At 40.1% G+C, this 144179-nt stretch overlaps 3 protein-coding genes across 5 annotated transcripts; 2 read left to right on the top strand and 1 right to left on the bottom strand.

The window, feature by feature from the left end:
• The first annotated feature begins 7939 nt into the window (after window positions 1-7939).
• Window positions 7940-23470, top strand: rab1ba (zRAB1B, member RAS oncogene family a). Its single transcript, XM_022222416.2, has 6 exons — window positions 7940-8252; window positions 13808-13880; window positions 14031-14126; window positions 16200-16295; window positions 16435-16566; window positions 18621-23470. The coding sequence occupies exons 1-6, from the start codon at window positions 8239-8241 to the stop codon at window positions 18813-18815; spliced, it is 606 nt and encodes a 201-aa protein (XP_022078108.1). The 5' UTR covers window positions 7940-8238; the 3' UTR covers window positions 18816-23470.
• An 11055-nt stretch (window positions 23471-34525) lies between these two features.
• On the bottom strand, window positions 34526-72603 carry peli3 (pellino E3 ubiquitin protein ligase family member 3). 3 transcript variants are annotated; one of them, XM_051943607.1, is made up of 7 exons: window positions 72306-72603; window positions 54176-54373; window positions 49824-49953; window positions 47918-48019; window positions 42400-42624; window positions 36696-36884; window positions 34526-35352 (listed from the first exon to the last, which is right to left on the bottom strand). In XM_051943607.1, the coding sequence occupies exons 2-7, from the start codon at window positions 54346-54348 to the stop codon at window positions 34753-34755; spliced, it is 1419 nt and encodes a 472-aa protein (XP_051799567.1). In that variant the 5' UTR covers window positions 54349-54373; window positions 72306-72603; the 3' UTR covers window positions 34526-34752. The 3 variants fall into 3 exon arrangements, with proteins under 3 accessions (XP_051799567.1, XP_051799566.1, XP_051799565.1); XM_051943606.1 differs by having other exon boundaries at window positions 54176-54376; XM_051943605.1 differs by lacking the exon at window positions 72306-72603 and adding an exon at window positions 69334-69386 and having other exon boundaries at window positions 54176-54376.
• Window positions 72604-79942: 7339 nt separating this feature from the next.
• rce1a (Ras converting CAAX endopeptidase 1a) lies at window positions 79943-98324 on the top strand. Its single transcript, XM_022210028.2, has 8 exons — window positions 79943-80325; window positions 84141-84243; window positions 84390-84473; window positions 87448-87526; window positions 88250-88417; window positions 89006-89077; window positions 89194-89256; window positions 90758-98324. The coding sequence occupies exons 1-8, from the start codon at window positions 80156-80158 to the stop codon at window positions 90985-90987; spliced, it is 969 nt and encodes a 322-aa protein (XP_022065720.1). The 5' UTR covers window positions 79943-80155; the 3' UTR covers window positions 90988-98324.
• The last annotated feature ends 45855 nt before the right edge of the window (window positions 98325-144179 follow it).

Genomic DNA, 144179 nt, shown 5'->3' on the forward strand with positions numbered 1-144179 from the left:
TGATTTGTGAAAACTTTATTCTATTTGTGAAAATGCATTAAAGGCACATTTTACTGTTTTTGTCTCATCCAGACCACATTAGACCAGGTCCAGCTCGAGAACCGCTACACTTAGACTCTTCAAATCTGGACTAAATTATTCTACAGAGCCTGTAGATTCATAAAAACATAGTCTCTGATTTGTGAAAACTTTATTCTATTTGTGAAAATGCAATAAATGCACATTTTACTGTTTTTTCAACATATAGACCACATTAGACCAGGTCCAGGTCGAAAACCGCTACACTTAGACTCTTCAAATCTGGACTGAATTATTCTACAGAGTCTGTAGATTCATTAAAACATAGTCTCTGATTTGTGAAAACTTTATTCTATTTGTGAAAATGCAATAAAGGCACATTTCACTGTTTTTTCAGCATATAGACCACATTAGACCAGTGCCAACATTTCCCATATGGGGCTATTCCAACATATTTTTCGAGAAAGATTTTCAAAAGCTGACAGCTCAGTCACGATCCGGTCCTGTCCTCCTGACTCTGTCCATTAATCTGGAAGGCCATGTCTCTGACCTCTTCTTAATTTCTTCATTTTGAAGCCTAAGTAATGAAAGAAACATGTATTTATAATGGTTATTTGGAGTAGAAAATGCTTAGATCCAAACATTTTTTGCAGTTAAGAGTTCTTACTTAATCCCGCAAAGATTCTTCTCTTTACTTAGGTTGTAATTCTTTTAAATGCAACCTGTTTGATATTTAGTGCTGTGCTAACAGTTTACATGAAATGGCTGGTGCTTATTTTCTTGATTATTATTATTTACTTACGGCAAATGCTCGGACTTCACTGTGAAAGCCGGTGCTGGAATAAGCTAACTTCCTTTTTCAAAATAAGTTAGCATGGCGTTATATTATGGAGCCCCTAAAGGGACATGCAAAAAGTAAAATTAAAAAAACGTTTCATGTGCTCACCTGAAACTTTCAGGTGCGCACTTGAAATGTTTTAGGTGAGCACCTGAAAGTTTTTTTTTTAATTTTATTTTTGCATGTGCCTTTAGGGGCTCCGTATTACATACAGGGAGAGAGAGCTTTATATTTAAAAGCCAAGCTCGAAATAGGTCTACTAATTATTGTTTTGTTGTTTTGTTATTTTGTTATACTTATTCTTATTATTATCATTATTATTGTTGTTGGTTTTGTTGTTAATAATTTTGTTGACATTTTTTTTGAAAGTCCATGTACCATGTCCATGTATGTTGAAGATTGTCAGTGTTTATTAATGATAGAAATAGGGTGTCATAGGTTCATTATACCATTGTTGACATATATTGTGAGTGTTTTGTGAATGATTGGTCAGATCATCACAAAGACAAAACTTGACATAAAAAGAGTTAACACTCCCAAAAGTTAGAAGGACAAAATTTGCATCCAAAACCAAGGTACCTGTAATCACATATCAAAGGAAGAAGAATGAGAAAACGTAAAAAATGCATTCTTATATCATTGTTACATTATCTGTAGAGGCCAATGTTCTGACTAATTGTATAAATAAGTTGCGCAACCCCATCCCAGATGACAAATAGCATTGAAAAGTGCCTTTATTGCATTTTCACAAATAGAATAAAATTTTCACAAATCAGAGACTATGTTTTTATGAATCTACAGGCTCTGTAGAATAATTCAGTCCAGATTTGAAGATTCTAAGTGTAGCGGTTCTCGAGCTGGGCCTGGTCTAATGTGGTCTGGATGAGAAAAAAACAGTAAAATGTGCCTTTAATGCATTTTCACAAATAGAATAAAGTTTTCACAAATCAGAGACTATGTTTTTATGAATCTACAGACTCTGTAGAATAATTTAGTCCAGATTTGAAGAGTCTAAGTGTAGCGGTTCTCGACCTGGACCTGGTCTAATGTGGTCTGGATGAGACAAAAACAGTAAAATGTGCCTTTAATGCATTTTCACAAATAGAATAAAGTTTTCACAAATCAGAGACTATGTTTTTATGAATCGACAGACTCTGTAGAATAATTCAGTCCAGATTTGAAGATTCTAAGTGTAGCGGTTCTCGAGCTGGGCCTGGTCTAATGTGGTCTGGATGAGAAAAAAACAGTAAAATGTGCCTTTAATGCATTTTCACAAATAGAATAAAGTTTTCACAAATCAGAGACTATGTTTTTATGAATCTACAGACTCTGTAGAATAATTTAGTCCAGATTTGAAGAGTCTAAGTGTAGCGGTTCTCGACCTGGACCTGGTCTAATGTGGTCTGGATGAGAAAAAAACAGTAAAATGTGCATTTATCGCATTTTCACAAATAGAATAAAGTTTTCACAAATCAGAGACTATGTTTTTATGAATCTACAGACTCTGTAGAATAATTTAGTCCATATTTGAAGAGTCTAAGTGTAGCGGTTCTCGACCTGGACCTGGTCTAATGTGGTCTGGATGAGAAAAAAACAGTAAAATGTGCATTTATCGCATTTTCACAAATAGAATAAAGTTTTCACAAATCAGAGACTATGTTTTTATGAATCTACAGACTCTGTAGAATAATTTAGTCCATATTTGAAGAGTTTAAGTGTAGCGGTTCTCGACCTGGACCTGGTCTAATGTGGTCTGGATGAGAAAAAAACAGTAAAATGTGCCTTTATTGCATTTTCACAAATAGAATAAAGTTTTCACAAATCAGAGACTATGTTTTTATGAATTTTCAGGCTCTGTAGAATAGTCGAGTACAGATTTGAGGAGTGTAGGTACAGTGGTTTTCAATCTGGACCTGGTCTAATAAGGGCTGGTTATAAAGCAAAAACGGTGAAATATCCCCTTAAACGTTTTCACAAATAAAATGCAAATTTTACAAATACAATAGCTCTTGTCAGGCATAGTTAATGTCTTACCCGAATGTCTAAAATGTTTACACATCAAGAAGTGTCGAAAAAAACAGATAATCAGTGGATAAACTGTCGCACCGCACGTTCATTTCATTTCCCCTTAACTTTTCCCTTAAGTGCCGAATCGGAAGCTGCCAAATCGGAAGCTAACTTCAGCGTCGTACTAGCAAATATAATATTTTGTCCAAAACATGTCTTGAAATAAGTAAATAATCCACAAATAGCTCGGCTCTGAGCGCGTCCACGCGGCGGATGGTGGCGCTGTGCGTTCCATAATTCACTGTTTGAGTGTAAAATTACACACAGTCACTTCAGCCAGTGATACAGCTCTGTTAAACAAAGGAGTTATTCAGCAGCAGATCCTTACCTTGCAGAAGAAACATTCATCATCCACTTTAACAAACATACACTCTTCCACCAAACTGCTCCATCTACCATCCAACAACAGTCTCAACGCTGAAAAAAGTGTCTTTTTGTTCTCTTCAAATCACACAAACGTTTCCTCTGTGTCTCCTGATGAGATGAGGATGAAAAAATTGAGAAAAATCCAGAGAAGTGAGAAAAACTTGGAGCTACATCTGCACCAAAGTAGATCCACTGAGGTCTGTGTGTTACTGAGGCCTGAACGTTCTGAACCTCATCATGGAGACAGTGAATTTGAACTGATTTAAATAAAAACAAAAAAATGCTTAAACTTAAACACTATGAAAAAGCATGTGACTATTAGAAAAACATACAGATTTTTGATGTGGACACTACTGACAGTTTTAACATGTTTTTTCTTTCTTTTTTTCTTTCTTTCTTTTTACAATAAACATGTAATTTAATACTTTAATCTGCAATAAAACAGGATCCATCTGTTAAGCTGCATGGGCCTGAATACGGGCCCGCTGAAGTTTAACGGCAAATGCATTTTTAGCTGCAAACGTGATGATAGAAACACTATACATCCATGGAAAGCTTAGATTCTCATGAATCCGCCGGTATAAACCACTTTCAGATGTGATTACCACAGCGGGTAATATAAACACATTTCTCCAACAAACAACAAAAATATAAAGGGCATAACTCACCTTTGGACGCTCTATTACTGGTCAACAATGAAAATAATCCACAAAAACCGGCCATAATCCAAGAGTAGTCATCCAGACAATACTAGCAAGTATAATATTTTGTCCAAAACATGTCTTGAAATAAGTAAATAATCCACAAATAGCTCGGATCCGTGCGCGTCCACGCAGCGCATTGTGGCGCTGCGCGTTCTATAATTCACTATATTTATGCCCATATTTTTATTCACCGTGCAGAGATCCATGTGGTCTTGGACTGAAAATGGCGACTGAAGCCTCTGCTTTCGATTCCAACCGCATTTCAACCAATCAAGTGACTCATCGCTGCCTCCGATGCCTAACCAGCCAACCGTTGCTGAGACTGATGGATCTGGACTTCCCTCATCTCATCAGTAAATTCTGAGCAAATCACGTCGGAGGAAACGTTTGACTGACAGGGCATGTAGCCAATGAGCTTGCTGAATAGCCAAGCGCCTCTTTTATAGGCCTGTGTGATTTTTCACACCTCCTGCTGCGCGCAGCAGCTGCAGTTTTTCTCTGTGTCCCTCTGTGCCTCTGATACTGATCAAGATCCACACTGAAGCGTATCTGAAGTGATTTTTTGAGTTCTTTATGAGTTTTTGGAGTGAAAATAATGTGAAAACGGGCTGATAAACGAACATATACCATTTTTGCCCAGGGTGTACAGAGGGTGTCCAAAGTTGACAGCGCCGGGGCATAGCAGTACAAATGCATGTGTGAAACACTCATTTCTTGTAGTATTGCTCTGAAATTTTGACCTGAACTATGTAAGACCCCAGGTTGTTGCCTTTTTGTGTTTTCAAGCTCTCACAGAGCTGCCACACTTACTTTCAGGTGTTTTATTAGGGAAAAAAATTTAGGTGAGAATAAAATTCATCCTAATTCAGTGTGTTCCAACATTTTGCTCTGTGCCAGTAGCACCTAGAGTAATTCTGACTGCACTGGGTGAAAATTCAGGTTGTCAGCTTTCAAAGGACACCTCAACCATGCCTGTACTCCAAACAGTTCAAGAACAGCATTCAATTTACTTTCTGTACATCTTCAGTAGAAATTTCAGGCGAAAATTGACCGAAGCTTATAACACCGTGAGAAATGATTTTCCTATTTTGAAAAATCTTTGCATACATCCGTTTTCTCTCACATAACAGCAGAAAACAGCACAATAAAAGTATTTTTGCTGATTCAAACACAGTAAAGAAAGTATAACTTTATGGTGAAATGCTGTCAAACAACAAATTACTGTTTATATTTGAAAAATGCAGACCTTTGGTGGGAATTTTTTTTATTATTCTGTCACCCTTCTTTCTTGTTTGTTACGGTTTAACATCAAAATATAAATTAACACTTTTTTCTATGATTTTACCAATTATTAGCTGTATTTTCAAGAAACTGGTAAAAAAAAAAAAACCTGTAAAATAACAGTTACAAAATAGTTTATCTTTCAATAACCAATTAAATCACAGAAAAAACATTCATTTACTTGTTAATGTTAATCTAAAACAAGATGGCAAAGAAGGACAAACCTGTAAATAATGTCCACATCAAAACATGTATTTTAGAAATGGTAATGTGTTGTTTGACAGCATTTCAGCATAAAGTTTGACCATGTTGAAATCAACAAACATATTTTTTATTCTACTGATATTTTTGTTATTTGAAAGAAAAATTATGTACATAAAGGATTTCAAAATAGGAAAATCACTTCTTATACTGTTATTTTGCAGATTGTCCCTGCTTTAGAAATTACATTAAATGAAATTACACATTAAAGTATAGAATTGCATGTTGACTGATAGAAACTGGCCCAAACTGCAAATAGTTTCCAAATCTAAACTCTATTGTTGTACAAATAGTCATACATTTTTCTTTTACAAAGTTTGAGTGTAAAATTACACACAGTCACTTCAGCCAGTGATAGAGCTCTGTTAAACAAAGGAGTTATTCAGCAGCAGATCCTTACCTTGTAGAAGAAACATTCATCATCCACTTTCTACACATTTAACAAACATACACTCTTCCACCAAACTGCTCCATCTACCATCCAACAACAGTCTCATTCCTGAAAAAAGTGTCTTTTCGTTCTCTTCAAATAACACAAATGTTCCCTGTGTGTCTCCTGATGAAATGAGGATGAAAAAGTTGAGAAAAATGCAGAGAAGTGATAAAAACTTGGAGCTACATCTGCAGTAAAGTAGATCCACTGAGGTCTGTGTTTTACTGAGGGCTGAATATTCTGAACCTCGTCATGGAAACAGTGAATTTGAACTGATTTAAATAAAAACAAAAAATGCTTAAACTTAAACACCGTGAAAAAGCATGTGACTATTAGAAAAGTATACAGATTTTGATGTGGACACTATTGACAGTTTTAACATGTTTTTATTTTTACAATCAACATGTAAATTAATACTTTAATACTTTAATTCTTTGGTATATAGTTGGAACAATGCAGTAATAGAAGATACTCAAACAATAACAATCATCTCTGCTGATTGACTGTGTTCCACTTTGACAGCCTGCAGTGTGTGCCAGCATCACTGTTGGCAATATTGACACTTTACTCAGTTTTGTCCACAAAAGAGTTCCCACAATCTATAGTCCAATCTTTATGACATTACTCAGCTTTGATTTTTTCGTTTATTTTGTTATCCAGATAATTAGTGTCATTGTTTCTCTCTCTGGTGTCCATGATGTGCAGGTGAAGAAGAAATGTCCGTGACACTGACTTTCTTTAAAAGTATTTTATTAAAAGAAAGAGCAGCATCAGTACAGACAGAACCTGCCTGGAAGGAGCCGGCCAATTGAATCCTCCTTGCTGGACAATGACCCGCAATCAGGTTCCATAGGTTTTCAACATATAGGAGGGGTTAAAACAAATGGTTCTTTATTGCCTACCATATGGGGAAAGCAGAGAGCATCCCCAAACAACTCCCCCTTGTCTACAACAGCTGAAGAATCCCCAAATCAGTGCTTTAGACAGAAGAACCCTCATAAAAACACCTCCAGCAGGGCTCTGTAAAGAGGAGAACACTTTCCCATGGCATGGGTTGAATATAATGCAGGTTCCATCTGTGGTCAGAAACACCAGAGCAGACACTACATATAACAAGCAACTCATATCAAATACTAGAACAAACAAAACAGATTCTATACTACTAACTTATTAAGTAATACATGTAACAGATCAGATACCACATTAGCTTTCAAAGCACTTTGTCAGTAAACAACAGAGCCGGTACTTTGGTTTTTAAGTTTCATCCAAGCGATTCAATCAGTGCATAAGAATTATATGTTGGTTTGTTTTTGGATTTATGTGTCCAGATGTCTGATGTTCTAGATCACTGAGAGCCTTAAGAAACGGTTTCTGAATGTGACTGATAATACTGAAGCAGAATAGGATGAGCTTCACTGAAAGAAACAAAGCTACTTTCCTGAGCAATACATAGACAAGCTCTCAGCTCTGTCTGTAAAATGATAACTGTTACTGTTAGTCATATGTCTGTGTTCACATCTAAAGTGAATGTGAAAGCAATCTGTAAGGTTAGTGATGCACTGAAGTCAGCTATTTTTGTATTAATCATATTTGAATCGAACTTCCTGCATTGTAAATTGTGACATTTCTTGTGTCGGCAGGGATTTCAATGCTGATTGTGCGTTACCTAGGGGATGTTCAGTTTGAGTGTCCAGAAACTGTTTTCCATCAACATCATCATGTCAGAAAACTCAGATCTGTTTATTTCTTGTAATATTTTATTAAGTTGTAGGTTAAAAGAGACATTTGCTACAGTAAAAGTATTTCTCCAAAGGCTTGTTTCACGAGTAAGCATGATGTGGTTTACATAAAGAAATATAATGCTTCATATATAGCATGCAGCCGTTTTGTTGCTGACTTTTCATAATAAACTACAAATCCCAGCACTGCTCCGGTTTTATTTATTTATTTATTTTGGTAGTGACACGTCACTTTACGTCACTTCCGCACCTGCGCAGCCATCTTGAACCTTTAGCAAGCAACGGACACAGAAAGGCAGGAAAAGGGAGTAAAATATACCAACCCAAGCGAAGGAAACTGTGATATGTCCGCTAGAATTAAGGATATATGAATCTGTAAAGATCAAATAGAGCAGAGCTACCTAGATACAGCAACGGAGAGGGGTAACAACCATCTAAGTGCCTCGGATACCCGGACCTACAAGTCATCTTTTTTGCCGGACGAGGAAGGAAGACTCGATTTTCCGACAGAAAAACATCCAGAGTGAAATCATGAATCCCGAATAGTGAGTTTTATAGAAAACATACTCCGCTACTAGGCGGCATTTGTTGTGTTTCGCCAGAAAGTAAATGATATGTACTGTTTTATTGTGTAAGGCTATGTAAATAATGCTAGGCTAATTGTTCCGTCGTTATATTTAGTTGCAAACATCAGCTAGCTGGCTCTCGTGAACAGGGCGCGGACAGCTTCTTTAATGTGTCAGTCTCGCGAACGTGTTTTCTCAAAACGTCAGCTGATAGGTTGGTCGTGCCTCACCGTGTCGGCTGTGGCACGCGACCTTTCACAGGACGAATAAATGGGCCGTCCAGTGTGAGTTAAAACCAAAGTGAAAACCTCCAGAGGAAATGCTGCCATTGTTCACTTCAGAAACTAGCACTTACAAAAGGCTTATTCTCTTAGTAATACCACATTAAGTAGGGAAGTAACAGATGTGGGATGGTCGCCTCGACAAATAGCCCAGTGTGGTGTTTTTTCATTTGGACACAGCGTTTTCTGTATAGGCACAGATGCATACTATACAAAGGGTTCATAGCGTTCGTTTTATTTATGACACGGCAGTAGATATGTGTAACTATTGGGTTGGCCATGAGGCATTAACGTTCAGATCATGAATGCTGCCCTACCTGCTTTGTAATTATACTAATAGAAGCTAAAATTGGCTCCATTGTGAGACGGGCTAACGTTAGATGATACGGTAGGTAGCAGGTGTTTGACCCTGCAGTCTTGAAATGAGAGGACACCCTCTTGTTACTGAATCCCTCACCCGGTGTTGAAACAGACGCAGTGGTTATCCAGGAGCCCACTACTAAAGCTTGCTTAGCAGCCTCCTAAAGACTACTGAAGTTTGCTAAGTAATCTCCTAAAGACTACTAAAGCTTACTTTCATAGGAATGGAACCCTGTCGAACTTGCTTAGCTAACACCTCCACACCCTCAGCAGACTGTTTATTCCTCTGTGCCTATCCTGGTAGGACTAGTATTGCTGTGAATGTATGTGCTGACTTATTATCCACCTTCAAAGATTTCACATCTTTTTTGTGCTACCTTAGGTACCCATTAAAAAGGATGCAAATTTTGACTTTATTAATGATTGACAAACATTATTTTTGCAGTATAGAGGTGTTGTAAGCTTTTTATAGGACCACTTTTTGATGTGCCAGTGTGCTAGTACTGTTTCTTTTATCTTCCTTCAGCATGACACATGCTTTGCACTACCATTCAAAAGTGTGGGGCCACTTAGAAATATCCTTATTTTTTGAAAGAAAAGCAGTTTTTTTCAGTGAAGATAACATTCAATGAATCAGAAATCCAGTCTAGACATTCTTAATGTGGTAAATGACTATTCTAGCTGGAAACGGCTGATTTTTGATGGAGTATCTCCATAGGGGTACAGAGGAACAGTTCCAGCAACCATCACTCCTGTGTTCTGATGCTACATTGTGTTAGCTAATGGTGTTGAAAGGCTAACTGATGATTAGAAAACCCTTGTGGAATTATGTTAGCACATGAATAAAAGTGTGAATTTTCATGGAAAACTTGAAATTGCCTGGGTGACTCCAAACGTTTGAACGTTAGTGTGTATTTTTAATTTACTCTCATGTCAGTCAGGGAATCCCATGAGTCATTTGACAGTTAATCTCGTGAAAAAAGGCTTGATGTGGATAACAGTCGATTTATTTATAGCTTATTAACATCTAAAGCTACAGATCTTTGTTGAGAAACCCCATTATTATTGAAGACTTGATGTTCAACTGATTTATGATTTCATCAATTTAAACGCATTTCTAAAGACACTAAGTCGCAGCTTATATCTCTGTATTATACCTGGCTAAGTGTCCTGTAGTAACAGATTCATTTTATTTTTAATTTTCTTTTTCTATCAAGAAAAAAACAAAATATATACAGAAACTTTATTGCAGCATATCTTTCACAGATAATAAGTGTAAAGCACATTAAATGAAAACAGTCCAAAAAACCCAAACTCTCAGCCACACATCTATCTGATCTAATCCTGCAGAATGTTGCCAACAGGACAACCATGTTGACTTAGATGTAAGTTGCAGGACGGCTCTTGCTGCTTTGCTGAAACTTCCATCCCACTCCGCACTTGAAGTAAAAACATTTAGAGGCTAGAGCATTTCAAAAATTACTCGCTTTACTTGCTTAACTTTCTTGTAGTAAATAGTCTGGGGGAGCTGGTTCATTTGTATCATGCAATCTGAGCTCCTAATATTCCCACACAGGGAGTCCTGTATCCCTACCAACTGTCTTAGTTCAGTTGCCTGCCTGTCCCTCCTATTTCCTGTATCATAACTGACCTCTGGTGGTGCTTGCTGTGCATTATAATAAGTCACGTTAGTAAAGCACCTCCGTATCAGTTATTAGAAAAAAAAGGAGCAATATTTAAGATCATTGATTGTGGATTATTGAATACCATATACCCCAGTAAAAGAATAACTTAAATATCTTTTACTGCTCAGTCTGAATATGAACAGTTTTTAGGTCAGCCAAAATTCTTGTACTTTAGTATTTAATGTAGAGACCAAATCTGTCTGTACTCAGTAAGTACTGAGGTTCAATTAGTACTTTTCCTATGAAGGATAACAGTGCATTTTACATCAGTATTTAATTTTTAGTATCACAGGACATGTGTAAATATCAGAGTAGCAAACACTGCTTGCAGAACACTGGTCCCATTCATAATGTTGTTTAGACATTTTTTAATCAGATTGGTCTTGATTCAGAAATTGAATTTTAGACTGTTGTGTTTTGATCAAGTTAATCTTTTTGTTTTTAGACAACATTACGAATAACACTTTCTATCCTTGAAATTGTGCTATCAGGAAAAGTAAAGTTTTTGTATCAAAATCCAAGCATAGGGTTTATTTATTTAGTAAGTTATTGCTGTTACCTGGCAGGCTCAGTTTAGCTACCTGTTTTCAAGTTTCTGCAATTGCACTGAAACAGTACAAGGCTGTGCACTGATGATGTTCTCTGGGTTGTTTGTTGTAGTGAATAAAAGCTGACTAGAGGTCTTGGTAAGCCACAGCATAAGTCCACGCCAACATAAGTTGTAGAAATGTGACCGAGGCTGATTGCTACATTGCAGTTGCATTTAGTGTTTGTGAGATATTGTCAGTTGATTGAATGTCAGGCTGTGGTACACAGCAACTCTCAGTTTCCTATGACACAAGAATAGCAGTGGCATTGAGCAATTCTCTACAGCTGTCTGTGCTGTGTGTCAAATTCATGTGATGTTTCCTTCTTAGTGACTGAAGGTGGAAGAACCTTGGAGTAGGGTTAAATTAGGTTAAATATTTGAGGCCTCTGGCTTTTTCATTAAAGTCTAAGACTGTAAAAATATGTTTAAAATCTTCTTAGCAAAGTAAAAATGTTAAGTTTTGGTTTCATTATCCAATTTTGTGAAGATGAGCTTCCAACTCATGTTACTCTATGTCAAATAAATTTTCTTTGAGTTTCACACACTGCAGATTTATTAGCTGAGGTATAATAATCAGTACTTAAAACATTTTCTTTCATTATTATGAATGCACACTGCATTGTATTTGGACAGAGGCCTACACACACACCTTCCTGGTGTTCTAAATTCTTACCTAATCTGGACCCGAAACATTTGTAAGTGCAGTGAGAAGCTGTTTTAGGCAATTGTTGAAACTTAGAAGAAATGTATACTCTCTATTAGAAAATATTTCCACTCCTCTTTATACACATTTTGTTGTGTTGCAGTTTTATAATAAAATTATATAAATGAATCATTTTCCATCTGCAGTTTACACTCAATACTAGGGATCGACCTATTATTGACCTGATCAATTACTGATGTCGATGTTTGGCATTTTTTTGATTACTGGTATTGTTATTTCTATCAACCGAAAATCACTGATGCTTTTGGCTCTCTGCAGTCACTATGTGGTCTCAAGCAATGCCCTGCCCACAGTACTAGCCGTTTAGTGACATCACAATTAACACCAAGTCACTGAAAGCTATTGTTTCCACAGAGGGACAGATGTGTACATTACATTTGCTGCCCTACAAATTAGTGGGAGTTGTGTTTGAAAGGTTAGGTAGCACATGTTGCTGAAGTTATAATGATCACATTTTACACAAGCATGCCAGATCCCTCCCATTACACAGAAAACGGCACAATAATTTACTAATTGGTATCACTGCAGGTGAAACTTATTTTGCAGATGGTGCTAGGCTGCGGCTATTACTAAGAGGCTTGCTTTACCTCATAATCTGTAAATAATGTGCATGACCTGTACCATATTTTTAAAGTAAGATTAACTTTTACAATCTGCTCTAACTGACTGATGCATCTTTTTAGGGGGCACAACCTGCAAAATGTAACAAAAAAATGTAACAAAAAGCACAGCCGTTGCCACAAATCAGGACATTAGGTACTTCACAGTGGCTAACGACAAGTGGCTAACCAGCCAAAGATTATCTGAAAACAGTAAGAAAAAATGCTTTACGATTGGACTTTGTGGGCAACAAATGGGATTAAACAGTGAGAGATTAACAAAACAGAGAACAGTAGATGTACCTGCAGTTGGTCTTGCAGTAGTCTTCCAGCTCTCTTACAGGAGAGATTATTAGTGTAATGTGACACTCTAACCTCATCTCTCCTATTTCTATTGTATATATTTAGCAACAATCTTGCTTATTTATAAAATCATGAATGGAAGGTTCCGTGTGCTACCATATGCTAATAATATATGCAACATTAGCCCTGAAAAAAACATACAAGTCTATTAAACAGAAATGGCAAATTGACACAAGCATTCTGATCTTTTAAACAGGACTTATTTAAAGCACGTTTGGGAGCACTTACAGCTTTGAATCTTTTTGAATATGATGCAACAATCTCTGCAACGTCTGGAGATTTTCTGTCAGTCTTCTTTGTAGATCGTCTCATCCTCTGTCAGGTTGGAGAGAATAATGTTAAGGATAAAGGGGAGATAATGATATCTCTGTAGTTTGCTTTGTTCAGTCTACCTGTCCCTGTCACTGAAATGCTCCAACAGCATGATGCTGTAGCAGTATTGGTGAGAGTAGGAATGCTGTTAAAATCTAAAAATACACATCCTGAGTGCCAAGAAAATTTGGTTGATCTTGGAGACCCATTTGTGATAGAGCTGTGGAATGGCTGGTGAAGAGAAAAGGGTTTGTGGAGAGTGCGGTTATGTCAATTGCAGATGACGTGATTTTTTTCAAGTCACTGTTGAACCACTGTTAGAAAAGGGGTTTTAAAATTCAGAAAATGCACGTTTCCAATGTCAATGAATTATCGTGTTAAATAATTGCAATCTCTGTGTAGTCATGATCTGTTTTTAACAACTGACATTTTCAGTCAAAGCCAACAGGTGGCAACATATTGTTGTTTTTGTTATTTAAAAAATTGAATTAGTTGAAAATAAGAAATGTGCTCATGCTTTGCCAGGGTGTAAAATATTCTTTATGTTTCTGTGCCTACACTTCTGAAACATTACTGGTGCTGGTACTGAGAATGTTCAACATACTTGTTTTTTTCTTTCAGTGACTATCTGTTCAAGCTCCTTCTCATTGGAGACTCTGGAGTAGGAAAGTCCTGTCTTCTGTTGCGCTTTGCAGTAAGTAGTTCTGTCTCTGAAATGTTGTTTTTTTATTACTGTTACCTCTAAATGTCTCTGTTCCACCTGCAGTCTTTGGTCTTTGCTCATTCTGCCATCGGTCTGTTTCTTTCCTGTTCTCCCTTCCTTTATCTGCCCCCTCTTCTGCAGGATGACACCTACACTGAGAGCTACATTAGCACCATCGGAGTGGATTTTAAGATCCGCACCATTGAGCTGGATGGCAAGACCATCAAACTTCAGATTGTAAGTCCAAACATAAACACAAAGCACTCTCTGTCACTCTCACCTTCTCACCTGTACTAGGGCGTAGATCCCGTCATTGTTATCCAAACACATGAAAGCCTTTGTGCATGTGTGTGTCTACATTTTGAATTCAAACAAAGCTGTAATTAGAGCCTGTTTTGTTTGAGGAAACGTCAAAGATGTCCAGCTTGTTAAGCAGAGGATACGCGTACACGCAAAACGAAGCCATGCTTCACAGTGTACTTCTGGCTTTGTGTTAAGTGACTGAAGTCAGAGGACAGCTGTAGAAGAACGGTTGCTTATTTTCTTTAGTATGGACTCCATGGTCCTGCTGGGGCTTGGCACGAGCCACTCAGTGGTCAAAATACCACCCAGCATGCTGAATTACATGTGTTTTGATCTACAAAAGTTCAATAATCTCTATAATTAATGTTTTCCCTGGATTAGGCCTTATTTCTGTGAAACCTGTTAGCTGAGAAATCTTTTGATTGATAGTCTCTGAGGCTCTTAAGCCCGCCCTGAATGCCTCCCCTACCCTCATACTACACAGGGCCTGGATGGATGTCTTGTTGTGATGCAACATCATATGCGATTGACCAATCAACTTACTCCAACCCCTAAAAGTGCTTGGCATTTGGATTCAGTGTCACTTACTCAGGGGTGTTCAAATTTAGTTCCAGGAACTCGCCTACAAAGAGGAGCATAGAAGAGATTAGATTTCAAAGAAAAATAAGATACATTTGTATTGCTTATTTTGTCGAAGTCTTTATGTTGGCAATATAATGGTTGAGAACATCACGAGAATTATTGTTATCCATCACCATTTTCATTTTACATTAATTGTTCTAGTCTAACCAAAAGCCCCAAAATCCCCCAATTTTCAATGTATAATCATGAGGAAAAGCAATAAATTCACATGCATGCAAAGAAATATTTGTGTGATCAACCAAATCAATCACTGAAATTATTATCACTACTGGTAAGTATTTCCAACAAATGTAATAGAAATGTCAATGAAATCCTGCCCCCGGCATACGGCCTGGATCATCCCCACTACTTCTGACTTGTAGCCTTCAGAGTTGGGAAGGTTTCATCAGGCAGCATACGATGGATTGTATTTTACATGGTGTCATAAAGGTGTTGAATGTAGCCTGTCTTAATAGTATGTAAATTTCAAACTTAGCATTTTTCATGACCTGCTTGATCCAAATACTGATGGTCCCGATTATTAACTAATATGCTCACTATATTTAATTATTTGTGCAATATTAATTTAAGTAGAACTCCTGGTGATTCCTGAAAGTGAAGGCAGCCAGCTGTAGAAAAAACATCTCATTGTGTTAGGATACTGAAATGGTGCATTAGGTGGTGTTACACAGTGGCACTTTTTAACCCCATAAACAGTCTGAAGAAGTTCAGACAACAGAGACACAAACCAACAGTTGCATAATTTGATTTTCTTCTACCGTCAAGTTACTGACTAAAGTAAGTTTTACAGTCAAAGTCAGCTTTATTGTCAATTCTTCAATATGTACATGACATACCAAGAATTGAAATTACATTACTCTCTCATTGTGCAACAGCAGACATTAAACACTTAAAAGGTTCTGTGATAAAGAAATAGTATAAATTTAGTAATGTAATGTGCAAAATAAGATACAAAAAGGCAAAAACTACGTAAATTAAGAACTAGAGAGCAAAAAACAGGTAAACTAAGAACAAGGAAGCAAAACTAGAACCAAGCAAAGATCACATCAAATGATGACATCAAGGTTATGATCATGTTATTGTCCCTCATAGGAGAAAATAGTCTTGTATTTTCTTCGGCATGGAAGAGGGCTGCCACTTAACAGTCAAAGTGACGATCAAAGCTGCTAAAATAAAGTGAATGTTTTACACTTCTCAATCTATAATTTTTCTTCTCATATGTAGGAGAATGCTCACAACAAACATCTTTGCCATGAGGGTTGATGCTTCATTTATTTTGAATATTAATTCTCTGTGATGACATAGCTCTTAGATTTCTAATGCCTCATCCCCTTTGCTCTCTTTCTGTCACCGTGCGTCTTTCAGTGGGATACTGCAGGTCAGGAGAGGTTTCGTACGATCACCTCCAGTTACTACCGTGGAGCCCATGGCATCATAGTTGTATATGATGTGACAGATCAGGTGAGTCACATCTGGACCATATTCTTACAACCAGAATTGGCAGTGTTTTATTTTAGTTTATCACAATAAACTCTGTACTGCATAGTGACTAGTATCTAATGACTTCGCTAATGTTAATATTGTCTTTCTCGTTGCGCAGGAGTCCTACAACAACGTCAAACAGTGGCTTCAGGAAATTGACCGTTATGCCAGTGAAAATGTCAACAAACTTCTGGTGGGCAACAAGTGTGACCTGACTACTAAGAAAGTCGTGGACTACACAACAGCCAAGGTATAGCTGCTTTCTGTTCATCAAGTTTACACGTGTTGACGTTATGGATCCACACTGTCACTGACCAGGGCTCCAGACTAACTTTTTTTTCCTAGGAGCGCAGTGGCCCCTAACTTAACATTTTAGGAGCGCAAGCAGAAAATTTAGGGGCGCACACCAAAATCGACTTGCAAAGTAAATATTCTAATTTATATATTCTCATTTTCACTGCATTACTGATAAATACTTGCACAATAAATGCAGAAACTATGTTTTCAATTCACATTTTATAGTGCAGCAGTTGACACAACATAACAAGAAAAGCACTCAGAGATCGCAGTACTCCTCCAAGGCTGCTCAGTTGATGTATAATTTCCGACAGATGAAAACTTTAATAAAAATGACCTTGTGCTGAGTACAGGCATGTGTTATGCATGTGCACGTTATGTATTTATACTGAATCACGTGTAAATTACTCTTATAAAGGTCTGCTGATCAATTCATCACTTTTTGAAGCCTTTGTTTTGCTAGTGTTAAAAAACCGTTCTCTCCAGGCTTTTATTTTGAAGGCGTATTTTTAATGCTACGGGCGTTTTTTTGTAACCATTCTAGCGGCACAGGAAGTGTTTCTCTAAGAAGAGGTTTCTTGAAATGATGAAGACGCTGCCGAAAAGTCCGAAAATTAATGTACAGACGAAAGAAAACGGTTCCACGCTTTTGCTGTGTAGCAAAGGATGTGTCCAAACTTAGAAGCAGCTAGAATGGAGACAAGAAAGGAGTGAAGGATAGAAAGGTGAATTTGTGTTCAAAATAAATCTGAACGTAAATATAGGCTTTGTGAAACATCAGGAGCTTCACCGTCATTCGCCCCCTGCTCTCACACACATTGGCCCACCTTCTTCTTCTTTGGTGTTCGACTCCTGTCTTCATCTTTTGGAGTTCATGTTGGTTGGCAAACAGCTCATTTGCGCATGACTGTCTACTGGGCTGAAGTGTGGAGCAGACGTTTGTCAGTGACAAAAAAATATTCAATAATAATTTAAAAAGAAATTGGCAAATTTACTGGTCGCACATGCGCGAGTAGATGAAAAATTTACTCGCACTCACTCAAGTTTTGGTCGCAAAATGCGACCATTTAGTCGCAGTCTGGAGCCCTGCTGACTGATGATTTTTCTCATTATAAAAAGTTAATGACATGTAAAGGAAAGGATGACGCCTTTTAAGGTGCTGGAGACGTCTAACATGACTGCTGAAAGTACTGAGTTCTTGGTGGTAATTTAACTCTGATGGATTATCAGCAAATTAGACGAAACAAAAATTTTTTAGTGAAAACTGTTTTTTTGTCGGGAGAGAATGTTTATCTTGCAGATTGGTTTGCATGACATAATTCACTTGCACTGATAAAGATGACTTCTTTGGAGTTAATAGAGGACATGTTGCATTTCCATGTGCAGATGAGCTTTAGAAAATTCCGGGTGAATTAGGCACTTAAGGGCTGCTTGTCTTACCAATGCATTAAATATTTAAGGGAATCATTTTGGTGAATTATTTGGTAAATAATAAAAATGGAGCAAAGATAAGTGCTTTAGAAACAACTAGTAAATGTAAGTTAATTAACTAACAACAGGATAAAACCAATGCGTTTCTCCATTTTGGTGAGGTTATAGGTGTGTGGAGCGCATACTGACTTTTCTAATATACACTGAAAACACACACATTTATATTTGATATCTGCAGTGTAGATACTCAGCTTACAATGATATAAACCAGAAAAAAGTAAGTAGAGAAAAGGCAACCACAGAATGTTTGGTGTTTTCTTTGCTAATTCTTTCATCATTAGTCAAAGGAGTTCAATTCAATTCAATTTTATTTATATAGCGCTAGTTCGAATTCAGATTGTCTCAAGATGCTTTACAGAACCGATACGCCTGAACCTCCAGAGTTGTCACTTCAATGTTGAACTGCATCTTCTGGAAGAGTTCTGACTGCACATGTGTACACAGACTACATGTGAGTCTGATGTCTGCCCTGCCGCCTGACTTTAACAGAGGTGAAACTCTCTTCTTTCCTGGCAGGAGTTTGCTGACTCTTTGGCCATCCCCTTCCTGGAGACGAGTGCCAAGAACGCCACCAACGTAGAGCAGGCTTTCATGACCATGGCGGCTGAGATCAAGAAGCGTATGGGTCCCGGGGCTACAGCCGGTGGCGACAAGCCCAACTTAAAAATCGAGAGCACCCCCGTCAGGCAGTCTGGAGGGGGTTGCTGTTAAAGGAGCCCTCATTCCGTTGCCCCAGCCATCACCTACACCATTTCCACTGAAATTTCCCTTACTCTCCTCTCTGTGCTCTCTTACTTCACCTCTGCCAGTCCCACACCTCACCATTCCTCCATAACACCATGTAACCCACGCACACCTCCCTGACTACCCCTCTGTCAGCCTGCCTGGACATACAGGACGGCGGGGCAAACGGAAAAGTAATCTGCAAGAGCGTTAAGGTCTGATTGAAACTTAGGGACGGCCTGTATCCCCTCCGAACAAAGAAAGTGAAGAAGGCAACCAGTATGTGGGGGTGGGGGGTTGGGTGGTCGCAGAAACAGACACCGAGACAGGTTTTACTTTCTTCCAAAGGGACAGAAAGAAAATGGATGCAGGGGAAAATTGGCATTGATTCAGAGTGAAATGGAAGCGGTGGAAAATTATGTTTAGATACAAGTGAGCTTATCTACACACACACACACACACACACACACACACACACACACACACACACACACACACACACACACACACACACACACACACACACATGCGATAGTGGGGTGGTACAGGTTAAAGAGATTTAAGCCTTTTGGCCCAACACATTTCTCCTCAGGCTGTGTCTGTCTTTGTCGGTCTCATCTCGCGTCCCCCAACCTCATCCCACCCTAGCCTAAATTTTTGCTACCTGGAATTATTTACCTGCACAGTCACACCACTGTATATTTTCTGTACACAGTAGTAAAAAAAGGAAATGTCCCTGAATAGCAGCAGCCTGCTAACAGTGACTCATCATTGCTGTTTCCTGATGAGGGTCCAGGGAAAGCCCTATCAGGGAGCTTCCTCAACCTGCGCTCCACTTTCTTCCAGTGTGTTCAGACAGACAGTGAAGTCAATGTTTTTAACTCGCATTCGAGCAGTGTGTGTTCTTTCACCTCAGGCGAGCCAGAGTACCATTGGGCTAGCTAGGGAGTGTTTGAACGTCTGCAGTTTTTCCTCCAGTCTCTGCTTGTTCCTTCTGTTTCTGTGTGTTCATGAAGGGGTTACACTTTTCCTCAGATTTTTAACTCAATCAGTTTCTTCACCTCAGTACTCAAATTGCTGTCTAGCTGAACTTAATAGTCCATTTTCAGTTACATTTAATGCAGTCACATTGTTTCCTATCTGTCTGAACACACCTTTAATTTGTCATTCTCCTTCAAACGAACTCATGGTGTGCTCAGTTGTAACCATGTAAAGTGACACAAGGAATTGTGTGAAGAATGGCAAAAAGGAGAGCTTACTTTCATGTCTCTTCATGCTGGCCATTTGTTCAAAGTAAGTCTCGTTGTCAGATTAAAGTTTTAAAATTACCTCCAGGGTTAGAAAGGAGGTTTTACTCTTAGAGTTGCATTTAGTTGGGAAAAATACCGGGGCCTGTAGTACATCAGAAAATGATAGAGAAATATTCATTTGCATTGAAACAAGATAGTAGCATAGTGGTTATTTGTGGGGATAGTTGTCAAGCTGCTAGTGTGCAGTTACAGTTAGCAAGCCTGCCGCTTTGGTCGGCAATAGTAAGTTAAGACACTTTACTCAGTGTACCATTGACTCCTGTGTGGAAGCCATGCCTGCTGTGTGGAGCTGGATGTATGAGAGTGGAATACACAACACAGGTAGTGTGATAGCCTTCTCTTTTCTGGATGGTTTGACTTGCAGATGGTCAGGGAAGCAAACCTGTTTGTTAACCTAGCAGACAACTGAGCCCATTCCACATGTAGAAATCAGAGCTGGGATGGAAGTGACAGTTTTGAGGCTTGTTGTTTATGGCGTTAGTCTTCTTAAGCTATGATTTCATGGAAGAAAAGAATGACAAAATGCTGTACCATTGAGCAGAGTGAAATCCTGGAATGACACTAAATGTTACAGTCAGTTGGGCAGACAGCACAGATGATGAGGCACGGCAACGCTGGGGTAGGGTGGGGGTTGGGGGCTGGGGGGTGGGCGAGCACTTGGTTTGAGTTATTTTGACAACCAGAAACAATTGGCAATATGCTGCATTAATCTTACAGTTTGTGTTTTGTCATTGTTGTGATGTCATAGGTTGTTCTGATGGGGACTATTTACACAATGAACTCCGCCTCTCATGTTCAGCACATGACAGAATAGGTTGTAGGATGGTGTTTTGTTCTTGCTTGCTTGCAGATGAAGCTGGGGTAGAGATGTGGTGTGATTGCGTCTATTGTCTTAGAGGGTGGAGTCTTACAAAAGCTGCTGTTCCTTTCCTGAGGTCAACTAATCTGTCAGAGTCTCATTTGGACTCTTGGGTCATTTCTGTTTTGTTTTTTTTTTTAATGTCAGTGAGCATCCCTGGTTCCTCATCAGATTCCTTAGTGCTCCAGTTTGTGTCTCCTATGTAATCGTCCTCCTTATGCTTGAGTCTGATTATTATTAAGGCCTTGGTGACTTCAGTAGAACAAGTTCATATGAAGTATTGTTCAAACATGCTGATGTTGAGAAATGTTTACAGCTGTTGTGAAGCGACATACTCAGAGGTCGCACACTGAATTGTATGGATGAGGATAACTGCGCGCATTCTGGAACAGCTTTTTTAGCTGCAGAAGGCAGAAATCAATGAAAAAAGTAAAAAAAAATAGATCAAAGAATTGAAAAAATTACAACTCTTATCCTGTAGCTCTTCCTTCTCCTCTCTGTTCTATGCTCCTCTCACCAAACAAGCATGCACTTCAGATGCACAAAGACAGCCAAGAGAAAAGCCAACATTTATTTATGGCTTCACTTCTTAACCTAGGTCACCTCAAGATCCACATAACGGCTTTCCCCCAACAGCTAGGGCTTTTCGGACACCAAGAATAGCCCTTGAACAGAAAAAGTAGAAGGCTTCAGTCACCTCATGCCTGTTGTGCAGAGCCCACCAGTGATAAAGGCCATTAAATGCATTTGAAACCTCTGTGAAAGGATACTCAATGAGCTGGCAACATACTTCTTGGGTTAGATAGGGTTGCTCAGGAGAAACACAAATTTGATCACTCAGCTTTCAGTGAAATTTTTAGATGGTTCAGTTTTCTGCCTGAACTTGGAAGCACTGCGGTTATATACTCAGCACGGATCAGTGAAAAAGAACAAACGGGAGCGAGCCGTATCTGAGCAGATTTGAGAGTGTTGCACCTGCAGTTGTTGATCGTAGCTGCCTACAGTTAGCATAGCAACGGTGGAGTCACAGTGTACGAGTTGTTTTACGCGCTTGAAGCTCTGAGCGCCTCACTGCTTTTAATACCTCTGTTTTAGCTCTCAGCGGTATTTCTAGGGAAACTGGAAGGAATGTGAAAAACAGAGCATCCCCCTGGCCTGTTCGAGGGGCCTCTACATGGCAGCGAAACTCTGCTTCATTACATTTAACCTGATCAATCTGAGCCACCAATTTTTACCCTGTTTGACAAGAGAACTGGAAGATATGCTGACGTTTTTGTAGAAAGCTGCTCTCACATGACCGAAAAGAATACTGTACTGTGCTAGCGTTTGTCGTTCTTATGGCTCTTTATTGGTTTCTAACTGTGCACATCCGCAGTGGTCAGTTTCATCATGTGCGTTGTGTTTGGGGGCGTCAGGAGATTCAGGGACTGACTGGTCTTGGTTTGCCGACCGGGTATGAACTCCCAGCTCTTCCTTCAAGCCAGCCATGCCACTTCAACTTGATGAATTCCTCAAGATCCCCACTGACCAGTCCCTGCTCTCACACGAGGGAAGCCAACCTGGACTTCACTCGCGCTCTTAGTTCTGTACAAGACGAAACCTGGCAGCATTTCAGGCAGAACAAGGCCTCAGGCTGAGGCATCACAAAGAGCACGAGTCCACTTCCATTTGCGAAACCGCTTCAGCCCTGTGGAGCAGAAGTGAAATGCTACAGTTTTCAGTGCAGGACTGGAATCTGACACTGAGGGAGAGGGAGGGCAGCAGCAGCAGCAGCAGCAGCAAGCGTACGTATTTGTCTGTAGAACGGGTCGGGGTTGCATGTAACATTCCGGAGCTTTTTGGACACGTGTTGGTATCCCGGCATCACGCCACTCTCACTTTAGTAGATGCAGAAGAAGCAGTTATTTGAAATTTAACACTTAACACACACTCTCTCTCCCTCTTTCTCTCCCTCTCTCACACACATACACACACATATAGTGGATGTTTTGCGCTTTCATGGCGGTTTCCTTTTTTAAAATCTTTTTCTTTCAACAAGTCTTGATATGATACTGATTTTAATGTATTCATTGAATACTATACTGTGTTGTCTAGTCCATGAAAGTATGAGGGGACACTGGGCAGGGTGGGCCTTCTGATGAGGGAAGGGTTAAACACGTATAGGGTTTGGCTTCTGCTTATGAATGTGATTCTGATGAAACAATGCTTGACTTTTCTTCTTTAGCTCCTATTTTGTTTTGGGTTTTTTTTTGCATTAAAGGTGGTGTTTTCCTTGTCATTTGCACACTGTTCAGTGGCTTAACAAAGGCACTCACTAAGTGGTGTTTGTTAATAAAAAGCACCGGGCCTGTCACCTTCTGTCTTTTATTTTCTGTTTGGCTTGTTCACTTTGGTGCTGTCTCCCTGCTGAGTTTGATCATGTTTTTTTTTCTGTACATATTATAAATATATATATAATAAAATGATGAAAACAATCAATGTCAACATAAGAGTTGATTTGTTGTTTTTACTCAACAGTGTCTGTAAAGATAAGGTGATTTTGGTCTGTATACTGTGCCCATTAGTCAACAAATTTGTGCAAGCTGTAAAATTCCTCATCTCACTAAGTCCATAAAAGCCTGTGCTTATCCGTCCATGGACTGTCGAGTGCATTAGTATTCCGCATGCTCAGAATACATAAAGACGACCTACTGTACATTTATGCATGTATAATGGAATCCTTCAAGTGGACTGTAAAAACTGCGTAACAGCAACACAGACTGGACATAAAAGATGGATGTAGCCTCTTGATCTGAAGCAATGCTGTAAATCCTCCAATTCTCTTCAACTACCAGAAAGGCGCAAAGTTTAATTCTATAGAAGTCAAAGAGAAAATGGCACTACTTGTTCTTTGATCTGTTACTTCAGTGTTTAAGGTCTCAATTCCTACTTTCAAGACTTGGAAGAGTAAAATAATCTGGAGTAAAACAAGATGATAAAATGATGTATTTCACCTTATGTTTGACAGGTTGCCACCATATCACACCGACTATTTCCTCATGTTCTCCAGCCAGATCCACTGCACTCCAAGACTTAAAAGTCCACAAACCAATGGTTGACACTGCGGCATTTTTCTTTCATAAACAGACTAAAGTTGTCATACAAGGTCCACAGTCAGCCTAAATATAGAAAAATGTGCCAATACTCAGCTCAAACTGATGCAAAGTCATATACCCAAAACCCAACTGAATCTGACGACCATTACAGGGTTGAAGCACATCCGAGCGTGCTGACAGTGAATCGACGGCATGGAATTTAGCAGGGAACATGTGGTTAAGCAACTTTAAGTCAGATATTTAAAGAAAACAAAAATTCATTCATTGGATTGGTGGTTAGGACCGTCGCCTTGCAGTTAGAGGATTTCTGCATGGAGTTCACATGTTCTTCCTTCTCCTCTCTCTGGCTTCCTCCCACAGTCCAAAAATATGCTGAGGTTAATTGGTGATTCTAAACTGTCCATATGTGAATGTGAGTGCGATTGATTGTCTCTATATGTAGCCCTGTGATGGACTGGTGACGTGTCCAGGATGTCCCCTCCTTTCACCCTAAGTCAGCTGGAATAGACTCCAGCCCCCCAGCAACCCTAATGTGGATTAAGTGGTGTATAGATAAAGGATGGATGGATAGATTAGTTCAAATGGAGATTTTTGTAGATAGGCAAATGTCTAAGAATTCCCCAGAAACAGTGCTTTTTTAAGGTTTTCTGTAAAAGTCTTTGGCAATGCCTAAAGAGGTATGAAATTAGTCTGACAGCTTATATTCCATCACACAGTTTATTCAGACTCTAAACTCTTTCTTCTCAACTTCACTGCTGTGTTGTTGTTCTATGTATTTGTCAAGTAGAGTTATTATTCATCCTTCACGTTGGGTTAAACATTGTTTAGGTGAATGACAGCCTGAAGGCTCAGACTTGCAGACCTCTTAATGCCAGGTCTTCACTGCAGTTGCTTCAGTGCTGGTTTGAGCGCATTTTTCTGTTGGCCCTCCAGCACTGCAGAGACACCAATACAGCATACTGGTATAAACTTCGAAATACAAATACATACATTCATTATCTATGCACCTCTTAATCCTCATTAGGGTGAAGGCCGAGGACACCCTAGACAGGTCACCAGTCTCTTACAGAGATACACATAGAGATCAACAATCACACGCACATTCACACCTACAGATAATTTAGAGCCACCAGTTGACCTCAGCATGGTTTTGGACTGTGGGAGGAAGACAGAGTACCTGGAGAACATGCAAACTGTATGCAGAAAGATCCTGGGAAGACAGGGACACGAACTGGGGATCCTTCAGATGTGAGGCTCCAAGCTAACATACTGTAGCCGTCCTCTGCTGCCTGTCATCCACATGGCAGACACCCTCGATGTTTCCCCTGCCTCTCCCTCTGGATCTTTGAATAACCACTCATAGCGAACACATCGGGTGTAGGTTCAGGCAGCTCAGCTATAGCACGTCACCACATCAAGTGGAAACACTGGAAAGGCAGAAGGAGAGATACTTGACATTGAATGTTATGATTCACACTGACATAAAAACCCTGCAGCAGCCTGGGGTGGGACTGCAGCTGCCCTTTGCATCCAATCTTCACAGGAGCGATACAATATAATATACAGTAGAGGCAACATCTGTTCATGTCCAGTCCAAAACACCATTACATCCTACTGCTGTAGCTCACAAACGTGCAAAAGTGCATCTGTGGAAATCACCACCACCAGCCTCTCTCTCTCTCTCTCTCTCTCTCTCTCTCTCTCTCTCTCTCTCTCTCTCTCTCTCCTGGTGGGAATACATGGGACTGCTTGTGACCTTGAGTTATTTTTAGCACAATGGGGGCACTGCAAACTGGAAGTAAGGCTTAGAGACAGTGAGCATGCTGGCTTCACCCACACAGGCAGAGGCAGGCCCGGGGTGGCTAATCGGGAGGACCGGGACAATTTCCGGTGGGCTGGTTTGACTCGGTAACACTGGTAAAAACCCAGAGCTCCTTTATTTGTGACTTCCACTTAAAAAACTGATGAAAATAAGTTGCCAGGGTTCTGACTGATAACAGATGATTAAATAATGAAAATAATAGTTTAAATGTTCCTTTAATCAATCCTTTTAGGTCTACATTTCCTTTACACTGACTTCTTGGTATATGTACAAGTATACTGGGTGGAATATACCAATAAGCCCAATGTTCAAGGGTTCTTCTGGGAATATACCATTAAACCAGCCTTTTAGGTAAATGTTCCAGGATGTTGGGTAGAGTATACCATCAGATCAACCTTTCAGGTCTACATTGGAAGATTTCAGAGTAGAATATTACTCCAAACCATCCTTTAGGTCTACATTTAAGGTGGAATACTTCTTTACACCAAGATTTTTTTGGTCAACATTGAAGGATTTTAGGTGGAATATTCCTTTGAATGAACTTTTTAAGTTTATGTTCAAGGATGTTGGGTGGAATATACCAATAAGCCCAATGTTCAAGGGTTCTTCTGGGAATATACCATTAAACCAGCCTTTTAGGTAAATGTTCCAGGATGTTGGGTAGAGTATACCATCAGATCAACCTTTCAGGTCTACATTGGAAGATTTCAGAGTAGAATATTACTCCAAACCATCCTTTAGGTCTACATTTAAGGTGGAATACTTCTTTACACCAAGATTTTTTTGGTCAACATTGAAGGATTTTAGGTGGAATATTCCTTTGAATGAACTTTTTAAGTTTATGTTCAAGGATGTTGGGTGGAATATACTATCAGACCAACCTCCAAGGTCGACAGTAGTGAATTTTAGGTGGAATATACCATTAGACTCATCCTTTAGGTCTACATCGGAGGATTTTAGGTGGAATATTCTTCCAAACCATCTTTTAGTCTACATTTAAGGATGTTTAGGATGGTATATTCTTCCAAACAAACTTCTCAGGTCTACACTTCAGGTGGAATATTCCTCCATACTAACGGACGGAATACTTGGTGAAAATCCTCATAATGATGTTTGAGATTTCTCCAGCTGTTATTTGTTTAGTCCAGACTAAATGACAGAAATCCACACCTGTAATTTTATTTCAGGACTCAGTTATTAAATATCAAAACAATCCATGTGACTCTAAAAACTCAACAGCTTTACAAACTCTAAGACTAAACTCTCCACAGGGATCCAAAAAAAGTTGGACTTCTACATGAGAGCTTTAATTATTCTTCATCTACTTCCTGAAAAGTTTGGTCAATAAAAAAGACAAAAACTAATATTTTCAACTCTACTAAAGACAGACTTTGTGATTTTTCTCCTCACATATTGTGTTATTGTAAACTTACTCTTTCAAATAAATACCCTCCTAACCCCCTGGAAACTAGTGTTTGTCCTGTTTTTGTGTTGTTGTTTGGTGACCCCAGACAGACGGTTCGTAATGTTTTTTGAGCAACACACCATACTATGACGTTTTTACAGTGAAGGTTCTACTATGGAACCAGTTTGACATGTTCAGATGTTCTTTGTGTGAAAACTCAGAGATTTCAGGGATCAGATGGTGGTTTTCAACTTTTCTCTGTTCACTTTCTGCTTCAACTTTAAACTAAATTTACTTCACTAAGCCAGCCCTCTGGGCTTCCAATAAGCTGTGTTCCTATTGGCTGTTCAGGTGGCTGCTTGGTGTTATCAGGAACACCTGAGCTGCTCAGTGTCTTCCTGCTTTATGTCTGCAGAGGCCACGTCGGTCCAGTGGAGTGCTGGGACGTGGATGGTGGAGTACGGCAGAGGTTTCATCCCCTCTACTCTGGGTTTTACTCTTGCAGACACCCTATTCATCACCCAGGACTTTGTCACCATGTTCTACACTGTCCACGTCTACGTCAAGGCTCTGCTGCTGGAGGCCAGTACACTACTCACAGAGGCTGGAGTCTTCTGAGGCGGTAGAGGCTCAGACTCAAGGACAGGAATGTCAAAAGTTCACCTTGTCATGCCATTTCGTCCCTGACTGCACTGAGGAAAAAAACTGTGCTGATGAAGTGGTGCTCTCTCTTCACCACTGACCGTGTTTTTTCTCTGTTGCTTTAGTTTGTTCTTTAGGTGTTGGCTAGTGATGGTGAGATGAAGCCTCATGAGGCATTGAACTAGCCTAGCCACGCTAGACCCATGTTTCTGAAGGCACAAGGGTCTAGGCACGCTCGACAGGGAAGGAGGCGGGCTAAAAGGTTGTCTATCAAATCACTCTGCAGCAATTGGGTAGGTATACAACCAATCAGCGCAACGAATAGGCTCCTAGAGCACCGGAAATCAGAGGATGCGGGAGTTCGGTGAAGCCTTATTTATACAGTCAATGGGTGAAGCTCAAGTATATTACAGACATGTTAACAGAAAGATTATTCAGAGTTGGTGCTAATGGAGCTCAACGACTGTTGTCGTTTTTGTTGTCGACCCTGGCAGAGAATTAAATTCGTTGCCGTGTGTTGTCTAGCGTGGCTAGGCTAGTTGTTTCCGGTTGTTTCTGTCAGAATCGTCGTGCCTCTGTCGTCACTTAGTTACGGCCGCCTTCTGACTCTACACTTCATGGTGATTCGTCCGGCCAGTTTTAGGAGAATCCAGCCTCGAGCCTTATGGAGGGTAACTAGACCCACCCTGGCAGAGAATTAAATTCGTTGCCGTGGGTTGTCTAGCGCGGCTAGGCTAGCATTGAACCACTTGAGCCAGTTGGTTCGAGAAAGGGTTCATTTCTTGAAGCTTCATGAGCACATGAAACCACCTACTGGTCAAGTGTATAATCACAAGCAGCTGTATCTGAACCACATGCCTGATGCATTGAATCATTGTTCATTATAGCTGTTGGGAATGACTATGAAAAACAAAAAATGTATGATCAAATAATTTCTAGAGATAAATGATCACATATGTGTATAATAAAATATATTTTCATGTATTCTGTGTGTGTAAGTTTCCCCAAAATGGAAGTATCATATAATGTTGCAGGTTGTGTAATAATGTCTTTCTGTCACCTTAGGAAAATGGCATGGCCTTATGCAGGCAGAGGACAGTGAAAGTGCTTGTGGAACTAGGAAGACTGTACTGAATATGCTTGTGTAACTTAGACAAGGATGTACAGGAAAGGGGAGCTTTTTTTCATTTTCTTCAGAAGTAACAGGTTTTCAACAGTTTCTGGTTTTAAACGACTCCTTTTTTTGACACACAATAGACACCTCACCTTTAAATAAAATAAGAAACGGTGAAAAATACAGTTCTTGATAAGCAAACCTAATGTGTCTGTAATAATGTTAGATTTAGTTTACCTTATTAGGAGTTAAAAAATCTAAATTTTCCCACACAGGGGAAATTTTCCACCTCCTGGTTGGCTCCTTCGTATCACCTATCTTTCTCTCCTCACTCTCCTAAATCTCCAAACTATCTCTCTCTCTGTAAACTCTCCAAACCATATACCAACAATATAAACACTGTCCAAATTCTAGAATCCAGACTATCAAAACTCTATCCAAACTATCCAAACTCTCGACTGACCATAACTCTCTATCAAAACCCAGATTTTGAACAGAGCCTGAGGAGTTTATTCTGCTGTCAGACCTCGCGGCAAAATCTGAACCACTTTCCGAAGCAGTCACGTGGTTCAGCCAGGCAACGAGGCTTCGGACGTCATCATTTTTGGCTCCTCCCCTAAATGAAGCAAGCCTCGATACGCGCTTCGTGGAAACGCCGCGGCCCGCCCCTCCATTACTCGACACACACTTCGAAGCCTCGGCACATCTCGTAACATCACTAGTGTTGGCTTGCAGCTTCCAGCAGTAAAATTGTCATTAACGTGTTTCTTGGTGTGTTTTAGGGCTTTGTACTGGATAGTTGTCTTGGTAAATGTGATTCTTTAGCCACAGTTAGCACATGGTGCTAATGTGTGCAGTGATTAGTGGATTTGGTGCAGCTGAGTTGTGTCTTTATTTTGGCTGTAGTGAGTCTTTAGAGGTTTCTGGTCAGACACATTCTGTATTATTGTTTGTGAACCAACGTTGGTTGTCCAGAAGGTAAGAGTTCCTCTCCTGACTATCTGTTTAAAGAGGTTCTCTGGTAGGCTGCAGGAGACTTTAGTGTTTGGGTTGTGCTAGTTTGGTTTTTGAATGGTTTCATTTGGACGACTATCTTGAACCCCCTCCATGTGCTTGATGTTCTCATATTTGTGAAATTAAACTTGTGATGGAACTGTTTCCTTGCAGAGGTAAAAGAAATGATAGTGTTAATAGAAAGTGCAACACCTTTTATTTTCATTTTTTAAATTTAATGTTTTTATTTGTTCTTTTATTTTTTAAGATTTGGATATCCTTGAACGCTTATTTGAACAGAATACAGATTCTGATATTGTTGTTAAGAATAATGTTGGAGATGTGCACTCATATTGGAATAAATCCTCATTGTGAAGCAACCCTTACTTGCACTGAATTGGAAATATTTTAGAAAAACACACTGAATTACAAGACAAGGCTAGAATTACATGACTTTAATCATAATAGGTCGTGATCTAAAGTGGGCCGGTCTGAGGCATGAAAGTCCAGGGCTGAAAATGAGTCCCAGTCCGGCCCTGGGCAGAGGCCTCAATATTCATCCAAACACATGTACAGACCTGCCAACCTGTACGCATTTTGCGTAGCAATTACGCAATTTGACTTCAAAATACGCTGGTACGCTCCGCCTCATTAAACTACTCAAAAAGCTGCAGACATCTGTGAGTGCTGTTAGAAATGTGGACGTGCAATACTAATGCCTGACAACAGGATGCAGCAGTGTAGTGGTGCAATTTCAACCAATCATCATAGAGTAGCGGAGAATAACGAGTCTGCTGAACCCTTGTTGGCCCGCTCTCTCCTGTCCTCTGCCTCCGTCCGCCTCGCTCCCCGTTCCATGTGCCCCCACCCGCAGCAGCTGGCGGTTAAAACGGTAAAATGGTGTGTGTGTGTATCTGTGTGTGTGTTTGTGTGTGTGTGTGTGCACATGTGAGTGTACGTGTGTGTCTTTTGGCAAATATGTACTGTTAATAACGTTATTTTCACGTTGAAAATACGATGTCATATCGGGGAAATAAGCACCGAGAGTTTTTTCCTATCGACATAAGCGCGAGCTGTGTGTGTGTGTGCGTGCGTGCGTGTTTGCGCGTGCGTGTGTGAGATTAAGTGGTACGCAAATATTTCGCCAAGGTTGGCAGGTCTACATGTAGAGCAACATCCGTACTACAGTCTTGACTTCGTGCAAGTTTTTTTTTTTTTTTTTTTACAGATAATTACGATTGGATTAGCAAAACAGGTAAGTGTCTTGGTGCAGTCCCTTTGTCTACACTTAATTTGATGAATTGCCAATTTGGTAGAAATGTCCGCTGTTTAAGTAGAAGATGAACTATTTCAGGTCCTCCACCTCTATCCAGCGGTTCTGGACTTGTGGAGGGGTTTAAAATCTATTTTGAAAGCTGAGAACTGATGATGACAGAGACACAAGTCGTGCTTAATCAAGCTGCTTTGAAAGTAATGAACTCACAGGAAACCTGGTAAAAGACTGTATTGTTCAATCAAAGGAAAACTTACTTTCAGCATCAATGCATCTGAAAATATTTTCTCAAATGACTAATTGTCTTGGGGCTGCACAGTGGGTACTCCAGCTCCCTCCCACAGTCCAAAGACATGATGAGGTTAATTGGTGATTCTAAATAAGACCCCCCCCCCCCCCCCCCCCGCGTGGCCCTAATGAGGATTAGGCGAGAGAGTGAAGATAATGGATGGATGGACTAATTGTCTTACTAGCTGCCAAAAACCCAATATGTTAAGTTTACTGTCATATAAACTTGGTTACAGGCAAATAATTACTTTTTTGGAGCAGTACCATTTCATTTTTGGGTGATTGGGGTAAATGGTGCATCTGGCCTTGTAAGAGCCAGGATGATTGTTTTCCTTTTAGAAATTTCTGTTGTTCTTGAGTTAACCCTATCTAGTGGCTGAAGGATGGAGATAAAATCGAGGGAGAATGCCAGAAAGATGTGGCCTACCAGAAAGAGACAGTCTTTTGACCGCATATTACATTATAGGACACGATACAAATTGCTTACCACTGACATAAGTACATACTGTCATAGTGCTGCATAAATGTAGGGAACAAGCCACTGGCTTAACAGTTGTAATGTCACTACTCAAAAATGTACATAAATTAAGTGCGTGGTACTACGTAGAATTGCTTTCAAACTTTGGGATGGGGGGCTGTGGAATGCTGGAGGTGTCTCAGGTTTTAGCAGACCAACACACCGTACATCAGGATTGTACTTTGCTTGAAGTGAATTACAAAGACTTGTATGTAGGACTTATATATACTGTAGGAGTATATTTCAGCACTGGTTTCACAAAAATGACTCCAAAAACAAAATTCCTTAGTGTCTTGAAGATGCTGCACCTCTGACATGCTCTCTGACATTAAAGTCTTGTCACATTTGAGATGTTACGTTCCTTGCTGAAGATGCTGAAGACATAAACCTGAACTTTTGCTTCATTTATACACACGTGGACAAAATTGTTGGTACCCCTCAGTTAAAGAAGGAAAAACCCACAATTCTCACTGAAATCACTTGAAACTCACAAAAGTAACAATAAATAAAAATTTATTGAAAATTAAATAATCAAAAACAGCCATCACTTTTGAATTGTTGATTAACATAATTATTTAAAAAAACAAACTAATGAAACAGGCCTGGACAAAAATGATGGTACCTCTATAAAAGATTGAAAACTATTTGACCAGAGTGACATGATTAACTCAGGTGTGTCATTTAATTGACATCACAGGTGTTTCCAAACTCATAATCAGTCAGTCTGCCTATTTAAAGGGAGACAAGTAGTCACCCTGCTGTTTGGTGAAAAGGTGTGTACCACACTGAACATGGACAACAGAAAGCGAAGGAGAGAATTGTCCCAGGACATCCGAAAAAAAATTATAGATTAATTATAGACAAACATCTTAAAGGTAAAGGCTATAAGACCATCTCTAAACAGCTTGAAGTTCCTGTGACAACAGTGGCTCATATTATTCAGAAGTTCAAGACCCACGGGACAGTAGCCAACCTCCCTGGACGTGGCCGCAAGAGGAAAATTGATGACAAATTGAAGAGACGGATCGTTGGAATTGTATCCAAAGAGCCCAGAGCAACCTCCAAAGAAATTAAAGGTGAACTCCAAGGCCAAGGTACATCAGTGTCAGATCGCACCATTCGTCGTTGTTTGAGCCAAAGTGGACTTCATGGGAGACGACCAAGGAGGACACCACTGCTGAAAAAACTCATAAAAAACGAGACTGGAATTTGCAAAAATGCATGTTGACAAGCCACAAAGCTTCTGGGAGAATGTCCTTTGGACAGATGAGACCAAACTGGAGCTTTTTGGTAAGGCACATCAACTCTATGTTCATAGACTCAAAAACCAAGCATACGAAGAAAAGAACACTGTCCCTACGGTGAAACATGGAGGAGGCTCAGTAATGTTTTGGGGCTGCTTTGCTGCATCTGGCACAGGGTGTCTTGAAAGTGTGCAAGGTACGATGAAATCTGAAGACTATCAAGGCATTCTGGAGAGAAATGTGCTGCCTAGTGTCAGAAAGCTTGGTCTCAGTCGCAGGTCATGGGTCTTCCAACAGGACAACCATCCAAAACACACAGCCAAAAACACCCAAGAATGGCTGAGAGAAAAGCGTTGGACTATTCTAAAGTGGCCTTCTATGAGCCCAGATCTGAATCCCATTGAACATATGTGGAAGGAGCTGAAACATGCCATTTGGAGAAGACACCCATCAAACCTGAGACAACTGGAGCTGTTTGCTCATGAGGAGTGGGCCAAAATACCCGTTGACAGCTGCAGAACGCTCATTGACAAATACAGAAATCGTTTAATTGCAGTGATTGCCTCAAAAGGTTGTGCAACAAAATATTAAGTTATGGGTACCATCATTTTTGTCCAGCCCTATTTCATTAGTTTGTTTTTTAAAATAATTATGTTAATCAACAATTCAAAAGTGATGGCTGATTTTGATTATTTAATTTTCAATAAATTTTTATTTATTGTTACTTTTGTGAGTTTCAAGTGATTTCAGTGAGAATTGTGGGTTTTTCCTTCTTTAACTGAGGGGTACCAACAATTTTGTCCACGTGTGTATAAAGCATGCTTGGATTGTGTCTGATCTATACATGTACATCAGCCTGTTGGGCTTAGTGTTTTACCTTGCATGTTAGAATTGTATTTCAAAAAGGTCTGATTAACCTCAGGTTTGGCTTCCAGCCTGTGTGTCTTGCCAATTTGGTGAGCACAGTGTATTTGGAAAAGCGATCAAAATAGGTCCAGAGCTTCATAATTACGCTACACTGGTCAACCAGCTACATAGATGAAGACCTGTAGTTCACATGAACACATGTAGACCAGCTGGAATGCTAAGATTCAGCAGGCGCTCAAAGAGGAGAACAAAAGATAACTTAAGACATATTCATTTCAACACAATTTATTTACATACTCTCCATACACCTCATAATCCATGTGAAGCCTTGGCATATACTATTGCATGTTGCTTTCAGTTCATCATGTCAACAGTCCCTTTCCTGTATTTGTCATCAGTGTGTTCACATTTCTGTTATAGCACACAGTCTTTAGTCAGCAGGCCGTCCTCTGTGATCCATCAGTACTTTCCTCTGAGTGGCTCCCAGGTCTAGGCTTCAGTCGACGGGGCCCTGGAAGATGAGTTTGATGTGGCCCTGCTCTCCTGTCAACCAGGTACCACAGAAGGGGCAGGCAGCGTGGAAGGCATGGGTGCCATGGGGTAATGGGATCTGGCTCCACCCCACGACTGTCTTTTCTGAACATACATGGCCACAGGGGCAGAACGCATGAGTGGGTGGCCCAGCATCCAGGTACAATCCGCCCTCACAGCCCAACCACAGCGGTACATAGGGGCCTACTCTCCGGCACATGGGGCACTCCCTCTCCCCGGTGCTGGCTGGTGCTGTGCCTCCAGGGCCGGCAGGACCCTTCTCCTTCCGGTAGCCCCAGTTGTGGTAGCCGTGTACGTGGCCGCAGTTGACATAAACCCAGGGCTGCTTCTTGTCTACAATCTCACGCTGGGCCAGGCTGGGGAAGGCCAGGGTATTGAAGCCCACAGGACACTGGGGCCGGGCGGCGTTCAGCTCTTGCCGAAGGGACTCCAGCTGTTTGAGGGTGGGGGTGTGGCGCAATCCAGCAGGAGTCCTCCACAGCAGGGTAGCTCCACACAGATCAATCAGAGAACCATCCTGGAGGGTATTTGACTCATTTTCAACCTTAAGAAGTGAACAGAAGGAGAGGTAGAAGGGGAAAGATAAGGAGACAGACAGCTTATTATCACAGACGGGATATACGATCTGATCTTTCTTCTTCCAGTACCCATCAAATCACTATCCTTAAAGCTGATGGTTTGTTACAGGGCATAGTGGTAGGATTTCTTAAACTTGGAACAGCTCTGTAGGGGACTGGTACACTCTGTACTATGGGATCGAGTGGCCTTCCCCTTCTATGCCACCACTTGATGGCACTGTGAGCAACTAGTTTTGGTTCAGACAGTTACAACCCATCAGGTTTACCTTGCTTCTGTCAAACTACTATCATAAGCAGCACATTTGTGTCAAATGTTTACCATTAGTACAGGTAATGAAAGAAGGATTGGAATGTACAGTATCTTCAGTAAGAGCAGTCACTAGTTTTGTTTCTATCAATTTCTTAGCTAAGAAAAAAAAAAAGCAAATTCGAGAAAATGTTGCTGAATGAAATTGGTTCTAATACCATATATATAAATATTCATGCAGACATATGAGCATCTGGTGGTTCCAACATGGATGCGTTCTTTAGTTTTCATTGCATCTCTTTTTTAAACTTAAACTCTCTATCTGCAAAATAGTTTTGGTTTATAGGATTTTGCAAAGTAAAAATAATAATGTCAACATATGAATGGTTCAAATGTGATGTCTGATTGACTTCCATCTTGCCTTGACATCATGTTGGTTCACTTTTCAGGCTGGTGAGGGCAGTGTGATGCTTTGGGCAATTTTCTACTGGGAAACCTTGGGTCCTGTCATCCATTGGGATGTTACTTTGACACATACCACCTACATAAGCATTGTTGCACACCATGTACACCCTTTCATGGACACAGTATTCTCTGATGGCTGTGGCCTCTTTCAGCAGGATAATGTGTTGTGTCAGAAAACAAAAATGGTTCAGGAATGATTTGAGGAGCACAACAACCAGTTTGAGGTGTTGGCCTCCAAATTCCCCAGATCTCAATCCAATGGAGCATCTGTGGGATGCGCTGGAAGTCTGATCCATGGAGGACGGACCTCGTAACTTACAGGACTTAAAGGATCTGCTGCTAACATCTTGGTACCAGATACCACAGCACACTTTAAGGGTCTAGTGGACAGGTCAGGCCTGGTTTGGCAGGAAAAGGGGGACCAGCACAATATTAGGCGGGTGGTCATAATGTTATGCCTGATATATGTGAATGTGGTGAAACAATATTCACAAGAAAGCTCTGCAGTTTCAAGTTTTTGAGTCAAATCAAGTTCAGCGACCTCAACACTTATCAAGCTGACATAAGAAAAATTTTCACTAGTCTCCTTCATCTTACCAGTTTTCCCCTCTGTTGGGCTGAACGGGTCTCCCTCAGGGCAAAGACATTGCCACACACTGAGATTTCCCTCCAGACGCCCGGAGCTGGCTCAGACACAAACTCTCCCGCCGGGTGCATCACCAGCACCCCGTTGGTAGTCAGGCCGTCCATCAAGCCATCCGATGTCCTCCATTTGGCAGCCCGCTCCTGAGAGACCCCCACATGGACATACACACAAAGCAGGCAGACATAAAGGTTAGAGGAATGACGGTGAGGCACAGAGGGATGATAGTGGAGGTGGATGTCAGAGGTGGCTGGTGAGAAAAACAGCCAACTTGCTTTTCTCTGCTGCTATATTTAGCTCAGTACAGAATGACTACTGTACTGACTAATGCACAGAGATGCACCCACGCCTAAGAATAAACCTTTCCCTGTGAGAAAGAAAGAATATATTATCCACACCAATCAGCTCTAACAGAATGAAACAGCAAATTTCTGGCATGTGTAGCTCATATAGCTTTTAAAGGCTAAGGCACAAAAACAAAGCCTGGAAATTTTGTTCTATAAACACTTCATTGAGACCGAGAAAATAATCACTTCACTGGATGAATTTTAGTCATGCTAGCACACTTAAACCCCAAGAAACCAAAAGCCAAGTGAAGTGAAAGAAATGAGCCTAAACTTATCACAACAGGCTAATTACTGAAAGTGAAATCATAGTCATAATATTACAGTTTTATCTAGTATAATTGCTTTATTTTTTCAGGTTTCTCTTGATAGGGATATCTTGCACCAAACATGTCACAAAAGGTGCATTTTCACCCACGTTTCACGCACGTTTCCTGAAACATTGCACAATCTATTTTTACTCATGGCTGAGGTGGAAAAGTTGCTGCATTAATAAAAGCAAAATGCGACAAACTGCATTGCAACCACACTGTATAAATAAATGATGACATGGATGAAGCATGGATGAAGCGTTCCCTGAAGCTTCTGCACCACTCTAAAGACAAAACATGGAGGACAACATTGTATGTGTAAGAAGCAGTGAAGAAAATGTAAGTTTCTTCACATTAATGCATGAAACACAGTGGAATGGCACATTTCTTGACTGTTTCAACATTTTTCTCGGTTTATGGTTTGACTAGAGCTCTTTCAATTATGTCATAAATTATGCTGTAAATAATATAATAATATTATAAAAGACAATAATATAATATGTATAATAATGTAAATAGTCTGAATAAATGCATTCAGTCAATCGTGATTTGAGATGACAGTTTAACTCCTTTTTAGAAACCAAACTTTGCTTTGCTGTAGAAACTAGTACAGTGTTGGTCAGAAGTGCGAGGGTTAGGACTGGATTTAAAAAAAATCTTTGTTCACATCTAAATAAGAGCATGGCAATTGGCTAAATTACTTTCCCAAATCTTTTGCCTTCTGATATGAAACTGGGAAGGCTGATTTCACTCCGTATGTAAATACAATGAGCATTACTTAAAATAATAAATAGTATCAAACTATGACCCTGTTATGATGAAAATCTCAAGGACTTTTCCTTCAAGGTCTTCCCACTAATGATCATTATCAGTGACTCAATGGCACAATAACAATCTTATCCGTATCACATCCATAGTACAGTTTAAAGGTGACCCATGCAGCCTAATTGTTAAAAAAGGACGTGTTTTGTTCCATATATCAGTCTAAATGTGGTTCTGATGACTGGGGGAGTTATACAAGCTTCAGTCGTGATGTGAATGTTTTTGTGTTTGGTATGTGTGTGCTGCTGACGTTATCTCTCTGCTGGCCTAGTTGTCGGGGGTCCTGATGAATCTTGCATGGGATGAAGTCATGCTGTCATGAAAGAGGATTATTATTGGTTTGCATGGGTCTGTGCACCTTGATGTCACGTTTCAGATCGCCCCACCCCAAAGGCTTCTGCTGTGGTTCCTGAGACTTTACATTTCAGAATAGAACAAAGACAAGTCTGCTAACTAAAGAAGGAAAATTTAAAGTGCAGTGCAGTGCTTCTCTGCATGTTACAATATGGTATATGTGTACATAGACACATTTCACACATATGCACTACGCAACATGATGCAAATTTTTGACAACCTCCTTCATGTGTTTGGTTACAAACAAGGAAAACTAAAAAAGCAGTGTAAATACAGGATAATTTTCACTCTTCAAGCAAATGTGCAGTTGATTCATTTGTGTTGTGGGAATCCATACAGGGAGTTGGGCTAAATGTATGATGCATGAATCCTCGTATTCACAATGATATGCAACCTTAAAGCCCTACTGGTTAAATTTGAATTAGACATACAGTCAAAGAGAGCCCAGATGTGTAATGACATAATTGATAGATGGAATAGATGACACCCAGAGCATCTTCTTCTTTTCCTTTTGGCTTTTCCCTTTAGCAGTCGCCACAGCAAGCCATCTGCTTCCATCTAACCTTATTCTCTGCATCCTCATCTCTCAACTACCAACTACCTTCATGTCTTCTTTCACTATATCTATAAACCTCCTCTTTGGTCTTCCTCTAGGCCTCCTGCCTTGCAGTTCAAAGCTCAGCATCCTTCTACCAATATATTCACTATCCCTCCTCTGTACATGTCCAAACCATCTTAGTCTGGCCTCTCAGACTTTATCTGTTTATTTTTATCCACCCTGTTAACTCACAAAGAGAACCTCAACATTTTAATCTCTGCTACCTCCAGTTCTGCCTCCTGTCTTTTCCTCACTGTCACTGTCTCTAAAACATACAACATCTCTGGCCTCACCACCATTTTGTACACTCTTCCTTTCATTCTTGCTGATGCTCTTTTATCACACATCACACTTTTCTCCATCTGTTCCAACCTGCTTGCACACGATTCTTCCACTCTCTCCATTGCCCTAGACTGTTGACCCTAAGTTCTTTAAATTATCCACCTTCTTTATCTCTACTCCCTGTAACTTCACCCTTACACTTGGGTCCCTCTCATTCACACACATGTATCATGTCTTGCTGGGACTAACCTTCATTCTTCTCTTTTCCAGGGCAAACCTCCACCTCTCTAGATTTTCTTCCACCTGCTACCTGCTCTCACCACTGCTCACAAATGCTCACTTTGATCTTTAGTCTAACTTATACTACTCTTTCCCATAACTTTATTGTATGGCTCATCAACTTTGCATGGGTCTGTTTATGCCTCTGTAGTTGCCACAACTCTTCAAATCTCCCTTGTTAAAAATTGGCACCAGCACAATTCTCCTCCAGTTCTCAGGCATCTCCTCACTCTCTGAGCAACCTAATCAGAAACTCTACTGCCACCTCTCCTACACACATGCCATACCATCACAGGTAGGACCAAGCCTTTCCACTCTTTGTCCTCCTTATTATCCTCCTCATTTTATCCTTACTAATCTTTGCTACTTCCTGGTCTATAATAGTCACCTCTTCCAGTCTTCATTCTCTCTTATTTTCCTCATTCATCAACTCTTCAAAGTACTCTTTCCATCTTCCCATTGAACTTCTGACACCTGTCAATACATGTCCATCTCTATCCTTAATCATCCTAACCTGCCTCACATCCTTCCCATCTCTAAATCTCTCTTGCCAACCTGTATAAATCAGTCCCTCCCTCCTTAGGTCTTCGGCATCTTGTCTTGTGTTTATGCAACGAAGTGAAGCATGACATCAGAGTCTGCAGCCACCCAGCCATTCGGGTGGTGGTAACAAACACGAATGGATGAGCCGAGATGAGGCGAACACAGCGGGATGAGCCAAAGTGGGCCGAAGGCGAAGGGAAGAGACGAGCTCCGAATATTCCTATTTTCTTCTGGGGGGAGGAGGGGGTGATCACATAGACATATGTGTATATGTCATAGACATATGTGTATATGTTTATGTGATCACACGATGGGATGAGCCGATGTGGGCCGAAGGCGGAGGGAAGACAGTAACGCGGGGGGTTGTGGGCCGAATATTCGGATACCAAAATTTATATCCGGATACCACCGTAGCGAACGAATATTCAGATATTCGGGAAATTCGGGTCCAGCTCCACTTATCACTCTGACACTATGTTTTACCTCCACAACATTCCTTACAAGCTCCTCCCTCAAGATAACTCTTGCTCCATTCCTCTTCCTATCCATGCCATGATAAAACAGCTTGAACAATGCTCCTAAACTTCTAGGCTTGCAACATTTCCACCTGGTCTCCTGAACACACAGCATATCCACCTTCCTCCTCTGCATCATGCCAACCAACTCTCTAGTTTTTCCTGTCACAGTCCCAACATTCAATGTCTCTAATCTCAGTCCTAGACTCTTGACTTTCCTCTCTCTGCCCACGAACACACCTTTCTCCTCTCCTTCTTCAACCCAAAGTAGCCCAATTTCCACTGTCACCCTGTGGGTCAACAGCACTGATTGCAGTCGTTGTTAACCCAGGCCTCGACCGATCCAGTATGGAAGTCAGAGGATGGATTCACAGACTTAATTTGCCATAGGTTTTTACATCGGATGCCCTTCCTGACACAACCCTCTGCATTTATCCGGACTTGGGACTGGCACAAGGAGGACACTGGCTTTTGCTCTATTGAGGCTGCATTAGCCAGATCATGTGAAGTAGCACAGAAGGTGGAATATTGAAGTATTGTCTTCTGCCCATTCCAAATATGAACACATACCACTTGAACGTCACATAACCCAATCACTGCAACGCTAAGTGTCTTGAACTGGCAATAACACTCATCATCTTCTAGATAAAAATGGTAAATAACACTTCGCTATCAGGCTAGCTTATAATGAAGTTTCTTTTTTCTTATTCTCATTTTTTCCTAAATGGCTATGATAGTATTTTACTCAAAGTAAATGCTGAGATCTTGGAGTGTGGCACTAAAAATAGATCCATCAGGGCAAGCAATAGGCAACAAGTTGCAAACTAGATGACAAGTTAGTCATGTTGTCTTGTCTTTACACAGTGTAAGCAAACCCCTCCAACATGAACCCATTCTATCTGATCACTAAAATGATCGCTCAATCTTGAAGATAAACTACTGATATTAGACATATTCGTTATTTTGTTATGTATTTTTATCATGTGTATATGCTTTTTAAATTTATTGTTTCATTTCTATTTCAGATGGTGAACAAAGTTTGTCCACTAAAGTCACTTTCTTTATCAGGAAAACTCCTCCACAGTGGAGCCAGCAGCAATACTGCTTTCCTTTTCAGCCAAGTCAAGCCATAAATACACTAATTAGGCGAAAATAGAAAAGTATGAAGCACTTGATCACACTAAGCACCACATATACAGTGTTTATGTGTACAGCGTTTCTATAATGATTTAGAATATGTTGTCTGTTTACTGACCAGTGATATAACCACACTTGTGTTTCTCTACACCATAGCATATCATAGGGAGAAACATGCAACCAGAAGCAGTTTGTAAGTGCCAAAGTACTTTCATAACACAGGAGTAACATCACAAGGAAGCATCCTCTGTAGGGAAGACACATATGTACTCTTGCACGTGCACACATGCACGAACGCACAAAAGTGAACACTGTGTCCTCCAGCCAGGTCCCATGCACTACAACACTAATTCTCACAGCTATGATGTCACACGTGGGTGGCACAACCCTGCTGTCGCTCTCACCATGGTTGCTACGGTTACCAGTCCCTATGTACTTTACCAACAGAAGACTGGGAAAGAGAGAACACTCACCCCGAGGAAGATGTTCTTAGAGGAGTCGAAGCCAGCGGCATAGATGCGGGCTGTGTAGGGAGCACTGCGTTCACACATGATGCGGCAGGCGTAGCGGGAGATGGTACTCTGGGCTGACTGGCCTGCACCTCCACCCTCCCCCGCTGCACCACCGCCCTGACCACCACTGCTGCCTGCCGTGTCCGTCACCACAAAGTCAATCATGCTCTCTGTGGAACGGCCAATCTGAGAGAACCAAGACAGAGAGAGATCAGTCACGATCATATAGCCAAGCTACAATCTTACCGTGCATTTGTCAGAGGGCAGTGGGTGGCATAGTTGTGTGTGAGCGTTTGTGTGTTGAGTGTGTCAGCCAATGTTAACACATAAAAAAGCCCTCTGAAGAGGAGGAAGGGCAATAGATTCTGTCAGCTAGTCAATCCCCAATGTAGATTTGCATAGCTGCTTGTTCAGGCTGTGACAGGTTATATAAACAGTTGCAAGGATGCTCCGGTTAGGAGGTCGATAGCACTGTCGTAGGGTCGGCGCGGGGGTAAGGTGAAGGCTTGGTCTGTACTGAACATCTGGATGAGGTCATGATACTGCTGGAGCACTTGAGCCAGGTTGATGGGTGGTGCCAGAACATTCTGCAGCAGCGGCCAGGGCTGAGCAGAGGCAGATGACATGGCAATCAGAGATCCCAGATATCAGTACTTCCAGGGTCCAGTCAATGTGCATTTCTTTAGCCATGAGTACCCAAGAACCAGGGGAGAGTTGGATTAGTGAATGGGGTGGAACAAGATAATTTTTTAATGATTGCCAGTCAATACAAGGGAAAGCTGAACAGTCCTTCTGGTGACCTGGGCCAGGTGTAGACCGTTGAGTGCATGTGCTTCCAGAGGTGACGACAAGGGCTCGGTGAAAACGTTCCTCTGAGGAGAGGAGGTGAAGGGCATGGCAGGGTTCACAGGGTTCTGTGTTATGATCTTCTACATGGTCCTCCTACGTAATATTACAATAAAATTTGAGACATGGCTTGGCATCCTTTGAAAGATTTGTCCTATGACAGCATCCACCTGTCACACAGTGGCTAAATTTAACCCTTAATATAATCTAAAATGGTGTGTAACATTAAAAAAAAAAAATCGCCATCTGTACAGTTTGAATAAGGAAATGAGCTGTAGAGACCAAAAGGTTTGGGATTTTCTTTGTAGCATTGTAAATATGTCTATTTCTACTGTAAAGCTGGGCATTTTAACTTAGGGGTCTGTGGGGGATGACTACTTTTGGAGTCACCCTCAAATGAGGAACTGTTCGCGGTGCTGGCTTAATATTTTAGGCCAGGGGTCGGAAACCTTGAACGCTCAAAGAGTCATTTCGACCCGTTTCCCACAGAAAAGAAAACGCCTGGAGCCGCAAAATCCTTTTGGCATTTAAAATCAAGACAACACTGCATTTATCGCTTTTTTACCTCTATGCCCTTGTTAATCAGTCGTGATTAATTCATTACAAAGCCTCTAATTAAATACATTCATTTTTTAATTATGTCCTTCCACTAATATTTATCTTACTTGGTTAATGTCATTTTTGCTCCTGGACCTCATATGTTACATGTTAGCTGGAAATCAATATTTTGCGAATGTCTATTTAACTTGTAAAATCTATTTATCTTAAGCTAATAACTTTTCTCCGGTAAGTCGCTGCCCTATTTTCCAAGATGACACTCCTCTGACTCTCTGACCTGCTGCCTGGAAATGACATTGAGCCGTGTTCTTGCGAGTAACGTGTCTTTCTTGGAGTGGAGCTTTAATATACAGGCTTGCCATTCTTGAGTACAAAACGATGTGAAACTACAGGCGTTGCTTCTCCAGGAGTAAAACAAAAAAAAAGACATGAAACGTGTGGGAATTGGAAGGTCCGAGTCGTCTCTCTGCATCCCAGCAGCACATCCGGTGGAGTGACACGGCAAAATAAGAGCGGTAATTTCACAATATAACTCTCTATATTAAAATGCATTGAAACGCACCTGAAAGGCAGAACAATTTATTTTCCAAAGTTACAGGGAGCCACAACAGAGGGCTGAAAGAGCCGCGGGTTGCCGACCCCTGTTTTAGGCCAACATGTTGCTACTTGCATTTCAGTCACTTGTAAAAATTTGAATAGTCCACACTGAGAGTATCTACAACAAAAATTACAGAATTTTGTTATTGGTACTACTGTCTATAAAGAAGAAGGTCCTTGTGAAATTTGCAGACCCTGCTCCATGGGTTATCCAGAGTTACAGGGATTTTGTTGCTGAAAAGATAGATGTGGTGTTTAAATTTGAAAATGCAATTTCTAATCATCTTTAATGTATTACTGGGGGAGTAAAAATGTCAGCAACAGATACTTGAATATCAGTAAAGATAAGAGAGACACGTGTTTTGTAATGCAACCTGGCCGTTAACACAGCAAGCAGAGGCAGACAGACACATATGGATAGAGCTGAGTGGAGCCCTGTTGAGTCTGTGTGCTGAAATCACGCCTTTTTGTCGATCTCCTTCAGAGAAGGTGGTAAGAAAACAACTGTGAACTGCTGAGAGCAGACAGGTCTGACTCATCTTCTTTCATATATTTTTACCTCCCCTGTCTTCATGACAAGGCATTCTTGAGTTGTGCTAAAATATTTTCTCTGTACCCATTGAGAGGTGTACCTGTGTATTATTTTGTTCTTTGACTCTGCAGAGCTGACAGGCGAACTTACTATTTGACAAAATATATACATTTAAAAGATGCCTTAAAGGAAAAGGCCAGTATTTTAGTATGCTATCTTTCAGTAGAATAACACGTTCTGAAAAGATCAATCAGGAAGTGGCTAGGTAAGCTTTGATCAGGAGAAAGAGCAGCCTGGTTTAAAAAATATAGCTACACTGAAATCTTTCTAATTCTTCTCCTATTATTTGTAATATTTCTAAACAGTATCTCATTTGTTTTATCTGTGTAAAAAATACAGTTGGGCAAAAAAGTATTTAGTCAGCCACCAATTGTGCAAGTTCTCCCACTTAAAATGATGACAGAGGTCTGTAATTTTCATCATAGGGACACTTCAACTGTGAGAGACAGAATATGGGGGGAAAAAAATCCAGGAAATCACATTGTAGGATTTGTAAATCATGGTGGAAAATAAGTATTTGGTCACCTACAAACAAGCAAGATCTCTGGCTCTCACAGACCTGTAACTTCTTTAAGAAGCTCTTCTGTCCTCCACTCGTTAGCTGTATTGATGGCACCTGTTTGAACTCGTTATCTGTATAACAGACACCTGTCCACAGCCTCAAACAGTCAGACTCCAAACTCCACCATGACCAAGACCAAAGAGCTGTCAAAGGACACCAGGAACAAAAGTGTAGACCTGCACCAGGCTGAGAAAAGTGAATCTACAATAGACAAGCAGCTTGGTGTGAATAAATCAACTGTGGGAGCAATTATTAGAAGATGGAAGATGTACAAGACCACTGATAATCTCCCTCGATCTGGGGCTCCACACAACATCTCATCCTGTGGGGTCAAAATGATCATGAGAACGGTGAGCAAAAATCCCAGAACTACACAGGGGGACCTGGTGAATGATCTGCAGAGAGCTGGGACCAAAGTAACAAAGGCTACCATCAGTAACACACTACGCCGACAGGGAATCAAATCCTGCAGTGCCAGACGTGTCCCCCTGCTTAAGCCAGCACATGTCCAGGCCCGTCTGAAGTTTTCCAGACAGCATATGGATGATCCAGAAGAGGATTGGGAGAATGTCATGTGGTCAGATGAAACCAAAATAGAACTTTTTGGTATCAACTCAACTCGTCGAGATTGGAGGAAGAAGAATGCTGAGTTGCATCCCAAGAACACCATACCTACTGTGAAGCATGGGGGCGGAAACATCATGCTTTGGGGCTGTTTTTCTGCAAAGGGGACAGGACGACTGATCTGTGTTAAGGAAAGAATGAATGGGGCCATGTATCGTGAGATTTTGAGCCAAAACTTCCTTCCATCAGTGAGAGCATTGAAGATGAAACGTGGCTGGGTCTTCCAGCATGACGATGATCCCAAACACACAAAGGAGTGGCTCCATAAGAAGCATTTCAAAGTCCTGGAGTGGCCTAGCCAGTCTCCAGACCTCAACCCCATAGAAAATCTGTGGAAGGAGTTGAAAGTCCGTGTTGCCCGGCGACAGCCCCAAAACATCACTGCTTTAGAGGAGATCTGCATGGAGGAATGGGCCAAAATACCAGCTAAAGTGTGTGCAAACCTGGTGAAGAACTACCGTAAATGTTTGATCTCTGTCATTGACAACAAAGGTTACATTAAAAAGTACTGATTTGGACTTTTGTTATTGACCAAATTCTTTTATTCCACCATAAGTTACAAATAAATTCTTTAAAAATCCTACAATGTGATTTCCTGGATTTTTTTTCCATATTCTGTCTCTTACAGTTGAAGTGTCCCTCTGATGAAAATTACAGACCTCTGTCATCATTTTAAGTGGGAGAACTTGCACAATTGGTGGCTGACTAAATACTTTTTTGCCCCACTGTAAATGTAATAATTGCTCTTGTTTTCAAAAACAAGTTTACTGGCTGGTATGCTAGTTAAATTAGCGCTATCCCTGGATACAATGGACCTTTAAAAACTATCTAGATTGAGTAATACCTGAGAGATGAACGCGACATTAGGCCTTTTTTGACTGCAGGAATTTGAAAGCTGTTTTAGGGCAACCTGAACCTTTGGAGTATGTTCTGATGGCAAGAAGCATCCTTGAAAAACCTCTTTCAGGGCCCTTTTTGGGGGAGAAGAAATGATCTACTTCAGGCTAAGTACTTCTGAGCATCCCTAAAAAGCTGTTCAAACCTGATTGGTTAAACAGCTGGACAACTAGTACCAAATTTTAGTCTGTCTCTATGTCCTTGTCAGATAGCAGTCTTCTACTCTGTAACATTTCCATTTGCAATTCAATTCAATTAGTTCAATTCAATTCAGTTTTATTTATATAGCGCCAATTACAATTCAGATTGTCTCAAGACGCTTTACAGAACCCATATGCCTGAACCCCCAATGTAACATAACAAACCTCCATTATTTTATGTCCAATTGGCTAATAAAACTGGAGTTGCATCCAGTTAGTGTTATCTGTTGCATCAAAACTACCAAATCCTGCAATAATGTAAACAGAAAGGCTAGAAGGGTTGATTATGAAGCTGTTTCTGTAAACTGCCTACATTTCATTACTTTCAGTTAATGTTCTTAGGATGACAACTTTTTAGTTTTCCTAATCACAGTAAAGTTTGTGCTGAATTCGCAGAGGCCATGGCAAAAGGTGTTGTCCTTTCTGTTGTTTACGATATGTTTTCATGGTGTTTTTACATGATTTCCTGCATCTTTTTTGCCTTTCAATGTCTTATTTCTACAGTAGGTCACACAGCTAAAATGTTGAGTTGGCTTGTGTGTGTGTGTGTGTGTGTGTGTGTGTGTGTGTGTGTGTGTGTGTTGCACGAGTGCAGACACTGACCTGAAACATATCTGTGTTGGTGTCATGGGTGTACTCCACAATGACAGAGTGGCTCCGTGACAGTGTGTAGGAGATGCTGTGCTGGCTTTTGTTGCTGAGTGCCTGCCAATGGAAAATATATTATCCAGGTCACATGGCAAGGAGAGCTGAAGGTCTGGCCTCTAGGAAAATCTACCAAGAGGACATTTCCTGTTCGAGAGGAACAACTGTGCATGTAATTTACAGTGGCTGCTGTAATTGTATTTGCTGACTTACTGTTACGATGGAGAGTGAGCATCTAATGTGTGACAGCAATATGCAAGTGATAATTCAAAGCAAACATTGATCAGCCACTACATTAATACCACCTGTGTAATACTGTGTCAATGCCCTTGTGCTGCCAATACAGCTCTGACCCGTCGAGGCATGGATTCCACATACCTCTGAAGATGTTCTGTGGCATCCGGCAACAAGATCCTTTAAGTCCTGGAAGTTTTGAGGTGGAGCCTTCAATGATTGGATTTGTTTTTTCCGGCACATTACATAGATGCTTGCTGGGATTAAAGATCTGTTGCTCTTTCTTGGGCCACTTTTTGTAGGTATTAACCACTGTATGCTGGGAATGCCCAACAAGTCCTGCTACACTGGAAACGCTGTGAGCTAGTTGTTTTGCCATCACAGTTTTATTAGGAATGTTGCCTAACATGGCCTGCCATTTGACAAGTGCCACTGTAATGAAATAATCTACGTCAGTCACTTTATCTGCCAGTGGTTTTAACGCTGTGGCTGATCTGTGAATATGCAGTGCAGAGCATTTGCGGTATACACATATGATTGAAAGAAGAACATAGCACATTTTGAAGGAAGTTGGAGCAGTGTTTACACCTTTGGAGCGTATTAACACACTTACATAACTTTGCCATTTACAAATTAATTAATAAATAAAACACCCATGTCAACACAACGCTAACATGCAAAAACTGCTAAAAAAATACTTTGATGGTTCAGTAGAGCAGAATCTTCAAGCATTTCATTCCTTTTAACATGAGACTTTGACTTGCATCACTTTCATACTTTCTACTGACAAGTTGGATCTGTCAGAGCATTCAGAAAATTTAACTTCGGCAGTCATTTTCAGACTTAGATCTTGACCTTAACACTATTTACAAGTGGAAAATTAGTAATTACAATTACTCTGATATAACATGAACATGATGTAATGTATGTGATATTTGACATTTTCACCATCTTACTTTAGTTTATTAACACCAAAGTGGAGCTGAGGCTGAGACAAAAGTTATACGTTTGATCAAAAAGCAAAGATTTGAGAACTGACTTGAACATTTTAACCTTATGAGGTCGTTGGTTGAAAAGTTCTAAATTTGAAATATGTGAACAGCTGTTCATATTTCGCTTCCAACCACAAACATGAACTTGATGACTTTGGAGGTTTATTATCTGAGGACAATGAAATCCTGTAGGGCAGATCATGAAAATCTGAGTTGTCAAAAGGTTCCTCCCAAGCTGAAGCGTGAGTTTCAAAATAATGTTGGAGAATTTTAGCCATTACATTTTGCACAGTAACTCGACCATGTTTAGCATTGTTGATGTAGTTACTTTTAACAGTCAATTGAATTGCTAACTGAAACCATGTTCAGTATATTATCTATTCTGTTTATGACACTTACAGGTATTTAGTGGCCATTTAAATATTCATATGTTTACTGATTTTTAAACCAAAAATGTTTTAACTTAATAGATGAACATTTCTGAGGGTTTGTTTCTGCTACTCATTAAACAATGGGACTCTGTCGGAGGACATACAAAATTATTACTGTCATCTTTCTTGATTTTTACGTCTCCATGTACTTACACCCTCCAGTATGAGTGTTCAAAATGATAATAAACTTAAAAGCTGATATCTTACCTTTGACACCAGAGGAGTGGAGACATTATGGATAACATCAGGTTTGACCCCATTGGCTTTGGGTCTCTTGTAAAGGGCCAAGCGACTTCTTCTGCGACCTTTGTCCCCATTTGCCAGTGACCCATTGTGCCTGTTGAGCATAAAAACAAAATGTACTCAGCTGTGATCATTGTAATAACAAGGTTAAAGGACAAAGTAGTTCATAAGTGACATTCAATTTCTTTCACTTTGCTAATTAGGGTCCGAGTACCGACCCATGTTCTGAAGGCACAAGGGTCTGGGACCGCTCGACAGGGAGGGAGGCGGGCTAAAAGGTTGTCTATCAAATCACTCTGCAGCAATTGGGTAGGTATACAACCAATCAGCGCAACGAATAGGCTGACGTAGGTCCTAGAGCACCGGCGGATTGTGGCTAAGTCCCCTTAGCTTCCCAACCAGCGGAGCCAACTGGTATATTAAGGATTTGCCATATCCCGTCGGCATAAGTCCAAATACGTCTTTCTTCTCAATGAAACACTTCAGTGCCGTCCTTTGTTTATCTTTCAAGTTGAATTTTAGCTTCAAATCTTTAAGGGCTGTGGACAAAGCTGAGTCGAAAGATAACTGTTTATTGTGCGCCGGTTGTTTCTGTCAGAATCATCGCGCCTCTGTCGTCACTTAGTTACGCCCGCCTTCTGACTCTACACTTCATGGTGATTCGTCCGGCCAGTTTTAGGAGAATCCAACCTCGAGCCTTATGGAGGGTAACTAGACCCACCCTGGCAGAGAATTAAATTCGTTGCCGTGGGTTGTCTAGCGGGGCTAGGCTAAGATTTTTGGGCATTTTTAATCATTTTCAAGAGCAAACTCCTCACAGTGGGTAACCCCAAGAGTCTGAGTCTGAAGACATCCACATCCCAACACTGAGTCATAGTCAAAGCGCTACCTTTTGGTAACAGGAAGTTACGCCGTTACATTTGCTGGATACTTTGTGATATAATCCTTGAAATTGGTCAGCTAAGTCTGAACACCCTGACATTTCTGCCACACCCCGACATACACCACACCTCGACATGCCCCACATCCCAACATGGGCCCACTCAGTGTTGCTTGCAGTTTTAATTGCGTATTTTTATTTGTAAAAGGTTTAAGTTCAAACTCTTTTCCATTTTGTTAAATAAAAGGGTCCACACCTGTTTCTAAAAACTGTAATTCATTCTCACTTGTCTGGTCGTCAGGTCTATAGTTTAGCCCCAAGTTAAGCCTCTAGACACTGAAACATACTGTAATTTTGTATTTAATTGCAGGTGACATGAAGAATGGTTTCTGCAATGTTTGTGTTTGAGGCAAAAAATAAATAAATGCAGTCTTTCTCAACACACCAGTGGAGCTGAAACAAACATTTCATCACACAAACATCAGCAATTATTGATTAATGGTTTACATTCAACCCTCTTCTTTTAAGATCTACACACTAAATGTGATTACTTACATAAAATTCACTACAACTCCCTATATTAAGTACCCTCTGAAGGTCAATTAGCATCATGCCCATATTTAACCTACTGTTTGTAGAGAATTTGATTCTGACAGTCAGGTGAATAACAGCAGACTCTGTAAAATACGATTTCCTGAACCCGGATTTAGTTTATTTTATTTTGCATAAGATGTCCAGCATTAGCAGCCACGATTACTCCGCTTTAAGGTGCATTTATAACGAACAACAGACACTCATGTTCTACTGGTCACAGAGAAGCCATGATTGGATGGATATTGTAAAATGTCGGGGGCAGGTAATCCCCTCTCCCTGTAATCACCCTGACAGAGAACCAAGCCAGTCTAATCATCCATCAACAGGATGGATCAATAGGTTGAGGAGTGGAAGCATATGTCTGTGTCTCTGCCTGCAATAGCAACACAACATGCCTGTGGAAGAGATTTTCCTCTCCTTCCTCATATGCAGTCTATACGGTGTCTGCCTTTTTGTGTTCCTCTTCGATGTTAAGATCTTAATATGTCCCTGTGGTTCCATGTGTTAACGACATCTTTGTGTGAAGTCAAATATATATTTCTTTCTCTTAGCTACTGACTTGAATAAGATGTTCTGCATTTTGCATTTTGTAAGGTACTTTACAGTAGGCTGGGCAGCTTTATTGACTTAACAACCTAAGTTATTTTTCTCCAGGACAACTAAGTCAATGTCATACCACTCAGGACAAATTATATGCTCAACCTGACCTGTAAAGGCTAGGGCTTAGAAGGCGTGGTGCCGAATGGAGGCTACTAACAAGCTAATGGAGCTTATGTCCTCAACGAAGTCAGCAATTGATTAGCTGCAGTGGAAAGTAAGAATTTTTTCTTGATACCTTCCAATTTTGCATCCTCTGCAAGCTAAGTTACTGGTTCATTGAGCCTGATAATCCACTGGTTAACATCACATTTATATATTTGTTTGTTCAGTATCAAAAAGAAAATGAAAGGCAAAAATTCTAAGCTTAATATACATGTTCATATTCATGAGATTAAAGGTTATATTATTTCAATCAGCATTCATATGCTCATCCATGGAAGCCTGAATTAGATTCACTCAGAATAGAAGGTACAAGGAGTTGACACTGACGTGCTGTTTGCCATTTTTTCAAGTTTGCAACATGTTTGGGAACAAAATTATACTCTAGGTCAGGGGTCGGCAACCTTTAACACTCAAAGAGTGTTTCCCACAGAAAAGAAAACACCGGGAGCTGCAAAATCCTTTTGGCATTTAAAATGAAGACAACACTGCATATATCGCTTTTTTACCTCTATGCCCTTGTTAATCAGTCGTGATTAATTAATTACAAAGCCTCTAATTAGATAGATTTATTTTTTTAATTGTGTCCTACCACTAATATTTATCTTACTTGGTTAATGTCATTTTTGCTCCTGGACCTCATATGTTACGTAATGTTAGCTGGAAATCAATAATTTGCGAATGTCTGTTTAACTTGTAAAATCTATTTATCTATTTATCTTAAGCTAATAACTTTTCTCCGGTAAGTCGCTGCTCTATTTTCCAAGACAACACTCCTCTGACTCTCTGACCTGCTGCCTGGATGCTGGACGTGACATGGAGCCGTGTTCTCACGAGTAATGTCGTATTAACCTGACATATCAAAGAGTAGATACAGCGCAAGACAATTGTCCGTAGTTTACCTTAGCACTCATGAGTACCCGACACAATGCAGGACTCTGCTGTGAAGGCGGAGACGTGTGGCAGTGGTGTATTTGTGACAACAAAAAAAGAAAGAAATTTGAAGGAGCGACGGCTAGGATTTAGGAATGGTGGCCCGCCGCTGCTGAATAAATGTAGAGCAAACACTGGGATCTGAAGATCAACAGGACTCCAAATGAATACCCGCAGGCCGGCGAGTGTCGGAGATTGACGGCTGGGATGGATATTTTGACAGACGAAAATTTTAAACATTTTATTTTGATGTTACAAGATCACCATAATCTTCAAATTTAGAATAAAATTTTAAAAAATAACAATCCAAAATGAAATAAATTTTAATTAAATAGTCTGCTGATTATTTATTTTCCAAAGTTACAGGGAGCTGCAACAGAGGGATGAAAGAGCCGCATGCGGCTCCGGAGCCACAGGTTGCCGACCCCTGCTCTAGGTGATCAATTAAAAAACCTAAATTGGGCATCTGAAGTCTTTAAAAATCTGAATGAACCTGATGACTCCTTTATGATTATAATTTGTGCTAGAAAGATATTAAAATAATAAATAAACCTAACCTAATACAGTTGAATAATCTGATTTTTTTCAAAATGGCAGACTTTATGAAAAGGGAATAAACCCCTTCATTAGCATTTCTAGACAACTTTTCTCTCTTGATTACTTAAAACTATAGCTCTGTTAGTATGCCCAACCATGCTATTTGTGGGCTATGTGCTAAAATACCCTTCACATTGACATTAAAGGTGCTGATGTATGTCAACTAAGAAACCATACAATCTTCAACTCTATTTAAAATCTTTAACAGTTATCAATCTGAATATAGTGTCGCTGGATTGTGGAGTGTTTCCCCCCCCCTGAATATAAAAGCCACATATAAAGTGCAAGTCTTTGGCATCCAAAACATTGGACCTGATCCAAAGCCTACATGCAAAAATAAAATTTTAAAACAAAGGCCAGATTTGAAGATGGACCACTCACAGAATCACCAAGTTTGAATCATCACAAGACAACAGGTTCTTACTCTGCTGGATTTGAGTTACCCATGTCCTGTATCCCACATGCTTATGACTGGATATAAGCCTCGTACTCAGCCTTAGGCAAACATGTAAAGACAATGTACATAAGCAGAGACAGCACTTCGGCATCTCACCCCAAGACGATGAGCTCGCCGTACTTGACAGGCTCCTTGTCCTCTGGGAAGACTCCGTCGTGGGGTTGTGAGCTTGAGCCCAGAGGAGGCGAGGGCTGGCTCTTATTGCAGGATGGGCGCAGCTCCAGAGATGGGGGGGGACACAGCGCCTCTGAGCTACCCTCCAAAACCATGCCCACCGGCCACAGCTGGGGCTCACTGCTAGGGAGGGGAGGATAGAGGGATCAGGGAAAGAAAGAGTCAGAAAATCTTGTGTTACTGATTAGGACATTACAAAACATTACACACTGGATTATACTTGAAAGAAGTACACAAAAATCTCCCAAACTAACACCTGGTAAACACTTTTCTGTGTGTTAAATTGTTTGATCAACACAAGTATGGACCCTGCACATATCCAGCATAGGCCTCTGGATAGTACCTATTCAGAGGCCTGTGCTAAGATGCAGGATTCGGGGTTGACCTGGCAACTTCAGGTTTAACCCTGGGTTTTTTAGGGTTATGATGGTGTTGCACTTCTTGCTGGAGTGCCACCATCACCCTAGCAACTAATGCAGCACACCTAATCTGTTCCCGAGCCAGTTATGTTAACAGAACAAATCCATAAAAACACCTCATACTGACCAATCACTTCTCTTAGCCAATGAAATCACCATTCTGGGAAGATCCCAGGCAGCTCAATGTGCAGACAAGAGTTTTTAGAGCTACAAGCAATTTAAAAGATAAATCATTGTTCGATGGGCCTTTGTGTAGCAATATAACCATAAAACAGAGACTGATGAAAGCACTCAAGCCTTGTACTTGTTTAGTCATTAAAAATTGCAGTAACCCGACTGGTTTGAATTCAGTTTTCAAATTTGAACTTCACTTGCTACCAAGATTGATAAACTATTTTACACATCCTGAGAATACAACCAAGCGACACATTAGTTTATTAGAATACATAAGTGCAATAACAGTCAGACGTACTCATGCATTAATGACGGGCCAGTGGCACTGGTATGCCTATCACCTTAGGATTTGACAAGTGCTTGCCAGCTTTCCTTCCTGCTTTGGCTGCAGCACCTGTGCATCTTTTAGGCTGTGTCATGTTTTTCAATTTCTCAAATTGGTTTCAGTTTGGCGTTTGTTCTATATGCAGCGTGAGATATGTCTATGTTTATGATCGGTCGTCTTGTGCCAGCACAGCCCATTTTACGTGAATGCACTCATAGCTAGATTTCAAAAACCTGGGCTGACTTGAGTTGATAACCAGTGTTGTATGACAACTTAGCGCAATTGTGATTGTTCGATTTAGTGAAGAGAGATAACCAAAAACATATAATTGCACAAAGGTTTTCTAATCATCAATTAGCTTTTTAACATCATTAGCTAACACAATGTAGCATTAGAACACAGGAGTGATGGTTGCTGGAAATGGACTTCTGTATCCCTGTGTATATATTCCATAAAAAAATCAGCCAACTCCAGCTAGAATAGTAATTTACCACATTAACAATGTCTCGATCGTATTTCTGATTCATTTAATGTTACCTTAATTGAAAAAAAACACTGCTTTTCTTCTAAAATAAGAACATTTCTAAACCCCCAAACCTATGAATGGTAGTGTATATGGAAAACAGAACGAAAATCAGAAGACATGGTCTTCATCTGTGTACAAAGTCCTCTATGGTAGTATGCAATGTTGAAAGCTCTGAAAAAGATAACAAATGGACTGCAAGTTGAAGATTGAGTTTGTGGTCAATCTTTTCAAATATTTAAATGTATAAAATATTTAGTAAATACATAATACTGTGATACACATCAGTACATAATTAGAACCAGCAAGATACAAATGACAACATGACATGTTTCGGTGTGGAATTTTGAAACCTTGAGTTGTGTTGGGTGCTAAGTGGCATCGTTGACATCCTCATGACAGCACCATCATTAGCTGTCTGTACACACTTGAGTCCTATGTACCCAGAATGCACAAATGGAGTTAATACTAGACCCTGTCATTGACAGACCCTCAATTTTAATCTTCATGAATGTCAAATACTCAGTCTAAATGGCATCTTTTAAAACATCAGAATGATAACATGTAGAGATGTGAAGACATCTGACCTGAGAACAACAGTTAAATTTTGTATTTTCGCTGTGAATTTGACAGATGTGATAAGCTGATGAAATCTAAAAATGAGAAGCCTAGTATTCAAATTAATTCTTCGCCCATTTTTTATGTGCAATTTGTGGTCTGGATCAAATGCTAATATTGGCCATGCTGACATATTGTTCAGATTTGAAAGCAAACTCACTCATTTACAGCCTTTGTATCCCACCCTGCCAAAAATAGCCATCAAATCTAATTCAGGAGTAATTGGCTGAATATTATGCTATTACCACTGTGTGGAATGGGTGGCCAACTTTAGTCTTTGTGACGTCGACTCTTCTGGTAACTGCCATCATTCTTAAGTGACTGAAGTGCTTTCTGTTTGCTGACCCAGGGCCAATTACAGAACAGCTGCCCTCTGTAAAAGGATTGAACAGGCACAACTGTCCAGAAAGGAAAATAAACTGATACCTGCATCTGTGGACCTTGTTAACGCTTTATGAAGCATGAGTTGCATCCCGCCATTTTACTCATGGTGATGAATTACACTTTATGATTTCTGGCAAGCAATATAGAGTCCAGAAAGAAGTAGTGCTGGAAACATATCGCATGTTCCCGCCATAGGCAGTCACAGTTAACAACCAGATAACCGTCGGTCAACAAACTCTTGTATATGAGATTCTTTACAAAGCCCAAGAGACATGTAACTTTTCCCTGTGCAGAAGCCCCCAAACAGAAAGATAGAGCAGGTTCACTATCATTGCCTTTCATTTATACGAGAGCTTTACTACAGTGGCATTTCAAAGCTTTCAATTGCAGCCCTGTCAAGTCAATCTAAGGGCCTGGCTTTAAAACACAGTGGACTCAACGTACAATTTTCTGATATCACAAATCCATAACACACCAATAAAATGTCCAGTGCCAAGCCTTTAATTAACTGGAAAGACAGTAGAGGAAATATGAATATTATGATAAAAGGAGTGGGATCATTTCTACCACATACAGTATGAGTCATTTGGATATTTTGACATTCGTTGTAAACAAGTCAAACAGAGCTCAGTCCCTGTGTCTGCACGCAGGTTCTAAGCCAATTCTTAATGCTCAAGCCTATTATTAATCAAAAGTGGGCGAGACCACCTACACAGTGGAAAGTGAGCGGTGCAAAAGCATGACAAAGCCCTACAAGCTTTGTTCTCCCTTTGGGCAGATTAGATAATCATCCTGGGAACATAAACGTAATAATGTGAAAGCACTATCCCAAGTTTGGACGCTCTCCTCTTCTTTCCTGTTTGATGATCATACGTAAGCAAAAAGGGAAGTCCTTTTAAACAGGCATCCATGCAAAACAAACCCATAAGAACAACACCATCCATGAATGAACTGCATGGTCATTATAAGGTGTGATTGAGTTTTGGCCATCTGATGGGCCCGATGAGGAGGATACTTCCTCATGATCAAATGACGGATGGCAGTAGGCCATTTGATTACCCTGGCTGAATCCTGAGCCCTGCGATGCAGAGGCAGACAAGCAAATGAGGGCAGAAAAAAGACCGTGGAAGGATGCCATAGAACCCGGGGAAAACCCACGTATGCACAGGGAGAACATGCAAACTCCATGCAGAATGATCTCAGGACCCACCTGGGATGCAAACCAGGGATCTTCTAGCTGTGAGGCGACAGTTCTAACCACTAACTACTGTGCAGCCACAATGAAATCTAATCTTCAAAAAACACTTTGGTGGTATGCAGCTCTATATTCTCCAGTACTGATTCCTGAGCCAATACTAATGTCATGCTTTGACCAACTTTAAAATCTCTAAGCTGCATAGTTTTACAGAACAGAGCAGAATAGGAAAAACAGGGACAAAAAAAGAAAAGAAAAGTACCCGTGTCCTGTCCTGTCAGTACCTTCGTGGACCTGACTAGAGAAGACAGTACAAGGACACTACCAATAGTACTACAATAGCAACTGCTCAATCAAAAGTCAGTCCTGCCTTTAAACATACCCTGCTTTATTGTCTATTTTACTCTAAATAGAACCAGAATTACCAAAGTGAATGCCTGGCAGCATTCAAGAATTCTTGAAAGTGGTGAGTGAAACTATAAACTCAACAGGAAAATGTTTACTCAGGTAACAGCTCAAATGAGAAGTGCAGCTTCCTTTTCATAAGCTTCGAAACAATCTGACTTCTTTGTGCAAACATGGGAGACTCCCTCTGTTGGCCCTTAGACAGAATGCAGGTTTAAGGCACTTATGTGTTACTTTCATTTTAGAGATTCAGAGGCTATGTCCATCTTTGATCTACATTCTATGGTCTGAGATAATTACTGCAACATAGAATTTGACGCAATGGACATAAATAGATGGAAATGAAATTAGCCTTAGTATTAAAGATTTCAAGTGCAATACAGAAATAACTATTCTTTGAAAATCAGTCAAAACAAAAGCCTATCATGCACGAAACAGTATTTTGTTAAATGTACTAATAATGGCATTAGTATACTTGAAAAAATACACTTAAAATATACTTAAAAGTCCAGAGTGATTGGATGATATTCTATGGTCAACCTGAATATCATGGGATTTGTGTAAAGCACTCTGTACTCAAAGTATAGTCGATATTTTGGGAAAACTATATAGTACTTTGTTTCGCTTAGGACTCTGGGTCATATTTACATTATATCTGGCAGTTACAAGAAGAATTTAGAAAATGTTTGGTGTTTTCCCTGTTTTATTTCTGTTGTAAAGCACCTTGTGATTTTATATCTGTGAAAGGTGCTATATAACTAAACTTTACTTATTTACTTACCAAACTGAAAAAGTATACTATATGGGACTGAATATAGAACAACATTTATTTTTTGAAATTTAGCATGCAGTATTAAGTTCTAGAGCTCAAACTGTCTGTTACTTTAATTATGGACTAATCTGCTCATAATTTTTTCTTATCATCAGGGTCATTCTATATTTGTGCCAATACAGTAATTCCCCAGATGATTAAAACGATAACATTAAACTCTTGCCACTCTGCAGACTGACAGTAAAGTGTGGGTTGTGGACATGTTGATTCAAGTAATAGCACTTCTAAGACTGTAATCGTGGTGCATTGAAGATCCACATAAAACAGCTCTGTAAGCACTGTACCACCTGTACACGAAGAATGCTTATTGGTTCATCCAGCTAACTATCAGGAGGGAGGGGATTTTAAATGCCGTCCTTTGTAGGTTTCTCCTCTGTGCACTGTAAATGATATAACTGAGCAGAATTACCATGAGGATAATCTAGAAAAGCAAAAGAGGCATGACTGCCATGGGTGTATGAGTGAATGTAGAGGAGAAAAAAGAAGAGGAGGAGCGTGGGAGGTGGAAGTCAGAGGAGGCGGAGGAGTGGGTTTGAAGGGCAGAGAGAGGTGAAGGAAACAAATGAAAGAAGGGGGACATGTGAGATGCTGCTGGGCTCCCAGAAAAAAAAACACAGCAAAACTTGAATGTATCTGGGTGGATGATGAAAGGAGGAGGAAAATGAGGAAGAGGAGTATGAAGAGGAGGGTGTGGAGTGCATGCGTGTGTGTGTTTGGTTATATGTGTCAGTAAGCGCATGCGCAAAAGTGGTGGCTTTGGCAGGGTGATGGATTGCCTGTTCTGTGCCACGCATTTTCTAATCAACCCACAGCCACTTCCTGGGGGTGGAGGAGGGAAGGAGAGAGAGAGAGAGAGAGAGAGAGAGAGAGAGAGAGAGAGAGAGAGAGAGAGAGAGAGAGAGAGAGAGAGAGAGATGAAACAAAGAAAAGCTGTCTAACAAAGGAAGACAAAGGAAGGAGAGAATAATGGAGAGAAATAGATAAAGGGAATGCAGTCCATAGGAGCAGAGTGGAGTGGCTGGAGGGTCTGTTATAGGAACAGTGCTCAGGCTAAACAGACTCACATGCACAGTGTTACACAACGCTGCAAACAGCCGATAACAGCAACATAACGCTCTGTATCACAGTATTAGAATACAGCACCACTGTGCATACCACAAAGAAGTGTATCTCCGTAAAGAACTCAAACACTAATGTAATGCAAATCCTGCACAACACACTGGATTATCAGCAATACATCACACACATCCACATTCTAAAAAGTAATTCTGATTTATTACATATTAGATCTTACTTTCTTTGTTTTGTTGGCTTCTTATATATGTATATATATATGAAGAGTTCATTTGCAAAAACAGACAACTCCGTTTTGATAAATTGTCAGAAAATCTTATATTTTATTGTTTACTTGAGATAATATCAATCAAACTGAAGATTTGACTTGGTAGAAAAATACATGACAATACATAGAATAAATAAATTATTAGTGTTATTATTATTATTATTATTATCTAAAGTAAACAATAAAAAATGAGTTTTCTGAAAATTTATAAAACGAAGTTATCTGTTTTTGCAAATGAACTCTTCATATATATATATATATATATATATATATATCAAAATGGATTCCACCGGGTCAATCACGTACTGTTTGGTTGTTTGTCTGGTCAAACTGTCACCCACTATAGAAATTTCTTGCTTGACCAAAATGCATTACATTCACAATGAAAATGTTCCCATGGCCAAGAGCAAGGGTGGAAAAGCTACTCTGTCAGAATCTGAGATTCGTACACAGGCCATTCTTCTTCTAAGGCTGGTAGTTCCTTCAAGGAGTTGCATTAGCTCAGGTCTGTGAGTGACTGGATTGGAACAGCTGTGGCAACACCAAAGAGGGTGGACTTGTGCATCTCTGAGGTATCTGCTGTTTGCTCAGGAACAGAGGTCACTGGACTGGACTCAACAGAAATGGGGGTCCATGATTCCATCTGTTTGGCTCTGCAAACTCCTTCAGCCTTTTCCTGTCAATTCCAGCAGCATTTCTGATAGAACTGACTTATCAGTCAACTCTTGTATTTCTGACACACATGAGTGAAACAAAACCTTTAAATCAGCAGGATTCTGATTTCAGCCAGGTCAACACTGTTGTGGAATCGGACCACAAAATTGTCTAATCAATGGTAATGGTGAGTTCCTTCTCCAGCACCTGGATGAGCTGTGCTCCAGTAAGTGTGCCCACAGTTCTAATCTTTGCATGGAGTGAGGTTGCTTGGGAGAGACTCTGGAGTGACCCAACAGGGTTGACAAGCACACAACACCATGCCTGTCTGTGGAATGGAAGTATGACACCAAGCCATACGCCACCTCAGATGCATCACGGAAAATGTGCACCTCTCTCTTTGAAACTCAGAAATGTCCATCTACTTTGGCAGGTATGACCATGGCAGTATGACTTGAGAGAGGACCTGTAGCTCTTCCTCACACTCTCTCCATTAATACAGGAGATCTTGAGGAAGTGAGGGGTCATCCAATCCCTGGTGTTTGTCCCTAAAGTGCCTGACAAGCACCTTGGCCTGAGTGGTGTAGGACAAGATGAATCTAAAAGTTCGTACTGACTCACCAACACTTGACAGACTAAATCTAATAGAAAGGAAATCTAACCCTATTTCAACATAAACTACAACAGTGGTCGGCAACTGGCAGCTCACGGGCCAAAACTGGCCCGTCAGGAATAATATCTGACCCGCCAGATGATTTTGAAAATTTGATTTGGCACGGAGCCAAGCCAGTCTGTCACCGCAACACGAAACTCGTGTGGTCGGCTGCTGCCGGTTATTTCCGCGTTTGCGCTACTGGTCGGACATGGTTGTACCAGCCAGATTTCACTGAGCAACAGTGTGTGCAAAACATGTGTGTGTCTCGGGAGTCATTTTTAATACATCTGTGATCAGAATTGAGACGTGTGTCCCAAGCAGCTGTAGAAGCTCCGCTGCCCTGATCTGATTGGTTGTATGTCACGAGTAACAGTCAATCACCGAAAGCTATTTCGCATTTGCAGAAAGGAGTATCTCAGGTGAAATAACATAGCTGTGCTTGGATGGAGAGTTAGTAGACATTGCCTAAGTTGAAATACAGACAAGCTGAATATTCGTCATTAATTGGGCCCAAATATCCGAAGTCCACAAATTGCTATTCGGACAAGCCCCAGCAGAGACACAACCTGCAGGAACTGAACAAGAAGCACAGCCTTCTCCGTAAATCAGGAAATTAGCTGTGTTCACAGTGGCACACGATATGCTAACAGCTAGCAGCCAACGTAGGAGGCCGCCACAGATGACTAGGGATGATAACTGATAAGAAATTATCGATGTCAATGCCATTATTGATGCCACTTATCGATTCGATTCCTTATTGATTCTCTTATCAATGCAGCATCACAGTGATTACATTCAGCCTTTTCCTCGTTTCTACTGAAAAAGTGAAGCCATGCCTGCGATTGCTTCTTCCGCTCCATGGATTGTTCCCGCTGTGGGCTCTAATCTCACGACAACTGCATCCACGCAACTGAATACGGCACGTCTCGCGAGGCTTCTTCTTCATTGGTTTTATGACGGTTGGCATCCATCACTTTGGTGCATTACCGCCCCATTCTCGCAACGAGGCTAGTGACAGAGTTCAGTTTGGAGAGACAGAACATTTTTTATTTATTATTTTTTAAAAGAATGACATACGGGCAGCAGTGAATGTCCATAGGTCTGTATTTGCCCACCAGCTCTCTGGGTCCAACGTTTTAATGTATTTTAATGCACAGTCGTGCGTGGAAGCTAGCCATATCATGCTAGCTCTGAGATGGAAATGAGGGTAACCTTGTCATAAATGGCCAATTCACTGCTATGACATGCACTTAATATATATATCATATAATGTGTATATGCATCATATAATGTGTATATGCATAAATTCTGTCATAGTGAGCCTTATCAAGGAAGAAGCCTACTAATAAATGACTTTATCCCTGTTCACATGTTGTTATTATATAACATTAAATGGATATCGGTTCCAAATATTGGTAATCAGCCTTTCCTGATAGCCAGAAACTGATCTTGACATCAACCCAAAAAAAAAAGATACTGGTCAATGCCTTATATCTATTATCAGTGGTTTTGATATTATAGCTCAATATTACCCCTTGCATCCTGTGTTTTTCAGGATGCAAACATTTTTCTGGTTTCTCTTTCACTCCAAGCTTTCAATCTCTATAACCACCCACTGCAGGGGAAGGGCGAGTGTGTGTGGAATGTGAGGGAGAGAAAGAAAGAAGAGAGACAGACAGGAAGAGTCAAATTTGTCTCTTCCAGAAACAAATGAACAGAGAGCTAAATATACTCCCAGTGACAAATGACCTCTGCAGTGAATTATGCACTCATGACAAAACTCATCACACTATTTCTTCTCTTCAACCTGTTTAAATAAAGATTTTCTACTTCTGTCCCCACATGTATTCTTCGTCACTGGAGTTGAGACACTGCTTTGGTTAAGTAAGTCTTACAGAAGATGTTATTGTCCAGTTAAACCCAGTTAAAATCTAGCAATAAGAGCAGAAGTATTTGTAATCAAACATGTAACTGTATCAAACAACAAACCATAAAAAGAAGCTTGAGTATATTTTTATATTTGAAAGAATGACAGGGAGCCAGAGAGTACGACCACATCTGCTATGCTTGCATTGGGCTCCATTCCTTTTTTTCCCCCTCAATCTCACCTATGACATTTGAAGCATTTAACATGTTTATTAATATGTTGGGAGTACTTTCAAGCTGGTTCGACCCTGGTATGAATCTTCCACCTAATTTGGTATCAACCTATCACTGCTAAAGATAACAATGGGGACATCATCACATCATTGCTTTAAAAACCATAGCTTGCTAAAAATCGAGCAACAGCTTGTAAAAAACGAAAGGACTGTTAAAGGCTAGAAGTTCAGGAGCAGGGTTCAAGCTGTTTATTAAGGCATGGATAGGAAGAGAAATGGAGTAGGAGTTATCTTGAAAGAGCAGTTTGTTAGGAATATTCTGGAGGTAAAAATAGTGTCAGATAGGATGACGATGTTAGTGGTTATGCCCCACAGGTAGGATGTGAGCCAGAAGAGAAGGAGGAATTCTGGAGGTAGTTTGATGAAATGATGCAGAGTATTACCAGAGGTAAGAGAGTGGTAATTGGTGCAGCCTTTAATGGACATGCTGGTGCAGGAAATTGAGGTGACAAGAAAGTGGTGGACAGGTTAAGCATCCAGGATAGGAATGCAGAAGGACGGATGGTGGAAGACTTTGCAAAAAAGATCGAAATGGCTGTAGTGGATACTTTCGTCCAGAAGAGAGAGTATACCCATGGAGGTATAGCCTAGCCGCGCTAGACAACCCACGGCAACGAATTTAATTCTCTGCCAGGGTGGGTCTAGTTACCCTCCATAAGGCTCGAGGCTGGATTCTCCTAAAACTGGCCGGACGAATCACCATGAAGTGTAGAGTCAGAAGGCGGGCGTAACTAAGTGACGACAGAGGCGCGGCGATTCTGACAGAAACAACCGGCGCACAGTAAACAGTTATCTTTCGACTCAGCTTTGGCCACAGCCCTTAAAGATTTGAAGCTAAAATTCAACTTGAAAGATAAACAAAGGACGGCACTGAAGTGTTTCATTGAGAAGAAAGACGTATTTGGACTTCTGCCGACGGGATATGGCAAATCCTTAATATACCAGTTGGCTCCACTGGTTGGGAAGCTAATGGGACTTAGCCACAATCCGCCGGTGCTCTAGGACCTACGTCAGCTTATTCGTTGCGCTGATTGGTTGTATACCTACCCAATTGCTGCAGAGTGATTTGATAGACAACCTTTTAGCCCGCCTCCCTCCCTGTCGAGCGGCCCTAGACCCTTGTGCCTTCAGAAACATGGGTCTAGCGCGGCTAGGCTAGTGGAGGTATGGAAGTGACTAGGAGTGGTGGCAGGTAGAGTTTCTGACTGGGTTGTTCAGCAAGATCTTAGAAACGAGAAGATGCTTGAGGAATGAAGAAGTGTACTAGTGCCAATTCTAAAGAACAAGTGAGATGTGATGAGTTGTGGCAACTACAGAGGTATGAAGTTGATGAGACACACAATGAAGTCATGGCAAAGAGTAGTGGAAGGTGGACTAAGGATAGAAGCTCACTTCTATCCTTAGTCCATTTATGAGCAGCAGCATTTCATGCCAAGAAAAAGTACTACAGATGTAGTATTTGCTTTGAGGATGTAAATAGAGAAGTACAGAGAAGGTCAGAAGGAGCTGCATTGTGTCTTTGTAGATCTAGAGAAAGCAGATGACAGGATGCTCAGAGAGGAACTGTGGCATTACATGAGGAAGTCTGGAGTGGCAGACAAGTATGTCAGAGGGGTGCAGAACATGTATGAGGACTGTAAGACAGTGGTGAGGTGTGCTGTAGGTGTGACAGAGGAGTGCAAGGTGAAGGTGGGACTACATCAGGGATCAGTTCTGAGCCCCTTCTTGTTCACTATGGTAATGGACAGGCTGACCCAAGTGGAAGGGGGAGGCTACAGGGAGCAGAGCAAAAGAAGGAGTCCAGAGAAATGGAGAGTGTGGAAAAGAGGTAAAGAAGCATGTGCAAGCAGGTTGGAAGGGGTGGAGAAAAATGTCAGGTGTGATATGTTATATAAAGAGTCTTAGCACGAATGAAAGGAAAGGTGTAGAATACAGCCAGAGATATTGCACGGTTTAGAGACAGTGACACTGAGGAAAAGACAGGAGGCAGAGCTGGAGGTAGCAGAGATTAAAATGTTGAGGTTCTCTTTGGGAGTTAACAGGATGGATAGAATCAAGAATGAGTACATCAGAGGGACAGCGCATGCTAGATGATTTGGAGATAAAGCCAGATAGGCCATACTGAGATGGTTTGGACATGTACAGAGGAGGGATAGTGAATATATTGGTAGAGGGATGCTGAGTGTTGAACTGCCAAGCAGGCGACCTAGAGGAAGACCAAAGAGGAGGTTGATGGATGTAGTGAAAGAGGACATGAAGTTGGTTGGTGTGAGAGAAAAGCATGCAGAGGATAGGGTTAAACTGAAGCAAATGACTCACTGTGGCAACCCATGAAGGGAAAAGCTGAAAGGAAAATATGTTTTGTTGCATGCTCCCCAGAGCATGAACTGACATCACAAATCAATCAACATACCTTAAATGACAATATGACAACTCTGACCATTTGTTTTTCGCGTCTCTCTTGCTTGACATACATTGTAGTGATGATTGTAACTTAAAGCACTATATTCAAGCCTCTCTGACCTTACCAAGAGCCTGCAGCCATTATGAAGTCATCCTTCAATTAATATCAAGTACAGGGTTAGGTAATGATGCCAAAGAACCATATGTCAATGACTTGCAATTGTTTGTAGCACACAGCTGTCAGGCTTCTTGTACTGCTGTTTCTCACTCATTACTGGAGTTTCCAGCTGTCTAAACCAATAAATACAAACATAGCAAAACAGACAGACACTTGCAGTTAACCAATATGTTGTTATTGTTTGTTGTATTATTATTTTTGTCACGGACAATATCAACACTGATCATTTGTAATCAACAAGACCATTAAAATTCTTTCTGTATATTTATGTTTTATACATGTTTAATTAAAATAATCTTTTTAAACATTTATCCTTCAATGTTGAAGCCTATTTTTATGAGGCCTTACTGAGCAGACAGTGCTGTGGGTGGGTTTTGTTGAGACCATAGACTACATATAGAAAGTGACAACTGCATCAGAGCCAAAACAATGTATTTTAAAATTGACTTATTTAATCGAGAATCTATTCGAAAGAAATTCGTCAAAGATCAACAAAATGGAAACATAATTATTACTGTCATAATATACATTGTGGTGCAGCATACAGTATCCTGTGTAACAGCTTTGCACTTTATTAACATATGCTCTTGGACAAATTGCTTGCTTTTGTTCTGCAAAATGGGCATAAAATGACAAAGACAAGCATGTTCCAATACATCACGGTATGCCTTTCAGGGAATGCCAACATATAATTAATGGAACACCATATCGAGCATATGTCTTGTCACATTTGTCGCCTTGCTGTGTTCCCCTACATCTTCAATCAGTACGCTTCATGCATAACTTAAATAATCAAGACGTTTCTTTTCTTGATTCCAGATCCATCTAGTTGTATGTCGTAACTAATGGTGATACAAGAGTGTATGTGTTTGTGTGTTTATGTGTGAATGTGTGTGCTGCTGTGCTGTGATGGAGTATGTGTCCTGCAGTCCTGTCTGCCCCTAAATAGTCCTACTGTCTGGGAAGCAGAACCACAGCAGAAAACGGGGAAAGAGAGTAAGAACGCAGCAGTAAAGGAAGCAGGGAGACTTACAGAAATGCACCTGTAGCACGCACCGAGTCTGTTTGGATATCAAAGAAGCTAGTTATGGTCTCTACACCTGTGTTCATGAACAGTAGACCCTGTTTGCACACAGGTGTGACCCTGGAAGCTTCTTCTCTTCTCACACCATTAAGCACCATTCACTGCACTTCAGAAGACAGCCAACAAGAGACACAGTCTCAGAAAGGCCACGGTACCAGCCATGTCACACTCAAGGCTTTCATACTGAAGCTAAGATTTTGTGCCGATGTGTGAAAATCTAAAATGGGACAGTCAAATTTGTACTCATGGGAACAGAGACAGGGGCACTGAGTGATACTAGTGATTCACTTATCATGCTCAGGTGCTAAAATTTCAGAAATAACAGCCTAGTTGAACAAGGTATGTTACAGCATACAGTTACATCATGCTTGTTGCTATGTAACATCAAGTATGACAACTGCTTGTAATCTGACTTATACAGAATTGCAGTTTGTTAATGTAAAAGTTACAAATGAGTCAGCAGTTTTAAACCATTGGATTCCAGAAAATAAAGCATGTGGGTGCAGACAACTTGGCTGATAATCTTAGAGATCACTGTAGAGGTTCTCCACCCAAATTCCACAAATTCCCTGCAGGACACTGAAGTGAAAAGAATGCTGAGAAAAACTGCCAAACTTAAATACCAAAACCATGTTGGAAAACTTTAATATAAGTTGGATTGTAGCTTGTTTTTAAGACATCAATTATTTTAGTATATTACAACTTTCAGCTACAATAATCAGGCTTTTTTATGGTCAGTTAGTTATCAGGAAAACCAATAACTAATATCTGGAATAGATATGTATTTGTAGTGTAAATGAAAATCTTGGTGTCAAATTTAACAAACTCCAATTTGGCTGAAATGTTTTTGTTTATTTAAGTTTTACATATGTTTAAATAAAAGCCATTTTTTTCAGCATTTACCTGTCAGCATTGATGGGCTATTACTCTTTATGTTTAACAAGTCATGTAGTGCTAAAGGTGGGACATTGTTGTGAGTGCAGATAGACAGAGATGGCTGCATCAGACACAAAGAAGCACATTTTAAAATAAAATTTGAGATTTAAATTTGAAAAACAGGCTGCACAAGGGCTCGGTTGTTAGCACTGTCACCTTGCAGCTAGATGATCCCTAGTTTGCATCTGTGCCTGATTTTTCTGCATGGAGTTTGCATGTTCTCCCTGTGCATGTGTGGGTTTTCTCCAGGTACTCTGGCTTCCCACAGTCCAAAAACTGGTTAATTGGTGATTCCAAATTGTCTGTAGGTGTAAATGTGAGTGTAGTTGTTTGTCTCTCTGTGTAGCCCTGTGATAGACTGGTGACCAGCTCAGGGTGTCCTCTGCTTGACCTATCCTTAGTAAGCTGGCATACAGTTCAGCCTCCGCGACCCTAATGAGGATTAAGCAATCTATAGATAATGTATGGATGGATAGAATTTTAAAAACAAACAAACAAAACAATAGTGTAGATAGGCTGAAATATTGGTTCTGTTATTAAGCCACACCAGAAATCGGTTTACCCATGGTTACAGTGTATTTTCCAGAGATGTGAGAATATGATAATGTTGCTCTGTAGAAGTCAGACCAATCACTGTTTATACAGATTATCCAAACCCCTTTAATTGGAGACTGTGTGCACAACTGCAGGAAAGTGTTCCAAAAGTGGGTATGTAAACTGTTGTGAATATTAAAAAGGGACTTTAGGATAATAATTTAACCTATATTTTCCTCTTCATAATAATTTTTACAAACCTCAAGCCTGCTTTAGGAGGGTCCACTACAGCATGCATGACTGATGAATCATCATGTAACTGATGGGGTTTCCATGCTAATAGAAACAATAAGAGAGAGAAAGAGATTCTTGGGAGTCAAAATAGGAACAGTAACGCAAGGTAAGTTAATTTAAGTTTGGACTAAAAGTGACAGTATGACAAAAGAGTCAGAGTTGTACATTAGGGAGGACATGTTACAGATTCTAACAGTGAAACTCTGTACCTTACTCTTGTGTAAATAGAAAAATTAATCCCAAGTATGAACCATCTAGTAGGTTTTTTTTTCAATGTGTGACATTAACTTAGTTGGCTACAACATCAGCTGTCTCTCTTGTGTATCCCATTCTGCTATCCTGACCTTAGCTCCTAGACCATCCCCAAAAGTGCATATCTTGACCTCATCAAACTCCTTTATCCTCACTAAAACTCTGAAGCTAACTGCCCACAGACTGAAATGGATTTAAAGGAGCGCTACAACAATAGTTCATGTAAGAGCTTCCAACTATTTTTGTGTGCTTTTAAATCTCCTCTGTCTGTTATTGCCTCCCACCTTGACACCTACAACTTAAGAGGTAACAGGTGGGCTGCTACCGTGTTGTCTCATCTTGATGACACACACAAATTCTCTTGTTTGAATCTGTGGCTATGGAGATTATCATCATCATCATTTGTCATTTTAATCATCTTAGAGGAAGCTCCTTAGAGGTCAGCAATTTCCATAGTCTGGACAGACAAGATATATGGTTTGAAAGAGGAGTGAAAGAAACCATCTATGGTAAGCTGGAGCAACCATCTCTAAACAGGAGGTCTATGATACCATTCATCACATATTTATAATGCAGTCCTGACCTCCTTCCCCAGACAGTTTCACAACCATTCACACCTTGAAGCATGTAGGTCTTGGGTTGTTAATGATCTCCGAGCCATTTGGTGGTGAAAACAAATACCTTGAACTTCCTACCAGTCAGTTCAAACTGAGGCAGCCCTAGATGACCGTACCTATTCAGGTACCAAAGAGATAAGTCCAGTTGCGTTCTACTGAAACACTTGTCTCTAGCAAGACACAATCAGCATCTCTGGCTTATCCCACTAGTATGCTTAAGAAAAATCCCAAGCTAATTCACATTACGGATAAAGTAAGCCTACTGATCTTTAGCCTTGTGATAGACTAGCGACCTTTCCAGAGCGTCCCCTGCCATTATCCTAAGTCAGATGGGATAGACTCCAGCCCCCCTGCGACCCTAATGAGGATTAAGAGGTATATATATATAATGGATGGATGGATGGATGCTGATCTTTGTTGGTACATCCAATCACTGTTGACCACTGCTATTAAATTCCAGACTTCGACAATAACAAGGCCAGTTCATGGGCTGCATGTCTGGGTGTCTGCAAGAGTCTGTGCGGCATATATTCCATCATCTGTCCAAAAGCTTGAGGATTATCTAGACAGAAGTTGTGCAGATTGCACATGTAAAGTATAATGTCGTATATTGGAGAGCAATTGCAACTGGTCAAGTTCATTGGGAGTTAATTCATCTTTTCATTTGTCAGAAGAAGATAATGGTATAATGGTGTGATAATGGCTCTTACATCCAACACCTATGTCTGTTTTTTGGCACGCTTGTTATTACTGCAGGCTCATTTTCAGATTTATAAATCAAATTCTAAATAATATACTTTCCTGTATCACTTCCTTAATGACAGGCATCAACATGCACATCACACCCATTATTGTAGTGGTGGTTGATTCTAACTGTACCATGTGATTTAACATAGTTTGGCTTCACACATCCTCATGCAGCTAAGTCATATAAATCCAGTTGCGTTTGATGGACACATGGTCACGTGGGCAACTATATCATCAGTGTAATGCTGTGTGCCGAGATTAGGAGGCTGCTGGGTGGCTGCGTGTGGACGTGTGAAGCCAAACTAGGTAAAAACCACATGGTACACCACTACAATAATGGATATGATGCCTTTTACATAAGCAAAGAACATGTGATGTGCATCCTAACCTCAGCACACAGCATCACACTGATGATACATTGGTCCATGTGAGTAAACTCTCATTTCCCAACAAGCTACAAATATGACTCATTACTCAGCAAACTACAATGGTCTTGAATTATGAATAACATGGACTCACTACTTTTTACGCTGTGAGCCATTTTGAGCTACCATCCCACCAAATCCTCTCCAAGCAGCCTGGAACCATCTAGAAGCTGGGAAATATTACACGGAATTGTTAATGCGCCAGAAAGGCTTGATTTGTGCTACAGGACGATTCAAACATGGCCTCTATCTCCTCTTGTTATCCTGCTCTTTCTGTGCGTTTACTTCTCTGTTCAGCTCATGTAGTAACAGAATGGGCGATATAAACAGCCTTCACGTGTAACACCGCAATAAGAATAAAAAAAATGAATGTAAAATATAGGATTTCGCCCTTTCTGTGGCAAAAAAAAATGAAGATTTTGTCGACGTAAACAGCCTATTGTGCCATTTTTAAAGCGTACTCAGGCTGGGTTTGTACACAGGGGATTCCACCGCACAGACAACAAACACTACATATAGCACACACACACACACACCCTCCTTACGTACTAACACACATTGTACCTGCCACGCACACACACGCACAGCATCAGTGATGTAGTAGTAAATAATAAAAGCGCACTAAAACCCCTCCTCTTAAGACGCTGCTTTCCATCACTTCCATCAGTTTGCCATCACTTACCGACCTATTTACCTTCTAAAGACTCACGGCAGCTTGAATAAAGGTGATAAAAGGCAACAATCCAAAAATAAAAAGGGTGACTTAACCTCCATCACCTCCCCAGAAGAGCAGGAAAGCAGACAACAGGCCAGCTGGCGCCTCCTGCCATCTGCTCCTTTGTGGATGGGAGCTAATAAAGACAGGTGAACGGAGGGAGGAGATAAACAGGCCCGTACCCGCTGATGTTTGCCAATGGAGGTCCGGGACAGGCTCGGGTCTCGGTGTAAATCCTCCTCTGTATGGGAGTGTGGCCGGGCTCCGTCAGTCCCCGCAGGGCCTGGGAAGTGTGGCGAACAGGAGTGAAGCAGAAGAAGAAGGAGAAGAAGAGGAGGAAGCGCAGAGCATCAGGAGCGGTCGCATCGCCTCTCTCCCGTTCACGTTACACCGTGGACTCAGACACGTTCATTCCTCTCGGATACAACAGCAGACAGACTGATGTCACGCCTGCATCACTCTCTCTCTCTCTCTCTCTCTCTCCCCCTCTCTCTCTCTCTCGGCTCGCCAAAAAAAATCTTGTCACACGAATATTGTGTTGCCTTTAAAGGATCCTGGTAAATTCTCCATTCCCCTGTGATGCATTCAAGAACCTATCCAATTGGTCCAATTAGAGCTACGTCTAATGCGCCACCAGATTTTTGTAATTCTATTGTTTGTTTGTTTAATTTTAGAAATCAACTACTGATGATAAAAATTAACCCTTGTGTTGTCCTTACCAAAAAATGTTGTTGCCTTGTCTGAAAAAAGTCCAAAAATTCTGAAAAAAATCCCCAAATTTATATATATATATATATATATATATATATATATATATATATATATATATAAAAGCAAAATCTTCAGGAAGAAAATTCGTAAAAAGTTTCCCTCAGAAGTTTTTTTTTGAATAAAAAAATCCCCAAATTTGACAGCGAAATTCACTGGATTTTGGTAGATTTTTTTCTGACTGTTCTTAAACATTTTTTAATTAGTTTTTTTTTCACCAAAACATGTTCAAAAATTTCCAAAATTTTTTTTTAGAAAATGTGGAAGTTTTCACTGTGAAAATATGTATTTTTTCCCACATTTTAAAAACTTTAAAGTGAGTCAATTTGACCCGAAGGATGACAGGAGGGTTAATATAGATGTACCCACAAACTAGTGACTGCAGACGCACACTACCAGTCAAAATTTTGGACGCACAATCTCATTCAATGCTTTTTATTTATTTGTACTATTTTCTAAATTGCAGATTAATACTGAAGAATAACATTTTTTGGTTTACAACACAATTCAGTATGTATTTTATAGCTTTGGTGTCTTCAGTATTCATCTACAACGTATGAAGTAATAAAATAAAAGCCATTGAATGAGAAGATGTGTCCAAAGTTTTGACTGGTGATGTATATTAGCATTGCTACTATTAATGTCTATTACTATAGGGCACTGTCCCTGTCAATCAACCAAACAAAAATACTTTCTGCTGAGCACAGGAGTGTGTTGTGCATGTGTATCTAAGGACCTAAATATGTAACTCAGCTCAACTTTATTATTTGTCCCTTGAAGGGTGATTTGTTTAGCAGCAGTTTACACCAGTAAGCAAACAATAAAAAGAAATTAAAAAAGTAAAAACCACATAAAACAGTAAAGGTGCAGTAAAAACAGTAAAAGCTCAATAAAAACCATGAATATTAAATAAATGAAGACAATAAGTATCACACGAAACATAAGATTGACATGGACATTAGCACGCCCACATGTGTACCGTGTATAATAGTTTGTTTTGAGTTTTGGTTTGATCCCTTAAATATTCCAATAACATCGAAGGAAAAGCATATTTTGTATATAATAACCATGAAATAGTGAATTCAATCATTTGGAATATTCTGATTAGTGATTGGAGCGCAGAGGTGGTGTAAGGCTGAACAGTGTGGGGTGTTATCTGATCACTAGGTCTTGGCATCACCTGACAGAAGGGAATTTTCAGGTGTTTCAGCTCATGGGTTTATTGTGCCTGTGTATTTAATGAGCTCAGTTCCAGAATGTTCTTTTTAAAGTGGTAAAAATCAGTGGGTATGGACCAAATTCTACAGGGTGTCCGGGCACGTAGGAACTCTCATTAACTATATATTTTTTGCCTCCGCAGATTAAATATGGCTTTGTCAAAAGAAGAAAGAGTTGAACTGGACTTCACAGTGGACATGAAGAATGGACATAATAAATAGAGAAGAGATAATTTTACTGTCTGTTCCAAGTAAAATTCAGAAATTCGTCTTTTGTTATGGCTGGAAGACAGCATTTAAAACACTTAAACATTGAAGCCACCCTCACAGATTAAAAACACAGTACAATAAATAAAAACAAGTAAAGCACATAAATTAACTCAAAACAAGAAAGGAAAATGAAAGATAGATGAATTTAATGCATGTCATCCAAGGAGGATGGCTTGTCCACGAAGGTGCTTAAAAAGTTTAAAGAAACGGGCGGTGTCATGGACAAACCCCATTCTGGATGACCAAATGTCTCAGCTGAAACTAAAGAATTGGTCATGGCTAAAATTCATTCTAGCCCCCCAAAAAAATCCCTTCCCTAACCCTAACCTTGACCCTATTTTTGATATGTCCATCCTTCACATCCACTGAGAGGTACCAGTTCAACTCGTTTTTCTTTTGACAAAGCCTTATTTAATCTGTGGCAGCAAAAAAAAAAAAGAAAAGAAAAAAGTTTTCCTATGTGTCCAGACTTTATGGACACCCTGTGTATTGTTAGACGTTTAATTTGGGCCTCCCTTGTTGGGATGCTTGTCCCCTCTAGTGCTTGCGACCATAGCAACAAAAAGACTTTTGGTCCGGAAAACACTTGTAAAAGAGTCACAGGAATGAAAACAAGAATCGATCATTTATCTTCCCAGAATTCCTCTGAGAAGTTGGGTGGAAACCCCCACCTATAGGAACCTGGGCGGAACAACACCTGAGCACATTGCTTCCATTCTCCCTCTTCCTAAAGAACTGAGGATTTTAACCACAACACGTGTGAAATTAATTGCTGTGATTGTTTCATCTCCCTACTGGAATGTTTGGTTTCTTAATATTTAAAAAAAATGCTTGATGATAAACACACATGACACAAATGTGATCATACATTTTGAGGGCGTCACAGTGGACCCCACACTTGACTACCTTAGAGACTAGATTAGATTACTCTGTTGAATATTTTTGTCCAAATTCTAATTGGTTCTAAATGCATAAACTACTCTTCATTATTCTTATTTCAGGGCGAATCTGTCACTCTTTATTTCTTCAGTTGCTTGCGACTGTTTTTTAATTCAGGTAGCCAGCAGGTCCATCATCTTAGTTTTGATTTCAACTCTACAACTCAGGATTTTTTTTTTTTTTTAAACAGCAACAAAAAAACAAAAACATCCAGTGAATGTTTTCATCTATATTTCATCCAGTTTTCATCCTGGCAATGACCTATTATAAACAAAGCTCGTTAATTTACTTTTACACAAGCCAATTGCTCTGTGATATGAAGCCTTTGCTATGTCAATAAATAAGGATCAACACACACTGTTGGCTAGCCTAGCCGCGCTAGACAACCCACTGCAACGAATTTAATTCTCTGCCAGGGTGGGTCTAGTTACCCTCCATAAGGCTCGAGGCTGGATTCTCCTAAAACTGGCCGGACGAATCACCATGAAGTGTAGAGTCAGAAGGCGAGCGTAACGAAGTGACGACAGAGGCGCAACGATTCTGACAGAAACAACCGGAAACAACTAGACTAGCCGAGCTAGACTACACACGGCAACGAATTTAATTCTCTGCCAGGGTCGACAACAAAAACGACAACAGTCGTTGAGCTCCATTAGCACCGACTCTGAATAATCTTTCTGTTAACATGTCTGTAATATACTTGAGCTTCACCCATTGACTGTATAAATAAGGCTTCACCGAACTCCCGCATCCTCTGATTTCCGGCACTCTAGGAGCCTATTCGTTGCGTGATTGGTTGTATACCTACCCAATTGCTGCAGAGTGATTTGATAGACAACCTTTTAGCCCGCCTCCCTCCCTGTCGAGCATGCCTAGACCCTTGTGCCTTCAGAAACATGGGTCTAGCGCGGCTAGGCTAACTGTTGGCTACAAGAACGGTCTTTATTTTATTTACAAAAAATTAAGAGGATCACTTTAAAACACCCAGGCACCCGCAGACTTGTGCGTAGAACTTTAGGTAAACTGACGTTGAAACTGACATTTGAATATGCTACACAAGTAAAAGTAATGGAACTTGACTAAAATACATTAGAAATAGATTTTTACTGTATCCTATACTCTCATAACATTCTGTTTATTGTAAATATCACCAACTTGCACCTTAGTGTAATGATCAACAAGTTTATCTATCTATCTATCTATCTATCTATCTATCTATCTATCTATCTATCTATCTATCTATATATCTATCTATCTATCTATCTATCTATCTCAGTCCTCATGACATTTGTGTGTAGAATCAGAAATATTGTAAAACTCTGTCGTACACTCACAATCTGACCTTTGCATACAATGTACAATGGATTTTTCCAAATGTGACATGCTTATATGTCAAGCACTAAAACGTATGGACCGACCTCATACAATGAAAGCCACCAGCCTCTGTACTATTTGAACCTCCATTTCTCTGGCGCCTTCTGGTGGTCATAGTTTGGTCTTTCACAAACAAAACTTTTCCCTTCGGAATTATTTGAAAGAGGCTGCAAACCTTAACTTAATTTTTGAGAATATTTGAACACACTACTTTTCTCTGCACTTTGGTATTGTATTTTAGGTTCGCAAGGGTTCATACGAATTGTGAATATGTGCACAACTGATATTTGGCATCGGGCCTCTGATTTCACTCCCTGCAAGGAGACACTGGGCTTCTTACAACATCGCCACACAATCATCCACCTAATCTAAGCAAGGCTGGGTTGTGGTCTCAGATCTATTTACCACATGACAAATAAAATGTATTTTGCTTCAGAAATGCTTTGTTTTAAGGTGGCCAATATAGGCAACATTTTTCAGAATATCAGGCCAAATATTATCAAACAGTCGTCCAGCAGGCATTCATGGCGTCGCATTAGTATGACACAAATAGTTGAGAAATAAATGAGAAAAAAGAGCTCGAAAAACAAGTACAGGCTCTTCTCTCAACACCACAGAGCTAGCCAATCGCTGTGTGAAGTCAGCGTGAACGGCAAACCATTTACTCGCTCTATCAGGATGAGGGGTTTCAACAATGTCCCTCTTTAAATTCTGCGTCATCACTCCCTGCAAGGAGATACCAAGCCTGAAATGCTTTCACTCACTCCCACATATGCACAGGGAGAACATGCAAACTCCAGAAAGATCCCCAGGATGCGAACCGTGGATCTTCTGGCTGGCAAGGCTAAAGATGCAAACCACCAAGCCCCTGAGAGGCCCTAAGAGATGGAAATTCAAAATGTTAATATTTTTTAAAAAGGACATTTTCAAAAAATATTTTGAATTAACTGGATAAACTATACAAACAAAACTCACAAAAACTTTGCTTTTGCTTACTTGGCAGCCTCATTTTCTCACCTCTTTTTGCTCTCTCTTTTTGCCCGCGGTGTGACCAGGAGGCCAGGCCACCTGTTTACCATTACCTGCTTTTACCCTGAAAACCCAGTTAAGACCTCCACTCACAGCCATGTCGCAAACTCTGTTGTGAAAACAGTCTAGTTCAAGCCCATCTGCAAACTCCTGTTTGCTTTACTTGTCTCCCTCCTGAAATAGTTGCTGGATTCCCTCACTGCCAGACCCTCCTCCTGGTTGTCTAGCTTCTGGTGATGACCACCAGAAAGTGATCATCATGTTCTGTCACGTTTTGCTTTCTCCACGCAGAAAGTAAAGTCAGAGACCACATATGGCTGCCACAGCATTATTTTGCTTAGTTAACTGAGTGACAAAAATTAAGGGTGATTGAAACAGCCTTTGACTAGTGTTCAGAAAATCTTATGTTCATGTAGACACACATGTTTTCAAAGACAGAAAGCACATTAGCATTATGCAGCCTCTCACCTGAGAATGACAACATAAACTCAACATCATAATGATTATCACTAGACTCCAAACACCACATACCTGTCACAAAAATCACTTTCATAGAACACTTTTGCCCCTGCCCTTATCCAGGGTGTTCTCTATCTTATGTATATTCAATTAAAAATCAGCCGTTTAAAGGTAGAATATTTACCACATCAACAATGTGTAGACTGAATTTTTGATTCATTTAATGCTATCTTCATTGTAAATTCTGCTTTTCTTAAAAAAATAAGGACATATAAATTAAAAAATTAATTTCACTTTTCATTTATCATCATTTAGGATCTTTATTCTGGGTATGTTATGAATTGTGTTTTCATTCCGAGTGACTGGTGTTTTATGATGAGACGCTGATTGTTTGACCCCTTCTTCTACACGCGACTGTGATTGACAACTTCTAACCTGAATGAACCACAAGCTACCGTATTGTTCAGAGAAACTCACACGTTCGGGTAGTCCAGTCAGAGATGGCATTTTGCTGGTTGCGCATCAAGTTACCCAAGGTTCAACGTGCGTAATTGCGCATGTGGTTTTCTGCACTGCAGCTGGTTGGCAGACGTATCCGTATTTTATAGCAGTGATGGAGAATCGATTTTCAAATACAGTACAGATAGTATGAAAAACAGCCTCTTTTCTCATAATGCCTGAAGGTCCCCTGACCCTCTCTTCAAAATTTACAATTCCAAATTCACTTTAATATGATGCTGTGCGGCTGCACAGTGGGGTAGTGGTTAGCGCTTTTCCCTTGCAGCAAGAAGATCCCCGGTTCAAATCCCGACCTGGGCCTGGGATCTTTCTGCATGGAGTTTGCATGTTCTCCCTGTGCATGCGTGGGTTTTCTCCGGGTACTCCGGCTTCCTCCCACAGTCCAAAAATATGCTAAGGTTAATTGGCTACTCTAAATTGCCCGTAGGTGTGAATGTGAGTGTGATTGTTTGTCTGTATATAGCCCTGCGACAGACTGGCGACCTGTCCTGGGTGTCCCCTGCCTTCGGCCGAGTCAGCTCCAGCACCCCCCCCCCCCCCCCCCGCGACCCCAGTGAGGATAAAGCGGTGTATAGAGAATGGATGGATGGAAGATGCTGCATGCAGTACGCGGCAGAAGTCGCTAATCGATTTAATTGTGGTGAGTTGAGAAAAAAAAGATGTGCTTTTTCAATATTGCTGCATGTGAATGTATGTAAATATTTATAGGAGTTGAGGTGAAGGATGTGGATGCTACTTCAGTAAGAAAAATGAGGAGGCTATCATTTGATTTAGTGCTATTACACTTGGTAAAATGATCTATTTCGGTATTATGATTCATGCAGAGGAGCATATACACGGAGCTCTGCAACATCACAAACCAACTTTCTGTTATTTTGGTTATTTTACTTTCTCGTCATCGATTATCTACAGTTGTTTTAACATACCGTACAACATGTTGATGTTTAGTTTAGTCTTTATTTAAGGGACAATGTACAGAAACATTGAGCTCACATGAGTCAGAGATGTGCTGCACCAGATTATAGCTTAGTAGCTAGTTTCCATCTGCACGTATCAGCACACAAAGTCAATTAAGGTCCTTAATCATACATAAATTTAAATTCTACCTGTTACTCAGGTAGATTTACATAATAATAATAATTTGTGCCTCAACCGCAACATTTTAACTTGCATGGCAAAAGCCATGGAAAGTGAACATGCACCGAGCTCCTACAGAAGACCGCCAACAGGCGGCGGTAGAGCAGCAAAGTCGAAGTCGAAGAAGAAGCGTATGATGACGCACTTAGAAAGCGCCAGAGAATGTAGCTCTCGAGCTAGCCACATTAGCTTTCGATTTGGAAGGAGGTTTCTGAAAACTTCACACCTCGTGTCGGCGGATTTCTTTTATTTTTTTAGATGGTGCACCAGCCCTCCCGGTGCCCAACAGTTGTTTGGTTTCGTCTCAACCGGCAGTCGTTATGGCGGAGGACGATGAATTCTCACCAAACCTTATGACAGAGGAGATGAAACACAGCAGTGGCGACTTTGTGGCTCCTGATGGGTTATGCTGGATGTCAGTTCTGTCCTGTCTGCTGCTGGCTTGTTCTTATGTTGGCAGTTTATACGTGTGGAGGAGTGACCTGCCGAGGTGAGCCAAAAACAACTACAAACAGCTTCGCTGAGTATTAGGACTTTTTTCTTTCTTTTACTGTCAAACAAGGTAACTCTCTCTTCACTCCTACATCATTTGCAGATCTACAGATTTGTTGCTGTGCACTCAGTGGGCTTTTAAAGTCATAAGTAGCATGTCTGTTATAAAACAGAAAGCAGACACAGCGTTTTCGAGGCTGTGCTCCTTAAATAATATTTGACAGTTAGACTAACAGCACCACAGCGTGGCCATTGATGAGGCACTAACAGTTCAGACTCCTAAACTGGTGCTGGTAACTAGGCTGGACAGGAGGACAACAAGACTAGTATTTGATCAGTGATTTAAAAAAAAAAAACACTTAAATATTTTTTGCTTCATTCAAATGGCACAATGCCACAGATGACAATAAAATAAAAAATTCAAGAATCGGCTCTTGGCATGTTAGTGAAGATCATATCCAGGAGCTTCACTATCCATAACGTTACCCTTTGCTGTTTAAGAATGGCAAACAACTTGAGTTGGACTTGTCCGACAATTTGATTGTGTCCCTCAAAATATCAGCCAGTTTCCTCAACATTTTAAGTCAAAATTGACAACCTCATTAACTCTGTCACAAATGTGTCACACTATGTGATTGAAATGGTGGATACACTTGTTGACTTAGGATTTCAGGTCCATGACCCCACTTTTGCTCTGTCCATTATCATTTCCAGTAGAGTACACATTTGATCGTTTCATGATTGCACTCTAATAATGTGCCACTGCCTTAACAGAGTGCTTTTCAATTTGTAATCCCCATATGCAGTTTGTTCTGCAGAACAACTTACAGTGGTTTGAAGCACAACCGTAAATCACAATATTAAGAAAAGGAAGAGTCCTTCCAAGTTCCTACAGTCAGGTCAATAAATATTTGGACTTTGACACAATTTTCAGTATTTGGGCTGTGTGCAGAGTGTTGATGTGTTAATGTCCTCAGTATTTGCATAGTGTATGACTTCTCCATGATCCTGACAGGGACACAAGATTTTAAAAATATGATGGATATCAATAATGTTTCCATACGCACATTATGCTTAAGACTTAATATATAAAGTCTTACTATGTCCAGATTTACCTATATATCCTTACTTTGATATTTGGATTATTTCCATAGTGTCTCATGTCATTGTAGGTAGGTGGCTGTGGTGGAATCTCTCTCTCTCTTTTTTTTTTTTTTTTTTACTGTTGCTGCAGCTAAATTTCCAGCATTTTTTACTGTTTCAACTCAACTTCAGTTCAGTAATTTATTCATACCTCTGACTGTGTTGCTTTTAATGAACAATTCTGCTTCTTTGACACAGTTACACTCATAGCTGGAGGCAAACCAAAATTAATAGAGCCAGCTCATACCCAGCTTTGTGATACTGATTATCCAGGATGACTCATGTTTGGCTGAATGCAGCTACTTAACCCCAAGAGAGCCAGGTCCAGACCCCTCACCTAAGATTATGGTTTGTTAGGTAAACTAACTAGCTGTATTTGCTAGTTACACACGTGGACAAAATTGTTGGTACCCCTCAGTTAAAGAAGGAAAAACCCACAATTCTCACTGAAATCACTTGAAACTCACAAAAGTAACAATAAATAAAAATTTATTGAAAATTAAATAATCAAAATCAGCCATCACTTCTGAATTGTTGATTAACATAATTATTTAAAAAAACAAACTAATGAAACAGGCCTGGACAAAAATGATGGTACCTCTATAAAAGATTGAAAACTATTTGACCAGAGTGACATGATTAACTCAGGTGTGTCATTTAATTGACATCACAGGTGTTTCCAAACTCATAATCAGTCAGTCTGCCTATTTAAAGGGAGACAAGTAGTCACCCTGCTGTTTGGTGAAAAGGTGTGTACCACACTGAACATGGACAACAGAAAGCGAAGGAGAGAATTGTCCCAGGACATCTGAAAAAAAATTATAGACAAACATCTTAAAGGTAAAGGCTATAAGACCATCTCTAAACAGCTTGAAGTTCCTGTGACAACAGTGGCTCATATTATTCAGAAGTTCAAGACCCACGGGACAGTAGCCAACCTCCCTGGACGTGGCCGCAAGAGGAAAATTGATGACAAATTGAAGAGACGGATCGTTGGAATTGTATCCAAAGAGCCCAGAGCAACCTCCAAAGAAATTAAAGGTGAACTCAGTGTCAGATCGCACCATTCGTCGTTGTTTGAGCCAAAGTGGACTTCATGGGAGACGACCAAGGAGGACACCACTGCTGAAAAAACTCATAAAAAAGCGAGACTGGAATTTGCAAAAATGCATGTTGACAAGCCACAAAGCTTCTGGGAGAATGTCCTTTGGACAGATGAGACCAAACTGGAGCTTTTTGGTAAGGCACATCAACTCTATGTTCATAGACTCAAAAACCAAGCATACGAAGAAAAGAACACTGTCCCTACGGTGAAACATGGAGGAGGCTCAGTAATGTTTTGGGGCTGCTTTGCTGCATCTGGCACAGGGTGTCTTGAAAGTGTGCATGGTACGATGAAATCTGAAGACTATCAAGGCATTCTGGAGAGAAATGTGCTGCCGAGTGTCAGAAAGCTTGGTCTCAGTCGCAGGTCATGGGTCTTCCAACAGGACAACGATCCAAAACACACAGCCAAAAACACCCAAGAATGGCTGAGAGAAAAGCGTTGGACTATTCTAAAGTGGCCTTCTATGAGCCCAGATCTGAATCCCATTGAACATATGTGGAAGGAGCTGAAACATGCCATTTGGAGAAGACACCCATCAAACCTGAGACAACTGGAGCTGTTTGCTCATGAGGAGTGGGCCAAAATACCTGTTGACAGCTGCAGAATGCTCATTGACAAATACAGAAATCGTTTAATTGCAGTGATTGCCTCAAAAGGTTGTGCAACAAAATATTAAGTTATGGGTACCATCATTTTTGTCCAGCCCTATTTCATTAGTTTGTTTTTTAAAATAATTATGTTAATCAACAATTCAAAAGTGATGGCTGATTTTGATTATTTAATTTTCAATAAATTTTTATTTATTGTTACTTTTGTGAGTTTCAAGTGATTTCAGTGAGAATTGTGGGTTTTTCCTTCTTTAACTGAGGGGTACCAACAATTTTGTCCACGTGTGTATATTACAAGCTGTATATGCTCAGTCAGTATGTGGGATTTTCTGTGTGTTGTGCCACTGCTCATTTTTTTCCCTGACTGTCGTAGGTCACATATATTTCACAAGTAATTTCTTCTGATGTTAGCAGAAGTGTTACTTATTTTAGGTGACCTTGTTCACTGTCACACTGTCAGGGCTTACTGTGCCACACCTAAATAGAACATAACAATTGTTCGTTATGTTAGTAACACATTTGCTTTTCTTGGCAATGTACAATTAGACACTTTTCACATTTGTTCCAATAATACCAAGCACATTACATAGTTCTGTTTTGCTAAACTGAAGTTTGAAAGATAAAACCGATGTCTACAAATAGCATGTAAGCTTATGGGAGTTATAGGCCAGGGTATTTATTGACTGTGCCAGGCAACCTGCAAAGATCTCTGGAAGTTACTGATCCACATGAAGAAATAGTGTTCAAGGACTGATCAAATGAACTGGAAATAGATAAAAGAGAAACCATAAGACATTAAAACAGTGTGATTTTTGAATCGAGTTTGGTGTAATATTTTGGGGACTGGTTTAGTACCTGCCTGCTTTATGTGGCTGCTACCCAGCTAATCATGTTTGTTTGACTTGTGTGCTTGTGATGGCGCTTCGTTCATTGTCCCCTCGCCTCCACCCTCAGGGACCACCCTGCTGTGATAAAGAGACGCTTCACTAGCGTGCTAATTGTGTCGGGCCTGTCGCCTCTCTTTGTGTGGGCATGGAGAGAATTTACCGGTGTCAGGGTGAGTTTACAACTCAGAAGTCACTGACTGCTCTGTGTCTCTGTTCTGCTGCAGAACCTCAGGATTAAAGGAGATTATTTTCAGATGTTTGCAATGATGAGTCACATGATCCTGATGTTTGACTTAAGTTTGTGTGTGTCCGCCAGACTGGCCCATCGCTCCTTGCTCTCATGGGGATACGATTTGAAGGCCTCATTCCTGCCATTGCACTTCCACTACTGCTCACTATGGTAAGAGACACACCTACCTTCATCATGATTTTGTCTATGCATATATATATATTACCATTCAAAAATTTGGGGTCTCTTTGAAATGTCCTTATTTTTGAAAGAAAAGCAGTTATTTTCAATGAAGATAACATTATAATAATCAGAAATATGATCTAGACATTGCTAGTGATGTAAATGACTATTCTAGCTGGAAATGGCTGATTTTTTAATGGAATATCTCCATAGGGGTACAGAGGAACATTTCCAGCAACCATCACTCCTGTGTTCTAATGCTACATTGTGTTAGCTAATGCTGTTGAAAGGCTCATTGATGATTAGAAAACCCTTATGCAATTATGTTAGCTAGGGCTGGCTCGAATAGTGGTTTCTGGCCTCCGAATATTTGGGCCCTATTAAAGACGAATATCCGGATATTCGTTCCGCCCCGTAACGTCTGACCGGGGGGGCGGCGGAGACGGCCCAAATATTCGGATCCGTTCGTGTGGTTCGTGTGGCGACGCGGCGGCGGAGACGGCCCGAATAGTCGGATCCGTTCGTCTGGTCTCCTGGGTCCACATTTTGCCCTCGTTTAGTCTTTAGTTAAACTGAAGAATTCCCAAACACCGGTCTTCAGCATCTTGTCTTGCGTTTATGCAACGAAGTGAAGCGTGGCTTCAGAGTCGGCAGCCACCCGGCCATTCTGGTGGTGTTTACAAACACGAATGGATCCGAAATGAGCCGAAGAACACGGCGGGATGAGCCGAAGTGGGCCGAAGGCACAGGGAAGAGACGAGCTCGGATACCAAAATTAATATCCGGATAGCGCCGTAGCAAACGAATATTCGGGATATTCTGGTCGAGCCCTAATGTTAGCACATGAATAAAAGTGTGAGTTTTTATGGAAAACATGAAATTGCCTGGGTGACCCCCAAACTTCTCAACAGTAGTGTATGTATGTAAAAATTTAAAAAAATGTACGTGTGTGAAGAGTAGTTTAAAACACAGCCACATCGTCTAAAGCTCTTCCTTTAGCAACTTCACAGTAATGGTTAGCATGCTTCTGGGATCTTTGCCCATTATCTGTGTGTATTTCATAATCTAATCTCTCTAGAGTGACAGTGTTAAAGTTTATTGAAAGAGCAGCAGTGTAAATGGAACAAAAATGTAAGAAGAAATCGGTTATGTACGCATAAAGGGAAAAGTGAATATTTACAGTACAATTCAAAAGCTTTAGTCTGCCCTCCAACTTATCCTAAACCCTCTCAGCTGGGTTTAGGTCAGTGATTGTGGAGGTCAGGTCATGTGGTGCAGCACTCCGTTGCTTTGCTTCCTGATAAAACAGCCCTTGCAGTACCTGGAGGCATGTTTGACTTGTTGTCCTACTGAAAAACTAATCATGGTATCACAAGCTGGAACCGAAGCTTTCCCACGTGTGCTCATTAGACCAAAGTTCAGGTTTTCTCTCATCACATTCCATTATTGGTTTAAACAGTTTTATTCTTTTTTGTTGCTCTCAGTTGTTGTTTCTTTGCTGTAGTTGTACCATAAAGGCCTGATTCACAGTCTTCTCTAACAGTTCATGTTGAGATGTCCCTACTGTTTCACCTCTGGCAAGCACTGATGTAGGCTCTTATCTCAGCTTAATTATGTTTTTCTGCGGCTCCTAACTTTAATGAAGTTCTCCTGGCTGATTGCTGTAGAGCAACTCTACCTCTGCACCACAAAACTGATCATCTCAAATGTATTAAGAGGGCAATAAATTCTGCCACTTAACTTTTGAGAAGGCTGACATGGTAACTAGAAATCCGGTGATAAACTCAGGAAGCTAACAAACTGTCATCGAGGCAAGCAGTGGGTACTTGGAGGATTATAAAATATGAAACCCGTTTTGCTGCAACACTTAGTTCCTCACTACATAATTCCATGTGTAATTATGTGTAAGTATTATTAATTCTAGAAAGTGGTACAAATATAGAAAAAACATTCAGTGAGTAGGTGAGTTTTTCAGTTTCTTCAATAACTCCAGCTGGACTTGTACTACAGTAGTATTAAATTTCTTACAGATTTTGAACTTAGGTTACATCATGCACATAAGGGAAAACCTTCAAAGAGATGCACACACTACAAGATTAGAAAATAATGATGCAGCACACACTAGGGGATATTTTTGAGATGATCATCCCAGAGGGAGTAATCAGGCACCACTCAATAATCTCAGGGGGATGCAGATGTAAACAAAAGGGAGGGGCAACAACTTACTGTAGTACTAATGCCAAATACTTATAATATAAACAAAGACATCTCAATCAAAAAGGGGAAACAATTTTGGATGAGAACATGCTTTGGAAGATATGGTCAACATGGTTTGTTTATTCTTCAGCGAGGACTAGAGGTGAAATTTTAATCAGTTTTATTGTCTGTTGCTAATGTTAGCTGTAAGGGCAGGAGTATTTACTGTTGCTTGGCAACACTGTCTGCCGCTTCGGGCCATGGCATGATATTTAACCATCCCATTACGTCTAATAATAATCCTGATGCTGTTCTGCTGATAAGTCTGCAAGCAGTTCAGGAGGTTAAGTTTGGATCTAAAAATGATATTAGATAATCTGGACCACACATCAGGTTAGTTCAAGATGCAGGACCAGATCTCTTGTCCAATTTTTCCGAAGGGTCTAAAAGGTTTAAATATGCCCAGAATGTCTCTAGTGTGAGCTCTGCCTAAAGCATATCGATGAGCTTATGACAAACAGTTGGGCCTTTAATGCTTTATGAATTTATTGTCAAAAAGTAATGTGCCGTCTCTTCGCTGTTTGTCATGTTGAGTGAGTTAAACCTGCCCAGGAATGACGGTGGGTGGAGATTTGGTCAACGGCATGGAATAAGGAATAAACATTGACTTCCATAGCGATTGCATAATGTCCTAAATAGTCCTGGATCAAATCCCAGTTTCTGTCTAAACTTAGAAACTGTGTTTGTGTGTGGGTCTGTGCTGCAGGTCCTGTTTTTGGGCCCCCTCATGCAGTTGGCCATGGACTGTCCCTGGAGCTTCACAGATGGGATCCGAGTGGCCTTCGGTGAGCAAGTCAATCATGTTTTTTAAGGGATTTTAGAGTTGTTTCAAGTTTATTCAAAACATAGGTTTGCTTTTGACACATTTAAATTGGTTAACATTTAGGTGTTCTCCCTAACTAAACATCTATCTCATGCTTAAAGGCATTATGGAGGAAGTTTTTTTTTTGTTTAATTTGTCTGATTCACATAAAATGAATATACTGACCTTTAGTGGACTTGTATGTATGGTCTCTAAAAGAATAAAAAAAAATAACTGTAGACATGGCAGGACCTGAAAAACATCAGCCAATCAACGCGCGCGGACCGAGGCGTTTGGTTTGCTCCCTTTCCTGTCAATCAAAAATCTTCCGGCTCAGGCCTAGTTACGTAGATTCCGTACGCCTTGGACTTAGTGTTTTCTGTATGTGTTGCTTTGGTATAGCTTCGTAGTTAGCTGTTGACTTGTTTTGCTCATCTTTTTCTACATAATGGCAGATAAAGATCCAGGGGGACCCAGCCGTAAAAGACAACTTCCCGAGTCCTACGCAAGTTTCTGGAGGATGGCGTTTCTTCGTAAATGTTAAGAGGGGGGAGGTTAGAGGGGGGTGAGGGAGAGGTTGTATGTGCGCATGCACATGCTACGTTCAAAGTCGTAGGAAATTAAATCTCCTCTAATGCCTTTTAAGTCAAAAATCTGCTCCAAAAAAGTCAGGACATAACCTCCCTGTGTGTGTGTCCTCCTGCAGACCCGTGGTTCTGGATGTTGTGTCTCAGCGACATGCGATGGTTGAGGAATCAGGTGGTTGCGCCGCTAACAGAGGAGCTGGTGTTCCGGGCCTGCATGCTGCCCATGTTGGTGCCCTGTGCTGGTCCTTCCACTGCCATTTTCACTTGCCCCCTTTTTTTTGGAGTAGGTGAGTTCCAGTTTTAGCAGCTTCTCTCTCATCCACTTTGTTTCCCTCCTCGAGTCTGGTTTTGATGGAGGCCGGTTCCTGCTAAAAGGAAGTTTTCGTAGCCACTGTTAGGTCTTTGCTTTACTCTGTAAAGCGCTGTATTATGATGTATGATTTGGTGCAATATAAATACACTGTGTCCCAAAAGTTCGTTCTCCTCAAAGACTGAATATAAAACACAGCAGTTTAATTTCCAAAATGTCAGCTAAATGTGTACATCACTGTGTAGCCTGTTCAAGGTGCCGTCAGACAATTAGTTTGGCTAACTTGATAGCAGGAGAAAAATGTTGAGTATTAGATGAGGTGGGTGCATCCTATTCACAACATGATGAAACAGCCACGAATCTACTGCACCTCAATGTGGCTTGCGATATAATCAAGTATTTCTCATTTTTGAATGCTTTGTTTTCAAATTTAGAACTTTATTTAGACAGCAGCAGATACATCATTGATGTAAACCTTTGCCACATCCAAAATATCTGCTACTGATGTGTTTATTCCACCACTCAAACATGTATTTCTGGGTCTCTGCTGTGGCCTCTCTTTTAGCTCACTTTCACCATGTGATCGAGCTGCTGAGGTTCAGACAGGGCACACTGTCAGGGATCTTCCTCTCTGCAGGTAAGAACTGCTGTGCTCAGTAACGCCATCCTCTCACAGAGGAGACTGCATCCACCGTAGCTGCATCTCACAGTTGTAGGAAATGATAACGAATGTCTTGTTCTGGTTTGCAACAGTGTTTCAGTTCTCCTACACAGCAGTATTTGGGGCTTATACTGCTTTCATCTTCATCAGAACAGGTGAGAACCGTTCAGTTACACTTCACACTGAGAGATGCCATTCTACATTTTCTTTGTTTAAACCCTGCAGGCCTGTCAACAACTTAGAACACTAATATACTGATGTTTGAATGTGATTGTTTTCACACACATCAGTCATCATTTGGATTAGATGAGATTTTTCATTTATCTGTGTTTAAATTGTAAAACGTGTTCTGTACACACTTATATATTATGTGATGATCAGCTTTGTTTCGTCTGTCTGTTAGGAACATTACTCAAAAACAGACGAAGAGATTTGGATCAAATTTTCAGGGAAGGTCAGAAATGACAGAAGAACCAAGTGATTAGATTTTGGCAGTGATGCAGCTTATAGTCTGGATCCACAGATTTGTTGAAGTTGTCTTGGAAACACCCCCACAATTTGATCAGTTGTTCCTTGTATCATTTCCGGCAGATTCTTTTGGCATTTAAAATTAAGACAACACTGCATATATCGCTTTTGTACCTCTATACCCTGGTTAATCAGTCATGATTAATTACAAAGCCTCGAATTAGATAGATTCATATTTTTAATCATGTCCTACCACTAATATTTATCTTACTTGGTTAATGTCATTTTTGCTCCTGGACCTCATATGTTACATAATGTTAGCTGGAAATCAATAATTTGCGAATGTCTATTTAACTTGTAAGATCTATTTATCTATTTATCTTAAGCTAATAACTTTTCTCCGGTAAGTCGCTGCTCTATTTTCCAAGACGACACTCCTCTGAGTCTCTGACCTGCTGCCTGGATGCTGGACGTGACATGGAGCCGTGTTCTCACGAGTAATGTCGTATTAACCTGACATATCAAAGAGTAGATACAGAGCAAGATAATTATCCATAGTTTACCTTAGCACTCATGAGTACCCGACACAATGCAGGACTCTGCTGTGAAGGCGGAGACGTGCGGCGGTGGTGTATTTGCGACAATAAAAAAAGAGAAAGAAATTTGAAGGAGCGACGGCTAGGATTTCGGAATGGTGGCCCGCCGCTGCTGAATAAATGTAGAGCAAACACTGGGATCCGAAGATCAGCAGGACTCCGAATGAATACCCGCAGGCCGGCGAGTGTCGGAGATTGACGGCTGGGATGGATATTTTGACAGACAAAAAATTAAGACGTTTTATTTTGATGTTACAAGATCACCATAATCTTCAAATTTAGAATAAAATTTTTAAAACTAACAATCTAAAATGAAAGTTACAGGGAGCCACAACAGAGGGAACCACGGGTTGCCGACCCCTGATCCAGACTATAAGTAGCATCACTGCCAAAATCTAATCACTTGTTCCTTGTGTCATTTCTGACCTTCCCTGAGAACTTCATCCAAATCCGTTTTTGAGTAATCAGACAGACAGACACAGACACGCTGCTGATCATCACATCATTTCACTGCGTTCCTTGGCAGAGTAAATATGAACATACTGAACATCCACTACCAGTTGTTATGAACGCCATGTTTGCTGTGTTGCAGGTCACTTGGTGGGTCCGGTCCTTTGCCACTCCTTCTGTAACTACATGGGTTTCCCCGCCATCAGCACCGCCTTGGAGCACCCTCACCGCCACACTGTCCTCTCCTCCTACCTGCTGGGAGTCATCCTCTTTTTCCTCTGCCTCTTCCCTTTCACCGACCCTGCCTACTATGGCCTTCCCACACCGGTGTGCACCCTCACCTCCTCCCCTAGCTCCCTCTGCCTCTCTTGATCCCTGCTCCACTCTCACTCACTTCTCTGCTATTGTCGTGTCACCTTGTGTTGATGAAGCAGATGAGCGTGTTTTTTGTTTTTTTTAATGGAAGTTAGCGATCAGGTTCAGTCTAGTTTCGGCTGACAGCACTGACAGCCATGTGGGCTACATTGCCATGGAGAGATGAGGAACTCTGTACCCATTTTCTATGGCCTGTGGACCTTTTATATGTCAACATTTATAAGACGTCAATCACTTTATAGCTGGTGCTTAACGATATGAGTTCATGTTGCTGAGAGTGAACCCAAGACCGTCCAATTTCAATCACAGCTTCTTTGTCCTACTCTTACCCTGATATGTGATGCTGGTAGTGTTGACACAACACTGAAGAACAAATCCTCCTCAGATCCTCTTAATGCTGGTAGATCTCATCCATTTGTGATGAAGCAGTGATGTACCTTTTTGGTGTACTCATTTTCCACTCCGTCTGCTGCATCTTTTTAAGGATGATTCTGGCTTACAGTATCTTATACCTTATTTTCTTAGATGTGGTGTTCATTTCTCCCCTTAACAATAAGATGACAGGGAAATCATGTGGAAGCAAGTAACATCAAAAAATACTTTTAAAAGTACAGCACGATAGGTTTTAAACAAAGTACCAGGTAAAACAACTGTGTGTAATAAAACAAATTTTTTTTGTAAACATTCACCGCTTTGTGCTTCGGCTTCCAATCCTTGTATCTCTATGTAACCAGTAATTTTAATTTTAATCAAAAAATCTCTTTTAATCCATCAAAAAATAGATTGCAATTTCAAAGAACCCACAGTTGTGACATGGAACTAGTTTCTAGTTCTTCATCCAAGAAAAAGTTCAAAAGTCCAAAACATTTGGTTTGCAAAAATCTGAAACAGAAACGCAAAGTAAAATTTTCTTCAGAACTGTCACACTTTAAGACACAAATGGTTTAGTGTACCATAAACATCCTCTGAAAACATTCAGACTGTCAGAAATTTAGGAATATATGAACCAAAATGAACCAAACAATCAGTAGACCATTTTTGAATAAATATTAGCGAAAGGAAAACCTCCAAGCGCAAGCAAACAAACAACAAAATGCAGACATTTTTGTGACATTGACAAAGAAGAAAACTATGCAGAACTGCATTTTTAGAAGATACGGGCCGGCAACATGTATGACACAAGCTGATGGCATGATTCTGCTTTTAGAAACTTCTTTAAATTTGAATTAATGTGCAAACCAACCGACTTAAAGCCTCTGCCGATCAGGACTGTTCCCCTGGCAACAGACCTCTGACAGTAGGGTCACACCATAGTTAACTTAGAGCACCCCACATGTTAAATAATGTCAGACCATAACTGTTTTGTCCCTATAGTGGCTCAGGTTTTTACACTATTTCTTCCAACTCCAACATGTCGACTGTGAACTGACTGTTCACTAAGCATCTAATGTACTTTTGTTCAGATGTTCCTACTTGTTTAATCTGCAAGTAGTCATAATTGTCTGGCTCATTTCGTTGACTTGTTTCAGGTGTAGCTTGTTGTTTACCTGAATTGGACAGTCCAACAGGATTTACAGTTTTAACCTCTCACAGACGTAGCGTGTACAGTGTTGGGGTATGTGGTGGATGATGATTAACAGAGAAACCAAAAACATTTGTGGGTCATTCAAGAAAGGCCTGCACTCACTGTTTTCTCTGTAAGCTGCTAGGAGACTGTAGCAAAACACTGGTGATGTCTTAAAATATGTCATCCTAGTTTGAAGCCACAGGATACAGTGCTGTTGTACTGTTCTGCACTGACGCATGTCAAGTTATAGCGGCTCTTTCTGGCTACCGTTGTCCTATAACCTAGGAAGGATATCAGCATTGGCCCTAAAAATCGAGCATAGACTCTATATGTTACAGACATTTCAATGCTCAATTTAAATTTTCACCAATTTAAGTGCTTTAGATAATCTTGCTCTAGCATGTTTACAGTTGACTGACTGACTGCATATACACTACCATTTAAAAGTTTGTGGTCACCCAGACTGTTTCATGTTTTCCATGAAAACTCACACTTTTTTAATGTGCTCACATAACTGCACAACGGTTTTCTAATCATCCAGACTGTATTTCTGATTCATTTAATGTTATCTTCATTGAAAAGAACTGCATTTCTTTCAAAAATAAGGACATTTCTAAGTGATCCCAAACTTTCGAATGGTAGTCTGTTTTTGCTAATTTCGTTGTGATGATGTCCGAAACTACTAAAAGGGCACTCAGATCACACAGACCTTCCCCAATTCTCCATACCTCCTTGGCAGAGGTATTAATCCCAGAGCTGTGGATGTTTAGCCTAGCCGTGCTAGACCCATGCTCTGAAGACACAAGGGTCTAGGCACGCTCGACAGGGAGGGAGGCGGGCTAAAAGGTTGTCTATCAAATCACTCTGCAGCAATTGGGTAGGTATACAACCAATCAGCGCAACGAATAGGCTCCTAGAACACCGGAAATCAGAGGATGCGGGAGTTCGGTGAAGCCTTATTTATACAGTCAATGGGTGAAACTCAAGTATATTACAGACATGTTAACAGAAAGATTATTCAGAGTCGGTGCTAATGGAGCTCAACGACTGTTGTCGTTTTTGTTGTCGACCCTGGCAGAGAATTAAATTCGTTGTCGTGTGTTGTCTAGCGCAGCTAGGCTAGTTGTTTCCGGTTGTTTCTGTCAGAATCGTCGCGCCTCTGTCGTCACTTAGTTACACCTGCCTTCTGACTCTACACTTCATGGTGATTCGTCCGGCCAGTTTTAGGAGAATCCAACCTCGAGCCTTATGGAGGGTAACTAGACCCACCCTGGCAGAGAATTAAATTCGTTGCCGTGGGTTGTCTAGCACGGCTAGGCTAGTGGATGTTTGCTTCCTGATAGCTCTTGAAAGCTTACCAGGTTAAATTGAGACCATTTTGTTGTGTAAAGCTGTGGGGAGTTGGTGGCACGATTGGTTTTTATCAAGTATATCTTTATTTGCATCGGGACAATAAGCTAGCCATTGGTTTGGACTTTAAATTTAGTGATACCGGTTAGATCTCAAAGAAGATGAGTCCTGCACTTGGTTCACAGTTTTTGGACTGTACTGAGTTGCGATAAACCAGATTTATCCTTGAATACCTTTAGTGTCTCCTGAGGAAGGCATGGAAAGCTTTTCCACTGAAGAAAGTAAGAAAACTTAGTATATCTAATGGCTGACTGTGTTCTGCTCTTTAGTGGCTCATGGAGTTGTTGCTTTCTTTGACTCTCCTGTCTGGAATTCCTCTCTATAAGACTGTTCAAGGGCAAATAGCCCTGCTGTAGCTACACTGGAGAATAGGAGCATTTGTGTGAGGCCTTGTTGTGATGGTGACATAGGAAAATACACCGTTATACAAAATAGTCCCTGGAATGTGATCTACAGGCTTGTTTTTAGCGGCTAGAATTCATCTTTATCTGCGTTCAGACACCAGAACTAATTAAAAACATGATGCAGAGATTTATTGTGCTTGAATGTGCCAGTGTTTAGTCAAGCCCCTCTGTTCTGTTATTCTAACAGCAAATGAACACGTCGGCTTCATGTGTTGTGGCCGGGCTAGCTAACCGCGATGTCACCCGTTGCCGAGAAAATTAAGCCCGGATTTTACTATTTCCTGGTCTCCATTTTGGATTTTTTGGAGCCAGTGACGTAAAAAGCGTCATCAAACAGGCTGGACCGGAGAGCAACTAGGGGCAGGACCAGTCTATAGGCAGGCCAGACTGAAGCCAGACTGCTGAAAGCCTCGCCCTAAAGGATCTGTCAATCATTCCAGACAAGACTGTCTATCAAGTATAGCCACGTCCCCTGGCTCTGCCAACTTTAACGATTTATTTAAAATTCAGTATTGATTTATTTTAAGATCGGCCACCTGATCTCTAATTTTGACCATGAAAACTAACGGGGAAAAAAATCCTGAGCTGTAGAAAATCAGTCTATCAAATTTTATTTTTTCCGGTGATGAATTGGGGTCTATGGAGCAAAAGCTTTTTGGAGCCAACCCTCGCGGACGGCGTGATATTGCAGGTTTTTGACACTTCCGGGTGGGCTTCATTTTTGGAGCCAGATGCTACGTCCATCTTTATATACAGTCTATGGTTGTGGCACACCCAGGTCAGTTTTCTGTGTCAGCAACACTTCCATCATGGCACAAATCTGAACTCCACCCAGTAACAATAACGGAAAGGCGTGGACAAGCGATGCTACTCTGTACTTTTTATCATATGAGACAGATGATGAAGATTGATGAAGCCAGCAATGTTACAGATTCCATGTCTGAAGTATAGAAGTATATCAAAGGTTATTTAGAGTGTATACCTCGGCAAATGGGTGATTGGGGAACTTAGGGGGCAGGCACTGTTGCTAATGCCTGAAATATACAGTTTAAGCACGCATATGGCAAACTAATTCCACATAAAGTTGTGCTGTTACATCGTTGTGACAAAGACTAGTAACAAGCCCAAAGCAGACGCAGCATCCATTGTGCTACTGCTCTGTCTTTGGTTTCTGTCCGTGCACGGAACATTTTTCAGAGATTGTTTTATGTTGTTACCCTCAGTTGCTCATTGTTTTTCATTCCATTCTCAAACTCTCGCCACAGGATCATGCAGTTTCTAAACCTGTTTAAATATGGTTCTATGATGTCCTCGGCTGTGTGTCTAAAGACTGAGCAGATTTCTTCCTGCCTAGTGCTGCCATCCTATTTAGCTACTTGTATCGCTACGAATTGAAGGGAGCAGAATACCCCAGCAGTCTGGCATAATTTGAAGTAGAAAATCAGGATGCTTGAGTACAGCTTTTCTACAAGCAAAGACTAGATAAGTCGATGTTGAAATTTTACGACCAGCAAATAACTTCAGTCGCTCCTGCACAGCAATGCTATAATTTGTAGTAGTCATGTTTAACTATGAAGTACCATCAGAAAGGTGCGTTGTGGTGAGATTCATTTATTTTCTCCTTTCCAGTTAAGTGATGTAGACAATCTGGCTGAAATGTGGACTTTAAGAATGACTTCTTTGTGATCAAATGCCATCATAATTAAGTAGAGATGATGAAAAGTAACAGAATGAAAACTGTTTCTTCAGTGAGGGGGCTCAGTTATAGCAGATTGCACTTGATGTCTGCGCTGTCTTGTATTGTTCCAGCACTCTGGAGTGACATCAGGGTGCATCACTGACTTTTTTTTTTGTTGTGAAAAATGTGACTCTATTTTTTTGCTATTGAGTGATTGGCACAACCGCCTGGTGTCCTGGCTGTGAAACAACTGGACAGTCAAACTAAATACCTATTTCTTTATCTTCACGAGCTAAAGTTATGTACAGCTGAGGTGGCTCTGGGGGTGACAGAAAGAAGATGAAATGGCCGAAAGACTCTATAAGCTATATTCGTACTGTGAAGAAAATGTGGGCTGCTTGGCTCTTTAGCAATAAATCCTATGTACGGGGAAGGTTTGGATTTATTTTTGATTCACTGGATGAAATGGGGCCATATTTGTATATAGATTGTTTGGGTCGGTGAAGTGATTCTTGAAGAGTTTACAAATCATTGGCAGATATTTTCGTGTATTTTAGCAAGCGTTGTGCTGTACCTCCCTCAAGTGCCTAGCAGAGGGCGCCAGAGTATCCTGAAAGAGGCAGAGCTGCTGTGGAGTGAACTGATGGCATCTTTATTTTATTCTGTTTAGCAGCCTGTCTGACATCAGTCATCTGTCACTGGAAAACCATTTCACTCTAACTTATTTTGCTTCTACACAATTATGCCCCATTAGAGGAGACTGATGTACAGCAGAGGAGCGCTGTGGTTCAACTCTGACTGATGTTAATTTCCTATTGAACAGTTTGAGAGCAGTCTTGTGTCCATGTCAACCTCTTATAACTTCTCTGCTTGCTGCTCTTAAATCAAAACAGCTGCGTTTAGTCTTGAGGCTTGTTGTCTGAGTTTCTTTCGCCTCCAACATGACTTCAACTCTACTGCACCTTTTTATTCACATATCAAGGGAAGGACTTTGAAATTTCCTATACAGAAATGATCATACCTGTATTCCCAACCTCTTTAAAGCCACTATGCCAAGATAGAAAATTGGCCAGTTCCTCTAAAGATTTTATTTATACTGATTTGTGTAGAGAGTCAAGAAGGAATTTTCAAATTCTGCACATAGTGGCTTAATTGAAAGGCCTCTGAGACAAAAGGTTTAGATCCATTTCTCCCAAACTGCGTAGATATTGCTGTAAAATACACTGCCGTTCAAAAAATTTGGGGCCATCCAGACAATTTCATGTTTTCCGTGAAAACTCAAGCTTTTATTCATGTGCTGACAGAATTGCACAATGGTTTTCTAATCATCAGTTAGCCTTTCAACACCATTAGCTAACACAATGCAGCATTAGAACACAGGAGTGATGGTTGCTGGAAATGTTCCTCTGTGCCCCTATGGAGATAGTCCATTAAAAATCAGCCAGTTCCAGCTAGAATTGTCACTTAATTTTGAACATTAACAATGTCTAGACTGTATTTCTGATTCAGTTAATATTCATTGGAAAAAAAATTCTTTTCTTTAAGATTTAAGGACATTTCTAAGTGACCCCAAACTTTTGAACGGTAGTGTACATCTTGTCAGGCTTCATACTAGCTGCTGGTAGTGCTGATGGCAGCTCATTTAAACATCTAAGCTGTTCCTTTTACTTTCTCTTAAAGCAAGTTAACAGTAATGTATGATGGTGATGTTTCAACCCTGGTTTTACAGTCAAACGACACACTTGTGTGGTATTTCTGTCACTGAATCGCATGTCAAGATGTGTCGGAATGTTTGAAAGACTGAACTAGTTTTACTTTTTTACTGCTATATAAAGAAAACCACTTCCTCAGCCAATAATCCCACATGAATATTTGCTACTGAAGATGCCGAACCTGCACGTGTAACAATATGCAGAGAGCAGCATCGGCAGAGTCTATTTTTGCAAAGCTTAAGCAGCGCCGTTATTTTCATATGAAACACCCAGAGGAGGATGAATTTCAAATGCACATTTTCAGAACTTGTTAAATACGAGACAGCTGGTGAAACACAACTCCACAGATGTTTATAGTGAGCACTCTATTTTGCAATCAGATCTATTTTGGTGACCGGAACAGAGCGTATAGGTATGTGCATGTATTTTATGCCCGCTGTGTCCCACTTGTTGCACAGTTCAAGTTAGACTTCAGAACCATGTTTTAGAATGACAATCTTTTACAGGAACTTTGGAATCACTGCATAATATCTATTTGTAAATAAAGAATGTCATTTTATATATCTGCCAGTGTGTTTGCTTTTGTTTCTGCCGCCTAAACATTATGGCACATTAGTTTTGTCATTGTTTGTCTCTTTATGTAACAGTTGAACCATTTTGCCCCTATTTGATGGATTTTTCCATAAACTGCATATTTTGTCATAGAAATCAATCAATCAAAATGTATTCATAGAGCACTTTACAACACTCGAGGTGACCAAAGTGCTTTCCAGTTAAAATCAAACAGTAAAATTAGAATAAAAGCAAATTAAAAGAAAGCAACAATAGAACATGTGCCAAGAAAATGAAATAAAATAAGATAAAATGTCACCGCATTACTGAGTATTAAAAGCCAGTCTGAAAGGTGTACTGGCTTATGTGGATCCTGCGTTTTTAACAAGGTAAATACTACTTTTTAATTTTATGTAGGAGCAAATACTGTTCAGCTCAGAAATAATCACTGTAAGATGATACAACTTTGAATAATTTGACATTTCAGTGTACTCTATCAAAGTCTGATACTTCTGCAGTATTAATAACTGCTGACCTCACTGTGGTTTACTTTTGAGGTCAGTGCAGAAGGAAGATGGGACTCTTAAAGATTTGCCCTATTATTATTTTTGGATAGAGTAGATTTCATATTATATTATTTACTGTAACTGTCAGTATGATTTAAAAAACTAATCTGAATCTCTCATCTAATGCTGTGGCTGAAAATGCCAGTTCAAATGTCAGACATCCACAGACCCTATTCATACAGTGTCTAGGAGGTAGTGATGTAACCATCCCTGTTTCTCAAGTATTACATCAGTCCACATGGCCACATAAAATAAAAGCAATCTTTTCTTTTTGGCTTTTCTGTCTCCCTTCTTCGGTTATTGTTGTGGAATTTCATCAAGGTCAAGAGAGGATGAAGAGGCAGACAGAGACACAATGGAGATTCACATGACTTAGGTTGCAAGGAAGGTAAATGGTTTAGTTCAGGCAAATGGACTTATTCTTGTGATCTTGAAGATATTTTCCTCTCATCCGAGAGGCTTCTTCAGTTCTAAAACTAGTTTAGAGAGTCCCAGGTATTTACCCACTGGAGGTGAAGGTGGGGCTAAGGCTGATGGTATCTACTATCAGCGAGGTGACAAAAGACTAAAGAAATTGTTTCAACAATAATAGAATATTCTAGACAGAGAGGACAGATGGCTTGAGAGAGAAGTGAAAGAGGCCATTTATGTTCATCTAGAGCGACCCACTCTGAATAGGGAGGGAGGGTGCTCAGACACCACCTCTCAGCCACATACAAAGCAGCCTTGAGAACTCTCCCCAGAAGATTTCACCACTCATCACACCTTTCATCATGTGAGCCTAACGACTCACATGATGATGAGTTATAGGCAGGAGGCTACTCAGTGGGCCGTTGAATAAATGACTCTCATGAGGCCCCTATATTAGCTAATTAATAACTCGTTGAGATTCAACACCTTCTGTTGAAAAAAAATCTTTAGTCTTTTATCACCTTGCTGATAGTAGATACCATCAGTCTTAGCCCCCTTCACCTCTAGTGGTTAAATACCTGGGACTCTCCAAACTAGTTTTAGAACTGAAGAAGCCTCTTGGATGAGAGGAAAACGTCTTCAAGATCACAAGAATAAGTCCAATTGCCTGAACTAAACCCTTCACCTTAAGATGACCTGGATGAACGAGAACTTTCACAGACATGTTGCGAGTAAGGTTTACTGACGTCAGGAAAAGCGATACCGACAAAGCAGTAGTACATGCAAAACAGTGCCAGCATCAGTTCTGAGGATTCGCTCTGATCTTTAGGTATGTATTGTAGTTGGAAAAAGGTCAGATTTAGATTACAGACCCCTAGGCAGACAACTAGTCTGCTTAGTCACATCAGAATAGACAATATCTAATCTTGACCAGAGCAGAGAGTTCTGGTATGTCTGCCTCCTACAGTGTCTGCCTGTCTGAAGACCATTATGATCTTAGAAAGGGGAAAGAGTAATTTTTCCTTCACATTTATCAATATATGTGTTTCCGTGGAAAGTAGAAATGGAACCACAACTAGCTAGTGTTTTTCCAACAGTACAGTATACAAAGATAAAAAATGATACACAGCATCTAAATCCATGTCAAGTATAACCTGGTTTTTCCAACACAGCTGGTCTGGTCATGTGGCTTGAATTTTACAGTACTTGTTACAACCGAACTTCCAGATGTAGATGTGATAGCTTTATCTTCTGCAGTCCTGCTATATTTTTGATGGCCTACACATTTTTTGATCAATGCAAACTCCTGACTGACAGTTGAGAGTCAGGAAACATCTTGATGTCTTTATTTTCACTACATTGCAGTTCAGATGGATTTCCCACCAGCACAGTTTTGTATTGTGTCGATGGGGCGTGCTGATCTCTGCCTGTGCTGCTGAAAAGCTACAGGTAAATTGTAGTACTTCTTAACCTACTTCTAATCATGGTCATTTTGGCTAACGGGTCCTGCTAACTTGGAGCTACCAATGTGAAGATTAAAGAAATTCAACCTCTGAATAAAGAACTTGCATTCGACCAGTCAATAGCACATTCCAGTAAAATGTTAAAAATCTGGGGCGAATACCAAATTTAATATCCGGATGCCACCGTAGCGAATGAATATTCGGATATTCAGGATATTCGTGTCCAGCCCAAATGGATAGAATAATAACTTTTGCTTATTGATCTTCTCTCAATAACCAATTGCATGTAGCGCATGTTATTTAAATTCCCAACTGATGTCCACAATTCATGTTGTATGTCAGGACAGAAAAACAATTCTTTTAGTACAAGGAACCCTCTCTATACCTCCATGATAAAAATGGAGTGAGGCACAGGCTATGACACTTTGAGTGTCCCAGAAGAACAGTGGTAATAACCAGGCCTCGACTAAGTAACCAAACAAGATGGTCTTTCGTCAGGGAATGTGACAAGGGCCCCTGTAACAGAACTTGGTGATGTCTTTGCCTATCCTTGAGTGGTCTAGTCAAACCCAGACTTAAACCCTACAGAAAATCTGCGAAGTGACCTGAAGATGGGAGTTGACAGATGCTTCCCATCCAGTATGATGGAGCTTTAAATGCTCTGCAAAAATAATGTGATAAACTGCTCAAATCCAGGTGTACAAGGCCCATAGAGACTTACCCAAGTAGATGAGTAATCACCTTGGCCTATGTCTGGAAAAGGTCTCTGTGAGGCGGAGATCTCCTGACTCATGCCTGTCTGATGGGGATTGCAGTTGATGCTCTTTTGATGTTCTGGATCATGAACTTGCTTATCAGTCATCCACATCATATTTACCTTGTGACCTATGTGTGGCACACAGTGGTGAGCAGTACTGCAGCAGCACAGGGTGCTGTCCTGTCCTGTTTTCTTGATACCTTGTGCATTTTGTTCAGTTAGTACAACAAGGAGACCTGCCATCTACAGAGGCTCTTTACTGACACTGCGGTTTTTGGACATGTGAGGGTACTCTGTGAGTCCCAGAGGATCCCAGAGAGTGCCAAATCCTAAGACTTCATCTCAAGGCACTCAGTAAGTTCAAGAATTTGTAGTATTAGAGAGAAACCTAACAGTTTCCATTGAGGAGCACTCAGGAATGGGGAGGAACATTCCTTTTTAACAGGAAAAAATCTTTCATGGAACTAAATTCAGGGAGGGTGGCTGTCTGCCTTGACTGGCTGGGTTGAGATGAAGCTACATTGAGTCAATATTAAATTGCACTGAGGTTTTTTTTTCTCTCTTTAAAAAAATGAAGTTTTTTTTGTAGAAACAGCCTACTTGGTTTTAAACCTGGTAAAATATTTAAGCTGCTGACGATCTGTTTTTGAAGCGGACAATTCTAATATCAGTATTTTAGATTAGACTTTTAAATGAACCAGCATATTCTTTTTCTCCAAAACTACAGTGCCAGAGTTTTTTTTTAAAGAAACTAATGCAGACATCTGATAATCGCAGACTTACTGTACATTGCCACATCTTCCACCTCATCTACTGCTTAGATATCAGTCCTCTGTCCATTCCCTTTCCAGTTTCCCACGAGGGCATGAGTGAGGTGTGTGGGTAGGCATTCTCTCCCATACAGATTGATTGGATAATCAGCTGAATGTGGACATCTGTGATAGTGAGTGACTCATCTGCTCATTGCTCTACACCTGCCATAAAAGAGGAGTTTGGTTTACTCGTCAACGCCAGCTTGTTGTACTATCCACTGTTAGTCAACTCAGGTCAGTCTCTGCTCAGTTTCATTTTCTTACTCTGCCTCGAACTAATCATAGTCTCTCTGTCCAGTCCTCCTTAGCTGCTCTCCGTTGATTACCTGCCTCCCCATATATTCATCCCTCACATGCCTGGATTCCTGCCTGCCATCTCCTCCTGAATTATTATTTGGGGCTTTCTGTTCTCGTGTTCTGTCCCTTGACTTCCGTAGATTCTCTGAGCTTCCTTCCTTTCTAGTGTAACTCCCCAACCTGTCAGTTAGTGTCACCCTTCCCCACTCCCCGGATTGTGCCCTGAGTAGATGTGAACCAACTGTTAAACTTGTACTCTGTGTCTCTCTGTCTGTGTACTTCCTGTAACCGAAACACTACTGTTCAAAAGTTTGGGGTCACGTAAAAATGCCCTTATTTTTGAAAGAAAAGCAGATTTTTTTTCAATGAAGATAGCATTAAATTGATCAGAAATATAGTACAGACATTGTTAATGTGGTAAATGACTATTCAATGGAATATCTCCATAGGGGTGCAGAGGAACATTTCCAGCAACCACCACTCCTGTGTTCTAATGCTACATTGTTATAGCTAATGGTGTTGAAAGGCTAATTGATGATTAGAAAACCCTTGTGCAATTATGCTAGCACATGAATAAAAGTGTGAGCTTTCATGGAAAACATAAAATTTTCTGGGTGATCCCAAACTTTTGGCTGGTAGTAAATATTTACTGTGCGTATAATGAGGCATGATGGAACAATAAGCGACAAAAAAGCTAATTCCACAGCCAAAACAGCATGAAGAATAACAGTTTTGGCAAAGTGCAAGTGTGAGCTAATTCTCTCTTGAGTGGCATGGTTGGTATACATATTCAGGGAGTTCGAAGATGGGTGATTGGGTTATCAATTGTGGTGGGGTGGCTGGGCCAAATTTCCAGAGCTGATTTGTTGTTCCAGTCCAGCACTGGGTGGTGTAAACCTTCTCCAAACACTGACAGAGGTGTCCTCTCTATAATGAAACACCCCAGCTGTCCTCTCCTCATGTTATCCCTCCTTCCTCTACACACAACATGACTCTGACATGGCGTCACTCTAGTCTGCAGATTCAGTAAATAAACCAAGCCAGGCTGTGGTCATTGCAGCCACTTGACAGGAAGTGAATACTGTTGCCTTCTGGTGGAAAGTGAAAAGATCCATGCCAGTTTAATTCCTGTGCTTTGACTGCCAGACTGTAAGACAAGGAATGAAGGCAGCAGAGAACAGCCAGACTACAGTTTCTAAATGGTCACCTCAAATATGGCGCTTTTCCATTAGCACCAACTTGCATAGGGAGAACATGCAAACTCCATGCAGGAAGATCCCAAGATCAGGCCAGGACGCAAAGAAGGGATGTTCAAGCTGCAAGTCGACAGTGCTAACCATCAGGCCAATGTGCAGCCTAGAATTTAAGGAAGAATTCCCAAAATGTTGAACTGGTCTTTCAAATAGCAAAGTCTTCCTTGAAACAATGACTCATAGCCGTCTCAGGTTACATGAGCAAAGAAAACAACTCAGAAAGCATTCCTGATCATCAAGTGTTCTTGAAAAGTGAGATCTGACCTGTCACCTCCATCACTGCTGCAGCAGCGACCCTCTGAACTGGTAGTACATGGAACTGCACTCATGCTAATTAGATTTAGAGGGAATGTGTGGTGTGGTATGCTGGAAAGATGACCTCGACCCTTTCCATCAATGTTGGTTCTGTATTCTTCTTAACAGGAAGTACCTCTGCTGGATTCCCACTGCTAAGATTGTTGAAACATCTAATTATTGGTCCAAGGTAGGTCGGGCAGTTGGAGAACAATCCAAAATGTGTAATTCCAGTGATCTCAGGAGGCACTGAGCATATTACCACAGAAGACAGGGCTTTCCTCTGCAGACTTACAGGGTGGTAATGTTATCCAGAGGGCTATGATTTCCTAAACCAAAGCTTCACTGTGGAGAAATAGTGGAGGCTTTAATAGAGATCCAACCAAATAACTGCTCTACTTTTGCAGTAGCTGCATAAAAAAGAGGGACATGTCAGCCATGAGTTTCGTGGTAGGGGATTTAGCAAGAAAATCTAGAACATCTACTCTTGTTAACACATCCAATTACATATGAACAAATACATGGATGAGCAACACGTGCAATTAGGCACATTGCTTGTTGCACACATCTGCATTGAAATGTGTCGCCTCGTAGGAAACAGCTTTCGGTTCCCATGGTAACTGTAAGGAAAATTATTAGATGGGAACATATAGAATGCTGCTGGGAGCTTAACTACATGTTAGTTGCTTCTGTGATTAATTTGATTACTGCTAGATAAAAAGCTTCCCTCTCCTTGCATAAATTAGGACAATTGCTTGTTGTTAACATCTTGACTGACATTATGTGTACTCACAGAGAAAAGCTTTCAGCTCCCATAGTAAGAGTGAGAACAATGACTAGATGAGAACATTATTGTCAGCCATTAAGTTCACAACTACTTCAAGTCATTGCAGCACTGAAGAACAGATATCTGGTGTCTGTGTCATGGCTTTGTGTCTTCAAGTGCTTTATTATCTTGCCTGGTTGGAAGAAGGGCAAGAGCTGAAAGAATATTTCTGTAGTTGATCACTAAATGGCTTCAAAGCATCAATTCTTGGTTATTTCATTATGTTATTATTTTATCCAATGTGTGACAGTTAAATTGTATTAATCTACACCAATGGCAGTTCATTTCTAAACTGTCCACTGGAAATATCCTGTCAAAGAGTTGCAATACATTTGTGTGCCTTTTCCTTTTCTTTTTCCTCTGTCTATGTTTGTCTGTTTGTCTCTAGGTTTCACGTCCCTTTCAGTTACTTTTGCTTTTGTTTTTTAAATTGCATTTCCTTGTGCATTGCTTGTGTTTTTACTTCTGCTCTTTTCCCTCTCTTTTAAACGCCCTGATTAGTTTCGACTGTGTCTTGTCTCCCCAATCAATTCTCACATAGATAGTCTTGTCTCTCCCTTTATCTCTGTCAGTTCATCCTGTTTGTTGCCCTTTTTGCCCCCCTTGTTTCAGACCTTCTGTTTATCTGCTTGAGTTCTTACCTGTTTTCACCTGCCTCAGGTTTGTACACTTAATTTTTCATGCCTTTTTGTGTCAGCTTTTGACTAAAATTTGCTTTTTGTTCCCTAAGTACTTGTCATTAGTGTTTGCATTTGAATCCTTAACTCACTGTTTCACGACAAAATGAAAAAAAGGCAATTCATTCAGTTGTCTAGTTGTGCTGCAAAATTAGATGAATTTGAATCACAATAATGATTTCAGCTTCCCACCATTACAAGAACACAATTGACTGCAGTATGCACATTTAAAAATGCACTGTTTTCATACGTTTTCTCCGGTCATAGAAAACAGTACACAGATAAAATTATTCAGTTTAATCTTTGACAGTTGTGACATTAGAACACTGTATTTCACTATTTTCAAAGTAATCTTTTTTGAGAGAAATCAGCTTTGAGAAAACAACTCCGATACACTCGTCACACATGACTGTATGTTTACTCTAGAGCAACACCAGCATCATCAGATTCACAGATAATACAACAGTATTATCTGTGAATGATCACTGCGGGGGATGAGACCACATACAGGAGGGAGGTGGCAGATCTGGTGGTGTGGTGTCAGAACAACAACCTTTTCCTTAATGACTAAGACAATGATTGTTTTTCCAAGGAAGAGGGTGGAGCTGCAGACACCAGTACACATAGATGAGACTGAGATGGAGAGGGTGAAACCCTTCAAGTTCCTCAATGTCCACATCAGTGAGGATCTCAGCTGGTCTGACATTACACACCACACCATAAAGAAGGCCCAGCAGCGTTTGTGCTTTCTGAGAAGACAGAGGAAGTTTGGCATGTCAGCCAAAATTCTGTCTAACTTCTACAGGAGTATGATGAGCGTGTCCTGAGCAGCTCCATCACTGTGTGGTGTGGCAGCTGCACAGCTCAAGACAGGAAGGCTCTCAGGGAGTGATTAAAAAAGCCCAGCTCATGTCTGGTGCAGCCATCCCCATACTACAGGACGTCTACAGGACCAGGTCCCACAGCATCGTCATGACAGATACACCTCAGACACAGCTTCTTTAGACTCCTGCCATCGGGCAGATGCTACAGAAGTATGAAATCCAGAACAACTAGGCTGATGAACAGTTTTTACCCACAGACTCAGGGTTGTGAATGACTGTCTTACACACTCACTACACTGGACTGTTTCACTGAACTTTATACACACACACACACACACACACACTCACACACACACACACACACACACACACACACACACACACACACACACACACACACACACACACACACACACACACACACACACTATGTTTTTCTATCACTGTGGGGATCTACCATTGACTCCCATTCATATCTAACCCCTAACCCTTACCCTAACCCTAACCCAGACCAAAACAATGCCTAACCCTAAAGAAACGTTTTTGCACTTTTACTTTTTTCAGTAACAACAACATGGCCAAAAAAACACTGTTTAAACTTGTGGGGACTGAAATGAGGTCCCCACAAGTGACATTGTTTTCGGTTTTCCTACAGTTGTGGGGACATTTGGTCCCCACAAGTACAGCCAGCACCTGACCACACACACACACACACACACACACACACACACACACACACACACACACACACACACACACACACACACACACACACACACACACACACGGTGTTTCTGCAACTGTTTATACAATGACCACTGTTGCTACCTCATGTTTACAACTGTGTAACTGTTTACCTCGATGCAATATGCACTTTAGAATCACTACTGTAATCATTCCATCACTGCCATAGTCACTTATTGATAATGCACAGTGCACTTTATGACCACTGCCGTTGTCAGTTTAGGTGTGCTTAATTATTACCCCGCCAAGGAACGCGGCGGAGTTATGTGACGATTGACGTACGTCTGTCTGTCTGTCTGTCTTTACTCAAAAACAGAATAACAGATTTGGACGAAATTTTCAGTGAAGGTCAGAAATGACAAAAGGACCCAATGATTCGATTTTGGCTTATAGTCTGGATCCGTTACGACGTCACTGTAACTATGACTAGTGAACGTTACGTCAGCTGCCTGCTGACAATCACATGATTGATCCTACTACAAATCCACTGCTGCGTATTTATTGGGACTTATCAGTTGGAAATCATGTACAGACACTGGAACATTTAATTGAGTTTACAGGAACTGCAGTGGGTCAGTTTGAAACATATTTACACCATAGATTCCAATATGTTCATGTAAGCAATGATTCTTCGATGGACACAAAGAATGATCATGGAGTGTCACAGCGTTTTGCGCTTAGAGCAAGATTTTCATCTTATACATACTTTCTTTAGACATTTTTATAAGCCATGTGTTTTGATGACATTTGTTGACGTATGTTATGATTTGCCGCTACATAACTTATTTCACACATTTTGGAGTGCTTTCAAATCAGTTCACGACACTAAATGACTTCAAAGCGCATTGCTTACTCACTGACTTGTAAAAATGTGTTTTGATACACTTGTCACCTTCGGGGATGAATAAAGTGATTCTGATTCTGATTGTCAACAACAATTGTGCATTGAATGTGAAAGTGCCTTCTACCGTTCAAGTCCTCAACTACGGTTCTATGATGTTTACATTAGAATTTATTAAGAATTAAATGCAGTTTTGTAAAAACTGGCACCGCAGAATGAATTTAAGATGAACAGAAGCATTTTCTAACACCAGGAAGGAACAGCGGTAATGCGTGACTTTGCACTGAGGATGACAGAAACCATCCGTTTGTTCTGGTCCTCAGAGAGAGGCAGTGATTCCTGAGGATGGGATCTCCGTGGGATTTTGTGTTTCCCATTCTTCTCCCTACTCCTCGGGGTGATGGGTACAGCTTGTTCCCACTTAGACGGAGCATCAGCAGCTATTTATAGAGTGTGCAAAGGACCAGACATGACTGCTGGGGTTGCCGATTGGAACAGTATTACCCTAAAGTGACTCAGGGCTCAAGTAAGGCCAGCTCCTTACGGAATGAAGAGAAACCCTTTCCTCCCTCACTTTGTCATCCTCTATATCTCTTGCATAAACAGATCCTTGGCCCATGACTTTCCTCTTCTCTCCTCCAAAAATACATCTGAGAAACAATGAAACCACTTCACCCTCTCTAGAGCTTATCCTGCTCTTGTTTTTGTTTTCTTCCCTCTCTCCACTTCAGGCGTTTCATGAGCATGAAATATCTAGCATACTTCCTCTGTGATGGCTTTGACTTGCTGACTCCCATGTGGCCAGCAGTGGATCAGAGGATGTGAGAATGTGGTGGATTGCAGCGACTTAATGGCTGATTAAATGATTTTTCTTCCCATTTAAGGCTGTAGTGCAGTTAGTGCTAACAGACACAACAAACTGAGTCTAGCTCCACAGCTATGACTATAATACTTGGTGCCTGTTTAGACATAGTGATTCATTATTTCATTTAGCTTGGAAATCTTGTTTGGAAGAGGAAATAAAAAGTTGAGTTGTATATCTGGTATAGCAGAATTGCACCACTGTCCAGTCTGAAAGTTAGAATAAAGACAAATAATGTTCCTTCTCAAGTTGCACTACTACGTAATCAGAACATACAATTAGATACAAATTTATGTAGAAACAACCAAATTCACACGACATACAATTTTTTAGTGATAGCAGGAACTTTGACATTCATTTGAGGTAAAATCTCATAGAGTGCAAAAGTGTCAAATTTAATTTGACCAATCACATGTTATTTTAATCTATAATTCAATATTGAAGCCCGGCTATATTAAAACCTTGTGTGACTTGTCTCTAGAGACAAGGTAAAGTAGGGATTGTCTTACAGGTAGGGGTGTAATGAAATGGTCAACTCACGAAACAATACGAAATACGAAACAGGGCTCACGATACGAAATATTCACGATGTGAAATAAAGATTAAAGAAAATCTTCAACAGTAGGAAATTATGCAAAAATCTCATTTTCTTAATTTTCTTCCTTATGCAGACATACAAAAAATAATGCATCAGTACAAAATAAATGCTCTTTGAAAAAACCAAAATGGTAGTTTTTTTCTCTTTATTTAGACGACAGTGCAAATACAAACATAAAATCTCAATTAAAAAAGTGCTTTGTTGTAATAATCAGGATAACTACATTCTTGAATGAAAAGGAAAACAAATAGCAGTCCTAGGAGCTGCAGTCTAGACCTATAAATGTCTGAACTGTGAACTAGTTGTACTCGCCGCAGTATACGGCGAACTATAGCAGCATATTTTGCACACGGTTTTTGTTTTATCCGCAATCTTCTCACCGTTCTTTCGTCGTTTACATAGGAAGCCAAAATAGGTCCACACAACCGATTTATTTGACGAAGGAGCGTCAGCTAATTCCTCAACTTCGTCTTCCTCCGTTTTGAAGTGAGTGTTTTGCTACGGTAGGTGAGGAGGGTCAAAAATCATCAGCGACGCCCCTTCACGTTTTTTATTTCGTGCGTCTTTGAAATTTATTTTGCCTTTTTTATTTCGCAAAATTTCGTGGCACAAAATTTCATTACACCCCTACTTACAAGACTTGCAAAATGAAGAATAAGAGATATAAGTACTTGGCAAACAACATCCAGGAAAACACACATCAATCAGGAGGTGGTAGTAGCATCTACTAGCACAGAAACGGAAGTCAGCGAACTCCCTTGAAGGAAATCAAATGCAATGCTTGCTTCACCAGTTTAACCCTTAGGCGACCGAGTGGGGTCATTAATGACCCCAGCCATATAATTATATTTGCCATTTTCATATCTTTTATCCGAAAAATGTTTCCTACCATGAATTTGTCAATCTACTTGTCCTACAGCTGCTCATAGTTTTTTGTAGAGATCGGCCAACTGGTGTGACAAGGATAATGGAAACTTGTCTGGGGTCACTTATGACCCCAGAAAGATGTATAGGTTTTTCACTATTGTAGGCCTTAGTTTTATTTATTTATTTCTACCTCTAATCGCTATATTTCAGTGTTTTGCAGTGCACTATAGCTGGCAGACCTACATTTTTAGCCACAGCTGCCCTGGGGCAGACTGACTGGCTGCCAATCCACTCCTACAACCCCTCTGACCACCACCAACATTACACAGCATACACATTCATACACCAGTGTAAGTGGCAGCACTGGAGGTAAGGTGGGTAAAGTGTCTTGCATTGGACAAACGGCTCTGCCACCTGAGCCACAGCCGCCCCTAATCTAAATACCTCTCTGCATGTTACATTGCACACGTACAGACAAGATGTTTGTGTAGATTTTGTTTTTATGTACTTTTGATTTACTAATGAGGAAACAAAAGGAATAAAGTTTTAAAAGAAGTGGCAGACAAAGCGTGTCTAAATAAATGTTATTGCGTTCTTACAATGCATCATATTGTTCATATGGTTTTACTTTAGCTCTGACTCAAAAATGATTAAAATCCATGAATAATTACAGAAGGCTATTTTAGAATATCCATCTTAAAATGCAGTGGAGTGGAATAGGTAAGAAAGTACAAAAAAGGCACTAAAGTAGACATATTCCTGTGTAAAATATAGTCAGTCATTTTAGTCGCTAAAATAGCTTGATCACTTGAGGATTTAAATGGAGATAAAATCCTTAGCTGAGGTTCACTTCTGGCTGCCACTTATTCTTGGCTCCTGTGTAGTCTTGTTTCACCACTAGAGGGCTCGGTCATAGTTTAGCTATTGTTACCTCTGCCAAGGAGGTTATGTGACACCCAGCGTTTGTGTGTCTGTCTGCCTGTCTGTCTGTCTGTCTGTCTGTTAGCAAGATAACTCAAAAACGCCTGGGCAGATTCACATGAAATTTTGAGGGGATGTAGACTATGGTAAGAGGAAGAGCTGATTTAATTTTGGTGGCAATCCAGAAAGGATCCTGGATCACTTTGAATTTTTTAGTATGTTTTAGTATGTGGTCCAACAAATTGGAACAAGGTGTCCAGATAGCTCAACTGGTTAAGAAGGTGATTAATAAACAGAACTGTGTCAGAGATGCAGGTTTGATTCCAGCTCATGATCCTTTACTGCATGGGTTTCCTGTTTTCTTCTCTATCCTTGGCGGAGGTCTGCACTCTCTGAGTGCTTTTCTAGTTTCATTCTGTGTCTCCGAGTGGACTTCCTGTGGTAGTTCAGTCACGTCTAGTTGTAGTTTTGAGTTCTTGTATCTCGCCTTTATTGTAAAATAAATAGTTTTATTTTTGTGAGTTTTCTCCTTTTCCTAGGGGGTCCGCCAGCCAGGGAGCCGCCGCTGATCTCCGACTAAGCTTTTCTCCACATTAGCTCAACTCAGTCAACACCAACATAATAATGCTTTGCTGCCAATAAACAATCGAGTTTCGTATCGATGGTTTAGTCCTTGCTAGTATATTAACATTCTTCATTCACCAATAAACATAAATGTATGCAAATAAGGACATCTGGACTAAACTGCATTCTCAATTACGTTTTGAGGGAAACATATATATTTTTTCCAGATTCTGTTTGTTTGTGATGGATCACAAATGTTATCAACACACACATGCCATAGATTGTATTGCTTTTGCCGTTGCTCCAGCCAACCAATCATTTGTTGGATAGGACGGGGTGGGACACGTCCACCTGATGGCCCACGCAATGTGGAAGAGAAGTTTCAAACATTTTGTAAAACAGTGGATTTTAACCCAAAGCATATGTTTCTAAATCCAGCCAAGTACTTTTGGTGCCTTAAACACAATTTGAGGCTAAAAATAATGATTCCACATGGAGCACAAACACTAGTCTCCAGGGTGAAAGTCCTTAAATTCATGAATTTTCTTTCTTTAAAAAAAGAAAAGAAAAGAAAAAATTCTTGATTCAGTGAAAAGGTCTCTCTTAATTTTATGTGATTACTAAAAGAAATACACGAAGAAAAGGTCAATCAAATTATCTAGCAACATAATCAGATATTGTATTGAGACAAATTAATTTCAATTGTTGGGAAGAAACATTTTATTACAAATTAGCTTAAGTCATTAAATAAGCTCCAATTTATAACTACAATCTGTTAGAAAGAGACAAGACCATTTCACATCATTGTCATTCTCATTCTCATTATGACCTTCTTTGAAGAACACTGGATAATATCATGTTGTGCTATTGTAAATTGTAAAAATGTATTACAGTAATAGGTGCTGTTATTGCAAATGATGCTAGAGAGGAATGCTAGTAAAAGATTGTAAAGTTTGCTTACTATAACTGCATGACTTTGTTCAGTAGAGTAAGTGTGCTGGCACCAATCAATACTTCTTGGGGTCTTATTAACACCTAGAGCTCTGACTCACTTTGGAATGCCAGATTTGTCTGCTCTTGACAGGTTTAGAGGTCATGTCCTGTCTATTTAGAAGGTTCCTGCTTCTAATTGAACCTTTTAAAACACGTTGAGAATTAAAAAAAATAATAATAATAATTCTTTCACGGAACAGGATAAAGAGATCATTTGCAATATCTTTTGATCACAACCTTTCCACCCCTACTTTATACTTCGCTGCAGAAAAGATGCAGATGCGACCTTCTATACTGGCATTGAGTTGACATTTGTCTTTGGAGGATGGTCATCCGATTATAATTCTTAATGTAAATTTTGTGCGTAAGATTTGTTCATATGAGCCTGCTTTGTGGGCCTGGGCTACTTGAACCATGAGAAATCGACAAGAACGATAAAGTTATGACCCAAAATGTATGAATGCCTGCTGGTGTGGTCATTTCCTGTTTGATCATCTGCCTGCCCACACAGTGTAAACCTATGAGCCAGTACAAACATATTTCCCCATTTCTCCAGACTCTAAACTGATTTCAGGTGAATTTGGTACATCACATGGGATTTGTTTAGTGGCATTTTAACAGCTTTAACTGCTGCTTTAAGGTTGAAGGGCAGTTCTCTGAGGTGCGCCAGCTGCCAGTCATGTTTTTCTGCCCAGAGTTTCATATTTTATGAGAAGAGATTGTTGTTGTTATGATTGGCCAGATAGTACTGGTTTAGACATAAAATATCTCAGAGGCTAAAGGGTAAAGCTTCATTTGGGTGTTATTGTTATTGGTATTTATGGAACATTGGATACAACTCAGCTGGAGCCAGAAGAATGCTAAAAATACACTAGTGGTGAGAAAAGGCAGCTCCCACATGGACTGATAAATATACTGACATATATGGCACTAGAATACTATGTCCCTTCAAAATGTTCCTTTTCTGACCCATTCATTTACTCAGCCCTCCTCTCCCCCTTTCTGCCTGACCCCTCTCCTCATGATCTCACCCCCTATTTCCTGTTGTATTTTGGGGAAGGCTCAGCTAGAGCGTGAGAACGCTTCTAGGCCACACTGTATTGACCCAGTGGTCTTTGAAGCAACGTGCGCGTAGTTTTGAAAATTTTAATGGTGAACCTCACCCTGATGTGAAGACATGGGGCCTGGCATTCATTAAGGTTTTCATACATTTTGTCACACTTTAATACAAATCTCATTGAGTCTGCCTGAGTTTTGACAAATAGCCTGTTTAAAAATTATATGGCATAGTACATGGGCAACGGACATGTTTTTTTCCCCCAGCAAAGGTTTAATTAAAAAAGGAAGACAGAAAAAAAACAGACTCTTGTTCTCACCAATTACTTAACCACATGGATTTAGTTAATGGTTTCCTTGTGTATGCAGCACCAGAAAGCAGCATGGTGACTCCAACACATCGGCCATCCTGATCAGAGGGTCACAGGGACTGTGAGTCCCAACAGCCTCTGTCATTATAGTTTGTCTACACCTCCACAGCTGTCAATCATCATGCCTTAAATCAAATAAGGCCTCCCAGAAACAATGTGAAAGGAAGCTGTCGTGGGAGGAGGTGGTGAGGTTGCAAAGCAGACCCTAGATTGGCCAATTTAAAATGGGATTTAATGACTGGACCTCCCCAGGGTTTTTTGCATGGTAAACATCTCCCAGAGTTCTCCCACAGTTGAGCTGGCTTACCTCCAGGACTCCCACCACAGCCCAATAGCTCTGCTGAGCTTGACTGAATGTCCTCTGCCTTCGCTGGGCTGAGTGTTACCTCACTCCCCTTACAACCTCTGGAGCTCTCATAAACTGTTCATTACTTGCTCTGGTTTGGAGCCACACCACAGTCTGGTTAGATTAGTGGCTGTCAGACTGATGCCTGAGTGTAGCGGTTGTTGTGTTCTGTGGGGGGCTGGAAATGTTTGGTGGCGGCTCTGTAATTTTCTGGGTTGGTGGTGTGGCCACAAAGACAAACACACACACCTAAAAGGCCTTAAAACCTTTCCACACATTGTATCGTCCGTCAGAAACAATGCTCATAAAGATGTACTAAGTCAGTACAACATGCCTGAATGCTGTTAACCTTATACTTGAAGATTTGAACAACCAAAGCATGATCAACATATACGTAAGTCAACATAGACCACCCAGATACTCTACCATGCATAGTAGGCCATCTGGGCTCCCAGACTATTTGTATAGCACAGAATTCTTACCACAAAACACATACAATATCGTAGACACACAGTTAATATCGGTAATTCATAAGTTTACTTCAGTCAACTTGCAACCAGCTAATTCATATGCTCTTTTGTGACGACTTGTTTCCTTGAATTTCTACAACGGATGTGAAGAGTTCAAAGTTAGGGTGATCCATGGAGCCAAAATAGCCACACTGACAATAGGTACATTAATGGGAAATTTGCCAGGCTAAATAAACCGTCATTGCGCCTACTTACTCTTTCCCATACTTTACTCATTTTTTTTAGTAAATTGAGTCTTACAAGGCCCTTTCAGTGTGTCTTTTAATTTTTCAGCCAAAAATACCGCAAAGGCGGTTCGATTTACTATATAACCCCTTCTTTTAGCCTAGTTCTAAAAGGCTGTTTTAGCTCTGAAAACGACTGACCTGCTGATTACTACACCCCCTTCAGGAAGAAGACTCTCTCTGGATCTGTGATTATAAAAGAAGTCAACGAACAGCAACATACGTGGACAAGTGTCTCACACACTCGTTCACGTGTGTTGCTGTTTGCTGGGACTTTATATTGCTTCTGTCTCTCTGTGTGATTATTTGATGTGGAAATAATGCTAATTTAACACCATAGTCATTGTTTTAACTCATGTGTACGCTGAGTTTGTCAGACAACCCTGAAGTTATTACATTCTGCAGTTTAGTGCTGCAGAGCCACAGCTTAGGAAATGGTTATGAAGTGACTGCCAGTTAAAATGTGGTCTGAATTGGTTGCATTTCAGTCTCATTTCACACGTATTTAATTGTTTGGCAAAAGAAAGAGAAAACTATATAATGAGTACAACTTTATTGTGAATTTGGCTGGATTCAGATGCAGAATACATGCATAAATAGGGCAGGAGAGAAACAAACAGATGTAAATAACAGCTGCAATGAAAACACAGTAACCCACACACAGTTTTTATTTATTGGTTTCAAATTACTCTTAAAGGCATTATGGAGGATGTTTATTTTTGTTTGTTTAATTTGTCTGATTCACATAAAATGAAAATACTGACCTTTAGTGGACTTGTATGTATGGTCTCTAAAAGAATAAAAAAAAAAAAAAAATAACTGTGGACATGGCAGGACCTGAAAAACATCAGCCAATCAACGCGCTCGGACCGAGGCGTTTGGTTTGCTCCCTTTCCTGTCAATCAAAAATCTTCCGGCTCAGGCCTAGTTACGTAGATTACGTACGCCTTGGACTTACGTGTTTTCTGTATGTGTTGCTTTGGTATAGCTTCGTAGTTAGCTGGCGACTTGTTTTACTCATCTTTTTCTACATAATGGCAGATAAAGATCCAGGGGGACCCAGCCGTAAAAGACAACTTCCCGAGTCCTACGCAAGTTTCTGGAGGATGGCGTTTCTTCGTAAATGTTAAGAGGGGGGAGGTTAGAGGGGGGTGAGGGAGAGGTTGTATGTGCGCATGCGCATGCTACGTTCAAAGTCGTAGGAAATTATATCTTCTCTAATGCGTTTAAAATTTCGCCCTCTTGAATGTCCCTCATCATTTCAGATTCCACAGAGCTCAGACCCATGGGCATATCAGTAAAGGTAATGGTACAAGGAGCCGTTTGTCTTTCCTTTCTTTTTTTTTTTTAAAGCAAACAAGCAACAAATTTAACTATCCTTACTACGACCAGCACAGAGTTTCATCATTAGAGAGTCCTGCGGCTTTAACCCTCATCCTAACAACTAGGGTACCTACAGACCCCAAAGCTACACTTTTTGTCATATCTCAATGGTGCTTTATTCTATCATTCCAGTTTTTCATGACTTTGTCAATAAAGTTGTCCCTTCTGACTTCTTATCACTGTTTTCTCATTCTGTTTACGTTGTGCTTTTAGATGTACCAATATGTTGAAGTCTGCCAGAAGTACGCAGTAAAGCCTATGCTATATTAAAATGTGGAACTAATAGCTGAATTTATGTTTGCCATCAATCCTAATTTAAGTAGCACACACCATCAAAGAGGGTAGGGTCCTGTCAGTCATTTTGAAGGAGACAAACACAGATTTCCTCACGTGCTCTTTTCACGATAAACACTGCTCTTCCTAAAATAAACTGAGTGCGATGAAAGGCAGGAATACAATACACAATTTCATAATAAATTGTTTTATAATTACCAAATTAAACGTTGGACTGCACAGTAACATGGTGGTTAGCACTTTTGCCTTGCAGCTAGATGATCCCACTTTCCTGGGATCTTTCTGCATGGAGTTTGCGTGTTCTCCCTGTGCGTGCATGGGTTTTCTCCAGGTTCTCCAGTTTCCTCCCACAGTCCAAGAACATGCTGAGGTTAACTGGCAATTCTAAATTGTCTGTAGGTGTGAGTGTGATTGTTTGTCTCTACATGTAGCCCTGTGATTGACTGGTGAGCTATCCAGGGTGTCCTCTGCCTTCACCCAGAGTCAGTTGGGATAGACTCCAGCCCCCCTGTGACCCTAATGAGGATTAAGTGTTGTAGATAATGGATGGATGGATGGAAATTATATGTTTATGTTCTATTTTACAAGATGAGATTAGAATGGTGTGTCATACATATCACTGATACGCAGACATGTTGTAAGTGTAAAAAAAGGCACAAATGTAACCATGTGAGGCTGCAGAAGGACAGAGAGGGGTCTAACAGGGGTTAGAAAAAGATTTGTCAGAGCTCCAAGATGCATTTGGCTGAGATAAGTCTGTAATAATTCTAAATCATTTTTCTGCTAGGCACTACATTATGTTATGCAAGTTTGTTTTACAGCAGTATCTGGCAAAAAAAATTCCTTTGGGGTTAAAGTTTTTTTCTTTAAATGTTAGCTTGTCTAGAATAAAGGTTAGTATTACATCAGTGTTGCTTTTTTAGGTAGCAGTGGCAGGCAGACCATGGCTGGGCAGATTTGGAGTTGCTGAAATTTTTGAGACATATAACCATAACACAAATAATGTATGATGTTTACATGAAATTACTAAATGGTGCCAGAATGAAAGGATGGTAAATAAACTTTAGTTCAGTCCTCTGTTAGGTTCAGGTGCTGACTTTGATAGCGGGGATGATACTGTTGAGTCACCTGGAAGTCAGGGTGAGCATTAAGGGTGTGCTTTGAAATTGTTATGGTCATTCTTGTCCAACAAAACCATCTCTTTTTGTAGTGGAATACCAGTGGTGTTCATTAAAGGTCCAATCTGGGACCATATTTGTTTTTTAAAAAAAGTTTACACTCCCCTCTGTGTCAGGTATTCTCAGCTGTCCATGTAACACCTCAGTTCTTTATTTTATTTGCACCATCAAAATAAATCACATGATAAAAGAGTTAGACACTTTATAACTCTTAGTACAGACATCTTTATCCTTATTTAAATCACTGTTTCAAAAAATAACTTTCTGTCATGAGAAAGCCTTCATACTTTCTTATATACTTCATACTTTCTTATATAATTTCATCATAAAAAAATATATTTTTTCTGAAAAGACACCTTCAGCATCTGAGTTGCTTTTGCGGAATGCTTTTAGCACATGCAGAAAATGTGTGTAATGAAAGAAAGCATGCCATTTTTAGCCTGGCTGTCAATATAATGGGTGAGAGAGACCATCGTCATTTGTCTCCATTTGGTTAATGTAGAAACTCCAGTCATTCATCTTTCCATAAATCTGCTCAGACAGCAGGCCTGCATATGTACAAACAAACAGTCTGCTTTGATTAATTCAATCTTTTCTCTTATCATTCACTCACCAAATAACTAAACAAGTGTGTGAACGTGTGTCTCTAAGTAGGAGAATTCATTTTTGGATTAGATGCTGTCCACTGCAGAATACTGTTTTCCAGGCTGTGTCTGGCCCAGTTTCTGTTTTTCTGTTCCCCTGTCGCTGTCATCACTTAAGGAGTGCTGAGCTGACTGACAATTGCTGTTTTAGTGTGCAAAAATGCAGCACATTAAACACTGTGGATAATTTGTTTCTGCATTGATTCGAACCACTCTCTCACAGATTGTAATTCAGAGACGGTTGTCTCAAAGATCATGTTTTGTGCCCATTTGGTCTACCTTAGGTTGCTCACATAACATTTGTCAGTAATCTTGATGCTCATGACAGTCTAACAGCAGAATGCATGTAGCATGTCATTAAAGTGTAAGTGGCATAACTGTATACATTCAATACTATATATTTACAATATTTACAGAAACTTTCCTTTCACAATGACGTGCTATATACACTGCTCAAAAAAAATTAAAGGAACACTTTTTAATCTAAGTATTGCATCAAATCAGTCGAACATGTGGGATACTGATCTGGTCAAGTAAGTAAAAGAGGGGCTTTTTAGTCAGCTTCAGTGTTCATGAAATTAACAACAGCTGCACTAGAGGGGTAGCAATGAGACACCCCTCAAAACAGGAATGAGTTTACAGGTGAAGGCCACTGACATTTTATTCCCTTCTTGTGTTTTCTGACTGTTTTTTAATAGTTTTGCATTTGGCTAGGGTCACTGTCACTACTGGTAGCATGAGGCGATACCTGGACCCTACAGAGGTTGAAGAGGCAGTCCAACTCCTCCAGGATGGCACATCAATACGTGCCATTACCAGAAGGTTTGCTGTGTCTCCCAGCACATTCTCAAGAGCATGGAGGAGGTTCCAGGAGACAGGCAGCTACTCGAGGAGAGCTGGACGGGGCTGCAGAAGGTCCTCAACCCATCAGCAGGACAGGTATCTGCTCCTTTGTGCAAGGAGGACCAGGATGAGCACTGCAAAAGCTCTACAAAATGACCTCTAGCAGGCCACTGGTGTGAATGTCTCTGATCAAACAATCTGAAACAGACTTCATGAGGAAGGTCTGAGGGTCCAATGTCCTCTAGTGGGTCCTGTGCTGACTGCCTGACACCGTGGAGCTTGATTAGCATTTGCCACAGAACACAGGAATTGGCAGGTCTGCCAATGGTGCCCTTTGCTTTTCACAGATGAGAGCAGGTTCATCGTGAGCGCATGTCACAGACATGGAAAGGTCTGGAGAAGCCATGGAGAATGTTATGCTGCCTGTAACATGGTTTAGCATGACCGGTTTGGTGGTGAGTCAGTGATGGTGTGGGGAGGCATATCCATTGACCTCTACAGGCTGGACAACGGCATTCTGACTGCCATTAGGTATCAGGATGAAATCCTTGGATCCATTGTCAGACCCAACACTGGTGCAGTGGTCCTGGGTTCCTTGTGGTGCACGACAATGCCTGGCCTCATGTGGCAAGAGGATGCAGGCACTTCCTGGAGGATGAAGGAATTGACAGCATTGACTGGTCCCAATACTCACCTGACCTGAATCCAATAGAACGCCTTTGGAACATTATGTTTTGTTCCGTCCAACACCATCAGGTTGCTCCTCAGACTGTCCAGGAGCTCAGTGATGCCCTGGTCCAGTTCTGGGAGGAGATACCCCAGGACACCATCCATCGTCTCATTCGGAGCTTGTCCCGATATTGTCAGGCTGCATACAAGCATATGGAGGTCATACAAACTACTGAGTACCGTTTTGAGTTGCTGCCAAGGAATTTCAGGAAATGGACCAGTCTGCCACATCAGTTTTTCACTTTGATTTTGGAATGTCTTGAATTTAGCCCTCCTGGGGGGTTGATAATTTTCATTTCCATCAAACAATGTGGCATCTTTTCATTCCTAACACATTAACCAGTCCATATTAATGCTAATATCCAGTTTGTTTTTTCCCCGTATTCAAATATGATTTGTTTTCAAAGTGTTCCTTTAATTTTTTTGAGCAGTGTATTTATTTAAATGCTGGTCATGTTGGTAGCCTTCTCCACAATAATATTGTTGCCTAAAATGTAACATTAGGCCTGTAAAATCCTTTGATACAAGCAAATTTAGTATCTTGAAAGTAATTACACTGATGAAAAGTGTAAATGTTTATGCATCGTTCAAAAAGTAGTGTGTGATTTAATGTGTGATGCAATTTAAAATGACAAGTAGTATTTATTAAGATTAGGAAAGAAGTCATTTGGCTGAAATCTTGATGGCTTGATGGCTTGTCAGTAGGAGTGTAACGCGAAATAAAAAATGGCGAAATAAATTTCAAAGACGCACAAAATAAAAACACAAAATAAAAAACGCTAAGGGGCGCCATGCACCACTGAGACTGATGGTTTTTGACCCCCCTCCCTGCCGTAGCAAAACACTCGCTTCAAAACGGAGGAAGACGAGGTTAAGGAATTAGCTGACGCTCCTTCGTCAAATAAATCGGTTGTGTGGACCTATTTTGTCTTCCTATGCAAACGACGAGAGAACGGTGAGAAGATTGCGGATAAAACAAAAACCATGTGCAAAATCTGCCACTACAGTTCACCGTATACTGAGGCGAGTACAACTAGTTCACAGTTCAGACATGTATAGGTCTAGACTGCAGCTGCTAGGACTGCCATTTATTTTCCTTTTCATTCAAGTATGTAGTTATCCTGATTATTACAACAACAAAGCACTTTTTTTAATTGAGATTTCATGTTTGTATTTGCACTGTAGTCTAAATAAGGGGGAAAAAACTACAATTTTGTTTTTTTCAAAGAGCATTTATTTTGTACTGATGCAGCATTATTTTTTGTATGTCTGCATAAGGAAGAAAATTAAGAAAATGAGATTTTTGCATAACTCCCTACTGTTGAGGATTTTCTTTAATCTTTATTTTATATCGTTAGTATTTCGTATCGTGAGCCCTGCTTCGTATTTCGTATCTTTTCATGAGTTGACCATTTCGTTACACCCCCACTTGTCAGTCATTAATTGAATGTTTGAAATTCTATTTTCACAATGTAGATACTTCAACTGGCAACAAGGTCTGAGAGATGTTGTGTAAAGCAGCATAAAAACAATCTTGCAACAATACAAACAGAATGTTCTGCCATCAGCAGAGGCAGAGGTGGTCAGTGGTGGTCTTTGATGTCTCTTTGTTAATCGACCTGGTGTTATAAACTGATTGATTACACCAGTGTGGTTGAATTGAGCATGTGCTATTCTGTGCTTGGAGTGGATATAGGTTTTGCTCACAATTAAAACTCTGCTTCTGCCTTTATCTCCTGTTTGAATTTCCTGTAGTGCTCACAATTACCTGTATTCCGACTGTGGTCCCCTCCAAGGTAATCAGTGCCTATGAGCCTTCATCCAACAGTTTCTTTAATTTCCTTTTTCTGATTCTGATAGCATCACATCCACTGCATGCAGTGTCAGAACTTTTGTGTCAGAATTTAAAGCTCTCTCTTTTAGTGTTGACATGTATCTCCATTACTTCTCATGAACAACTGAGTTTGAAACTTTCTTTGTAAAAGGGTTTCATTTGCACATAAATAAATTTTAGCTCGTTTCATTCTTATGTATAAGAGTAATCCTTTGAGCGTGGCCATTTGGAACAGTTTAAACACTTTTGCAGGCAATACACTTCTTATTTGTACCATACATACACCAGCCTTACCAAGACACTAAATTACAGGATATGGTCATTTCAAATGTCTTAGTGGAGAGCACGGGCTTCAAATGCTACTATGAAAGCCACTGTTAAAATGAACTGCAGCATAACATGAAGCTGAAGACACTGAAAGAGAATGGATGATTGTAGTATGAACCTCACCAGAATCTGCAGGGAATTGTGATGGTGGATGGAGTGTACACAATGCTTCGTTTTCACACCTGCACAAGCTGCGGTTTTACTTTAATATAAATGAATGTGTTGTGTCTTGAGTCAGATTTATTGATGCATTCACTTCCAACATATTTTTGACTTGCCAAACTGTTACATGTGTGATTTCTTTTTGCATCTTGTGGGCAGCATGGTTAGCAGTCACCTCACAAAAGAAGGATTCTTGGCTTGAACTTACTACTCAGCTCGGAGGTGTTCTGCTTGTGCCTGAGTGAGTTTTCTCCACAGTTCAAAGACTTACATGGTAGGTTGATTAGTAATTCCGAGTTCACAGTAGGTTTGAGTGGTTGTCTGTGATTGACCAGCAACCTCTCCAAGGTTCATTTCTTGCTCATTGATAGCTTTGATAGGCTCCTGCTAGTCTATGGGATGAAATATCTATATCCTGCTATGATGTCAGAAGTCCCACATAGTGAAATCTTCAAAACTTAAGGTGAATGCATATGCTACCTGCAAGTCAAAATTCCAGATTTTTGCTCTGAATGAATCGTTCACAGTGCTACTTATACGTCTCCAAACTGACATCTGAACACATGTCCACAATCGGGCGTCTTTTGGTAACACTGCAGCCAGCTAAGGTTGTTGCTAAAACAGTTTATTGGTTGTTACTGATTTCCATTCACATATTTCGATTCATCCGTAAACATACACTGATGTTTTTGAGAAGTTAAGTATTTGAGAATAGAACAAGAAATACTACTGTTATTCATTTTTGTTAGGAGTCCACTGAGGCAAACTGAGTAGTGGAATCAAAGATGGAACAGACTGGTTTGAATTTGAAATGATCACCTAACACATGGACCATAAAGTTTTCTCCATTGTGTGGCAAAGAGCATGTATAACTTGCTTGTCTCACCAGTATATTCCAACTCTGCTCACTCACTTTATGCTGGATTGAATTTGCAAAATTACAACTCACTATATGAAACCAGCATGAGCTTGATTGGGAATTTTGATAGGGAACAATACATCATACAAACACTCTTTATGATAGCTTTGTGTTAATGTCTTTTTCCGTTGTGTATGGGTAATTTGTTTCCAGATTCCTCTTGCAAAGGAAAAATCTTTATCTCAATGTGGTATCTTTAAGGAATAAAAATGTAATTAACTAGGTTCAAAGAAATAATATTGTTCCTTTTTTAAAGGTCTCATACAGATATGTTATCACTATGGTCAGGCCTTCAGGACCAGTAGAAACATTACTTCATTCTGCAGCTTATCTTACAGCCTTTCCTCCTTCCTCAATTTCACTGTGATCCATGTTGTGACTACCTGCCTTGTGCCATCTCATTGAGTGGGCAGATAGCTTTGATCATTCCCATTCTTTCATTATAGTCTGTTTTTTGTTCAAATGGACACAGCGTAATTTCATGTGATTACTCTGTAATTGCTATTGGACATGGACATGGGATCTATTATATGCTGCATTTCCCCTTATCCTGCTGTCTTATTCAAAATGAGGCAGGCTATTAGAATATACCTGCTCCTCACAATTAGATGTGCATTATTCAGGTGTCTAACATTGGCTGGACATGACCACATGCATGGTGTGTGTCATGCTGATTATCTTTGTGCCATTTGAATGCATAGAAATTGAATACACAAAAGAGATCCCTGACAATGTTTTTCTTTCTTTGTTTGCAAAGAAGCAGACAGAGGGGGGGAAAAATTCTTTGATGTGTCCTCATTTGGTAATAGCCTGTTTGATGCTTAGCAGGGTTTTTGTTGTGAAAGGGAGCAGCAAAATTATACCATGGCTGGAATTATTGGTTTCAGAGAAACCTGGAGAATTTTAAGAGCGATTTCACTGCAATACAAGAATTGCTGTGAGAGCAGGTAACTCTGAATGTTAGGATATAACTGGGAATATAAAATAGGTGTATGGGGCAAGAGGAATGAAATTTCACAATGAGACAACATGGCAGATGTGTGTATAACTTGTTAGCATCTGACCTGGCTGACGAGCATCACTCAGGACATTCACTGGATGAAAGCAGAGATGAAAAAAAACTTGCATCATAATTGGTTGATAGATCTAATATCTTTAGTCTTCCACTCATCTTTTAATGTATTACTTGTATTTATCCTGTTTATTTAGAATTGTATATTGCACTGTACCATGATGCTATTGTTTATTGAATTGTTTGATATTGATTTTTTCTTTACATTTGCTTAATACGAAACTGAAGAGGGGGAAACCCTTGCAGAGGAGTAAAGTGACATTTGACCTAATACACAAGAGGGAGAGGAACATGGAAGGGCTCAGTCTTCATCAAAGTTTTGGTCATGATGGTTTTGTCATGACAAGTCACCTGCAAGATTTCTGACAATGCCATCACATTATTTCTTCTGTACATCAAACAGTTCATGTGGATCGTCAGAAATGTTCTTGGTGTTGATTCCCTTACTGCTATGCCATGAGATTCGTTGCCATAGATCTAATTCATAATCTTCTCCTTGGCACAGAAAGACATGCATTTTGACTGTGGACAGTTCTAAGAATTTTAACAAACAAGAGCTGAGAGTAACTTCAAATGAGAGTGGAAAAAGTCAAAGTACCTTATGAGGTTGGAAGAATTCCTTTAAGAATCTCATCTGGCTTTACTGGTTTCACAGCAGACTCGTGGAAAACTGGACAACCATTTACTTCCTGTTTTGTCTGAGGGAGCTTCCCAATAAAGGACAGTATGGCATGTGGTTTCCCTTTGAGTAGGCCTCCAGAGTCATGTCCATCAAGAGACCTGAAGAAGCAGATAAGCACCTTCAAACATTTCTGTCAACATTCGTGGCATTGCACGGCACCCCATGCATGCATTAACATCTTCATTTGAAAGAGTGCATGTTGGACTACAGACCCATTTATTCATTCTTGTGCTTTTCATGGAATCCTGAGAAAGTTTAATAACTGTCGGGCCATTGAAGGCCAGATTATGAGGCAGCTTCAGCAGAGACACCAGCTTAGTATGCCATGGACGTGAATATGGTGCTGAATTTGGCAGTATTCTGGGAGGACAAAAGGTTGGGACTTTATCGTGTGATGAAATAGCTGACATGATTTATGTAAAGCACAATAGTTTCGTGTCTGCCGAAAGGCTTCTCTTAGAAAACTGTACAGTGATGCCAAAGTCTCCATTCCAATGTATGTTGGATGAGCTTGATGTACATGCAATGTTGACAATGTATCATCGGATGTACCCTGAAAACTGTATAACGATATCTGACCGTTTTGCCATTTCATGCAAAACAGTAACATATTTGACTCTATAGTTGGATCTAGAACAGGAAAGTCAGCGTATGTATAACAGTTTTGAGGGACCCATCCTTGACCCTCTGACAGAACCACAACCAGCCGTTGTAAAGCAGTTTATTAGCAATTGATGCAAGAGTTTTCTGGCTTCATCCCCATCCAGACAGACATTTTTATGGAAAGCCAGCAGAAGGACACAGCCAACTCATATCCAGCATCATTTTTCCTGATTGAGCACATTGCTGGAAGATGTGTGGTAAACACATCCATTGTACAACTGTACATTGGATGTAAGAGAAAAGGTGACTGTAGTCATGCTGCTCTGCAGGGTGGTTGAGATTTAGGGTATTCTGCTATAAGTTCTGTGTCCCAGAATGAGAAAGCATGTTATAATTAGTCCTTCAACCTCTAAATGTGTGAACAGTAGCGTCGAAAAGATTTTGAATTCTGGAATTTTTGGTTTAGGCTTGTTAAAAATGCCTGTAATATGCTTTGATTTTACTCTTATAAAATCTTGTTTGTCACGTCTCTCTGTCTGCATTGTCTCTCTCTCTGTACACACTGTGACAATCCTTCCATTGAAGCAGCGTTCAGGCGACACTTGGATTTGAATGACTCATTAGAGGCTTGTTTCATCCACTCAGCCTGCAGCCATTGTTCACCTGTTAGGCTTATGGCTTTGCCTCAAGTATTCAACAGAACATTGCTCATTAAGTAGCATTGTATACGTGATAAACATGACATCTGAATTAAGTGAAGCTTTCCAACCATCAAGTTCTTGCTGAATGAAGATTTCTAAAGGGACAATGCATGAAACTCCAAAACACTTTGGACAATCAAGTTCTGTTCACTGACAGATAGAAAAGTAACTTCTTTGTACCCAAACAGTTCAGGGGCTCTTGAAACCTCAGAAAGCCAAACATTCCTGACACGATAAGAAGTTCTTTGGATCACTGTCATATCCTGCGTTAAGATGACTTCACTTTCAGTACTGCTCATTAAGCTAAAAGAGATATTCTGACATTATGGACATTTTTCAGATTGATCATTTCATTTTCATTATTTAACGTTAAATAAATTAAACTTAAAATTAAACATTTGTATTTTAAATACTGCAAGATAAAAAGTATCTACACTAATAGTCTCTAGTTTATCATTTAGTAATAGTGTCTTCAAGCAGAACAATGCACCATTTCACAGAGCAAAAGCCATCATAAAGACATTTCACGAACATGACAGTGACTCCAATACACTTTAGTGATGTCAATGTTTCTAAATCCAGGAAAATACCTTTAGATGTTTGACTAATGATCTGCTCTCTGTGTGTATAGGCATAAAGAAACAAAAGTGCTGTAAACGTCTTGAAAGCCTTGACTGAGACCATAAAGTCATAACGAAAATACATACTTAGATAACATATAAAGTGAGAAGTCGGGTCATTTCCTCATAGACTTCTTTACGATCAGACTTATTTTGCAATCTGAGGAGTCCCCCCTGCTGAATGTTGAAAGAATGCAGTAGTGTGTGTGTAAGGCGGTTCAACATTAGCTTCACTCTTCAGACCCAGAAGCTATGTCCACCTTTAGTATACAGCCTGATGGTGAAAGTCATGTGAAACGTGGCGGACATAACAGAAATATATCTCAATTCTACATCTAGAGACTAGATGTGCTGTATCAGAGAACATGAGCACATTATCATGGTATTAGTATCCAGTTTCTCAGAATTGACACAGACTGAGGAGAATTAACCATGGTGTGTAAACTGAGCCTGTTTTGTCAAATCTGTATTCTGTATTTTGTGGTGTAATTACCTACAGAAGATACAGTTTTTGCTGTAAAAGTGCTGGTTGCACATCCTGATATCACTCATTAACCTAGCAAATCATGCACTAATTACACAGCCCTGCTTTGTTTTAGTCCTAAGAGTCAACTCTAAGTTGATACAAACAGGTAGGTGGTACATTATGAACTGTTCTCTGCTCATTCATTTGCCCATGTCAGCATAAGTGATAGGAATTCATTTTGGGTGTATATGTGAGTGTGACCACAGAGACAACTCCCACCACTGAGCACTGAGCTCCGTCATCATGTCAATAATACATCTCCTACTGACTGGGAAAACAGACCAGCAACTTAGTCTGGGGCTTTCCACAAGCTGCGTGGGGTGTCTTGAAATAATGTCCAAAGTTGACAGTGTGTGTGTCCTTATAAGAACCTAATGTTCTCCAAAGGTTAAGAAAAAAGACTTTTCCAACTAAAGATTTTCCAGAGTCTTGTCTTGAAGGATAAAATAATACTGCTTTTAATAATAAAAAAGAGAGGTTACAATGTATAAAATCTCACTTTTGAAACGATTTACGGTTGGCGTGTTTTTGCAAATTACACCATTCAGTGTATTTTGCCATAATCTGCATCATGACATTGGACTATGAGGTTAGCCTTAACATGTCCAACAACATTACTCACTGTCTTAAGTGTTCTATTTTCAAAACGATATAAGAACAGCATGGTGAGCCAGTGGCTGAGTGGTTAGTGTGCGTACCACATGGGTTCAAGGGCCCTCAGCAGCTGAGTCGTCTGTTTATGCCCCAGCTGGCTGGGCTTTTGCTGAGTGCCATCCGCCTCCTCTCTTCTTGCAGCACTTTGCCTCATGGATAATTTTTGCCCCTTTTGGCCCATGATCTCTGCCTTTTCCTCCAGTTTTTTTGTCTGTCTGTCTGTCTGCCAGCCTGCCTGTGAGCTCCTGTTTTTGTCACAATTTGTAACAAACAACCTCAACTATGTTCCAGTCTGCATGGTTCAGTCTGTGCTTGACTCATTCTCCCTCCTCTCTTAACACACAACTGTAACAAGAACCGATCAGAACATTCTTCTGCTTCTTATGCTCTAGTGTATTTCAGAAGAAATTGCAATAAGACCAATATTCAAAACATATGACTGGCTTTTACAATACGATGTATTGTATGACAGTTACGTCCCAACCGCTAGGATCAGCTGGCTGTAACAAACCACCCACCACAAACAACAGAAACTAATGCAGACGAGTGCCTGGTGCAAAGAATTAACTAAATAAAACTGGTGCCTCAAAACACACATTTCCGAACCAGACAACATGGAAGACTCAAATCACAAGTAGCATCTCACTAAATTAGCTAACAGGAGCTACAGTCTTCACCAAGACTGGTAGCTCCTCACTGAAATAACAGCCACTAACAGAAGCTATGTTCCGTATAGCCACTCCTCAGTGGCTACAAAATCTACAGACCACAGAGAACACATACAAAACCCAATGTCTCAAGCTGCATAATTGGTCACACTAAATCCCAGTCCCCTCTACTGAGAGTTTGGCTGCAGGATTCATCCTCTCCAGATGGCTGCGACTGGTTGGCTAAAGGTGGAGACAAACTGGGTGCTGGCTCAATCAGACAGGTTGGGAGGCGGGGAGAACAAAGCCTGGAGTGCAGGTCTTCAACTCCAGACTCTAAAACCAGTTGAAGCTGGACTTACACAGGTCATCTCCCCATACCCAAAAGAATCCACCTCAGAAACAAGATGGCTCACAATCACCTGTGGCCGTAACAATGACATAAACTTGAAATAGAACAAAGGCTAATGTACTGTAGTTTCAATTAGATCAGGTACAGTATTCAAATCCTGGATGTCACTTTCTCTTTTCTCAACATGTTGACTTCATTTGCTGTGTCAAAGCTACAATTTGCTGTCCTCTCATTGTCACTGGTAAGTCTTAGCTGGGTTGGTTCTAAGGAAATTTTTCAATTACATTACACAAGAATCTGAATAAAGGTATTCTCATTGCTATCAGAGGGATCCATGTAGTCACCCCAAAATCGAACATGCCAGTCCAGAGGCAGGTCCTCCCTCATCAAATGACAATGTCGCCGTGGAAACAAAGCACCCCTTAAACATCGCATTGGCACAAAGACAAATTGGAAACAGCTTCAATGCAGCACCAAATTATCACCAAAGACTGCAGGTAATTGAGAAATATGAAAGGTTTTTAGTTTGCAAGCAAATCCTCTGACTGCTTTAAGTCTTTGCTTTACATCCATTACCACATGACAAAAACATCCACTTCTATTAGCAATGGGCTGCATATGTTTACTAACTTTCTCATTACATTATGCAAATAACTGCTGACAGGGATGTAATTTCACAGTGTGCATACTAATAACCAGTGTACCTTTATGCTGTTACCTAGAGACCGGCAAGAATGACTAATAACATATGGGCCACATACCAGTGGGATAGGAACCAGAATGATACATGTCAGATTAAACAATATAGACATACACTAAATTAATTTAAAATGGTTTAAGGACTGCTCAAAGAAAAGTGAACAAACGCTGTGAATTCACATTCCCCCGTCTCCCTGTAGCTTATTTCAATAAAGGGAGGTGACTGAAAGGTCTGAAAATTCTCATTCTCATCAAGAATCAGCTACTGAGAAATCTTCCTGAACAAAGTTTCTACATGTAAATCGGCTAAACAAAAACTAAAGCCTCAGTCAGAGATAACAGGTATCGCAAATTATAAACAATTTTCTGTGTTAACTCAGACTTTCTGCTTCAATCTCACATAAAAAGAAGAGTTTAACTCATCAGGTGACTGAAAATGAACAGCTTGTGCAGTTCTAGATCCAAAAGTAGGATGTTTTAACTCATGTTTTACTACAAATACATGCAATAACAAATAAATAAGATAGCTGGTTTTTCATTAATTCACTATTTATGTCACTTTATAGACTGGATTGAATTTGAGCAGTGGAAGACAGAAGGAATTTAATGAAATTATGGAGATTCACGGAGGTAATGTTGCACAATGTTAAGTTAAGCGCGGTTTAATTCAAACCCGCTGAATGTTAAACTTCAGTGCAGCTGAACGGGTTTCAGTTAACCTTAAAGTAAAATAATGTTTTTAAAAGCTAAAATACACAGCAGAGAAATACAGGTTGAGAAGTTTATTCTAATAATGACGGACAGGTACGGCAGCAACTAACACAGGTGTTCAGCGGAAAGTTAGCCACCTGTGTTAATTAGCCCGCTAGCTAACTTAGCCGCTTAGCTAGAAAACGCTTCCGGACCAACTGCCCAAACACTACAAAACACAACTCTTCACAAGTCGCTGACTTAATGTACAACAAGACAACGCTACTGGTTAGAAGTATTTATCTTCTTACCGTGTTTTACTCCAAAACAAGGTCAACAGCAGCCAGAGATGTAGACCAGATGTGCCGACAATACATAGATAGAAAACTAGATAGCTAACGCGCTGTCTTCTATAATATCTATGGTCTGACCAATCACTGCTCTCTGGCTCCGTCCACTGAGAATCTTGTTGTCCTTTGGCTCCACACTTGCTGATGACCACTTCCGGTCTCAGGAAATGAAAAAATGGACCTTTTTTCATTTTTGTCTCTTCCTGATTTAATTTTTTTGTTACTCTAAATATATAATGAAAATCAAAGCATTTTAAAAATTTTGTGTATTGCTTTTTGATCATGAAAAGGAAAAACGCCTTGTATTTCAATTTTATCTTTTGTATTTTGAAACAAAAATCAAATAACCACTCATTTTTTGTTTTTCAATACCTGTTTCAGAATGGAAAATCCAATTATACATGGACCATCCAGGCTGACTAGCTATCAAGTGGCAATGACTGCCTATTTGCAACAGGTATACTACACATCCATCCATCCATTCTCTATACACCGCTTTATCCCCCCTAGGGTCGCGGGCGAAGGCAGGGGTCACCCTGGACAGGTCGCCAGTCTGTCGCAGGGGTAATCCAATGCTTCCCCACATAAATAAGTGAATATGAGACAGAATAAACTAGTCTAATGTGTGAAGTCTATTTTGATGAAGCACTTTCTGCTTTGCACTTGATTTACTAATGCTAAATACAGTGGACGTACAAGTTCCTGCGCTCAGGAACACACTTCTCAAATCAAAGCCTGCATCTAATGTCCACACTAAATTTCACAACAAGCTGTCTCATAGCAAGATATCAAAACAGACAAAAGTCCTTTGGTTGTTATCCTTGGAAAATCAATCAATACACTACAAAAAAAGAAAGAAAGAAAGAAAGAAGGCTAATACAATTTATTCCTCAACTGTTCCTGGTGCTTGCTTTACATTCTCAGTAGAGCATCAAACAGGATTGTTCATCACCGAACAAAATCCACAGCAAATACTTCAGTTTCCTACAAATGCTTCAAGAGATAGGTATAGTGTTGGTTTGGATCAATGCATGGGATTTGTGAATAACTAATTTAAATAGGCATCTGCAACCATGTAAAAATAAACAGCAGCACATGAAGACATGCAGTCTGAAGTTAGAAAATAAATGTTGCTGCAACAGATTAGTCTTTGCACCGTGAATGTGAATAACTGGGTATACTTTAATGAGGTGTAAATAAACAAGGCAGAGTTTTAATAGATGCAACCACACGTAATGATGAACAGTTGAGAAGAACAGAGTTTTAATTAAGTTTAGTGGTGAGTTATGAGTGTGATTGTCCACTTCTCTGCTCTGCTCTTCTCTTAGTATACGAACAATGTGCATCATGGTTGAACACAGGCTAATACTTCCAAACAAAAGACTAATAACACTGGCTGCTGTGCCAGTGAAATACACACACTCTCTTCTCTGTATTTTCCTCTATAGCTCACTATCTTGTTTATTTATTATTCATTTCTATTTTGCAGTGCCAGGATAGTCTAATATTATTGTACTGCTGTGTGCAGCTCAGGCCTTTCCTTTGTGCACAGCATAACCTAATCATCGTCACACAATAACAGTGTGAAACTACAAGAAGGAAAAAGATAGTGCTGGCCTGACAGGTTGTCATGATATACACTAAAAAGATTTTTTATCCTATATCAAGTGTTTGCAGCATTTGGAAATGGTGACTGTGTCAGGCATGCAGAAAGAAGGGCAAAAAAATTGGCAGTAAGTGAATTGGACCTGGAATTATAAAAACTTCATTTGAGATTCAAATAAAAGATTTCAGGGCTCATGTGTCCTCTGTTGCTCGATCATGTTGATTCAATATCAGGAAGATCAGACCCTTCCTGTCTGAACAAGCAGCACAACTAATGGTACAGGCTCTCATAATATCACCATCGATTACTGCAACTCCTTACTGGCAGGCCTCCCCACATGCAGGGTCAACCGTCTGCAGATGATCCAGAATGGAGCGGCACGTCTGGTTTTCAACCAGCCAAAAACAGCACACATCACCCCGCTGTTCAGATCACTTCACTAGCTTCCAGTTGCTGCTTGCATAAAATTCAAAACTCTGACATTTTCATTCAAAACTACAATGAGAACAGCTCCCTCCTATCTGAATTGATGAATTCATGTCTACGGTCAGCTAACAAAAGGCTCCTGATACAACCACCACAACAGGGCCAGTCCAAAGCTAGGCTCTTCTCTGTGGTTCCCCGGTGGTGGAACGAGTTACCACACTCTGTTCAATATGCAGAATCTCTCTTCGTCTTTAATAAATGAGTAAAAACACAGCTCTTCACTGAACACCTTTGCACTTGACAGACTGCAAAAAAAAACAAAAAAAGAATCAGATTATGTCTGTACTGTCTGTAAACACCACAGTCCTATTATCATGCTTGAACTTGTTATATGGCTCTTATCCAGGTTGTTTTCTCCTGACTAGGTCCTGCTTGTGTTGCATCTACTCTTAGATGTACGTCACTGTGGATAAAAGCATCTGCTAAATGAAATTGTAGAACTATAAAAATGGAATCACAATAAGATTGTGATTTTAACAGGAGTCATATAAATGATGTGAAATCTGTTTGTTAAGGAACAACTTTAACTCTGCAAAGTCGATTCCCCTTTGCTCAACCATTACATCCATATACAACTAACTTGCAGTTCCAAACATATTTCTGAGAAAAACATCATGCTGTCTGTAATATGGGGATGTTTAAATGGAACACATCTGTTTACTATCAATGTAAAGTGACCAAAATCAGTGTATCTGCAGGATGTTTTAATTGCAATATTTGATCCTAGCAATGTCAGGGAAGGATGGTTAAATATTCAGTGACTTATGAAATACTGAAAAAAGAAATGACTTAATCACGTGCAACCCATGTCAATATGGTTCAGTCGCTAACTTCTGCACCAATACATTTACTGAAACCCTTCAACAAACTCTGCACAACATATTGGGGAGTCACCAGACTATTAGTACAATTTAGGCAGGCTGCTAATTAAGCTAAGGGCTGAATCTCTATTAAGCAGTTTCCCAAAATATAATGCTGGACTACATAAATGATCATTTATTTGAGAGCAAATTACACAATACTGTATCGAGTCAGTACAGGATCATTAATTTGCATACAGTATATCCATGAATCCAACATGTCCTCCAGCTAATAGGGGAAATTGCTCAAATGAGTTTTGAATTCTTATGCAGAATCATTGCACAATCTAACTGATATTTAACCAGTGAAATATTGAGATTAGGTACAACGGTGAACAAAGTGGAGCCTCCGAGTCAGTGTTGAAGAATTTCGGAAGGACTTAGGTTGGGCTCTTGGGAAAGATGACTCTGGGGAAGCATAACTCTTAGAAAGGAGGATTCAAAGTGATGCTTCCAAGTATGGTCTTTAAAAAGGGACTTTTTATGTCTACATTAAACTTGTACTCCTAAAACTATGTGACCTGACTCTGTTGTTTTCTTCCATCAGCACATATATGCTTTTGGGGAATGTCCTTAAACAATTGATTCAGAGCCTTATGAGCTATGAGGTGATTTTTTTAATAGGACAGCAACATCATGAATTAGCTGATGTTTTCATGCTCACACAATGGTTTTTGGCCACAAAGTAAAGAAGAACATCATCCTCAGTGGCGGCTGGTGGTGAAATTTGTCGGATGGGCTAACAAATGCATAATACCAATTAAATGGTTAACACAGCTGCAAAAGCAACATCACCTATGATACACACAGTTACATCAATTACAGGTACACTATGCTTTTTTAGTGCTCTACATCAACACTCTCTCACTCACTCACTCACTCTCTCACTCACACACACACACACACACACCACTACAAAACGTGCTCCAACTGCAACGACTGCCCACAGATAGCCTGCTGCAACTGTCTTATTACAACTGTTTGGCGACATGTAGAGCAAAACACATCTTCAGTACAACAGATGACCTCAGCAAAAACAAGGTGTCACAGTCCTTTAACAGGTCAACATGGGCCTACCTTATTTGAAAAGAAGCTCACATCGACGGCCGATGTGATCTCAGTCTCTTAACTTCCAGCTTTTCCTCCAAAGACATTGAGGAAAATGGACATGAAAGCAAATAATCCACCTCGTTCATGATAACACCCACCATACCTTAACCTTTTCTCGCTGTGTCAAAGGCCTGTGGGCTGCCTGAAGTTAGCCCAAATGATCAGTAAATCACGGGGGCGGGACATAACACCTGTCAATCACTTACAAGAACGAAATGAATGAAAGCGGACTGTATCTGCTGGGGCTGTAAAAAATAAGCCCATTTAGAGATATTCTATGTTTTTCTTTTGACTGATTGGTGCTATTGCTACCTTTGTTTTCACCTAAACTTAAAACAATCAGTTCTAAGTTATTTGAAAAATAATTTTCTCATCTTTTTTGTGTTGGCCTGGGAGGGCTTAGCCCGGTTCGCCTATTTATAGCAGCCGTCCCTGATCATCCTACTGAACAACCAATGAGAGGTAGGTCGAGGAGGTTTTCAAAGAAAATTCCAAATTTTCAATTGTTTACAAACCAGAATAAACACATTTGCCTGGTTTGAAGACTATTAAGGACAAGGCGAAGGTATGGGCCAAAATTAATATTCCAGAGGAAGATGAAAATTACAAATTATACACTCTAGTTGCAGACAGACTGGCAATGAGTCAGACGGGCAGACGGGCAGTACCTCATTGCCAGTAACTACTACAGTAATACTTCAAACCAGAACTATTAAATCAACTGCTTTGATTCAGTTTCTTTAATTTTCTTGTTGCACAAAAGACATTTTGGTAATTCTTCAGGATCAACACTCAAAAACGGTTTAGCAAACATTTTTACCCTGTTTAATTTGTAATCTTATCCCAGGAAACACGCAACTGGATACATTACTCCTGGAAAACAAAATATAATCACATGGTTTAAAATTCTAATTATATCAGGTTGCATCTTTAAACTCACAGTTGGTGTTAGTAGAGAAAATTTAATCCAAACTATAATACATTTATAGTATAAAAACATAGCAGCATATTTATTAAATATAGAATGTTGACCTTCCTGTAGTTAACATGACATATAAAATGAAGAACTTCAATACAAATATAAATCAAAATGGAACATGAACTTTCAAAAGTCAGCTTAAAAGTAAACTGAACAAAAGTTACCTTGTGCCATAGGAGATCTGCATTAAAAGAAATGTCATGATATTAGTGGAATATATACATACATTTAATATCAGATTATTTAAAAAGCATTCATGTGTTTCTTTTTAAACTATGGAACTCTTGATATTATTCTTCATCCTACTCCTGTTCTTGTACATGGGATGTGTGTATTCTGTGCTTTATAAATTGTATCCATTTGTTGATTTTTCATGCATTACCATGGAAAAGAATAAATGAAATGAAATGAAATGATTCAGTATGAGCATCAGTACAGTCTTAATATCAAGTTGAAAGATGTATTTCAGTGCTATAGAAACATGTATTTCCATACTATATATGTTTATTTCATTCGAATTACTCAGAATAATAAATGCACATATACAAAAATCTCATTATGAAGAATAAAAATGCTTTTTAAATGAAAAAAATAATGTAAGGACTAAGTGCGTTATTGATATAAGTCAACCAATCGGTTGGATATGCAAATTAGCCTGTTTAAAGATATGAATATGGTAATACACATGCACTAAGGTCACAAGTGACCAGTTATTGACCAAAAGTGGCCATAATATGAATCCCATGCCCTGAGAAATTAGATTAATTGGCAACAATTAATTTATCTATTTATTTATGCAAACTATGCTATTTATCTAATTAAATATGCAAGATACAGTTTCGCCCCAAGGCTCATTGGATTCTACGGGAAAAATGACATAAGAAACTGCCAAGAAACTTTTGACACCCCCCTTCACAAATTCTTTATAGGATCTGCCCTGTCTATACTCTTTTATCCATCAATTCATCTGTTAGGTATACCCATTTTGTCAATCTCACAATTCTTTTAACGAAAAAAAAAATGAACCCAATCCAGGCATCTTTATGTGTTCTCCAAAACATATTTTCACTGAATAAATTCTGCTATCTGTGTTGTGTTGTTCCTCATGGGAGGAACATTTTGTTATGGCGTGTTGGCTCTGTTGGTTACGTTAATTAAGTTCAAACTTGTAAATGGGCCTTAACTTCGAGGCTCTACTCAAATTAGTTTTTACAAATTTCACTGATTCCTCCAATAAGGCTGTTTGGTTGGGGAATACGTCTTATTACTGACTGCCTGAAGGGAATTCTACACCATTTTTCAGGGGCTAAATAATTACTTGTTTCCATTTCCATCAATTTCTATCTCCAGCTAGAAAATGGACTGACTGATAGAATATATGCATGCCCTCGTACTTGTGTCTCTTCATTATACTGAAGCAACAAAGTGAGCCTCTACTCACCCTCCATCTCATCCTGCTTGACATTCACAGACTGCTGTATATTATGCAGCCCACTCTATGTAGAATAGAAAGCGTGTCTTTGAAGCCAGTAGATTTGCAATTGAAAGCTGCCTGCCATTTTGTCTCTTTGACCAACCCAGAGCTGCATGATTAAATCAGACCCCCAACTTTAATACCATGGAGACTCTGTCTGACCCTGCCATCTACAGTCTGACATCCCTGACCTTAGCTTCAGAGACACTTTTGTCATGTGCTAGGTGTTTAATTTAGTGGCTTTTTAATCACCGTTGCTTTTGTTTTTTTGTCATGTTTGTTGGGGTGTTTTATTTGGCGGAAGCACACTTTTATTTTGCCAGCTTCAGACTTCTAAAAGGACACCACAAAGCTAAAGTCAAAATGAAAAATGTACAAATGCCATTATCTCTAAGGCTGAACAATTTTGGTGAGTGGATATAAAATAGAACCATGTTTTATGCAACATCCTGAACCCATGGGGATGTAACCATTTATCTAGCAGCACAGATGAACTCTCTGTTGAATAGAAATATTCTCATCATTAACAACATTTGCCAAGTTTTTGTGATTTTACCTCGATTTAATATCTTGACTTTCTCTTGGGTGCATTCAAATCCCAGTTCCTTAGGGTTTGGCCTGGGAGCAGTTCTTAACCTGCAGGTTAATTATGGATTGACTCTTTGTTTGTCAGCAGCACTGCTCTATGAAAGGCCATGTCAGACAAATGACCAGCCCTCCACTTTTGCCCATTGTTAGCTCATTAAATTTGGTAGTGACATGAATCCTACCTTTGTTTGTGATGACTCAATGGTGGCTCCAGCACCAAGTAGAAACAGACTGCTTCAGTATTTAAGTAAGCTATTTTACCATAAATTATTGTCTGTATTCCAGGAAACTTTCCAACGGATATTAAACATTACTAAAAGATGCATTTAATGACTATAGTTGCTTGTACAGTTGAAAACGTTCACCTGTTACACGGTACTTCAGATAAATTGCTAGTCTGCTGTCTGTGTTGCTGACAAAAAAAATTAACTAGTTATGAACAGGAGACAGCTCTCCATCCACCTCTTCTTGCCTCACCTGTGCCTCATCCCCTTTTGGATTCACCTCCTTGCATCCACAGTGTTGCCTTAGAGAAATGCGAGCTTGATACCAACAGACGCCAACAATGACATCACTGTTTTTTCCTAAAGATTTACTTCTAATCACTACTAAATGGAACCACTCTGTAGCTGACAACCAGCTAAACAGTTTGAAAACACAGCATATGACTGTTCAGAGTGTTTATACAAGCTAATTGACAGCATATGGTACACCAAAAGGTTTTAAATGGCATACACCAATTTTATCTTTATGATGATGTTGATGATTTATGGATCCGATTACTACTTGAAATTAAACACTACAATGGCTCTTTTGTTGAAATGTGATTAATGATGATTGATGTGTGTGAATTTTAATGATCCTATAGTCAGTTTCCATCAGAGCGATATCAGTAAGACTAGGATGAACTAGATTTGGACTTAAAGCTACTTAGCAGTTAGAATCCAGAACAAGAGCTTGAGTGGTCTCTATTCCTGGTGTTTGAGGCTCTTCATTGTGGTATTTTTTTTTTTTTGATTATTGGCTAATGAGTAAAAGTTTCTGGTTTGCTGTTTTACATAAAACCAATTCTTTTGATAAAAAAGTCTCCCTCATTCACAATCCTTGCTATTGTCTTGTCTGTACAGTACATCTGTTGTTTTCCATATTGTACATCGGTTTTAGTGGCTTTCCTCTTTGCTCTTCTCCCTTGTATCTTTATTGTATTCTTACCATTTTACCTTTCAGTGTGTGGCTAAAGGCGGGGCATGGCTCCCTCTGATGAGGCTAATTCCAGAACATCCGCTGCTCCATAAAACCCTGGGCTTTCCTCCACTCTGGTGGTAGATCATTCTGGGTCTGTGCTATGGGAGATGCCAGCGTGTCGTCCTTTGTTATGGTCACGTGGTACAAGACCGCTGCTGGTTGGCAAGAACCGGCAGTAACATAACGGCTTACTACGAGAATGCTATCGGGTTTGAAACAAATACGTAAAGTTATCGCTTTTCATGAATGAAATTGCACATGTAGTTACCACAATGGTAATATCATGTGTAGTTGTTGGTTGTACGAAGCGTTTTGAGACGGGATCAGGCTTGAAATTTCACTGAATACCGATTTCAGGAGAGAGAAGATGGTGGTGGCTTCAGGCCATCAACAGGAAAAATTGTACCCCAGTAAGCAGCAGAGATCGTGTTTGTGGCTCCCACTTTTCTTCATGTAAACTATTCAACAGTTTAGCATGTTTAGTATGTCCAACTTTGAGCTTATTTACCAAAAGATATTGATTTAGTGTCGCATCCTTCGCGTGAAGCGATCTCTACACTTTCGGTTTGCTTCAGTGTTGTCATGTGTTACCAATCACTTTTTAGGCGATGAAAGTATACTAAAGTCGAATGAAGCATATTCAATAACATCTCCTTAAGCCAGCAGCCTCCTATTTGTAACCACATTTGTTTCTGTATGCATCGAGTGATCGTTTTTTAGAATTGTCCTATTTTCGATCACCAATGCTGTGGGTCTGTTACTGTTACATAGAAGCCATACTGCAGACAAAAAATACAGCAACTTCTTGACATTTCTTTGACATCTTGTTGAAGATTAACAGAAGATATATTATTTTTAATTCATAATTATATATTTTTGGGTGGGTGAACTGCCCAGGGGTGTCAATCAAGTAAAAATAAATGTCGGTGAAGAAAATGTCCGGCCACAATGAAGCATCGTCAACCCACCCAGTCTTCAAATTGTAGGGATCTGGCAAGGTTTTACCGTTTCCCTGATATCTCAGCTTACTCACGTATCTTCGTTGGGCCTCAGGTGATAAGGATTGAGCATAATCGGACAATTTCACGGAAGGATAGTTCACATTGTTATCGTCAGCCATTGTTCCTCTGTTTCCTCTTGCCAACCAGCGCGGTAATCACGTGACTTCGTGACGTCACTGTTTGTAAACACTGGCATCTCCCATAGCAGCAGTGACTCTCCTGCTTCTCCGGCGAATCAGCGTATTCTACTTCTCGTGACTCCTACTTTCCTGACTACTTGTGCTCCCCTGTATAGATGTTCCTGATTTGCTGCCTTGCTGCTAACTCAGTTCACCTGTGCTCCTCTACATTGGTCACTCAGTGTCGTTTTGCAGCCATCCACCATGAAGCCAACCAGTCCTCAGCCTCCACTGCCAGTGGAGGTCACCCCTTTTTTTTTTATCAGAGTCCTCTCTGTGTTTTGGGTCCAAGCCAAAACTTGATAACATCAAATCAGAAAGTTACCATTACAATAACTACAGAAATGTGGGAAATGAAGGTCCTGTAGTGAAAAAGCTCATTAGCCAATGCCAGTTTATCAACCCTTAATCTTGTTTATTGCAAGTGTAATGGACAAATTTTGAAATGGTCTCGTTCCACTGTTTGCCATTAGCTGCCACTTATCAGCATCATATGATGTATTGAGAACAGGGAGCTTTTAGACAAGCTTTCCTTATCAGTCTCTTGGGCTGAGCCCCACCCCGAGGGCCTGAAATCCCCCGAACCAACACACCACCCCCTTTGGTGATATCCAGCGGCCCAAGAGTCTGTTTGATCTCCCAATTAGCTCCCTGCCATCACACATTCCACATTTCCAGAGGCCAAGCAGAGGTCCCTTTAGAGAATGAAAGTCCTAGCTCATGCCACATGGCTGCAATCATCATGCCTATTTTTTTTTTTAAATTAGATGAATATCTGAAATCTCTTTAAAAGCTTCTCATTCATAATATTTGATTGTATATGTTTTTGTCATTATTTTAGAAACCAACACACAGATTCTACTATTGACCATCTTTTGCTGAAGTGTTGACCTAAATTGCTATTGACATAACCGTAACACTATGTTCTTCATTAATTTGGATCTGTGTCCAGGATAAATATATCATTTCAACTCACTGGCTCTCAAACTGGTTGTACTGTGGAGGAAGGTAGCAGCTTCATTTCATTTTTATAAACCATGAACCAAACTGCAGAAACAGGAAAAACACAAAATCAATGGAATTTATCATTTAAAAAAACAAAACAAGATGTTGCCATTGTGGCAAAATATGCATGATTCTGTCCGGTCACCTTACCTCCATGCCCTGTTAGCATTCAGGCCAGTGATGTGGCTTTGTTGCTGTTGTTGTTGTTGCTGTTTTGGTTTTTTCAAAACATCATATCAAGTTCATATTTCTTTTGACCTTGAGTGAGTTGGTTGCAACATCCTTTAGCGAAACTACTACAACATCTCGATATAAAAGATACAAAGGACTCTCACTACACTGATGAACCATTACTCATATTATTTTGACTTGGTTGACTGATTTATTTGCTCACAGAGCTTCATCTGGTTTTCATGTTTACCCTGAACAGTCTTGTCATCTCATACAGTAAGGCTTACTAGTGTGAAAGCATATGTGTTGCATTTTCCTACATAACAGACAGATTGGACTACTCTTCATCTTCTGCACTGAGCAACCTCTGTCATACATTCAAGAAATGGCTGTTGCTTCTGAGAAGCTGCCAATCATTGTTGTAGTGCTGAAAAATCTCTTAAGAAGGAGAGAGGGGCCAGCAAAGCATATGATTATAACATGAGAACCTGCTCTTTTTGAGAGCAGGAGGCAGGCAGTTGGCTGAAAATTGTATTCAGATAGCACTTAGCATCTGTAGCAATTTATATTGCTATTGGAAAGATGTTTTAAGATCACATGGTGTTCCATTTCAGTTGCATTCACAACATGAACAATGAAGCATTTTCCAAAGTATTCACATGTTATAATTCCCATGATCTTAACAATTAAAGCAACATTTTACTGTCAGCTGTCTGGCAACTTTTTGTGTTTACATTTATTATTGCGCTTTGACAAACATACATTTCGTATTTGATCAACTCTTTGTCTTTATTTGCTGTTTTAGACACATGCAGAAAGTATAGAATTATATTAAAGGTTTGATAAGGAACAAGAAGGATGATTTGAAGAAAAATAGGAGCATTTTGGAAAACACTGACTGCAACATTCTTCCTTCAGCTGCCAGTTTTTTTTTTCTTTTGCTAATTTATTTTATTGAATTTTTAACTGAGGCAGTTCTTCTGAAATATTATGAATATTTGTAGGCGTGTGAAGTTCAATAATTTGAGGCACGAAACACATTCTGCATTTGCAAAGAGTGTGGCTAGTCAGCCTGCATCAATGAAGGCTTGGTGTTGGAGAGCTTTAGAACTCATTCCATTTTTTCCCACCACTGACTGGTGAGTTTGGAAAGGAACATAATATGGTAGACCAACAAAAATACAGCTATACCTAAATCCTTTACACTTCTCACAAAAAAATATAGAAAAAGAAACCCACTATTTTTTCATAAATAAAAACTGGTGCATTTATTGTCTATACACCTTTCACTGACAAAAATAAACCTTTAAATGGCTACAAAATCTGTAAACATTTCCTCTTTTTCAGAATTACTAAGTTGTACGTGGTTGAATGGGAGGGTGGTTGTGCTTTTAAATGAATACATACACTACGGAAATGTCATTTTTTTGTCAAAAATTTTAGAACATCCCAATTTTTCCATTTTTAAAAATTTAAATTCTAGTAGTTCGAGTCCAGTGAATAGCTTGAAATAATACAACAGTAAGTGAAAAACTGCCAGAGGTTTAAAAAAATGCAAGGTTACCCAAAAGTGAAGAAATAATGTACACTTCAGAATTATACAAAAGGCCTTTTTCAGGGAACAAGCAATGGGTTAACAACTTAAAGCTGTTCTGCAGCAATGGAGCTTGATCAAGCCTTGAAAGTTGTGCTACCAAATATTACAGGTGTCCCAACTTTTCTTGATTACTTACAACCTCCAATGGATAGGATCAGGAATGAGTACATCAGAGGGACAGCACATGTTAGAGGCTTTGGAGATAAAGTCAGAGAGGCCAGACTGAGATGGTTTGGACATGTCCAGAGGAGAGAGAGTGAAGATATTGGTAGAAGGATGCTGAGTTTCCCACTGCCAGGCAGGAGGCCTAGAGGAAGACCAAAGAGGAGGTTTATGGATGTGATTAAAGTGGACATGAAGGTAGTTGGTGTGAGAGAAGAGGATGCAGCAGACAGGGTTAGATGGAGGCAATTGATTCGCTGCGGCGACCCCTGAAGGGAAAAGGCGAAAGGAAAAGAAGAAGCAGACGACGATGGTAAGCTTGAAAACATGAAGTGATCAGCACAGCTTCCAGACGTAAACCCCTCAGAGCTGATATGGAAAATGGACAGAAGAGTGA

This window comes from Acanthochromis polyacanthus, chromosome 23 (assembly GCF_021347895.1).
Source record: "Acanthochromis polyacanthus isolate Apoly-LR-REF ecotype Palm Island chromosome 23, KAUST_Apoly_ChrSc, whole genome shotgun sequence".
Lineage (NCBI taxonomy): Eukaryota > Metazoa > Chordata > Actinopteri > Pomacentridae > Acanthochromis > Acanthochromis polyacanthus.

Coding starts and splice junctions, on each gene's coding strand:
- rab1ba (XM_022222416.2), top strand. Junction 13,881..14,030: donor GTCTTCTGTTGCGCTTTGCA/GTAAGTAGTTCT, acceptor CCTCTTCTGCAG/GATGACACCTACACTGAGAG. Junction 16,567..18,620: donor TGGACTACACAACAGCCAAG/GTATAGCTGCTT, acceptor CTTTCCTGGCAG/GAGTTTGCTGACTCTTTGGC.
- peli3 (XM_051943605.1), bottom strand. CDS start 69,371: ATGCATGCTGTAGTGGACCCTCCTAAAGCAGGCTTGAG. Junction 48,020..49,823: donor CCACTCCTCTGGTGTCAAAG/GTAAGATATCAG, acceptor TTCCATTGGCAG/GCACTCAGCAACAAAAGCCA. Junction 36,885..42,399: donor CTAAGAACATCTTCCTCGGG/GTGAGTGTTCTC, acceptor GGGGTCTCTCAG/GAGCGGGCTGCCAAATGGAG.
- rce1a (XM_022210028.2), top strand. CDS start 80,156: ATGGCGGAGGACGATGAATTCTCACCAAACCTTATGACAGAGGAGATG. Junction 80,326..84,140: donor TGGAGGAGTGACCTGCCGAG/GTGAGCCAAAAA, acceptor CTCCACCCTCAG/GGACCACCCTGCTGTGATAA. Junction 89,078..89,193: donor AGGGATCTTCCTCTCTGCAG/GTAAGAACTGCT, acceptor GGTTTGCAACAG/TGTTTCAGTTCTCCTACACA.